This window comes from Chlamydotis macqueenii, chromosome 2 (genome assembly GCF_036417535.1).
Source record: "Chlamydotis macqueenii isolate bChlMac1 chromosome 2, bChlMac1.mat, whole genome shotgun sequence".
NCBI lineage: Eukaryota > Metazoa > Chordata > Aves > Otidiformes > Otididae > Chlamydotis > Chlamydotis macqueenii.
The window spans coordinates 51,202,934-51,326,772 of record NC_141557.1 but is presented as its reverse complement, the minus strand read 5'-3'; the positions used below and the strand labels follow the sequence as shown (position 1 = coordinate 51,326,772).

The 123,839-nt window shown below is 39.0% G+C and overlaps 1 protein-coding gene across 2 annotated transcripts; it reads left to right on the top strand.

Annotated features, from left to right (window-relative positions):
• The first annotated feature begins 60,101 nt into the window (after window positions 1-60,101).
• Window positions 60,102-123,635, top strand: SEPTIN7 (septin 7). 2 transcript variants are annotated; one of them, XM_086742962.1, is made up of 13 exons: window positions 60,102-60,204; window positions 96,550-96,656; window positions 102,291-102,391; window positions 102,972-103,106; window positions 106,320-106,437; window positions 108,240-108,332; window positions 109,572-109,668; window positions 111,876-111,927; window positions 112,453-112,578; window positions 117,088-117,108; window positions 119,812-119,947; window positions 121,927-122,066; window positions 122,612-123,635. In XM_086742962.1, the coding sequence occupies exons 1-13, from the start codon at window positions 60,195-60,197 to the stop codon at window positions 122,649-122,651; spliced, it is 1,176 nt and encodes a 391-aa protein (XP_086599088.1). In that variant the 5' UTR covers window positions 60,102-60,194; the 3' UTR covers window positions 122,652-123,635. The 2 variants fall into 2 exon arrangements, with proteins under 2 accessions (XP_086599088.1, XP_086599089.1); XM_086742963.1 differs by lacking the exon at window positions 117,088-117,108.
• Window positions 123,636-123,839: the final 204 nt, after the last annotated feature.

Sequence of the window (123,839 nt, the reverse complement as noted above, 5' to 3'; positions counted from 1 at the left end):
TCAAAGGTCATCCAGTCCAACTCCCCTGCAAGGAGCAGGGACATCTCCAACCAGATCAGGTTGCTCAGAGCCTCCTCCAACCTGGCCTTGAATGTTTCCAGGGATGGGGCATCCACCACCTCTCTGGGCAACCTATTGTAGTGTTCCACCACCTTCATTGTAAAAATTTTTTTCCTAATATCTAATTGAAATTTATCTCCCTCTATTTTAAAACTATTATCCCTAGTCCTGTCACAGGACTACTGAAGAGTTCCTCCACATCTTTCCTATAGAAAATAACTCTTTTATAACCAGATGGAGGCATAGGACGAGATTTGCCTTCTGTCACACAACACCTGTCTAAAATCATAAAACAAGTTTCTGAATTGGCAGATTAGCGTGATAAACTTACAATTTTCAGTTTTTGAGATGAAAATCCTTTAAAAGCACAACTTTCTAGTTTGACGGATAAAATAATGAATAAGGAAAAAGTTAAGTTCACGATACTTCTGCTAAAAATTTCTGCTATAGAAGTTAACCTTGTTAACTCAATAAATAAAATAAATTGTGTATAAAAAAATAATTTTCTCTTGAAAAGAAACAAGAAACAATGCTTTCCTTCTATTTGCATCAGTCTACAATGCTGTGTGTAACTACAGATGGCACAAGAGTTTCAGGCAGGCTTGATTTTTCAAGGAGGTGGTGTCCCTTTACTGACAAAGAATCATACCTTTTGTTAAGCTCTGCAGTATGAACAAGGACTGAGGCACAAAAAAAGTTTGCTAATGAAGAGAGGACCCTAAGGAACTCCAGTGTCTGAAGGGAAAAATAAAAAGAAGAGCCTGAAGGAAAATCTTTAGCACTCAGGACCTAATTCTTCCTTTTAGATAGAACCTGGATACAAATAACAGCTAATGTGAAAATTCACAGAAGTGGAGAAAATAGTCACAATTTTTATGTCTATTGACTTCTATAATTTTCCTGTACAACCTCTCCTTCACAAACCTCGTGTTTGAGGTGGAGCACGGGACCTTTGTGTTTCTACAGCACCTGTTGTCCTTGAGAGAGCTTATCAAATTGTAAATGTGGACAACTGGTACTCGACAACACCTTCAAATGTAATATTTGATGTACTCATATCATTTTTCCAGCTCCCCTGCCTTGTTATGTAAGAACAATTATTTGCACTTGAAATTCTGAACATGCTGTCATTACCAGGGCATGTAAGTTGGAATTCCCAGGAATTTCCAAGAGTAGAAGAGAATTTCCAAGCATTAGGCAAATATTTGTAAATAGGGTGATGCATCAAAGTGGAACAGCGAGACAAGCCCTGGCAAGGATTAATACACAAAAGTAAAGGCAAATGGTCAGTTTTAAACTTTGCTTTTAGGATGGTTGTTATTTTATTGTTTGACAATTTGATGGCCTACATACACATAATATTTCTATTACGCAGTCATTAGCTACTTCTAAAAACTCCAGACTTGCCATGACCAAGAAACCTCCAGAGTCACAACCTGAGAACAGTAAGATCTCTTCTGTGGTGTCATTTTAGAAGCTGCATGTTGTGCCACCTCTGAGAGCAGATCCCTGTACTCTGCACAGGCCCTCGGGGATTGGAATTACACTTACTGTGATCTCATTTTAGGACTAAAATCCTAGTAAACATACTTTGACATTAATTTATGTTCCAGAAACCATTTCATGAATATACATTGTGAAGTATCATAAAGTATCACACCAAGAGGATGCAAGAAATTATGTCATTATTCTTAATGCTTCTCTGAGTTGACATCCCTTGACAAAGCCACAGTAATCTTTTTGCATACTTGTATTGTTTGTGACATCTCTGTAGTTCAGATTATGGCAAATTATCTTTAAGAATGCAAAAACTGTATTAATTTTTTTAAAATAAAGGAATTAATGCATTAAAATGTTATGAAAGACTGAGGGATCATCTTCTGACTGTTAAGGTATCTAAAAGAGGTAACTGATTTGAAAGTTGAGGCTTCTTACACAGCCGTTAGACTATCCAAAGAACAATTCAGAGCATAGAAGATCCTACATCTCTAGGTTCTTAACTAAGTTAGGCACAGAAGATACAGTGTATGATTAACCTATGCTGATATCTATTCAAGTTAGAATACAACAAAATCTTAGATTATTGCTAGTAAAAGATCTTCTCGAGTTCTTTTTTTTTTTTTTTTTTCTGATAGGTTAGTGAGTGCAATCTGAAAACTCTGGATCACTTTTTTCTTTCATTCATCTGCACAAAACAGCAGGGCTCAGCCTAGGAGCTGTAACACCAAGTAAAATCATAGCAGTTGCAAGCTGCGTTGTAACTAACAAATTCAGCCTCTCCTGCTATTTATACTAATAGTTGGGGTCATGTGAAATTACTGACCTGTATGTGGGATGACAACCAGAAAGAACTTGAGAATCTGTATGCTCAGAAACATTTGTTTTCTCCAAGACACTTTGAAAACTCTGTCTTACCATGAAACGATGACAAGGATCCCCACATTCCTTCTTCATAAAAAATGGCTTTGAGAAAATCAATATTTCAGCCCCTGCCAGGATTTTCTGTTCTAAATCACAGAATTTACATTTCATGTAATGATCTGGGAAGCTTGATGTACAAGGAGGAAAGAGTGGGTTTGTGCCGTTTGTGCTCCTTTCAGTTGTATACATGAACGCAGAGAGGTTTATTCCTGAAGAAAACTAAGGGAAAGGTCATGTTCACATGGGTTTTCTTGATCTGGAAGTGTATATAATCTCTTCTGTACAAGAAATTTTGCTAATTCCCATCAGTACTATAGGAATTTCCATAATGGATTTCCATGAGCAAAAATGGCTCTGGAAGTCTTTTTGTTGCCACATTAGCAACACTGACAAACAGGTTTGACTACATGTTTTTCAACAAGGGGTATACAATTTGCCAGTCCTGATATTTCTGTAAGCAAACAAGCTGAAATGCATATACATTTAAATATAATAATGGGCTTCTCAGTTGTTTGTCAGGACTTACATGTTGATGTTTTCTATGTGTACCAGCTGATCCAGTCCCTAACCTTTGAGCCCAGTGGCCAATTTCCCTCAAACTTCACAAGGGGTAGCAGTCTCGGAGATTACAATACTGAAGGTTTTGAGAACTAAGGGACTATTAAGAGAAAGAGAGAGAGGCCTTACAAGCATATCCACTGATAAGGAAGCTAATAAGCTTTCTCCTTTCTAGCCACTAGAGAATTCAAATGGAGCTGTCTGAGAGGGAAATACAGAACTGCTCACTTGTACTTGCAAATCACCTGTAAAGAACGTGACAGTTTAAGGTCCCACTAGTCTGCAATAAGTGACCAGTAGACAGACTGCAACATGGAATTGGACTTCCAATGACTTGAGCTGGGCTGTGCGGTTTCAACATTTAACTTCTGGAACAAAATCTTGCAAGACCAAATACCTTGTTTCTAATGGGAGCGTGAAGATGGTTTTATTGACAAATCCTGAAAACATGTATTACTGGGTGCAATGTTACTAGCAGTGGTAGTCCAGTTGGTGACAAATGTATAAGGAATAACTTTTTGAAATGGTTAAATGAAAATGTGATTCATCTGCCAAAAATTTTGCACTGATGATAGATTCAAGACTGAAGGGAAGTAGCAGTTATCCATAAATTTTCCCTCTTACATGTGAAGTGCTTAAAAGGGATGTACAGGTAAGAGAATGTCATGGTATGTTATTGTTTCAAGGAAAATCAAACAATAAATATGCTGGTTAAACAGCTGCAGGAATAGAAAAGTTTTAGGTGAGCAGTAGCTTTCTGGCACAGAACTTAAATGGACCCTTCTTTATCCTGTAAAACTGCAGTATAAAAGAGCTAGACTCTGTGTTATGTGGTGTCAGATCAGATCTCTGATTTGATCTCGGACATGGACTACGGTTGTATAGAACAGCTTTTTGCTTAAGGATTTACCATGGAGTTTTATTTGGAATTTTTTTTTTGTCTGCTATTAATACTTCCTAAGCATGGGTTCAAATTAGGCCTATTTTTTCAATGATTTCTCATCCATTTTAAACATTATGAAAATTATCAAAACCATTGTTAAAATGACTATAAATTGTTTGGTTGTGGAATGTTAAAGAAACACAATTTCAAATATTTCATTTAAAACAAATTGCTAAAATGGCCATGGGAAATCTAGCAAAACCAGATATCAGCATGATTTTTTTTTTTAGAAGAGCATTTGTCTTTGTAAAAAATACTATTTCCATTTAGCAAATTCCTCATCTTTTTAAATGTCATATAATTCTAAGTCACTGGCAAGAAAAAATTGAGATAAATCAGCATTGCTAAGAAGATCTCTTTTGCAGGGCAGTGAATAAAATAAAATCTACTCATATAATTAATTTTTAACTTTCAAAAGGTCTTCGACCTTATTGTCCACCAGAGGCCACTGAGGAGATCAGTGCTGTGATCCAGCTTCTGCTTTCATCCGCAGGATTCTTTATTCATGTGACGCCCTATTAACATTAAGGGACCTAGCAGCCTGCCCACATGAAAAAAAAATTGCAGTCAGTTCCTGCACAGACACTGATAGGGTAATATATGATAAAGTGACACTGAGACCTGAAGTATTATTCCTCACTCTAAATGTCTCCTTGTTTTCTGTGGCTTGCTTGACTTTCTTTTGAGGTTATAACCCTTTTGGGGCAGAGGACATTCTCCACAGGGCCCAGCTGTAGACTGAGCCCGTCGTGCTTTACAGACATGTATGAAATGAGGTAGGTGCGTACCTGTCTGCAGATTCAGGGCTTGTTTGTGCATTACATCCTGACACAGTGCCCGAGAGTTCTGGGTTCCATAACCATAGTAATAATAAGTCATAAGAGATCTCTCAGTATTTGAGAACAAAGTAATATTTGATTAAACTAAGAGGAAACCAAGTTAAAAGCAATGCAGCCCTTTTTCTTAGCTCTTTTTACAGTAGCATATAATTAGTCCATAGAACTTGTGCTGCCTCAAAATACTGCCGAGCCCCAGTGTGGGGGGTAGTGTCAAGGAGCGCATCCAGGAGTCTCTGGAGCACATCCAGAGAAGGGCTACGAAGCTGGTGAGGGATCTGGAGAACAAGTCTCATGAGGAGCGGCTGAGGGAACTGCGATTGTTTAGTCTGGAGAAGAGGAGGCTGAGGGGAGGCCTCATTGCTCTTTACAATTACCTGAAAGGAGGTCTCTTCTCCCAAATAATTTGTGATAGGACAAGAGGAAATGGCCTCAAATTGCAGCAGGGGAGGTTTAGGTTGGATATTAGGAAACACTTCTTTACTGAAAGAGTGATCAGGCACTGGAACAGGCTGCCCAAGGAAGTGGTGGAGTCACCAATCCTGGAAGTGTTCAAAGAATGTGTAGATGTGGCACTCCAGGACATGGTTTAGTAGGCGTGGTGGTGTTGGGTTGACAGTTGGACTTGGTGATCTATGAGTCTATGGTGATCTAAAGAGTCCACGATTCTATGATTCTAGAGATTTGGTTAGGGAAGGGCACGGCTTACAGGGGGAATGGAGTAACTTCTCTTCCATTTAAGAACTACACAAGTGCTGTCTGAAAAGGAGCCTGTTTCATTCTGTGTAATATACAAGCTTAGTAAAGGCATTGCCTGTAAGGGTATCATCTCTTACATCTCCAGGAAGCAGTGATGGACTCATCTGGAGCAATGGTGATGTAAAATTTGCTGCCATTGGAAAGATCAGTCCTTGCTATAGTCTAAATTTTTCTCTGACTGTGTTCAGGATTAAAAATTAGGAAAGAAAACAAGTGACTTGATGGTAGCCAGAATTCCTCATGCTTAAAGGCAAAGTTCTTCTGAAATTTGATAGGTTGCTGATTTACATTACAAGGGCTCTGTCAGATATTTTAAAAGTGTTTTATCTTATCTTGCGTGAAGTTTGTGCCAGTATCTCTAATTTCAGCTCAGGACAACACAGGCAGAAATGCAGATACAGGCATCTCCTGGCACATACTCAGATAACCAGCACCTGTGCAGTAAGCATGACATGCTCCAGATACCTCCAATTTATAGTCACTTGAAGTGCAGTTGATCTGTGTATGCGCACTGGCCGGTTATCAGGACAGCCATCATTTGATCTGCATTATTACTGATCCAGTCAGGTTGCTAGCTATCCAGAAATCCCAGACATGAGGCCAAATTCCTGTTTTTCTATTTGAACAAAATTTAGAGAGTGAGGGCAAGAAAGGACACGCATGGAAAGAATTAAGATATGTAAGTGAATACTCAGCTTTTTATTACAGAAAGGATTGGCCTTCCACTAACCACTACAGTGCTGTTTGTCTCCGAGTGCCTCCCCAGCTCCCGGGACATGAGGTGAGGAAATGGCAAGGGCAGAGCAGAGCAGCACAACTGGTTCCAAGCCTTCTTTGTCACGCTCTGGGCACGGCATGGCCCAGCACCACTACCTTCTTCCAGTGGCACCTGAGGCAGAAGGGATGGAGTTAGGAGTGGGGTTATGGCAGAAGTTTCCAGGTAGGAATATGGTGAGGGGAGTACAGTGATAAAAATGCTTGGAATTAACAAGGCAGCTCCTCCCTGCTTGCAACTCTGGTACAGTCATTGCCTCCTGGCAGTATCCCTCCCAGCGCTGCCCACAGCATTTCTCTCTCCCCCGCTACCATATATCCTGTGTGTCAGGGCTGCACAGGTTGAAAATAGCCAGATAAGTAATTCACAAATTGTTGGGAGAGCATGCAAGGCTGAGAATGTGCCTTCGCAGGGGGGAGGAGGAAAAATTTTAAAAACTGCTGGTCTAATGATTGTGAAATGTCTAATCTTTTCTCAGCCTCAGCTTTATGGCTTTACATATAAGGTTTATTATTACTTATGACAGAAATGACCAAATGCTTGCTAAGAATTATCCAGTCCATATAAAAGAAGCAATCACTCTTCAGAAGAATTTATAATTTTTGAAGTTCCAGTCCTACAAGTTTGCAAATGTCACTGGGCATAACTGGAGACTTACAGACTCTAACTAATAACTTAACACATGAACAAGCCAGGAAACTCAATGCATCCACTCATGTGCATAAGTATTTACAGAAACAGCATCCAATTGTTCTAGAAATCCATATATTTTATATATATATACTTTGTTCTGTCTGAACAAAGTCTCATGTCTGTTGTGATGACACTCATTTATTTCTAAGTGGAAACAAGCTGGTTTAGGTTTTGCTTCCAAATGCTTCCAAATATTTTATTTCCAAATGCTTCTATATGCTTCTCTGTCTTTTTAGGTGCCATCCTGACATCTGTACTCTGGAAAATACAGCCTTCTCAGCCTGAAATGCTATTCTTGTACCTATAAGATTTTATAATCACATGATATTTATCACTGACCATTAAATATCATACTCCTATTTAAATAAAGTTTTGAAAAGTTTTTGAAAGTCTCAAATGCTTGTTGCTTATTTGCATGGAGCTTTATACCGTGTTCTGAGAATCTACATTAATGTTTCATTTACAATAGCAAGATAGGCTAAAATAACATAGGAGTGGTATTTTGCCTGTTGTTCTAAAAATTGCAAAAGGTGATTTCACCTATATGTTATGTAAGCTGTAGGGATTAAACATAGTTAAAATTTAATTCAAGCCATGCTGAATGGTTGCAGGAGGAAGAAAGGCCCCATTTCCTCATAGTGACACTTCAAAGAGAAGTCTTAGTCATGTAAATCTGGATGCTCCAGTTCCAGCAAGGGTAGGAACCATACATGTATATGTAGGTCAGCTGGCTCCAACAGTTGCAATCAGCCTTCTGTCTACAGAGCGTTTAGCGCTTTCCCGGCAGCTCTGCATGTTACATGGCTCCTCCTAAGCCAAAGGAGGATCATGAGACTTCATTCACCATTTGTGAAAACCATGTTCTGTAAGCCATCATGAGGCTCATTGTGCAGAGTTGGTTGCTCTAGTCAGTCTTGATCCCTACAGTCATTTCATAACAGCTATCCATATAGCTGTTTTTCTATTTACATGTGTTTTTCTATTTACACGTGTTTTTCTATTTACACATAGTCTGCTGCCTCACTATGTTTTCACGAATGCTTTTTGGACTGCTCAGACAGCTACTTGTGCACCAAGTATGCTAGGTATTTTTTTCAGTTTGCTGACACAGACACTGTTCCTACTGAGCCTTAAATGATTATTAACCCACACTTCATTTTCCTTCAAGCATTACAAAAGCCCTTTGGTACAAAGGAACTTCTTTACATCCATCCGGGATCTAGGTGTTACTTTAAAAGCAGTATTTCATCCACTTTCATTCCATTTCCATTTTCGTATCTTTCATTATAGTTGTATGAATTTGAAATGTTCTTCATTAGTTTATTTTAATGAGAGTCTATGGCAAGACATGGACTTCCTGCAGGATTCCATGGTCTTAGGACATGTGAGCCCTCAAATCACGTAACATACAAGGTATTGCACGTCAGGCTCCATTTTCAAACACCTGCATCATCACACAACCTACAAACAGCTCTTAAAAACAATTAAAAATCCTGTATAATTCCTGAGTCGAAGACTTCAGTCCCTTTATTGTGCCAAGTTGCTTCATCAACATTATGTTTATGTCCAGAGTGTTTTTCTGACTCTACAAAGCGATGAGCATTCAGCAAACACCAACATGAGGTGCCAAAAAGGAAGCAGGATAGCCACAGACATCAAGGAGTCTTGTCTCATTCTTCAGTGGAAAGGTATTTGATTATGATTTTCTCTCAGACCTACTCAGCAGTGGAGACGTGGGAATGGAGCCCTTGCATGTCACCCAGAAGATGTGATGCCATCCTGCACTTGGGAAAATATATGGCACATCTTAGGAGTGCTTATATGCACAGCTACCTAACCAGATGTCGAAGCAGTGAGTAATAAGGAGAGTCAGCAAGTTACTAACCAGGTATTAATTGTGTGCTTCAGTAATTAGCTTCTGCTGAAAACCAGTTTTCCATGGGCCACAATTTCAGGATGGAAATAGAGAGCGAGTTAAGTGACAAGTACATAAACGTATTGTGGTTAACCTTGTCAGTCAGTAGATGGCTGTATTGCTTCTAGCCATCTTCAGGGAAGAAAACTGCATTTCCATGGCCAAGAATGAGAGCGCCTTTCCCCAGGGATATAAGGAGCCACTGACAGTGCATGCAGAGCTTTGCACTTTGTTGTTTTAAAATGATTCAGTTGGCACACAATATTGTTCCTCTGTTTATTTTTATGTAATTATTTGTTAGTTGCACAAAATCTTTTTAACGCTTTGGTTGAGTAGTCTGTCTGTTGCTGTTTTATACAACTTCGCTGAAGTAATTATTATCTGCTCTTGACATCCCCTTAATTTCACAGCAACAGGTTGCAAAATCACAAGGCATTATGGAGGAACTGGCTATTTCAACTGTTTAAAAGTGAGCTGTGAGTTTCTTCAGATGTGTTGTGGGCTCTGATCTGGTCCATATTTATAGTTGCTGTCCTGGTTCCTTCTCATCCTTACCTGGTGGCGTAACAATTGTACATGTGAATGGTTTCCTGTTGGTTTAAAACAGGTCGACACTTACACTACCAAAAAAATACAATTGCTTCATTGATTAGCCCCAGCAATGAGAATGAATAAGCACAGAGCTCAAGCAACTTTTTCCTTCCAAAAAAACAGTCACACCAAATTAGAAGTGTAGGAGACTGCCAGGGCATCAGGAGAAGCTTGCAGTCTTAGGCTCTCTCTATTCTGCAGATAAAAACAACATTTCAGTTACCCAGAAAATCTGTTAATGAGTTTTCTCATGCATTAAATGACCACACAAAACCCTCTTCCCCTCTGCCCTAAAAATGCAAGCCAGCATGATGCCAGAAGAGCTCAGTGGTGGAGGAATTTGCAACAGGCACAAGGAGATTGTATTGGCTGCAATGGAAATAAATGAAAAAACAAACAAGTTTATTATTTGGCAATTGTGGGCAAATACATGGAAATATGCAGCAGATGTAAAAAGCTCAGGAAAAAAAAATAAACACTTTCAGATGCATGTGGATCTATGTTCAGAAGGTGGTGATATTATCTGAGTTCTTGGAGTGCTGTCACGGCACAAGGAAAGCAGCCTGTAGGCAGGATCCACAGTCCTCTGAAAGCACTGGGAATGTTTTTATGGGTTTCAATAGCCCGTAGAGCAACGGAGCTGCCAGATGTCATGCATTTCACTCAGGCTAGCAGGGACCTTCTCATGCTGGCCTGGCTCTCAGCTGGGTTCTCAGGCACTCACTCAGGCTGATGGTGGGAAAATGTGGCTGGATCTCGGCTTGTAGTTCTGCCTTGGGGCTGCTAGGGGCCCCCGTGGCTCTGTTCCTGAGGCACGGAATCCTCTCCTGTCTGTAATGGGATTATGGCCCTAAGCAGTGGACCTGATTCCAGGCCAAGGGAACCGGGCTAAAGGTTCCCAAGCTGACATGTCTGTAGCCAGTTATGGCAGGATTTCCTCCAACATTTGCCTCCACAGGTAAAGTAGCTTCTACCTGTAGGAAGTCCAAGAGTCAGAGCATCCACTACTTTCCTCACCCAGCAAAGTCTTCCCCGTCCAGCATCCTTCTGACACATCTGGGTCCGATGTCTCTTTGCTTCCCTACCAATGTTACTGCCAGCCTTGGCAACCATCTCTCTGCATCAATCCCCTTGCCACTTCGCAGCAGCATCCATCTAGTAGCCCTCTCCAGCACAACACTACCCTGCAACTATGCTCTGCCATGGCTTAGAGTAATGTGTGTTGCTCAGGAGTCTCAAAATTGGTTGCAAGCATGTGCAAAATTGCACACATGGAGTGGGGTACCTTTTGGAAGCACTGTTTCACGCCCAGTGTGGGCAAATACAATGAGGAGAGTAATAATAACCAAAATAAAAGAAACAGTAGTAGCTGAGGCACATCAAATGTTCCAGCTCATGGAAAATGCCTACAGTCAAGGAATGATCGCACAGCATGTGGAAATGAATGACCAAGGTCTGGAACAGGACAGGATTTGTATTGCTGTAGGTTTCAATGTGGATGGCAAAAAAAAAAAAAAAAAAGCTGCAAACAGATTGAAATAGCAGGGGAATTTACCTAGAAAATGCTGCCTTACAGAGCTATGAGAACATGGAACGTTAAAAATTCACACTCAGTGAGGGGTCAAGAGAGATATTTAACCTTTTTTGGACTGTACACATATGAAAAACTTGTGTTAGATGGTTACAAGCTTTAAAGAAAAATGACCCATTTTGCCATTTAAAATATTCTGAGACTTCCATGGAGACTTATCTGATGCCACCTATATATAATGACCTAGATTTTAAAAACAGTTGGGAAGCAGACGTCTGGAAACCTGCTGTGAATTTTAACATTTTCTATTCAAAGATCGAGTGTAAACTTGCAGCTTCATTTCACTAAGGAAGACTAAAATGCTTTTAGACTTCTCAGTTATATAATAAGGATCATCTTGTTTGGAAGATGACCATGAAGTGACAACAGAGCCATCCTTTCTCAGCCAGATTCCTGTCTTAAAGGATGCTCAGGTAAGCACAGGTCTAAAGTAATTACTATCTAATAACCGTATAGTAGTCTGTATGCCGTATCTTAATATGCTGATTAGGTAAATGAGTGTCAGTGTCACAAAATTCACCAGCACCATTAGTGCCTGCTGGCTGAGTTACCACAGTGACTGACAAACGAAGTAGTGAAAAGAGTGAATTACTTTGCAAAGATGAAGCACTTGGAATAAAACAGACATGTGATGGTCAGGATGAAACAAGTTAGAGGATGGCATCCCCTCTCCTCAGATTAACAAGCTTCAGTCCGCAGGTTTGTCTTCCCAGCTATATTCTCTGGAACTCACTCAACCATCCAAAGCATGGACTATGTGAAGTGGCATTTCTAGAGTTCAGTAGGCAGGCTGCCAAAAGAATCTCCTCTACTCCTATTTTAACATGAATTTCTATGAGTTGGGGAAATAAAATTAAGCAGCCGTATAAAAGGTAATTGGTGGCAGAAAATATTTGGGAAAATGAAAAAAAAAAAAGGAAACTGAGGAAACTGAAATGCCTCCTTTTGGATTTTAAATAGGAAAAATATCCTACAGCCTCATAGACTTAGGGATACAAAGGTCAGTAGAAACAATAAGTAGTAAGCCTTAAAAAATAAATAATCTAGTAGAGGGAGAAAAGGGAAATTTGTAAAAATATGCAAAACCAAGTTAAAGGGTAATTAGTGAGATAAATAACACTGAATTCCAAAAAAATATTTTGGCTGACAGCAAAGGGACACAAATATGTTTTTAGTGGAAGCCGACCAAAGATAACTAAAAATTGGTCCATGGAAGCATAATTGGCTTCATTGTCACAGCTATTTAAGTAAGAGTTTTGAGATTATGAAAACAGTTGTGTGATGCTGCTGAAAGGGCTCATTAAAATAAAGCCAGCATTTCTGTAGGCTCCTAACGAGAGTTTCCTAGGAAAGTTTGATTAGAGTTTATTCTTGAAAACTTCTCTGCTTTTGGAGACTGTGTACTCATGGAACCAGAGGAAAGTAGAATTAACTGTCTGCACTTTTCTCCCATGGTTTCATCAAAACCTTAGTGAATCACAGTCTCTTTCTAAAATCAATGCTCATTCTCATCCCCTGCAAGTCTCACAGATGCAATCTGTTACACATACAGGGACAACTCCAGACACAACAATTATGTCTTGAGAAGTATCAAGCTAGATCATCTTTCACTAGGACAAATAAAGACCAGAAAAGATTAAATACTATAAAAGTATGTTATCCATTCTAGTAGATGTCAAGGAATAATTTGCGTTATAGTAGTAATACTGAAGGAAGTCAAAGCTAATCTTAAAGTGATCATTGTGCATAAGAATACACTAGCAGACATGTGTGCTACGAATTCAAACATACCAGATGCTTGTTCAGATGAATCTTTTCAAAAATGAAGTCTAGTGCAATAAATTTTACAGCTTCAGCTTCTCAGAGGAACATGCTTTGAACTACTGCCCATAAATATTTGGTGGTTACTCTTGCAACTCTTCTTCTTTCCTGGCTGCAGTCCCGTTAGTATGAGATTATGTTCCTTGAGTCTATTTAAGTTCAGCATCAGAGGGGACTTCCACCTGTTTTATGCCGGCCCCATGGCAGAGCACACTGGTTTTGGATGAGGCAAGCATCAAGGGCATTTGAGTGGCAACTGGAAGGACCAGAAGGAAACCCCTGGCAAAGAAAGGCCTGCAGCAGTGCGGTGGACACATGGAGCCTGAGCAAAAGGCAAGGAAAGCTAGGGATGGACAGAAGACCAATGCTGTCAGACCTGATGCTTCAACATCACCTGAGTAATATCCAGTAATTTTCACTTAACTGATCTTTCTTACAGCTGCAACACAGAGAAGTTTTGCCAAAGCATCACATACTTAACTGCATTTTTGCAATAGAGAATTTAAACCTCACAGAAGTACTCCTGGTAGCAGAATGGGGTTTTTACCTGACTTTTTAAACTGCAAATGGAACTAAACTTTTGTTAGTGTATATTGTAATTTCCAAAATTGACTAGTTATTACAACTTTATTTAAGAATAACTCAGGTGGTAAAAACATAAAGCCACTTAGCCGTCACACAGCTTGCAAAGTTGTGTTCCCAACAATTTATAGTTCATGCCCTCCACAAACATGACAAGAGTCAATCCCCAGAAGTTAAATGAACCACATCCTCTGTGAATATACCAGCCCCCAGCCATCTGCAGAAGGCCTGAGAAAACAGAACTAGTAGTATGACCCAGAAGGTCAACAAACTGATTCTTTCAGACCTGCACTGTTTTGGAGTTGGAGATAAAAGCCAGGATATGAGCTTTCTGAGGCCATTGCTTCTCTATCTGTAGCTGCACATTCATAAACTGTCTAAAGACAATTCAGGGCTAGGTAAAGTCTTCAGCTTTTCAGACGTATTTGATATTTCCTAATTACAATTCCCCTCAGTGACAGGCCAGTTGAAATTCCTATGATCCCTGTTGTAGTTGTTTTGCAGGCTTCCTTTATCTACATAAACATTTCCTGTTCTGCTTTCTCATCCTCCCCCAGTGTCCTATAATGGCTTCCTATCACCAATTTTTTAACATTTCTTTCACTTGAGTCCAAATTCTTTTCACTGACAGCGCTGTCTGTGATATTTCTTGCTTTAGATATACGTCACGGCTTCTCATCAAGTGAAGAAGTTTTCTGTGTGCTACTAAATGCTTTAGATAAAATGTGTGATGTGATGTTTAAAATTCTTGACTGCATCTTAATTTGACCAGAGCTCAGGTGCATCTAGTTCATTGTATTGTTGTGATGGCACCACTCTCTTCTGCACACTCACGATGCAGAGGGGATTCTTGTTGCACAAGAGAGTGTCTCAAAATTAAAATTAACTTTCTTTGACCACTACCTTTTCCCCCCAAAAAAGGGTTATGCTAGTATTCCAACTCTGTTTCAGGAGCCGTTCCAAAAGTACACGTTCTATATTCTAACCTTTTGCAATATATTCATGCAATTCATTTTTACAGCTGGGTGGGATATTATTCATAGAAGACCACAGGTGTGCTTTAGATACCACTTACATGCTGTAATTTTCTGTGCTTTACACTTTGCCACTGTAATGGTTTCCTATGGAGCTTGCAGTCTGACCACATAGCAAAAAAACACATAGCAAAAAAACAAGGGAAATACTGAGGACATATAGCACCAGTATGGAAGTTAGTTCATTAAAGTCAAGTCAAAGTCAAGCTAAAGAGAGGAATCTTAAGGAGGGTCTTAAGTCTTTGCTATGTGGAATAAGGGAGGTAGTGCATCCTGAGGCATGTCTGGGAAACATGCCTGAGTGACATTTGTCTATCATCACCCTCACTGTTGTGCTTTGACCCAAAAACTTGCCTCCAGTGACTGCTCCATCCATTCACTTCTGCTCCCTCTCCCTACTGCCTTAAATCCTATTAGTCACTTTTACAGCCTTTGCTTCTTCCTTTCTAGCTGTAAAATTTATGAATATCCCCTGGCTACCACTATTGGCCCTGTCCTCCTTACTAGCTCCCTCAGCCTCTTGTTTCTTCTGTGCTTTCCATTTTGGGTATCATAATCACGTCCAGTTAGTCTGCAGCAAATTTTGCTGCCAATCACCTAAACTTCACCTACACTACACCCCAAGCGATTCTCCCAATAACAATTAAGGGTGCTTTAGGCTCTCTTTGGTGCTTTTCATTGCAAAAATTTACAAGTCTGGTCTTTTTCCCTTCCCTGAAGGCCTTTCATGAAGTACTAGCTTGCAACATGTAACTGCATCCTTCTCTGTGACGGTGAGGGACTCCATCCTATGCACCTGTAGGCACTTCTGTTGACAGGTCTCAGTTCTCAAGTAAGAGTGTTCATCATTAACTGGTATGCATTCCCATCATAATTATTATTATTGTGTATGGCCACCAAGTAAAAAGACACCATTTTCTGCATCACTTTACTAAAGGGCCAGTTTTACCTCAGGGAGAGAAGATGGGACGTGACCGCTTTTAAGCATGCCCCATGCCACTTAAGAGGAAGATGTAAACATGGCTTCACCTAGCTCTGAGGATTGAGTTGGTCCATCCTCAGCTGGAATGCTTGTGTTGTAGCTCTTGTCTTTGGAGGAATTAGTGGATATAATATAGTTAAAAGTAGGAGACGAGGGAAGTCATTTAGCAGGCAATATATCACTCCTTCTGTTGAAGGAAGCCTTAGAATAGAATATAGAACAACAATCATCAGGTCCAACTGTCTGACCAATTCAGGGCTGACCAAGTTAACGTATGGTGTTAAGGGCATTGTCCAAATGTCTCTTAAACACTGACAGGCACGAGGCATCGGTCACCTCTCCAGGAAGCCTGTTCTAGGGTTGGACCACCCTCTTGGTAAAGAAATTTCCCCTGAAATCTAAACCTCGCCTGACAGATGCCATTCCCACATGTCCTCGCACTGGGTAGCAGGCAGAAGAGATCAGGACTTCCCTCTCCACTTCTCCTCCTCGGAAGTGGTGGAGAGCAATAAGGTCACCCCTCAGCCTCCTCTCCAAACTACACAAACCCCATGTCCTCAGCATCCGTGAACCAGAAAAAGCTCTGTCTTGTAGTCTAGTTCTAATGATCCTCATACTCCCTACTAGCCAAAGGTCTGACAGAAGAGATATCCCCTACATCAATAAACCCTGCATGAAGAACTGCAGGGTAGGAATAGGTAACAAAATGTCAGGTGGACGACTCTAAGTTTCTGGCAGAGTTTGGAACCATCAGAGTAGGTAAATGTTCCTGGAGGCAGGAGTAGGTCACAGGGTGACTACATGCCATGAATATGATACAGGCAAATGCATTCTTGTGTGTCAGGCAAGGTATTTCTCTAGGAAAAGTAACCATTGTGCAAAGCCCTGGTGAGGACTCACCTGTACCACTATGGACATTTCTCATTCCTCGGCTTCCAGAAAGAGAAATTCCATCTGGGATGAAAGCAAACAAAGACTAAGTAGTTCGTAAGGAGCATGGAGGGCCTACAGAAGAAGATGATGACTAGAAAGAGCAAGACAAAGGCTGACTGGGCTGTCATTACTTTCAAGAAAGATATCAAGCATGAAGGCTAAAGAAGGTAAAGAGCTATCCAAACACATGGAAAGATGTGGTAAACAGCACAAAACAATTCAGGACTTCTTTCCAAGCAGACAGCCTCATCATAAACAACAGTCTAGTAGCACATGTTGCTTAGTGCCTTCGTAAGGAATGGTGAGGACATCATGCATGCTCTCTACATCTCTGCAAAGTTCATGCAGAAGGAGCCAAAGCTCTTTTTTCTACCTCTGGCATAATCTCAATCAAATAAATGTATAGGGCATAAAAGCTCCCCTTGCCAACCATAGTCTGAATGTACATAGGAATTTTGGCACAAATATTCAAAATGACAACAGTACCTTCCTCACTCTTTCAGTACACAAAATACTAAATCCTAAAGGAAAAAGAGATTTACCAGGGCTTTATGTAAGATCTGAACATCTTCTCACAGACTAAGCTGGGCAAATAACTCTCAGAAAGGTGAAAGTCACAAATCAGCTCCAGAAGTTTTAACCCATGGCTGAAGTGCGTTTTGTATCCCCTATAAACATGGCCAACTGCATAGCTTGGTTTCCATGGGAAAAGGGGATATGACAGCAATAGCAGCAATGGGCTGGTTTTGCTGTTTGGAAGAGTCATCGTTTGCCTGGCTGTGCTTTGGGCATGGATCCAAATGTTCTAGGTCTGAAAATGACCAACCTTTCCACCACACCAATATCACCTCCACTCACTTGTTTTTCAAAGCCTGTGTTATTTCCATGGTGGTCTCTTGACGCTGTCTATCTCAACTGATGGCTCTGGTTACACTTCGGCTTTCCTCCAGGCTGCAGCTGCCAAAACCATCCCCTGTTATCTTTTTGGCTTTGTGTCCCTGGGGCTCCTCACTGCATGGCCTCATGGATGTTAGCTCTGGTGTAGAGAGGGGACGGATCACAGGAGTGGTCTCTGGGCTGTAGGGTTGCTTTCTGTCAAGGCCTGAGAGAAGAGGGACAGCACGAGGTTTGTGATTGGGAGCCGAGTGGCAGAGGAGGTGCAAGGGCCGCCCAGGAGCTCTGCCCAGTGCATGGCCACCAAGGGCAGGGAAAGCTCCCAGGGCCTCCTGGGCTAGGGGCTGCCTCAGGGCCAGGACCCCAAAGGCCTTCCTGCGCAGAATGCTGGCTGCAGGGGTGGTGGGCAGGGCTGCACATGTCACAGTGTCACCCCTGTACCACAGTTCTAGAATCCGGCAATGTCACCCCCATACCAGAGTTCTAGAATCCCGGGCAGTATAAAAGGGAGCATCCTCCTGTGTCCTGCTGCCAGAGATGGCCTGGGGGCAGCCCAAAGACATCTGAGAGGAAGTCCTTGAGGAGCCAGTGGAATTGCTTGGTAGGGGTTGAGGGAGGAAGACCTGGATGAGGCTGCTGGAGCTTCTGTGCTGCAAGGCCAGCTCCTGGCAGGGCCACCTTCAAAGCTCATCTGATGGATGGAAATCCTGCTTCAGTCTTTGGGGAACAGACACAAGCCCCTCAGGAGACAAGAAGAGCCAACAAGTCCTGGAGATGCCCAAGGCTATCAGGCCTTTTCAGCTGGATAGCAGTGGCCAAACTAAGGGAATACCTTCTTGAGGAGCACCGCAGAGCTCGCCGTCCTCATCCCCTGCAGAGCCAGGGGCAGCAGCCGTAAGAAATGGGATGCAGTGATGTTGCAATGGGTCCCAGTGCTTTGGAGCAGGCACTGGTGTCCCACCAGGCGCCAGGAAGGATTCTTGCCCCCAGGGTCCATCAGGCCGGGGCCGTTTGGTCACTCTGGGAAGCCCCTGAGATGGGTCCAGGCTGAGGGAGAAGAAGGCTTGGGCATCTCCTGGGAGGCATAACCAGCCTGTGGGAGGAGGGGGCAGGTCTTGCTCAGGTGCTCAGGGAATAGCCGATCGCCAGCACTGGGGTCAGGAAGGAATTTTCCCCCAGGGCAGATTGGCACTGGTCCCGGGGGTTTTTTGCCTTCCTCTGCAGCACTGAGCATGACCACTTGTCAGGGCTCCTCTGCTCCCTCCATTTTGGCTGGGTAACTGCCTGCAGCTCGTGCACCATGCAGATGGCCTCTTGAGCCCTGCAGCCAGGGGGAGGAAGGCTTTTTTTCCCCCATGCTGGGCTAGCACATGTCTCCGGGGGTTTTTTTGCCTTCCTCTGCAGCACTGAGCACAGCCCCTTCTCAGGCCTCCTCTGGGCCCTTTCCGCTGGCTTCTTGCCTGTTGCTCTGGCCCCTCCAAGGTGCCACTCATGCCCTGGTTCTCTTGGCATTTCTTGCCCATATAAAGTTGGTAGTAGGAGCAAGCTCTGCTCTTCCCTTGCCTCCACTTCCTCAGGGCTTCTTGCCTCTGCAAAACAGCCTGTGCTTGGGAGGGCTGCAGCCTTGCTGCACCATCAGGAGCAGCCACTTTTCAGTTCTGCCTGCGCGCAATACAAGCGCCGGGCAGGCACGAGAGCGCTTTTCACGCATCACGGGCCAAGAAGCGCAGCCATGGAGCAAGTTTTGCAAGGCAACAAGTATGCTCCTCACTGCTGGGTGGCATTCTTTGGAAAATACCCCTACGCTACCACACACCTCTTCATCTTCTTCTTTTGTGCGTGGTGGGTCCTGATCCTCCTCCTTCATGTTCTCACTCTTCAGGACACAGAGACCACTTGGCCTGTGTTCCTGTGGCTGCTTTCTGGAGCTCTGTGGCTTGCTTTTGCCAGAGACTGCAAGGGATGTTTTTTCAAGCTGAAGTGAAGAATGCATTATCCTTCTCCTGGCTACACATTACACATTGTGGAAATGCTTGTGAGCATCGGCTCAGAAACAGCATCAGAAAAAGGAAATGAAATAACAAAAAATAACATAAAATATCATAAAATAACATAACATAAAATAGCATAAAATAACATAAAATTAACTAATATAACTTAATATAAAATAACATCATATCATATAAATAAAGTAACTTAAAATAACCTAAAATAAAGTAAAAATGAATAATATAAAATATTATAAAATAAAATAAAATAAAATTAAAATCCTGTTTCCACTTGTATCCTTTGTGTTATGTGTGTTACATGTCCTTGATAGTGTCTATGGAGCTAAAAACTCCCTGGCGTTTCAGGCAGATAGTCTCATCGTTATTCGACTAATTGTGAGTGGATAAGATAGGATAGGATAGCATCGCATCGCATCGCATCGCATTGCATTGCATCGCATCATATCACATAAGATAGCATAGTTATGTTGTGTTATGACTAGTGTTCTGCATGACAAGCTCTGGCCTAGGTCTGCAGGGTCCATCCAGGAGAGCAGCTCTCTGCAGTGCAGGTCCCGGGACCCAGGCTGAGCTGAGACATGGCCCCCTGGGCCCCTGGCATGAGACAGTGTGGCTGGGGGTCCCAGGGGAGGCCACTCTTAGCCACTGAGGCCTACAAGCAGCCCAGGACCCTGAGAGAAGCAGACTTGTACTGCTCATATACTCTCAAGCATATACTCATATACTCTCCAAGCATAAATGTTTGGCCACTTTGGAGACACAGTATTAAGCTAGATGGACTATAGCACTCGGGCTCTTTGGTTTAGTATGTTTTTCCAAGGAAACCAGCTCAGACATTTCTAAAAATCAGTACAAGGAGGAAAAAAAAAGTCATCCATGGGGAAACGAACAGGTGTTGCTCACCTCCAAAAGATTTGCAACCATTTATTTCAGGAGCGTGTCCTGCTTCAGAGTGAGGGCTTGATCTCTGAGCCTCGCTAGAGTCAGAGGTGTGGGGTTTTTGTTATCCTGTGGAAACCCAGCTCAACTGGATGAACACAGAAGACTCAAAAATACCCCACACTTCACACACGCTGTTTGCAAATTTGTTCAGATGGTCAAATGATATCAAGATGATCCACAGCTCTCACTCCTGTCAAAAGGTATATGCCTCCTTCTCACAAAGTGACAGAGCCAATACCTCAGCTGGGGCATGGTTACCCATTCAATGCCTTCTGCTAGTGCAGGGCTGGGAAGAAACCTCATCAGAGATTTCCTCAGTGTGTACTGCTAGGGAAAGGAGGTAGGAAGAAGAACAGCACAGCACAGCATAGAATAGAATAGAATAGAGTAGAACCCAACCTAACCCAACCCAACTGAATAGCATGGAACCTACAACGATCATCAAGTCCAACTGCCTGACCACTTAAGGGCTGACCAGAAGTTAAAACATGGTGTTAAGGGCATTGTCCAAATGCCTCTTAAACACTGACAGGCATTGGGCATCCACTACCTCTCCAGGAAGTCTGTTCCGGGGTTTTAGCACTTTCTCAGTAAATAAATGTTTTCTCGTGTTCAGTCTAACATTCTCTGGCATAGCTTTAAGCCATTCCCACATGTCCTGTTACTGAATACCAAGGAGAAGAGATCAGCACCTCCCTCTCCATTTCCCCTCCTCTGGAAGCTGGAGAGAGCAATGCGGTCACCCCTCAGCCTCTGCCTCTCAAAACTAGACAAGTCCAAAGTCCTTTGCCACTCCTCATATGATGTTCATTCCAGCCCCTTCACCAGCCTTGCTGCCCTTCTCTAGATGCATTCAAGGACCTTCACATGCTCTAATTTATCCAGATCCCTCTGCAAGGCCTCTTGTCCCTCAAAAGTGCCTCCCACTTTGGCATCATCAGCAAACTTGCTAATGGTGCATTCAACTCCTGCATCCAGATAGTTGATAAACATATTGAACAGCACTGGCCCTAGGACTGAACCCGAAGGAACACCACTGGTGACTGGTCACCAGCCAGATGTAGCCCCATTCACTACAACCCTTTGAGTTCTCCCCTTCAGCCAGCTAAAACTTGAGTAAACAATATGCATCTTGCAATCCTTGTTAAAGAAATCAAGCAATGATCTTCTGCGTTTTTTCTTCTTTTTTTTTCTCTTTGCTAGATGAATTTCTGTAGCAAACACGTATTCTTCACACTGTCTCCTCAACTGATCTGAGTTTCATTTCAGTTGTGACAATTACATCATCCCCTCTCAGCAGGTATCCCTGGAGTGGCAGGGAGGGAAATACAGTCATTAATGGGGTTGAACCCTATCCTGTGGAAAGCCAAAAAAAAGAAAGATCATTGTTCTCATTTAAAGCAGCTACTGAATGTGGAGTCACTAAGCTGCAGGGAAATATGTTCTGACATTTTTCCATTTGCCTTTGCAGCTCAAGACATGCATAACTGCATGGTGGACTGGTTAATGCTTCTGAGCAGCTTTCCGGTCCGTTTAAAAAATAGAGCATTCCCATCTTCCATCTTAGAAATAAAGAGTCATAGGGATGAATGCCACAGTCCCAAGAAGCAAGTTGGATTAAGGTAGAAGGAGTGTAAGATGGCTTCATGGGTGTTCAAACACTGGTCAAAATTAAGTATTACCTAAATGTCGATGTTCTTGATACCCTCTCATATGTAATCTCTGCTTAGCAACTGATGGCAGGAGGGGAAAGTCGTGATTTCCTTCAAGTGCTGTACCATCTGTCAGCTCTACTCATAATTTCTTCAAATTTATTTTGAGTTAGCTTCTTTTCTCCTTCTGACATTCACTATTTCCAGGCTTGTCTATAGTTGGATGATGTAATGTTCAGCACAGATTATGAGATACCTATAACTGTTAATTTTAAAAATCTGAGGTATCTCATCAAGTTACATCCCATTGACACAAATATTGACAACTAGCTTTTCACAAAGGGATGCAAAGCAAGGAAGATAACCAATATGACCCTTTCAGATATTTCTGCAGGGAGTGCAGGTAGTTCTCGTCTTTAGAATGACCCCACTGATCCCAGATAGCTTCTGTGGAAAAGCAGCCAGATTTTAAGTTCATTTGTGTCAAAAGCTGCTGATAAATCTTGCAGACTTTTACCAGAGATAAGGGGATCATATTGCACAATGACCATACACCATGCTAAGATATGTTTGGATTCCTGTAAAAGGTGTGTGTTACTGAACCTGGATTTTTAATATTTTTCTTGAATTAAAAAATACAGTGATTATGCAATGCAATAAATATGATCCTTTTATATTTAAACATTATTCCTTTATTGAGTAACATCTGGATTGTATCTGTGGGAAGAAATAATCCAGGTTTTTTAATACTGTGCCTGTTTTATTAATTTCAGGGTTTTTTTGGCTTTTAAATTTTCCTTTTGCTGTCAGTAGGACTTTATTTTAGAGTTTTGCTTTTTGGACTTCTCCTCTGCAGTCAATCCCTTCAACAGAGCACTAACCCTCAAGAGGTTAAAATGACGAAAAAGGCACATCCTCATACAACCAGGATGCTAAAGCCAGCTGAGCAAAGCAAAGCAAAGCAGAATGCAGATGCAAGACACAAATAAAATATACAGCAAAATCAGAAGGGAAAGAATAAAGAAGTCAGTATGGCAAACAGCAAGAAACTAAATAAACACATTCAAAACACAGCCCACGAGGGAAGCAAACACACAACAAATATAATGAGAAAGGAAAAGTCAGGCTCGGGCCATCCCCGCTCTTTGGCAACTCATGAAGAGAGTCAGCAAATGCAAACTGCACGGGTTTCTCTAAAAAGAAAGGCTTGATTTTCAGAAATGGAATTTTCTTCTTCCCATGAAGCAGCAGATCGCTTTGTAAAAGTCGACCTCTCCAGAAAGTCAAGGCAAATACCGGAATGTGGTTTAGTGTTTTGTCTTCTGGGGAAATGTTTATCCACAGTAACTGAGGGTAATTGGAAATAAATGGTTACAAATTATCTGTGGAACTTCAAAATCTATCTTTTGCATTGTGTCGTGTGCTGGCAGCAAAGCGAAAATAACTTAATGTTGATGGTTGAGCGGGGAAGCTGGAACAGGAAACACTGGGAACAGCTAATGCAGTGAGTAGCTACTCACAGCATAATTCCCACTACGTGGATGTTATACGTGCACCTGGAGCATGACATGCGTGTGTACGCATACGTGTATGTCCATGTACACCTCTGCCATACAGACACTGAGGCAAAAGGCAGAAAGACTGGAGAAGCGAACAGTGTAAGCGCTCCGAGCCCATGTTCACACACATTAGAGCTCTGTCCCAAGCCCACCCACACGGAGCCCTTTTCGTCCACTTTGCTAGTCTTGAAAAATCTGACGAAGAGCCCTGGCATGTGGGAAAAAGTTAAGTGGTTTGCTAAAGCACTTGGAGGTTTGCCTGCTTTTTTAATCCTTTGTTAAATGTGCTCGCAGCCCAGAATACATACTTTTTCATGTTTCACAAACTGAAATCAAAATAAATGAATAGCTAAAAGGAGCCTGCTGGTAAATTTATGTTAGCGATGTGTTGTTATAATTCTGCTCGCAAACATAGAGTTTTTCCGAGGAGAGTAGCCAGGGCTTAGGAATTAGAAGAACAAAGAAGCAGAAATAAGGGAGTGGGGAGCTACATTCTATGCCACCAGCCTAGCACCTATTACTAACATTGTTACACAGAGGCAGCAGTGACATATTCCGAGCTCATGAAGATCTCTCATATATCACATAGATGGCACTAACAAAATTTTAAAAGATGTGTCATTTTAAAGGATAATGAACAAAGATATATGCGCCTTGTTCCATATTCCAGAAACAAGCAGATATTCAGAATGGGCAACTGAATAAACCTATTGCTTCACATCACTTTCCATTCTTCTTCTATAATTTTCACAGCCAGAATAACTTAATGGGAAAGTGACACAGGTCACCAATGTAGCAAAAAGCTGAACGTGAGATGGCGAGGGAAGAAAAAAAAAATCATCGGTGGCCGTAATATTATCAAGAGAATCAGAGGCTTCCTCTTCCCTGAAGCAAATGCTGTCTACAACCAGCTCTCACAGTATTTGAACCAGGAGAACTGCTGATACAAATGAGGCAAAGCAAAATGAAGTTCAAGTAAAGACCTACAGCTGAGGGGTGGAAAGGTTTAAACACAACAAATGCCTCAGCTTGACAATGTAAATTCTGCAGAGACTTAAACAGAAAGGGGCAATTACTGCCTTATGTTCCGGTTCTAATCTTAAATTATAGGACAGTTTTCTAATGAGGGGGAACATTGCCAGAGACAGCTGTGGTGGATGGAAGGGAACATCGCTGTAATTACAGATCCTCACACATAGGAGACGGAAGTTCTCAAACTTCGAGGGGAAACACCTTCATAATGTTTGTTTTTGCAGAATCAAATAACACTTCCAATTTGCAATGGAATGGAAACGTTCAAGTGTGTGAGCCTTTAAACCAGATTGCAGTCCTACCTGGTGTATGTTAGGAGCTAGAATAAATTGGCAGAGATGAGCTTGTGTGCTGGTATCCTAACTCAGGGTGGGGGTAGAATAATGGTGGTCGAATACACAAATACAAGATATGGCAGTGGCAGTCAAGGGAGAGAAAACAAATAAAGAAAACAAGGAGACAAAGGCTTAGGCAGAGCATCTGATATGGCAAAGTTGAAACAAACTCATTCCCTTGTTTCAAGAATACCGCTAGCAGCAAGGGCGTTGAAAGTTTCATACACTTTCCTATTACACAAAGCTTGTTAGTGGAAAGACCGAGAAAATGATTCTTGATTTAACAGGATTTTTTTTTTTTCCTTTGTGAGCTATACAGTTAGAGACAGTGGTTTACAACATGTGGTCTACAGACTCCTAGGGGTCCACAGATGACTTCCAAGGGCTGCAGAAGAGGTAACTAAGGAACATACTGTTGTCTTGTCCCTATCCAAGGGTCTGCATCTCTCCTGCAAAGTTTATAGGGATCTACAATTGAAGAAAGCTCAAAACCACTGCTTTTACGCTATTACCATTACATGAAAAGAAATGGATGGTATTTTTCCAATTAGTACTTCCATGGATGACTCAGCTTCTAGTAGCGTGATACGTAACTATTTTTTCAGAGTAGCTCTGCATCAGCCAGTATACAGAACAAGAGCTGGTCATGTAATGAGCAACTGCTTAATGATTTCTGTTCTCCTAGTTGTTTAACAGGGCTTCAGACTTTACTGTGCTGTATTCTTTTATTTTTCTCTAAAGAAAGAACTGCTTGTTCCCCAAGGTACTTTTTTACTGACACTTTGAGTTCTTCACAAGTATTAATGTATTTTTTTTATAAAACTCTGAAGTGTTTGAGTGGATGAAAAATGGGAGAAAAGATAAATTAACTTTTAGTGTTCAATTTGAGATATTAAAACCTAATCTTTCTAAGCAGTTGACCTTATTTTTTTTTTTTGTATATGCCCCCTTGGACTTTAGCTATAGCTCTGAAAACTCAGCACTTTCTCACATCAGGAATCAAGTTGATCGCCAAGGAAATGAAGAGCTTCCAGGTAGCCATATGCAAAGTTTGCCTGGTGTGCAAGGAGTTCTGGAGCAGTGGGACAGAGTCCAAGACAGCATTTAAACCCTAGGAGCCATTTATCCACACCACATCTTCTCCCTGCCCTCAGCTTTAAGTCCTGTACCTCTGACTGAGCCAAGTCTTCACCTCCACTCCATAGACTTCCCACTCAGTCCTAATTTTCTTGCTCAGCAAATCCTAAGCCCTACCAAATCCAAGATAAGCGGACTGCAGACAGCAGATGTGGACCCACGCACAGCTCATTGCCTGGACCAGCACCGTTATCCTCTCCTTGTCTCGGCATCGCTGTCCCTGCTGCCTTTCTCCCTTTCTCCCGTGCCACCTCAGGCAGGTTCAGCCCCAGGCTCTGCTCGTGGGTACTTTCAGGGTCCCCCAGCTCTGATGCTCCCTTCCCAGCTCCCTTCTGACTTCTGCCTTGCAGTTTGCTTCAGCACCAGCATTCTCCCCTGTCTCTGCTTCCAGTTTAAACCTCTCACCCTTCCTCCTGCCACCTTCAGAGCCAGTTTCCGCTGCTCTGAGGCTCCATGTTCCTGACAGCTTCCCTTCCCCTCCCTAGTGCCAACCAGGGGATGCTGGCTGGAAACCAGGCAGTGGCCCTCACTCATTAAGCGTGACCTGCCACAGAGCATCATAACAACTGTACCGGGGGGAAAAAGTCTTAAATTTGGACTGAGGTGTGCTCAAGGCAGAGAAAGTCATCGGGGAGGTTAGCTGTTAAAACTGTAAAGGTTTTGGTTGAACATGTGTGAGCTGCAAATTTTCAAAGGCCTCTCTCTGCCTGAGCTAACTGGGGCTGGATTTGCTGAAGGAGCGTAAAAGAGAGCGTCCTTTCAGAAAGACCACTTCTTCCCTCCCTCTTCCCACACCTCCTGACTGCAAAGGCCAAACCCCACTCCAAACCCCTTTGACCTGAGCAAGAAACACACTTCACTTTTCCCCTGTATCTGAAAAGTACAGCCATGCATATATACATGTAGCTAGTACAGCCAGACAGCTGTGAATGGCTCTGTTCTAGGGGCTGAACTCAGAAGTTAAAACCGGCTGGCAACAGGGCTTTGTAATGAGATATGCAGACAACGACAACTTTAGTAACACCTGCAGCCACCAGCCTCACCTACAATAGCTGATTTCATTTGGAGAAATTCATACAAAAAGTGTTTTGGTGAAGCCAACAGTAAACAGGCTTTTGTTTTATCCTCCTCGTCCCCATGTTAATTGTGACAGATACAGCCTGACATCATCGTAATCTGGGAACCAGATAGTTAGGAGAGAAATTACAGCCAGACCAGCACCTAGCTTTCATCTGACTTCCTTTTGCTCTTTGATCTCTTTTAGCTGGATAATTAAGAAGCTTGAATCAGCACCCTGCCAAAATATGTTATGCCTTTTTCCGTACCTGTGGCCCTCAGAAAGAGCATCCACTGTACTTGTGTTCAGTAAGAAACCTATTACTTGTGAGTCTTTCAGCTCTGTTCATTTAGGTGACTGTATAAATGTGTGCTGTGTTCTACTATGGACCCTCCTCTTTCTGCGTTTCCTATTTTAAGATGGATTGAGGGGGAAAAAAAAATATAAGCCTTGACATCACGTTTTGCAGAGGAAGCAAATGCACTCCTCCCTAAAGTTTCAATGAATGGCCTTTTAAGGTGACTGCTGAATTAAATTCCTGAATGATGAAATCAACAGGCATGAGAAGGTTCTTATTTCCAAAAAAGAAAATAGCTGCAGGAAAAAAAAAAAATAACAAACCCACCCAGTAGTGTGATTGCAGGGCTGAGAGCTAAATAGAAGATATTTACACTGACTCAATAAAGATACTTTACTCAGCTTTGGTAGTAATGCAGCTTCACAGGCTAAAGGGAAACGGGGATAGATGTATTCTGAGCCTGCTAAGCTTCTCTAATATAAGGCATGTGCATTTAGTTGAAGTCCTGAAATACCTCACTAAGAAGAAAGATGATGGAAACCCCAAGCACATCTTTGTGTTTATCATACATTACATATTTCTGACATACTTTAGGCAGTACTGTATGCAGCCGACATCAGTCTTGATATATATAATATGCCTGTAAGGTATGCAGCTAAAACCCTTTTTCTGTGAAGACCTAAAATACCCTTAAGAAAGAGTAAAAATAATCTCATTAGGGGAATGGGGTACATCTGGACATTCTCAGGACAGAAGCTCTACACAGGCACAGCCTGTCACTCTGCCCTTGCAGGGGGAAATCACAGTGAATCAAGCCGCCATGAAACACAGAAATGAAACAATCTCCCTGTAATCTTGAAAAAAAAGAGCCAGAGACCTCCACAGAAGTCATAAATTCCCTAGAGCTTGGGAGGTAACTAGTGGTTGATTAACACTACCTAAGTATTTTTCTATCATTTTTCATAAGAAGATAGCAGAAATACAAGAACACAATGGACATTAAATCTAGTTCCAGGTGGGTTTTTTTTTAAATCTAGTTCCAGGGGTTTTTTTTCCTCTCCTTATACCTGCTGCCCCAGTGTAACTCCAAAACCTGGAGTCTCCACCAGCCTTTCCTCCATAACATCTTCCATTGTTTGACACTTCCCTTGTGGCTGGAGTGTTGATAGCAATACGAGCTGTAGGGCAGGAGAGGTACTGTTAGGTGTCGGTATTTATTTTTTATTATTACATCAACCAGACTTGCTTAAAGTAAGGTTAGACCACATGGTGATAAAACACTGATGTGTTATCTTAATTGTGCTCAGTGTTGCTACAGGCAATGGTGCTACACCGAAGATAACTGAACGTTAGGGGAGGGTGGCTATTTTAGACAAGCCTACATCTGCAGGAAGGAAGGGAATGTGGCACCTCTGTAGGGATTTAGTTTTAAGATAAATGAAGCAGAAAGCAGTGATTTTTATTTTTTGAATGTAATTCCTCCTATTACGACAGATTTACAGGTGGTAAATGAATTACTTGTATGGCTCAAATAGGGAATGAAGAGGGAACTGAATGATGGCTTGAAGACCTTCCATAGGTTAGTCACTTCAGTGGACTATAAAGATGTTAGGGCCAGATTATCACAACAGGCAGGGGAACACTGCAGTCAAAGCTACTATCTGTGTCATAGCCTGGAGCTAACCCTGAACTGGATGTTTCAGCAGGGGATGTGACAGCACTACAATCTTTTCAGTTCTTCTATCTTCTTTGCTCTCTATCTACTAAAAGAGTGAATTCTGAGTTTTGGACCCTACGTATGTTTTATCCATAGCAACCACAACACTTCCCTCAGATTTGCTAAAATGCAAGTCTTCAATTTAAAACAAGGAAGAAGGATCTTCCCCAACACTACTTCTGAGCGTGCCTGAAATGTAGAAGTCAGCATCTTTGTTAGCATCAGGGCTTCGTGATGGCCCTTCCCATCTTAGAGCCTCCAAACTCTGGCTTAGCAAGCCATGACCTTTGCTAGCAATCACTGGGAAAGTGCTGAAGAAAAATTCTTGAGTGATGACTCACTCTACCACAGTTTGGTTGCTTTATCATTTTCTAATGCTGCTGATGGCAAGATATTTTCTATTGTGAGAGGCTTGTTTTCCTTCCCCATAGGAACAATGATCCTTAAGGATTTCCTGAGGAATGACTTCTCCTTAGAGTGTGTGAGATTTCTTGTCTCTTAGCTCCAGGAAAGCTAATTGAATTAACTATCACCCAGTTACTTATTACCTTCCTGTTCCCTCTCGCCTTTTCAGCACCTACTTTAATGCAGAGGGCTCCTCATAGGCCACAGGCAATGGGCAAACAGGGTGTGACTAATGAAAAGCCTTCATAAATCAGCAGTGGCGGAGGAAATGTGTAGAACCTGGCTACAGCAATCAGGGGCTGCATGTGGATGACCAGCATCAGGGATTGCACATGGAAGGTAGCAACGCTATGGGTTCAGTTGTGGCTCTGCTGGTGTGAACTGGCCTTCGGTGTGAACTCCAGCTTGGAACGGCCATGGCAGATGATGAGGGTCACAGCAGAGAACTTCTTTCTTCTTCGATCGGAAACAGCACTTGGGGCTTAAGAAAGCAAAGGCGCAACAGCAGTCAAGGTTTATCTGCTTGGGCAAAAGGCCCAAAGCCGCTACATTCTTCTCGTTTTATTTACAGCCTTTGGCGAGGACTCCTCTCCTCTGATGATGGCAGATTGTAACGTTTCATTGCAAGCATAGCTGGCTGGTCTGGGTGGCGTACAGGCAGAGCTGCACCTGCTAGACTAGATGCTTAGAAAAAAAAAAGACATGCTCTGGCAGACACAGGGAGATTGTCTAATCAGCGACGGATTGCATGGCCAAAAGAGTTTGTTAAGACCATCCTGTGTGACCTCCTGCGTTGACAATCCATTGACTCCTGGTTGGGTGACAGAAAGTCTTTTAAGATTATACCAAACCTATAGAATTATTCAGATCTGATGGTGAATATGGGTAAATATATGTGTGTGCCTTGAGATTGGCGGGATAGAAGAGATGTCAGTCACGCTGCATAGCTCGCTATTGTCCCTTTCTCTGCTCCCAGGAGGCCGGGAGAAGCAGCTGTATTGCAGGGATGCCAACCGTCAGCAAAATACAGCAATTGTTTTATGAGTTTAATGCTCTTTATCTCCTAATTTATTTACCAGGGGCATGTGTAATGCTCAGTGAAAGCCAGTTTGCTGAGGAGGAAAGTCTTGAAAACACCCTTCCATTTGCTAATGTGTTATTTCTTAATAAATAAAAGTGCTATGTTTTAGAAAATTAAAGCTTTATTAAAAAAAAACAACAACAACAACAACAACAAAAACTGAGGGTGGGGAGGGAGAAGACAGACAAGCAAACTAGAGAATAGTGAAATACCTCTCCATCTTACGCTGAGAGAAGACAGCAGCAGGTAAATGGGAAAGCAGGTCGCCCAGGTCTCATCTTCTTTTTCTAATTACTTGCCCCAGCAAGGATGGGGACTGCATTGCCCTGGGAGTGTACGATCCCTGCCCCAAAGGCTCACATGCTGAAGGGTGAATGGTCACTTTGTGTAACTGTATCTGAAGGAGTTCAACCTGATCTCCACGCACATGTGAGAAAGCTGCTGGCTTGGTATTTGCTAGCTCAGGTAGTGCTATCTCCTTCGTGTTTTCGTACAGATGTCTGTAATGGCTGGGACCCCACGGTGAGCGCTGCAGACCACTGTACCAACTGGAATTAATTGCAGGATAGGGGCCCCGCTGTGGAGCAGATAAGAGGGATCTAGAAAAGCGATTGAGGCCAGACAGCATTAGATAAATGATGGTGAGAAAGCCTGGATTAATAGCACTAATGTAGCTGTATTTCCTGAAAAGAGAGCAAGAAATTCCCTAGTGTAGACATACTTCTTGTTGGCCAAAAAGCATTCTGAATTCCTCAACAATCAGGCAGGAAGTGGTAAAATCCGTCAGACAAAATGACCAATATGTTATTTTTTCCAATATCAAAAATATATTTTAGGTCATAACTATTAGAGAAAAACATTTTATGGCCAATCAGATTTATTTTTTTCAGGCATACTAAATTTGTCGGTGATGTACAGCAAATTTCTGTACACAAAAATGTCCAGATTGGTACTTTACCTTATAGATGCATTATTCATAAGCACTCACTGCTCTTTCAAAAATTTACACAAATAAAAATTATGTTTTAGTATTTTCCCAGTCAAGTAATCAGAGAGAAAAGCAGAATTGTAATAACCATGGGGTTTCTGCTGCCTGTAAACAGCTGGAGTTTTTATCACAAACTGACACAAAACATAAAAGGTAATTTCTGATTTAATTTAATCACTTTCTGTTATTACTTTTGTCTAGTTTCCTCCATGACTGAAGTCAAAGTGTTGACTGTATCGCAACAGGTCTACAGTCTTGTACCTAGCTTGCTTTTTGTTGGTTATTCTGAGAACCTCCTACCAAGATTTCCTGTTGCCTCCATTTTAGAGGAGCTCTGTCTTTTCTCTGATGAGTGGAAGTTAGTAAGACCCACCTGGTCCTGCTGCTTGAGTTCAGTCAGCAGAGTAACACTGTGATTCCTTCCAGCTTCTTTCCTCGTAGATAAAGAGGAAGGAGGATGCTAGCTTAATAACTTCTCCCCATTGTGCCCCAGAGGTTAGGCACCTTGCCACATACAGATGTTATCAAAAATGGAATCATTTTATAAATAAACTGTGAATTAACAGCAGTCTGGATAAATGTATGCTTTGGTTCAAGACCGATGTATTCTATTCTTTGAGAACGTTCTCTAAATAAACTGAATGTTTTCATTTTGTACTTTGTTATGATTTATCACATTGTGGTTTATTTAAGCCTTTCAATGCTCTCTCTTCCATTTGCTGAACTTTAGATATGGAATTAAAATACCCTTGACTGCACAGTCTTCCCTCGGTCTTCAAAGGAGAAGCCATGTAGCTGTCACAATGGATTAAGATGTCCTACATTAAAAACCTGTGTCACTTTTGCAACTGTGTGCATTTATGCAACAAGACATCAGTAGCTAAAGGGTCTATCTAAGACATTAAGTTGAATGGACACTTTTTTTCATAGCTGTGGTAATTATGAATACTCTGAAAAAGGCTTCTTTGCCAATTGTAGCCCAAGAAAACCGAATGCTGTTCTCTTGCAAAAAATGCTCTGCAAGTATTCAGCCATCTTATTCCATTACATGCCTTTACAAAAACCAGCAACTTGTTTATTCATTAGAAGTCACATACACATACAGTAGATCTTTTGAAGGTCCATAAATGCTGCTTTAGCCTGCTTTCTGTCAAAGGCATGACCTCAAGCTAAGAACCTTCTCCGTTTATCTGCTATGGACAGCCCATAGCACTAATAGATCCATAATCATAAAAATTCAATCATTCCCAATTCTTTCATATAGAATTTCAACAGCCACCTTTGCTCTCTTGACTCAGCCACAGGGGTGATCCACCCATCCACAGGGAAAGGGTTTCTTTTGGGGGACATCTCCCAAAACATCAGGACCAAAGTCTCAAATGTGCCCAAACCAACTTTTTCTAGAACTAGAGTTTTCCAGGAAAGAATATTAATGGAGTTGAGGTATATTCACAATAAACACCTTCTGCTGTTACCAAACATATCAGCTTCCATTTGGTATTTAGTTATACCTTAAACTATTTACTTACTGTCTAGCTATGATTCATATAACTATATATTGCTGCCAAGTGCATTCCATTACCATGGGGATATTTGAAGACATTTTAAATATTTGAGATAAATAAAATAAACTAGAAAAAGCATAAAGAAATAAATTGATATAAAATGGGAGATCACTGGCTTGCAAACTGGAATGAAATAAACTTAATTTTTAGACCAGCTAGTCAACACAACAGTAACTGCATGAGCCATGTAATAATACGCTACAGGTAGAAGAATACTATGATTCTTTTGGCAATAAAAGTAGTCAAAACACTTTTAAAAGAAGGATAACGTAGGCAAATATTTGCTTTCTACACAACTGACCCCTCTTTTAGTAACATTCAGTTCTTCAGTTAGATACTTCAAAGACATGAGAACAGAGAGCAACTAGTCTGTAACAAGTGTCATGTCCAATAGACTATTTCTATCGCGGCGTATTTGGTGAAGATGAGTAATATCTGAAAATGGGCATGAGCATAACAAATATTCATGTATTTGTAAAACATGAAGTCACGCAACTAGGCATTCCATGTATTAAAAAAAAAAGGGTTTACTTAGCATATTATACAACAGAAGTGTTCCCATGCACTCTGTAGAGCACAAGATTAACTATCAAAAAGTGCTATCAATGTACAACCAATCAGTACATGCTTCACATATATTCAGTCACAGGTTTTAACCACGGTTTTTACAGAACATTGGGCATTACGTTAGCCTGTTAGCTAAAAAGAGGTTGGCAACGAGCTTAGGAACATCTTTTGTAGGAAAAGTCCACACTGCTAATTAGTCCAAAAAGGACATTTAATGACTCCATGATACAGAAGTGGGAAAAAAACCAATTGTTTCATAAAACATATCTATGATATTATGCAAATAACCCTCAACCCTAATTGTTCTACACTAACACAGATTATGTATTTTGCTTTAAAATGTATACACTGAAAGAACTAAGCCTGAAGTTTGGCTCTGTAACAAGCACATAATTTCTTAAAAAACTCTCTAACACTCTAAGTTTCTGTTATTACAACAATGCAAGAACTTTTCTTATCTGGAAGACTGAGGATATGTCTTGGGTTATGCTAATGGATCTACTCTGAAACAAGCTCTTGAAATATTCTTGGCTTATACAGTGGATTCATCATCAAAAAGACCATTATCTTCCATTATGAATCCCAAATGTCTACATAAAAGATTCTTTCAGAACTGTGCTCTATTTCTAGTATTGCTCAGTCATGATAGCAAAATCACTAAGTACTGTTCTCCTTATGTAAAAAAAAAGTTGTTCAGTATGATGTAATTCAGAATACAGGTATGAAAAAGTAATCTGAATTAAGTTTCAGCATTTTCCATTTCAGGTTTTTTTTTTTTTCCACATTATGCACCTGCAATTTAACTAACTGGATTGAACCCTAACGTGTTTTGAGTATTTCTATACCATTACATTCATATTTTAGCTGTTTGTGGTTTTCTTAGAAAACATAGTTTTGAGATTTTTTTTTATAATAAACAGATTTGACTGCAGGAGATTGTATAACCCTTAAAACCAATTGCAAAATTTCCATTGTCATCAGTGGCAGTAAGTTTGTCAGTTCCATTTGTAAACAGATACCAGTCCTTCCGCATGGCTTAATAAAAAAATCGGTTTTGCTTTTTACTTATTGATAAGTGTTTAATATCATCTTTTGTTGCAAGGGACGAGTAGCTCTGTTGGATTAGCTGGAGCTGCATACATAGGGGCGTTCAGCTTAATAGCTGACACCACTATCACCAAAGCCCAGAAGACAGGTACAAATAAGCCATCCTCTGACAAAAGCAGGAGATAAAGCCAAGCAGTGAACTGTGAAGATTGTGTTCATTGATTCTTGCCCAAGGGTTCAACAACTGTTTTTAGGCTGGAACCTAAAGATCAAAAGCACATTGATTATCTGAAATTGAGAAGTGCAACTGGATAACTGAGAAATGACTTTCAGGAAGTGTAGGGTAGATGTTCTGGTGCTGAGGCACCAATAATTTTTTTTATACAAAGCAGCTGGTCAGAAAAACAGGAACAATGGTCTGACTACCTTGGGCAACTTACATGTGTACACGTGGTAGATTAGACAGGTGTGAAGGTTCAAGTCCTCTTCTCTGTGAAGTGCTGCGCTCCTGATTGTCACAGTAACCAATTCACTTTGCTTAATTGATTCATTTATGTGCCAGGTGCAGCCTCAAAGGGTGCATCTGGGAGCCCAGCAGTATGCAGGTCAGAAGAGTAAGTGCAGAGGTGGACTCAGGACCTGCCTACCAGAGGGAGCAGGGTCCAGGCTGGTCTGAGTTGTGGTACAAAAGGAGAGACTCATCACTTTGGGATGAGTTTGGAGAGGACTCCAGATTGCAGGCAGCCCAGTAACCGTGTCAGAAGCTAGAGTCACATTTTCAAGGGCAAAGGAAACAGAACCAAGTGACAAAATTATGAAAATACCAAGAAGTAGCACAATCTGCAACACTCAGATTGTGTTATTCAACATTTGCACCCTGCTACCTCAAGTCTAATGTCAAGCAGTAGGCATGCTATCACTTTAGTGTTTGTAAGGACAAAGTCTAATTCAATGTTCCTAGGGTGATGTAGGTGTTCTTTAATCAAAAGGAGACAACTGGAAAATACAAAGCTGGACTGCTGGGACTGCAGTGCCACAGGGTACACAGTACTTCTTTCCTACCAGAACCTGTCATTGACTTTACTTCTGTAGAAACAATGAACCCATATGAGTAAAGAGAATAAAGATCTGACTACTGTACATACATACATTCTGTAGTATTTTACTATTATTTATTACGTAAGATTTTATTTCTGGAATGAAAAAAAAATGTCTAACCTTTGCATTTTAATCTCATTGATTCATTTTAAGAAAAAAATATTTTTATTTTGGAGGGCATAACTCCTTTCCTTAAATAAAAAAAAATGTAATAAAATGCCACGTTGCATTACATGTCTAAGTATTTTTTTCCTCATGTAATATGCAAAGTATGACGGCAGTACCTTACGCTACATTAGGATGCACTTGCTAATGTAAATAGGCAATAAGCCTGACGTGCTGATGGCCTTGCTCTCGCAGCAGTGGCAGTGTGAGCAGACTCTTTATGCGCACCGGACCCTGCTCAGACACAATGGTTCATCAGTATATGTTCAGCTGCAGCACTGGGTATTAATGATTACACATCTGGGTATATAGAAAGCCTCTTAAGGACTTGCCCAACCCCAGTGGAGTTTACTTATTAACAAATAAACAAACGGAGAACTGGAATTACAGGATGCAGGCCCCACACAATCTCCTTGCTCCCGGTGATCCGAGCAGTCGCCGCTTGTGCCTGCAAGTGGAGAGGTGGAAGGGCGAGAGGGGCCTTTGCTTAAGGCTCTGACTCCCTGGCGTAGGAAACGTATCTTACGATCTGTCAGCTCACTGGCTTGCATCTGTGAATGTTGTACAAACAACATATTAGGTGGTGCATTTTTCAAATAGTTTAACATAACTGGAAAATGTGCTGTGTTTCCCAAGCCGCAAGTCCTTCACAAGGATGAAGGAAACTACTACGGAGGTTGTTTCTCACCTCACTTAAGGAAGTAATCGTTATTGGTATGAATACATGACTAAGGGTTAGGCTGCCTTCCTGCTTCTACTGATCCATATTCCCCGCCACACAACTATAACTGCACAAAGCAACCATTTTCTACCTTAAACAATAAGTGCATGTGTGTGCCTCTCACAAGGATCACATCATTGGGTCGTAATCTATCAAAGCCTCTTTCTTTAGATAATTGAAGTAATGGATGTATACCAGGATGATACAGTAAACACACTACAAAACAAGAGATGCTGTATTTTCCCCATAGCAATTCTTCAATAGAAGTCTGTGTTCATAACTTTTACAGCATTTTATAAGCGTTTGGAGATGAATATAGCTCTTTTCTGCTGTTGCGGAACATTTTTTAAACAGCAAATGGCAAGACTTAAGAGGGAGCCAAGAGGTATACATTTTATCTTGCTTATTTGTATTTGCTTGTTCAGAGACAACAACCGTGATGGCAGCGACAATGACAGTTAGGATAGTTGGTTACTGTGCTGCTTGTGAGTTTGCAAGGGTTTTCTGTTTCATGACAGCCCTCCTCTGAATACAGAAAAGTGCCACAAATGCCGTCCTGATTCCGGAAATCTTTATTCAGAGAAGTGGCCCTACTGACTTGGTATGTCTCAAAATAGGAAAGGGTTGATGGACAAGACATCAGGGCCCAATTAGATGTGACACCAGATGCCTCATACCACTGTTAGCATTTGTATTACCATTGTGTCGGGCTATTTCTTCTGCTAGCAAACAATGCAAAATGGCAGCATTTACAAAAAGATCATCCAATGTAAAGGGCAACAGATGTCAAAGAGGCAACAAAGTCCAAAGACAGGAGACATTACTGGTCAGCATGACAAGCAGTGGTCAAAGAGCGGTCAAGATGTGGGTAAGCATTACTGCAAAGCTGAGATTTAAGGGTGGGTTTGAAGGAGGATATTGTGGTTATTATTCACTATTGAGTGTCCTCAGCCTCCTATCTTGCAAGAGCTAGATTGTTTACAGGAGTGGGAGTTTAGGATTTTACCCAGTTGGTATAATGAAACTGGTTCTTTTGGCAAATGATCGCTTGGTATGCAAAGATCTGTTACACTTGCACAGGAGCTCAAAAGGATGGGGCATACTTTGGACGGACCGAGCAAGCGTGATTCAGTCTGGAGATACACCACGTGCCCCACAAACCCAGAAGGTACTGGAGTTGCCGTGCAGGAGGAAGTCATCAGGGTACATGTAATATTCCACCACATCCCATGCTGGAGCTAATGCTATGTGCAAATTCATCTAGTGAGTCATGTCTGCTTGCATTAAAAAAAAAAAAAAAAAAAAGAAAAACAAAATAGTCTGCATATGTCTCACTGGCAAAAAGACACTGAAACTGGCTAGGCTGGTTGGGAACCAACCTGGTGGCAACCCCAGTTAGCAGATTTTGTAAATAAGGTGAGTGGGTTTTGTTTCAGTATCTGAAGACAAGAAGAACACAGATGAGTTCTGAGTTATGGCAGGTAGTGTTCTACGTTTAAGTCTGCAAAGCTTTTTTATTAATTTAACAAAAAGCAGTCACAAATTTGTATCTTCTTTCTAAAGAATCAAATAATTAGACTCTAGAGTCTTGACATTTACTTGTCGAGTTCAGTTTTTTAAATTTTAGTGACAGATTTATCGAAGTCTTTTCCTTTTGAAGGATGAACAGCAGATCACTACAGGAATGGAAAAGTTTGGATTTATTATATTGTACACAGAACACAGTTTTCTTCAGACCTCAGGGACCCATTTGCATTTGCTTTATTTCTTCTCAAAATGAACACAATTTTGCAGAATCTTCCTAACTCTGTAAATTACCGTATGAAAAGACAACCCCCTCCCGCCCCGCTATTCACAACACAGAAAAATGGGACATTAACCTCACATAAAACCCACTGGCTTGCATCTTGCTTCCTCATTAAGCCTGTGCCAGTTTTGCAGTAGATTTCAAAGGTGCAAGCTCACTTTTGTTTTTCCAGTGGTCAATCCACAAAGTAGTGTCTTACTTAGAAGGAAATTACTTAAAAAGCGTTATTCCCTTTTTGAAGATATCGCCATCAGTTACATACTCTTTTCTCATCATTCCATATCGGAAAACCAGGATAAATGTTTCTGAGCAATTTGAAGCCCTCACTACAAGAAAGAAAACAAGTATTATTCGTATTGTTTGTTTTCCCACAATATATTTTTATGGGAGAGCTGCGGAGACCATATTTTGTATTCAGTGAACAACTTCTGTGGTGTAAAATATCTCCTTTTGGTATTCAAATAACCACAAAAGCAATGTAGCGGTATCTCATTGCCATGGACATTACCACCTACACCAACCAAAATGAAAAAAAAAGGTTATTTCTTACCTCATCCGTTATGAAAGACACAGATTTATGAGATAACATTTGGCAGTCCTGTGACCAACGATAATAAAAATCTCTCTCCCTTGGGCATCCGAGAACCACAGTATATTGTAATACTTCCAGTTCTTAAACAGCACTGAATCACATTGTGTAGGGCTGCATACCTTTCTGAAGAGATGATGTGTTTTCCTTGTTGTTATAAAATTTGTTTATCAAGTGCATAAATAAAAAGCAAGCTAGACATTAGACAAGAAAGAATTGGATGGAAATCGGTGAGAAACAAGGATAATCTTAGCGTCTTCATTGTTGCTCCTGTCTGCCTTGCTATAACTCTACCTACAAAATACTGCAGTACTGAAAGTTTCCCTTTTGCAGCTGAAATGAAAATTGCTATATTTATCCTTCTGGTATTAGGGCATGCTTTTAAAATGTACTCTTAATAAAAGCAGAAACAAATTATATCATAGGGACAATAAATTTAGGTATTTTTCCCTTTTACCTTTCCCTACTAGAGAAGTATACTGTGCCTTGCGGGAGAGAAAAGGCAAGGAATGGACCATACTCAGAAATCCCTAACACAAAATAAAGTATGTTATGTTTCAAATCACACATCATAAATACAGGTCTCCAGTATTTCAGTTTGGGCATAAAATATCCCAGAGTTTAACAGGCTCCAAAGATACCTGTCCCAAACATAAAAACGAAATACGAAGTTGAGGGCTGTATTGGAAGAGGAAAGGCAAAAGTGATTTTTCTGCCTTTCTTGGAGTCCATTTTTTTCCAGCATCAATTCTTTACTGCAGCAGATGTTTAGCCCAACACGTAGCATAATTTTGGAGGAGCCAGTTCAAGGTCTCAGCGACATGCTAGACCAGCCCAAGGGGTAGGGCAGTGTGATTCCCAAAGCACCTCCTTCGGCCTCCTAAAAGGATTTTATCCGGTGCCTACCAACAGCTGTGTTCAAATTATATATATATATTTTTTTTTTAATAGTTCTCATTCATTCTGGGGGACACGGGCAGCAAATTATCCCTTGCTGATGGCAAGAAAGGCCAGGCTTCGGGCCCATTTGCGGGCCTGACGGTGGAGAAAAGAAAGGCCTGCCAGAAAGCCCCAGCACCCTCTGGGGAGAAGGGTCCAGGCCCGCCCGACCCGGCGGGGCGGCCCGGCCTGTTGGCCGCTGGGGCCTGCAGCCGCGACGGGAAGCAGCTCCGCGCCCGCCGGGGCGGCGGCTCCGTGACAGAAGCGGCGGTTATGAATGGGACCGAAACGGCTCACTCGGATGCGGGCACTCCGGAGTTCCCGCCAGGCCGGGGAGCAGAGGGACAAACGCCCGACGGGCTGCCGCAGTGCTGCTCGGGAAAAAGGGCAGCATGCGGGCCCCCGACCCTTCTCCCCCGCCACAGGTCCCGCTCTCCTGCTGCCCGCCTCTCGCACGCCAACTGCGTGAGACGACCAGCGGAGGGAGCGTAAAGCGCCGCAGCGTTCATTGGGCTGCGCAAGACGCGTACGGACTACCGACGCTCCGAGAATAGCTCCGGAGAAAGCAGGGGGCGTTGTAACCGCCTCGCTCGGCCCGTCAACGTCGGCGGCCATCTTTGTTGCGGGCAAAGCCCCGCGGCCGCCGCAGAGGCTTTCGCGCTCCTGAGTGTGCCCGGTTTCAAAATGGCCACCGAGCGATCCCTTGTTTCTCTGACACGGAGAGGGAGGAAATAACAGCCAGCTCCCGGGCTAAGGACGGGTGGGTGGGTGGGAGTAAAGACGTGAGGACCGCGGCGAGTCCCACGCCGAGCGGAGAGGCCGAGCCGGAAGCCGCTCGCTGCGTGCTCTGGGAGGCGGGCAAGGAGCGAGCGTGTGAGAAGCGGGGCGGAGGCGGCGAGGGAGAAAGAGGAGGAGCGGGCGGAGGCGGTGGGGGGAGTGGAGCGGAGCCGCGTCGAGCCGAGCCGCTAAGTCCGTCCGGCTGCCAGAGCGGGCGCGCGTAGGCGCTGTGCGGAAGGGCCGCGGCCCCTGGGCGGAATCGGCGTAGGGGGCGTTGGAGAATCGCCGCGGCGGCTGGCGGGAGGCGCGCGGGCAGGAGGAGAAGGAGGGGGTGGCCCGCTCGGTGCCTCCGCGGCTGAGTGGAGGGCGGGCGGCAGCCGGAGCCCAGCGTCAGCAGCGGCAGCGACACCTCCGCCGCCGGCCAGCGCCATGGGTGAGTCTCCAGCCCGGGGCTGAGGCGCGGAGGAAGAGGAAGGGGGGGCCGTGACAGTCCGAGGCGGGAGTCTGCGGCCGCGGGGTCTCCATGATGGGTGGGCTGGGAAGGCAGCACGGAAGGAACGGGGGGATCGGGCACTGCCGAGACCCCCATCCCGGCGGCGGGGACCGGCTGCCGTACGGCGCGGAGCGGCGGCCCCGCCACGGGGCCCCTCTCGCCGCCCCCCCGCCTTCCTCCTCCTCCTCCTCCTCGGATGCGGCTCCAGCCCCCCTCGCCGCCGCCTCCCCCCGCCCCAGTCACTTCCTGCCTCGCCGAAATTGTATAATGCCTGCGCGGAGCAGGCGGCGAAAATGCCGGAGATATTTCTTCTCCCTCGCTTTCTCCCCTTTCCGCTCCCCTCCCCAATCCCCATCCCTCCTCCCCTTTTCTCCTTTTGCGCCCAAATTTGGGAGGGAGGAATTTGCTGCAGGAATTAAAGCAGCCTTGAAAATATGCGGGAGAGGAGCGGGTGGGGACCGAAATCACGGCGCCGAGGGGAGGAGGAGGAGGAAGGGGGCGCCTGTGCGCGGGTGGGTGCCTGGGTGGCAGCGGGAGAGGGCCCGGGGCACCACGGAGTGCTCGGCCGTCAGCCGCCTCTGTGGCCCGCTTTTCTTTTTTTTTTTTTTTTTTTTTTTTGAGGTTTTTTTTTTTTGGAGTTTTTTTTTTTGCCGCTCGGGTCTGGCTTTCATTTGCCGCCCGGCGGGGCGGGTCGCGGCCTCCGTGGGGCGCCCGGTCCGCGCCCACCCGCTCTGCCCCGGCCGGCTCCTGCCAGGGCCACAGCCTCGGCCGGGCGTTTTTAAAAAGGGAAAAAATACTGAAAATTACAATTTACTACCGGCTCCTCTCGGAAATCTGCATGGAATGCTTTCTGAGCAGTTTCTGTGTGATCCCCTCGTTTAACCGAGCAGTCCTGCAAAATACATTTGAGGTTTGCTTTAGGGTTTCAGGAGGGCAACTGGGAAAAGGCATGACTATGTACGAAGATTTTTTTTTTTTTTAATGGGCAACTGAAGGAAAAGCAGCTAAACTTATTTTAGCGTGAAGTTGTTGACTTCACGCTGAACCAGTTACATACAAATGTAATTCTGTGAAAGACAACGTTCAAGAATCTTCTGTGTGCAGTTTGTGTGCTGCCTCCTGCAGATGAAAAATCAATGAACAGAAGACTGTCAGAAATACCCATTCACTGAGTGTTTTTTCTTGGCCGTAAGAACCTCCATCTGATTGACAGTAGCTTTAGGTTATGTTCAGTGAAATAAATGCTTCCATATGTAGAAATACTTATGATCTGTATTAATATTGAGATTAAAAAAAAAAAGTCAGCTTGTGTGAATAGGCAGGCTCAGCTCCCTTGAAAGTTAAATGGGCCCTACTGTGTATGTATCTGAGTGAAAAGGTAGACCATACCTTCTTATACAAGATTTTTTTTGTAGTAGTGGCTTTTCAGTGCTAAATGATAACTTAATTTCTGACTATGATTTTCACTGAGATATCAAACTTATATTATTGTAAATTATTTCTCCTTTATAAGTCTGTCTACATAAATTTTAAAGTTCTTGCCTGCTGAAATGCTAGGAAATGGGGGAAGATGTATTTTTGTTGGTGTTTAACATCTTTCACTTGATACCTGCTTAGTTTGCAATGTTTGCATGTTGTTTTCTCTGTGAGATTACTAGCATCTTTGGCTGGTTACTTATGAATATAAGAGCCTTATTTCGTCCTGGCTTCAGATGACTGCACTTCCCCCCCCCCCCAGTTGACATGTGAATAACAAAAACTAATAAATAGAAATTTTACTTAGGAGAGCATGTTTCAAAAAAAACATTGCTTTAAAGATCAGTTACTGCCTTGTCTATGTTGAAACTTAAATTGAAATGCAAGAACATCACCTGTTCTGTGTTTGCTGCTGTGGAAGAAAAGGTTGCTACTTAGTCATTCTGAAATTGAAGCAAATGCACAAAGAGCTGTGCATATCAGTCTGTGTGCTGATAATAACTCAGTGTTTCCTTCAGTTTACCCACAAGGACAAGTGATAGTCTCAGTTAAAATGGTACTTCAGATGTATACTCAGTGTGACAAACAATTGTGTGTTTATGTATGTAGGGATAAAACCTTGATTGAAAGGATCAGATTTATCCTCTTTGTAAGCTAAAATATAATAGTTTTTGCTTTTTTTTTCGCATAAAAATGTCTAAACATGTACAGTAGAACTCTCTTCTCTAATGGACTGGCAACTTAGTGGTACTTTCCTTACTCTCTCCCATGGGTCAGGCTCATACTTCTTGTACTTGAATTTCTTCAGTTCTAGTATCTTAACCCAATGCTGCTGTGGTGGTTTTTTTTTTTTATATTATCTTAAAATACCCATTAAGACAACAAATAGTTATAAAATGCAATGGCTACAGATTCAAAACCTCACTTTAAATACAAAGTCAGTGAAGGAAGATTTGCCTTGGAGAAGGTGTAGGAGAGAGGTTTCTGCTCAGAACTGTAGTGTGACATACATTTTTAGCTTTAATTTATTGCCAGACTATTCACTTAACCTGTCTAGACCAGAGATGGGGTATGTATGAGTGACGTTCTGTTTTCTGTAACTTGGTGCTCTAGCTCCTGGAGTAAGCTAGTTAATTGCAAATGTGTTCTCTGTAATTAGAATGGCATTTAGTCACCCTTTAAGTAGTTTAGTTAAGTCTCGTTTAAATTAGTAATTCAAATTTGGGGTAGTGTTAATACTGTAGGCGGTCACAAACTATTCCCTAGGAAGGTTTGAACATCTTGAACTGATGTTTATGTAATAGATGTCTTACAGAGGTGGGGATGGTGGTGTAGGTGAGGTACAGACGTTTCTCAGCTGCGAGGGCCAGAAGCTCGATTCACAGAAACCAGTGACTTCCTGTTCACCTTGCCAGAGTGAGTTTCACATATGTCAGGGGTGAGTCAAATTGGATTTCTTTCCAGCCCGGTCTAATGGTAGCATCATGATAGCTCAGTAATGTCATCGGGTAGCTCTTTTCTATTTGTGGTGTGGTGGGGTTGTTTTTGTTGGTTGTGTTTTGTGGTGGTTTTTTTTTTTTTCTTTTTCTCTACTGGCAGCGGGCGTAAGCAATCAATATTTGCTTATGTAACTTGTAGTTTCGCCTTCTGCTTTAGTTTAGTGCAGCTGCCCTGCAAAACTTGGTGTCTGCTGCATTGCACGAGCCTGGCTGTGAAGCTACTCTAGGCTATGACATTCTTTGTGTTACATTAAAAATCAAAAAGTAACCAGTAGGCTCATAAACATTTGAGAGGACAATATGTATCCACTTTCCACGGAGTTTGAACTAGAGATATGTGAAACATACGCCTGACTAAACTTTGTTCTGATATATATACTGGACTTCCTTCACGCCACCACTTAAGATTAACTTTTGCTTTTTCCACGGTTCTAAATGTGTCTTGTAGAAACCCACCAGTCCTATGCCAACTTCAGTGTCTGAACCAGTTGTGCTGCTGCACAGAGTGGTGCGCTGCCCGCTAGCCATTCTTAAAGCCGCTTAAAGGGCGTCTGTTCTCCAGTGGCTCTAGCTCTGTGTCTTATTTTCAAATGGCTCTTTGTGTGGTCGTTTTCATGCCAGGTTTCTATCATTTAATGCAATGATAGTTCAGAATGCATTTGCAAATAGTTTTGGAAGCAGTATTACAGAACAATAGCACTATGGGTGTTACATTCAGAAGCATTTAAGCAACTAAAATAGAACAGAATTATTTCTTAGTAGCACAGAAGATTTAGAATTTTTTTTTGTCAACATTGAAAATCACATCTCAACATGTAGTTTTTTTAATTGCTTTTTTTTTTCCTGTTTTAATGGTTTTGTGCTGTTTGTTTTTGTTTGGCTTCTTAAACCTCAATAGTAAAGATGTTGAGACTTACAAGCAGGGGGAGAGTTGATTAGGGAGATTTCTCCCTCCTTTGACTCACTGTAGCTTTAGGGTGATCGATATTAAAGTACAGCACCTAGTTTTGGTGTCAGCATTTTAAAAATAGAGCTTTTTAAATACAAAGATTGCATCATCCTGACAAAAGATGAGAGTCCTGAAAAAAGGAGGAAAAAAAAAGAGACTCAATGTGTAATTCTTGGTTTGCAGGAAGTTTAAGTATGCCCAGCAGTATTTTCAAACAGTATTCTCTGCTTTCATTTTTGTTCTTTAAGAACGTTATTATGACATTTCTTAGCTTATGCTGGTACTGGACTGCAGCTGAAAAATACTGTCTTGATTGTGTGTTTTTCTCTTCTCCTTTGTGTTACCTCTAGTGTTCATATACTTGTTCATATACTGGAATGATTAGATGAGCTTGCTGATGTAATGGAAAGTTAACCTTAGGGTAGAGTGGTTTTCAGCTGGATATGTGAGCTAATCTGGCTCGTTCCCTGGTTGTACAGTTACCAGAACCGATATGAGGGAAGCCTACGCTCACTCCTGAGGGTGAGTGAATCTGTTGGCCAGCTACTTGAAAGGAGACAGTTCTGCTGCTCTCCTCACCTTTGCAGTGGTGCCACTTTGACCCAACAGTGAGTCATTTCATGGAGATCAACTCACAGGAGCCATCTGGCTTTTCTTTCTCAGTATTATTTTTCTCTCTGTCACTGGAGCTCCCTGAACCTTTCGTATCATGGGATGGTAGAAGTGTCAGCATGAAAAAAGAAATGCCAAGTGCGCTCTAGGCAAGAGATAGAACTTGGACACCTATGCACAATCCTGGTTTAGTGCCTGTTTTGGACTGGTGTAACATGGCACTGCTGCGAAGAGAAGCAAGCTTGACTTTCTGTTCCTACCCTAACACTGAATCTTAACGTAGTCTGAAAGTAGTGGTAGTGTGCCCAAGGCAAAAGAGATACTTGGTAGTTGATCTAGTTGTACAACTTGTTTATTTCCACTCTACCAGTTGTTAAGATAGGGAAAGAGGAAAACCCTATCCTGTTGGAGGAATCAATGCTAGTGGTTAAGGAGGTAGTACTCTCTCCTCGGTCCTGAGCCAGTGATGTAGCTGAGGGTAAACGCAAGTGGGCAAGGTTTAATGGCTCTTGTTTCAGCTGCTGTCACTTACTCCTTGAGCACTGAATGGGTCAGGTGACTTGCTTTTTTATCTGCTGTTGCATCATTACCTAAGATGTTTATGGTAATCCTAATATTAGCGTTAGGGCTTTCTTGAGTGATGTGCAAAACTAAAGCTCTGACTAATGATGGCTGCAGAAGTCTGGCAGTGCAGAGGGTCTTCTAGTCCTGAGCAGATCCTAACTGTGATGATATCTTCAGTAAGCTGAGATACCAATTTTAGCTGACTTGTCAAAACCAAAGCAGTTGCGAGGCATGAAAAGCTATTGCTGGAGAAATGTAATTTTTCTGGAAGCTTTCTGATAGCAAAGATTGTTCAGGCTGTGCAATCTTACCAATACTCACTGTAGCTTTTTAAAACAAGAATGCAAAACTAAGAGTATATGACTCAAAAGCTGAGTTCCAGATGCTGGCTTAAACATCATTTAATGGTTTCAAGTTTGGGGCACTGAAATTTTGCAAAGTAGAATAAGGCCAAGAAACCCATCTTCTTATTTCTCCTCCCCACCCCCTGCTTCTGGAAATAAACACTTCTTAATTGTAATTAGTAAAGGTATACTAACAAACCAAGAGATTCAAAATTCAATTAGTTTCTTCTTGGGAGGCTTTGCCAGATGGTGTGAAATCAAGGTCTGAGTAATCTCTTGATTGGTGGGTAAAGGGGAGCCATCCTGTTGCTGCCTTCTGTGTTCTTTATTTATTTATTTATTTATTTAGCACTTAGTTGAGAGAGAACTTAGCAGAATAATCCGTGAACTGCTGTGGTATTAGTTGATAAAGCTCACAGTTGTCTACTGTTCAGCTGTGCCAATACTGACCTTCAGTACTCTTATTTGCGATTTTGTGGGCATCTGCAAACCTGTAAGTCTTTTGAGCAGTGGAAGGAACCTGTGGTTTGTAAGTGACAGATTGAAGCAGAGAGGAGCAAGACCTTAAAAAGACTGGGGCAAAAACTAGAGGATATAGTTTTTTCAGTCCTTTTTCAGATGTTGTGAAGTTGTGGATTGTGAATAAAAGGAATCTCCTCCTTTTTAATCACTTAAAGGAAAAATGTCTTGATGTTACAAGTTCAAAACAATACTGAAGACTAGATGCTTGAAAGGCGGAGAAGCTAGGGGTAGTGAGACGCTATCCTATAAAAATTTGTGCAGGAAGTTGGGAATTTCATCAGGAAGTTTTTCCTTACGAACAGTTTCAAATTTAATTAGCAAGTTACTTTTTGAGCTAGTTAGTGTTTTTTCCTTTTTGTGTGTTTAACAGGCCCTCTGTAAAAGATCTTTAAGGTTTGTTGTGTTCCGAGTCATAGAATCATAGAATGGTTAGGGGTGGAAGGGACCTTCAAAGGTCATCCAGTCCAACCTCCCTGCAACAAGCAGGGACATCCCCGACTAGATCAGGTTGCTCAGAGCCCCGTCCAACCTGGCCTTGAATGTTTCCAGGGATGGGACATCCACTACCTCTCTGGGCAACCTGTGTCAGTGTTCTGCTACCCTCCTTGTAAAAAATTTTTTCCCAATATCTAATTTAAATGTATCTCCCTCTGTTTTGAAACCATTATCTCTAGTCCTGTTACAACAGGCTCTACTGAAGTCCTTAAGCAGTTCGAATTTTCACCAGGTGTGTTCGAAATTATATCAGTACTCAGTATTTTATGCAGACCAAATGAAGTTATTTGAGTGTTAATACCTGCATAATGAAAAGACACTGACACTTTGTTTGTCCAAACGTATGCAAGAGTTGATTTTTGGAAAAGACCTTGAAAGTGATTAAGACACAGCTTCTCCAAAGAAATATTCAAAGGATGGCCTCTAATCTGGTTGCTAAATGAATTTCACTTGGCCCTTGCTTTGTGTCTCTGGCTTCTTGCCTAGCAGTATGTCTGCAAGACAGCTGATACCCCCTTAGGTAAAGATGACTCTCATTCGGTATGTTCAAGTCTTTGTTGCTGTGGGTAGCAAAAATGATTCCGAGTTTCTTGTTCTTTTGAACTGTGTTCCTAGTTGTGAATATTGGCCATCAAGTACTCTGGTGTGGCAGCCAGATATGGAGAGGATTTAACTCTTACTCTAAAATTTAGCAGGGCTTGTCATGCAGGATGGCTGCTCTGCTGGTGCTCGTGTTAGACCATGTAATGCATGCTCTTCACAGCCAGCTTTGTTATGATGCCAAAACCAAAAGTACTTTGGAATTTGAGAAACCAGCATATTTGATGCTGTTGATCACCGGGATGGTTCTCTATCAAGCTGTGACATCAGTCCTCACAGTCTTTAGTTTTGTTGCCCGAGGCAATTAGACCGTTGGTGTTCTGGATGTTTTCAAATGGGTTGCATTCCTCTTTTAGAAATGTATACAGAAAATGCTGAGTTAAAAATGAATGCCTTGACATGGAATAAATGAAATAAAAACTTTGAGTTTCTGACTGCCAACTTACACTCCAGATGAGTGGTAATTATACCAATTATATATTATAATAGTCTTAATATTAAACCTGGATGGTACATTTTATTGTCAGTATGGATCATTCTTTTGTATCAGTTGCCATTGTAACCCGCAGGGAAACAATCTTAAGTTTTACATTCTTTACACAGTAATTATAATGGGTGGTATCTTTCTAGCTTAAAAATAAAGATAATTAAAAACAATGTAGTTAGCCAGCTGTGTTTCAAAACATCTAAGTTTAACATGTGGAGAGGTTTTTATTAGTTAGTATAATTCTTTAAAATAGCACCTGCATGTCTTTTTTTTTATCTTCTTGATCTCGTTAGAGTTCTTTACATTATAAATACAGAACTCCTCAGACAGTGTGGAAGTAGTTAAAATGTAAAAACCTTCAAGTATTGCTAATTTAATAATATCCTTAAGGACCTCTCTTGGTAGTGTTTGAAGAACCTTGTAATAGAAGTATTGAAACATAAAAATAAATGATTTCAGAGTATCCTGAAAATTCAGTTTATAATTAAAAATCTAACTTCTGTCTTTTAGTGTCAATAAAATATACTGTCATGGGAGGAAACGAATGCTGTGCAAAAATGACTAACCCAATTCAAGTGATAAAAAATACAGTAACTTAACTTGGAACTACTACTATGCTTTTTTCATTAAAATGTGTTTTAAATGATTAGTTGGTAACAGCTTGTTAATGATGAGATAGTCTCAAGATGTATTGTAATTTTTCCAAAGAAATTGCTTATCTGAAACAGAAGGATCAGTGCTTTGAAAAGTACTTGAGTTTCACTATTCTGAGGCGCTAGTTTGCTACAGCACAAAAAATACAATGAACCTTAAAAGGCGACTGACAGGAACATGTATTTTAGCTCAAGATGTCTTTCTTGGTGAAGCCTACAGGGCTTCTGAAGGCTTCTGTAAGTCAGAGCTTGAGGTGTTCACCATAGAAACTAATATAGGAAAATAAGAGAATATACAGAAAAACAGATGGCTTCCATGTAGGAACACGTTGCAACCCCCATGCAGAAGTGTCTGGTAAAAGCCCTTCATTTTAGTTACTTTAAATGAGAATTCCTAAAGTTAACAGAAGCACCAGAGATGCAATACTGTAACTTCTGTCATGATTTTAAGGGAAACTTACTTCACTTAGAGTGTGTTGAACATACTTGACTGTTTCTGCATGAGTGATTTATCTCTCATTAGCATTTCTGCACCTACACGTTCAAGAAATTTCACTAGATCTGGTAGTAGCCCTTTAGGCTAGAGATGTAACACTACAGTTTCTTGTATTGCTATCTTTATGGCTGCTCAGTGAGGAGAATGGGATATATAGCCAGGGTTCACTTCTGTTATTATTCAAGTAGAACAGAAGGGAGTGCAGAGCGCACACCTGTAAATGCCTTTTTCCAAGTCTCTCGTTTGAAATATTGCCAGTTGGATTGCAGGAATTTACTCTTTCTGGAAAACTCACTCCTGTGCTTGGGCAGATGTAAAATGCCCTTGCTATTGCTGCTGTTTTACCTGAAGATTTGGGGTGGGAGAAGGAGGGAATCAACTGTTTTGGGTTTGGTTTTGTTTGTTTTGTTTTGGTTTTTTTAAGTAGGTCTGAACCTACCCATAAACCATACTTTATCACAACCTACTGAGTCTTTGTTAACTGACCAATCTGTATGCATATTTTGAAGGAAAGTGTAATGTTAAGGTGAACCTGAAGGAACTGAAAAATACTCAACAGTAACTTAGATTAAAAGGAAGTGGCAAGGGTACTAAATGATACTTTAATGGGTTTCTTAATACTTGGTATGCTTTGTTGCTTCTTTCTGCTATGTTTCCAGTGCTAAGTAAGACTCTTGAAATGGTCTCCAGATTGAGGCACTATCGTACTTTGTGGAGAATTTCTATATCCTTAAAAGTGGCTCCTTTCAAACCCATGTTTTAGTTGATTTTATAAGAGATGAAAGTAGTGTGAGATAAAACTGCCTGAAAGTTCCCACCAATGTTGTTTTTAGTTCTTTTAAAATCTTTTATTTACATCTCTTTGGGAAACATCCACAAACTAAATAGACAAGAGATTTTAAATATGGTCATAGAATCACAGAATGATTTGCGTTGGAAGGGACCTTTAAAGGTCATCTAGTCCACACCCCTGCAAGGAGCAGGGACATCTCCAACCAGATCAGGTTGCTGAGAGCCTCATCCAACCTGGCCTTGAATGTTTCCAGGGATGGGGTGTCTACCACCTCTCTGGGTAACCTGTTCCAGTGTTCTACCACCCTTGTTGTTAAATTTTTTTTTCCCTTATGTTTAGTCTAAATCTACCTTCTTTTGGTTTAAAACCATTACCCCTTGTCCTATTGCAGCAGGCCCTGCTAAAAAGCTTGTCCCCATCTTATAATCCCCCTTGAAGTGTCAAAAGGCTGCAGTAAGGTCTCCCTGGAGCCTCCTCTTCTCCAGACTGAACAACCACAACTCTCTGTCCTCATAGGAGAGGTGCTCCAGCCCTCTGATTGTTTTCATGGCCCTCCTCTGGACTTGCTCCAGTAGGTCCATGTCTTTCCTGTGCTGAGGGCTCCAGAGCTGGATGCAGTACTCTGGGTGGGGTGTGTAGTACAGATACTTTTATTTTGATTTTTATTTTTTTTTTATTATGATGTGGAGTACACATACTTTTTAAAATTGTTTGGGTTTGGTGGTTTGGTTTTTTTTTTTCTCTTGGAGGTTTTGTATCCAGGAATCTTTCATAGATTTTTGAAGAATATTTTTTCCATCTTCAACCCTTGACTCAGTGTTTGTATTGTGATAAACATTCAACGATAGCAAAACTGAGGAGGAGGAGTTAGGAACAAAGACTAAAACTGTTGACAGACACACCAAGTGATACGTAGTTTATACTTGGTCTGCTGCTGCTCTTGACGCTTGGTGACCTCTTTCTGTAAGCTTTCCTATATCCTTGTCTCATTTTTTTTGCTGTAGTCGTTTTGACCTCTGTTTTATGAAGTGGAAGATAATTGGTCACTTTACTGTCAAATTTGATTTTGAGTTGGTCATTTTGGTTAGATGCAAGCTGCTGTGTGTTGGTTTGCATGCTGCTTTCTGCAGGCAAACCAAGACTTTTCTTTTAAAGCCAGCATAAAGGGGAAAATGCAGAAAAAGAACAAGAAGTTTTACAATTTGATGCATGTGCTTTTAAATTGTGTTTAAAATGCACAAAAAAGGCTTAATTTTTCTTCAAGGAAATAGTCGTCTAATTCTAGTGAAGTATGAACTATTACCTGAAAACTGTCAATATATGTCTGGCTTGAGTGTTTTGTAGAGTCATCATGGGTAGAACTTCTTTTAATATTGTCTGCTATGCTGTAGTTATACAGGTCTGCTGTGGTAGTTTAGCAGCTTTTTTTTTTTTTTTTTTTTTTCCTTTCCTCCTCCCATCTATCTATAATTAGTTTTGGTTTTCTAAATAGTTAACTGACTTCATTTTCCTGTAGTTGTCTGCTTTCTTGCACTTTGGCCACCGTAAGAACTGCAGCCCTGGCTTTGTTCGCTGTAGCTGCTGTGGTCTGTGCAGTTTGCTCAGGCATATGCCCCTGTGTACTGTAACACTGGCTCTGAAGACTGGCTTTTTTTTTTTTTTTTTAACAGGCAAGTTAAAGTTTGCTAGTGTGCCTGCTATGTCTCCTTTGTTTTTCTTCAGAGTTTTCTACTTTCCTTCTGGATACGCTGCCTGTAGCTCAGCAGATGGGCTGTGCTGTCTGCTCATTCTGATCTTTTACAGTGCAGAATCCTTCTTACAGGAATTCTTTTGCTTTTAGACATCACATGTGTTTCAATACTACCTGTTAATAAACCAGATGATGGTGTCTGGCACAGGAAAAGAGAGAGAGTCTAAAGCTGACCCTTGGCTGATACTGACTTACTATGCCTAGTGAGATTTTGAGGAACAGTTGAATTGAAAGCGCATTCACTGGATCAGTGATGGAAGTTACTGATTATTGACTTAATCAGCTTGCTCCTAGAGACTGAAAGAGATCCTGAGGTTACACATCAAAATGATTTTTTTTTCTTTTTTTTTTTTTGGTTCCTTTTTGGGGATAGTCTTTAATTTTTTTTTTTAGACAAGACCCTAGGTTCACACTTGGAAGCCAAGTTGTCTTATTTTATAATAAGGCTTTTAATAGATACTACTGCTTGCAACTGATGCCTGAAGGACTGAAAGTCCTTTCCATCAGTACTAGACTTCTATCATGTAGATTATAGCAGATGGTATTGATCTGACATATGCTTTTACTTTACTTTGAATAGTGAAAGGAGAAAAAATGTTTGTAGAAGTTCAGCATAAGTTTAACTTTACAGTTAGAGTTGGTGAGCTTCACTCTTTTCTGTTGTTATTTCTGTACTTCTAAAATTCAGTATTTTTTTTTAATGTGGATTTGATATATTTTAATCTATTATATTAACAAGTCCTCAGGGCTTGTAGAAGCATTTCTAAACTAAATACTGCTACCTAAAGCTCCTATTTTAAGAATGCGGTAACAAAACCTGTCAGTTGCAAGATGTGCAGTTGCTGCCTGCCTCTGGGATGTGACAGGGCAAGATGGGGATAGGTATCAGCTGTATGTTTCGTGTATTGCCTCCATATTAAAAACTGGAAAAAAAAAATGCAGACTTTGCTAAACTGTAGAAAACTCTTTGGGATTTTAAAGATGTTGGTAAGGTAAATCCCTAGGCCTTTTTGCGGGTTTTGGAGGCTTCTAGGTACTGCTGTGGAGACTTTAAACAACTAGCACCGTTAGAAAGAAGAAAATAAAAGTTACTATCTCAGGTGTATTGGAGGAAATATAAGTACACAGTGTTTTATAGATTAGTCTTCCTATGTAAAACTAGAAGCTCTATTAAACTGATCTTACTCATAGATTTATGGTAGGAAATTGAATAGAAATATTGTTGCTAAAGAGTATGCAGAAATTAGCTAGAAGTTCTAAAAATATGGTTTTGGCTTTATTAAAATCAGTGTTAGAGCAGGTGCAAATTCTTATGTTCTGGCAACTCTGACATCTTTTCAAAATAAACCATGTATGAAGGAGACTGTCTCTATATCTAGATGTCTTACAAGAACAAATTGACTCCATAGCAAATGTAAATTGTAGGAAAAAAAAATGTTTAGAATGTGCTCCCTCTTCCAAATGTTTGAAATATGTTAAGAAGTATTACTTTCAATTTTAATTGGTGGTGACATGTAACATTGCTACTGCAAGCCTAGTGCAGTGGGTGTTTGTGCCCTTTCTAAGAATGTTTTATGTTGCTTATAGTTGTGCTTAGATTTCAACAGTTTTTGGCTTTTCTGTGATGCTTCTGGAGGCCTTTAAAAATAATAGATCCTAGAAGGTCACTAGGGAAAAATGTATTGCATTTCTTTCTTTTAGAGTAAGTTTTATTGAGAAGCTCCAAAGCCAACTTTGGTTGGAAAGGACAGTCACTCCCCCGACATCAAACTGTTTTTCTGTTTTGTCTTCTTAGGTTTTTTTTTTTTTTTTTTTTTTCCCTGTCCAGCTGTCTTTGTTAATGTTTGCTGCTAGCTTGGCTAGGTCATAAATCCTTGAAGAGTTTTCATAACATCATATAATGGGCTGCTGGTTACTACCGATGCACAGCAGCTGCATGTATCCATATAGAGCATGAGCTGAGCTCTCAAGTTGCATACAGTAGAGGTAAAAAATGTCTTTAACTTGCCTTGGATTTGCATCCCCTCTTGACAAGAGGGTTAAGGGATGCTGTTTTGTCAGGCAATGGACATGATACCAGAGGCTGTCTTTTGGCCCAGATGGTATCACCTGAAGAGTAACTTTAGATTTATTGTTTGTGGACACAGCACAAAATAAAGGAGAGATATAAATTATGGTATCTAAGCAACAACAAAAATGATAGACTTGATAGAAAACAATGAAAAGAGGATTTATTTGATTGTCAAGTTTTTTTCCTAAAAACTTCTTGGAAAGCCACTGATGGTGCCTCCTTTCTCTCTCTTCACCCATTTGCATATTTACAGCAGCTTGCTACTGGTTATTAATCCATCGGTTCAGATGATGAATCTAAAACTGCCAGCTCTGCAGCTGTTTTATGTAGGCTTTGACATTTTGCTTGGGGCAGACCTACATTGAAGTAACATTGAGTGCACCGAGTGGATGCATCAAAAGTCAGCTAAGGCCAAAATTGTAATTGCTTGTATGGCTTGCCTTCATTTGTGCTAAATTTGAGCAGAGATGATGGACAACTACAATGACTTTTAAAATGTTAGAAGAGTTGATGTAAAACAACAGCTAAAATGCAGTGTAGGTGAATGTAAGTGATATATATGGACTACTTTCATGCTGTACACTTGGTGATAAGCTGGGAACATCTGTTAAAGCTCAGGAGCAAGGTCTTGTGCCTCTGTACCGTTCACATATCATCAGCTCAGTACTCGGGAGTAGTCAAAAGTTGCATGTTGGGAATCAGTAAGGAACAGAGAACAAAATACTACATTATCAGACTGAGGATCTGTGACTGTTTTGCCTCTTGGACACTTCATATAGCTCTCACCCTGGTCTCTCTGGAAGACTACAGAGCTAGAAGAGCGTTATGGAAGACCCGCAGAGGCGATCAGAGGCATGAATCTACTTATATTCAATGAAGTATGCTAGATTATTAAGGCTGTTTCCCAACACAGATAGTATTGTGCAGCAATTAAGCCAAGGGACAGTGATTTTGAGATGATCTTCCCTTTAAAAACGTGCAAGTATCAGAGTGAGTCCTCGGTACAGGGGCTTTTGTGAATGCTACGTTTACATGATGCTAAGAAGAATGTACGAGTGCATGGAGGAATCAGTCAAATGTTATTAAACTGGAAAAAGTCCCCCATCTTAACAAATGTCTGAGTGGTAGATTTTTGGTGGCTACAAAGTGTTTCAAGAAATACTGCTGTCTGTTTACTCAGTTGTATGTGTTACCTGAGATGTATGGTTTTTGGCCACTGTTGAAGGCAGGAACTTTAGTCTGGTGCGTCTATGTGTTCTTGTTGAATGACGGTCTTAAAACCATGCTCTTTAGTGTAATAATACTGTTTTCAACTGAGGAACCAGGCCCTCCTGAGTACTTGGTGAAATGAAATAGAAGTCTTCTGGGCTTGACAACACTACCTTGTTTCAAAGTTGAAAGTAGTGATGTGCAGCATGATAAATGATAGTAATATAGTGCTTAAGGTGGTTGATATCAAAACCTTTGGACATTCATACTGCTGCAGGATTTGCAGTATTAGTTGTATTCCAGCCTGTACAGCTTGCTCCAGTTCTGCTGCATATGCATCTGTCTTTCTAAAGCAATGGGGAGCATCTTGTGCCAGCTCTCTGCAGGGTACAGAAAGGGACTGGAACTGATTGGCAGTGCTTTGCTTTTTCTGTCCTCTCAGAAGAATGCAGCAGCAAAAGTACCCAATGTGCTGTATTGTTATGGTTCTCATCACTAACAGAATATGAGGGGGATTGTAACAACGGAAGGCTCATATACCATTAGGTAGTGAAGGAGACTTCAGTGCCACTTTGAACTATAGTCTCAGTCACATTCTAAATTTTTGAAAAATAAACTCTGAGCCTCTGAGAGTATGGGATTGATTTTTTTAAAAAAATGGATGTTAGGGCTCAGAAGTGTCATTGATTGCTGGCTTAGAACCTGCTAATGAGATTTTTTTCACCTTTTTTTTGTTTCAGTGTCTCAAAATAATCAAGCACAAGAAGACATTTAGTGAAAAACAGAAATTTAAAAGGGTTTTTTTTTATATGAGTTTGTAGTTAGTGTTTTAAGTGCTGTGTTGGAGAACTAGCATAGGTCTTCTGTCATCTAGAGAGTTAGGTGATGCTGAACAGACACTTAACTTATGTCCTCTAATTTGTTCTTTTTCAGGCTGTTCAACAGACAGTTATACCCAAATTTTCAGTAGTACTCTAATGCTCAGTATTGCAAATGAAGTGAATTGGACACAGTTCACTGAATATATAAAGTGATAAAGAAATACAGAATCTTGGGAAACATTTACGATGATGGCTTTTCCACTCTAAAATACAAATGTTGTGCAGTAGCATTATGAAATGAGATTACATGTTTTGGTGAGCACCTCTGAAGAAAATAAGTGTCCTTGAACCTATTACAGGTTCACATAGCATATGGTAAATAAAAAGTATGCTGAATAGCTAGAATAAAAAGAACTATCAAATAACTACCTGTATTGATCACTAAATGGTGTGGAGGTCATGTAGTGTCTTATTGTGAAATGAAGCTGTCACAAAGAAAACTAGATTAAGATTACATAAAACACTGTATGCTAAGCCTACTAGATTAAAAGTATTGTGGGTAACTTTGGTCAAATGTAAGTAACTTTTTTTTCTTTTCTTTCCCTCCCCACACCACATCCTGTTTCTCTTTCTGGATTGCTGCTGCATCTGTGTGGACTCATTGCTGCAATGGTTCAAATTCATCATTTTACTGGACTACTCTTGGATGTATTCTATCACCGTTTTCAACACTGGAAATGATGGAAATGTGTTGTTTACAAAGTAGCTGTAAGTATTCCTTCTATAAAGATGTAATACAACTATTGTGGAAAGAGGAGAACCATTGGGGTTTTGGTAGGTGAACTGAAACTGAGCTTAAGTAGTAGCTAGTTGAAAATCAGGAAGGATAAAAGTTAAGGGAAAGCTATTCTAAGTATTAGAAACAGGAGATCTCACCTGGCATAATGCTCAATACAGCAGAAGTCAGCACTTCAACAAAAAAGGTAATAAGAAACTTCTTTTAAGAGCTGTTGCAGGAATTTAAGAAACTCAGGTCCTGGTTTGTTTCGTTCTGTTTCGAAGTCACGCGTTACGAACCACTTCAACCCTTTAAAAATCCGTATGTTAAAAACTTCAATTTTAATTGGTTTTGGATACCAGAAATCTGAATCTGGCATCTGACTTAAAGAGTATAAATGCTTACATTAAATATAGCATTAATGCCAAGTGTAACACTTCATACATCTTTCTGATTAGTAACATTTAAATTTAGTTACCTGAAATTGTGGATGTGAATGCTGTAGACCCACTTAACAGAGCAAACAATCTGAAAGTTACCATCTATTCTTGTTTAGCATTTTGTACTTGGTATTCTTAACATTCTTAATAGTAAAACTATCCTAAAACAAGAATTACATTTAAACCCATTCTTTTAAGCAAAAGAAGTATTACCTAAATTGAATGAGGGAGTGGGCTGTTTCTGTTAAGCATGACATACGTTAAAAGATATGTAGGCATTAAAAGATGCAGGTGGTTGACAAGTATAACTATAAGGAATGTCTAACTGTGATGAGATATTTTACATCCGTTAGGATGAATAGCAATTGCATGTCCTTAATAGTTATTAAGGACCTGAACTGTTAAGGAACTCTTTAATATCTTAAAGAGCAGTCACATGTAATGTAATATTTCTGAGGCTCTGGCTCCTGTTCAGGGTTTACAATATGATGGGTTGTATTCCTCACACATAGGTATAGTAATAGATTGGAAAAGTAAAGCAGTCTTCTGGATTTTTAAATTCCTGGCTGATTTTTTTTTTTTTCTTTAATCTTTTGAGACCTTTCAGATGAGACTATTGCTGCACCTAAGGCTGAATTAAAACACAAAGCATTTTAAAAAAGAGTGTTTCTCAATGACACAAGGCAAACATTCCTCCATTTAGAGAAGTAATAACATTTGTTGCATTGTGTGTGTTTGATCTGGAAGCCGTAACACCTAGCTTTAGCTGGCTATCCTTAGAAGTTCCTCTCGTATTCTGTATGAGTTAATGAGTTCAAAGGTACTGCCTTTTTTTAAACGTAAAGGAGAATTGATACAGTGTGTTATCACTAAATAAGAGTTGATAACAACTTGCACTAGGATTAAATCTATCTTTTCCAAGTAATCCTGATAAGTTCGGACTTTTCAGATTTATTTAAATTTGATGACAGCACCAGTATAGTATGTGTTTATAGGGATGTAACATTGCTTGAGAAAAATGGTTTGTTTGGCAAATAGGGAAATAAGTTATGTGACTTAAAGCAGAGAGTCGGTTCCTTGACTGATGCTGTGGATTGCAAAGAAGCGAGTTCTTCTGTCATTTAATGCTTCAAAAGGGATAGTGTTTTTTATATGCTTACAAGGAATGTATGCTTTAATTTTAAAAAAAACTTAATAATTTTTTTTAAACTCTAGGAGTTTATTCTGTCAATTCAGTATTTAGAAAAACAAAAATAAGTGTAAGTCGGCCACATATCAAATTTAAATAAACTATACTTTATCCCATGCAGAGAAGTTCTGAGACTATAATGCTTATAGTAGAACAGATTTTTTTTTTTTAATTTTAAAGATTTAAAAAAAAAATTCCTCTATCCTCTTGAAGATAATCTTGGGGAAAGTCAAACTTGTAGACAGTGCTTCAGCTCTGTGGATGTGCATAACTCTCTTCAACTCTGCATCAGATCACATTTTCTCAACTTTGAATGGACATAAAGCCTATGGTTTTCAAGGCTGAAGTCCTTCCTCATGAGAAACAGGACCTTGTGTTTCTTTTAGGCAGTTGTCTCCAAAAGTATTTTCAGATTCTCTTTAAAAACTAAACTGTCTTGTCTCATAAGAAGATCCTCAAACCTGATGTGATATCAAACATGTTTCTAGGATTTTACTAGAAGAATGATTTAAAAGTAGCATGGCTGATCTCTAGAGGATAGCTGGATCTAGTACAGTCAAGGAGATGCATCTTATGCACCTTCAACATTTTAATTAGTCTGGTGAGGAGGAGTAATGGCTAACATCCAGAATTCTCATCTCTTTTTGTAGTAGGCAATATTTTGAGTAGCTTCAAAGTATAAGGTAATGGTGTTTTTGCCTTTTTGAAGAGTTTGTTGTGATGCATGCCGCATTATCGTAGGTCTAGATCTAGATTTACCGTGAAGGAATTTAAAAAAGCCTCCAGTTGTGTGACCTGAAAGAAGAGTGTCAACTTAGTCCCTCTAATACTGTCAGTACCACAATGACTCTTGGGAGTAGAGGAGAGCTATGGTCATACTACTTGCCTATGTTTCAAATGAGCATTGGAACGAAGTTGATTATATCAAGTAAGAAGTTACAAGCTTTTATTTTAACTTTTTTTTTTTAAATATTTCTTGCCTTAGCAACAGAAGAACCTTGAAGGATATGTGGGGTTTGCAAATCTTCCAAATCAAGTTTACCGGAAGTCTGTGAAGAGAGGATTTGAATTCACACTCATGGTAGTAGGTGAGTGAGTTTGTTTTGAGTGGTGATCATTGGAAGTATATATAATGTAAATATGGTTTTCTGTGATCTCAGGATCATCCTCTTCGGCACTGTTAAGTCTAGAGTGTGTAAAAAGAACATGTTCTCTAATGGGGAGGAGCAGAATAAGAAATGAGAACTGTATAGTTCATACAGTCTAAAACAAAAGTTTGTGGATCTAGTCTAAAATGTGATTTGCAAGTATGACATGATAGAAGTAATTTGAACTTGGATTTTCATTTGAATTAAAAAATTCAACTGCTTTTACAGTTGTGAGCACAACATGGCAAACTGGGATCCAGAGGTAAAGTTGGAATCTTTTCTTGCACTTAACCAGGCAGTAGCATCCTTATATCCTGCAGTTCTGTGGCCACAAAGCTTTGCTACGGAATCAAAGCTTTAATTTAAACAAACCTTTATAGTTTGTATGGTTGCAAAGAAAACCAAATGTAAACAGTGCATTCCCGATGGACAACAGAGAATGGGAAACTATAGTTAGTATGGATGAATAATGCTGTGCAGAACGGTTCATTTAGGCTTCAGTGATGACCCAAATTGTCATCTGTCCTGCTAGGACATCCAATTTCCTTCCCTCCCTACCCCCCCACCTTTGAGTACTTGTTCGATAGTGGACTGTTGTTAAGGTTGAGTACATTTGTGTGTAACTGATACATATATATAGGATATGTGATTCAGTTTTGACGTGCTAATGGTTAAAATAATAAGTGTTTTATACTAGCCAGCTGTCTCTTTGTTGATGTCTACCTTTGTCTTTTGTAATTTGGATAGCTTGATAACATGATGATGTTTTGTCATTAATACAATGGGTATCTTGTGCAGTCATTATGTACGTGAAGCATGTTACTTAATAGTACTATTGACAGAATTAGAAGTCAAGGTCAAATTGATGAAAACTCATTGCAGATCACTTATAATTTTCTTTTGATTTCAAAGTGAGTTGAATTTTAAAATATGAGAGTTGCTTTTTTCCTTTGGAACTTGATTACAGGTTCCTTTGTAATCTAACATCCAAGTACATAATTCATTATTTGGTATAAAGCTGTTTAGTCTTAAGTAAAACTTGATTTTCTATTATCTACAGGAAAAGGGAGGAGGAAGGGGGAGAACTGTCTTCATAAAGTATTATTCCAGAATGGGGTATAATTTGTACTTCCAAGTTTCATTGTAACAAAAAGCAAGTCCCTTAAAGCACAAGTAGTAGATGTGTTGATCTATTAGAACTGGAGAAAGCGTGTAAAATTAGCTTAGTGTTCTTAAGTTTGCCTGTAGTACAGCCCAATGAATTGCATTTAGAGGAGCTGTAGAAAATTGTGGCCATCGAGAAGAAAAGTTGGTCCAAAATTAGACTGAAAATGAGATGTTGATCAGAAAATCTTGTTACTAGTTTTAATGTTATTGTACTTCAATAGTAAGACTTAATTTATTTGCATGCTAATTTGTACTGTTGTCTGAAAGTTTAATAGGGGAATTGGCAGTAGTTTTTAAAATTAAAAATGCATCTAATTCTCTTTCCAACTCCCAAGTATAGAAATAAGATATTTGAAAGTGAGTGTTTAAACAAAATGATTGCTGATCTTTTAGTATACTAACACCTGGGTAGGGGCAGGGAGGCAGAAATGATTTTGTTCTGGGACTTTAAAGTAATGTATCTGGTAATTGTATGCCCTGAAAATATGCATCTGTTTTAAATATGAAGATGAAATAGTTTGTGTATTACTGATCACTTTTGCTAATAAACATTGTGCTGTAATGTGCAATTAGATTCTTAGAGTTGTAATTAGCTGTCACTGTGTTCATTCTTTGAGATGATGTGCTCTGACTTGGTTTGAGGTCTTTAGCTGACCTTATGACACTGCTCTGTAATAGTAAAGTGAATTATCTGTAATCTACTTACTAAAACTTAAAAGTTTTAGAATGTAGTGCTAATCTGTCAGTACTAGCTGAATAAGAATAAGAGATGTGTATATCATCTCTTGAAGATAATCTGAAATATTTGCTTGCATTTTCTAGTACCAAGAATTGTGCATGGATGGCTGCCTTTTACTGTAGACTGCACAATTACTAGTCTGCTGGCTATGCTTTATTTATAGGTTCTTCAATGTCAGTATGTTACCTGTTTGTTCTGAAATGAAAAATGAGAAAGCCAGTACCCATGACTGCTAAACATATACAAGGAAGAAAGCAAATTATGTTGGGGTCTGCAATGTCTGACTATTTTTGGGTGTTTGTAAGGCCTGATATTGTAGCTAATGCATTTGTATAGCAACTGTTTTCCAGTTGTCTGTTTAGTCTGGCATTATCCGTTAAACTTAATATATGTGTATAGCATTGTATCTGGCTTCTTTGTCTTAAAATGTGTAGTATTCTGAAGTCACTGAACCACTGTTTTGGACAGATGTGCCCATATGGTTATACAGCTGTGCTGACTGTTGTTCGGTTTTCAGTTTAATGATGTAAGATGTTTGTCACTGAGGAAGTAGTAAGTACACCATCCAGCAGAACTGACATTGTTTCCAGTAAGAACTTTTGCAGGGAGATCAGTTTTACAGAACCTTTCCTGTACTTAAAGCATGAATGTACCATGTAAAATGCATATTCCCCAGGCTGCTGAGGTACTGTCATTGCCCTGGAGATGATGGGGCTGCCCATAACGGTGTGTGGTGAAACCACCTTGCGTCCTTGGCTTCTGTTGTGCCAGCGAGGCTGGAGAGAGGGCTCTTAAACTGAGGTGTACGTAAGGCCAAGTAGTTGTTAAATAGCTTGGAGCATGGTTTCTGGAGCAAGTTCAGGACTTACTCCTATCTGTGCTGATCTGAGCTGGTGGGGGTCATTAGTTTTGGAAGTGGCTCCATTTCAGCCATGTAACTTGCTCTTTGAGTCAGGACTCAGTAAGATTACTTTATTTAAGGCTTATAATGCTAGTGAAGTATTTTCTGTAAATACAGTTGCTAATTTCCAGGTGTTCTAGTGTTTACATTAAATGTAACTGAAGGATGAAGTGTTTATTGTATATAAATATAAAAAGTTGATGTTCAAGTATCCTTTTCATGTTTAATGTTTTAAGAATAATTGAAAAGTTAACCTTAATAGGAACTGGGGTTACTCTATAATATTTAGCCATAATAAACATTTCAACATTTTTGTTTTCTCTAAGTTGTGTTGTTTCCTTTGGTAGCGTTTCTAAACTTTTCTGAAGAAACTGGAGACTGAGATAACCCTTTTGTTTTCCCTGTTGATCAGTTGTCATTGGATGTTGATTTGTCTTTAAAATCTTCATAAGACAATGAATTTTGTATTAGTCATATTCTAAAAGGCTAATCATAGTTTAAATCTTCTGAAATGACTTGGTTTTGTAGCATAAAAACTAACAAGTGCCTGCACTGAGGATAAGACATAAAGTAGACAGAAATGTGCATTAAACTGAACTTCATTCTTGATGCTTTCAAAAGTAGACATTTAAATAGTGGTTTAAAGCAACTAATTCTACATCTGAAATATTAAAGCTCACCAGTGGAAAAAAATGTCAAGTTTGCCTCAGTAGGCTGCTTCCTTCTTAATCTTGTATAATCTCTTCAAGTATAAGATAGTTGATGAAACACTTGAGAACACGACATAAATATTTAGTCTGTTTGAAATCCAAAGTGTAGTTTCTGTATTTCTCTGCTGTGGAGACTTTTTGAAGGAAAGTGCATGCTTAAGTCTGATGCTTAAGAAAAGAAAATGTCCAGAGGTAATAGTACCATGGTTAGTAGTTAAAGGAAATCTTATTTGTTAAATTGTGGACTGTTTATTAATATGATTACATTTGCTTAAGCAATGGGTGTGTGTTTTTCTTTTTGTTTTAGTGTAATGAGGTGTGGAACAGAGTTGCTTTTCAGTGTGTCTTTTTTTCTAAACACAGATTCAGGAAATCCATCTTTTGTTGTTACTGTATTTAAATTAAGCTGGTAACATAATTTGAACCAACATCCAAGTAGATGTCATAATTTTAAGAAATTCTTTTCTCCTATTGACTTTCTATACTTAAGAATAATTATTTGGGATGGCTTTTCCTAGAGCTATATATACTTTAAGATGTTCGGGCTCCATGAGCCTTATTAGAAGTTGGACTCTTAATTTTTTTTTTTTTTAGTTTTATTTTAAAATTATCTGATTTGCAAAGTACAGAATTCTTACAGTCCAGTGACTTTCCAGAGGACCTTTCTACACAGTTCCTATTTCTTGAACAACTGTTTGGTAGCTTAGATGCTGGAAGCTGTTTTGAAACCTCTCCTATAGTAAATTGTCTGTTTTGTTTTCTAATTGTCACTTTAGCCTTGTACATCACCTGTAGATTACAGCTTAAAGGAAAATGTCATGCAGTGTTGTCGTAGTGTTTCATTTGTAATTACATGGACACTCAAATGTTTTGGTTTAAACATTGCTTTTTGGCATAGATGCAAAGGAAGGCTGTATTTTGCAAGACTTGAAGTTATGTTAAAGCAAAAGCACACTCTGATTTAAAAATGCTTTTGTTTTTCACTGAATGAAACTTGGACTGGTTTAATACTGGTATCTTCTGATGCTAGATCATGTTCTGGTTAGAATTACCCCTTTCATTTTTTCACTTTCTGGGGCAGTTTATTTATCAAGCCAACAAGTGGTACCAACTGCCTCAAATGCTCCCTGCCATTTTAAAGCCAGGAACAAAATCATTAAGCCTGTGGCAGGGTACAGAGTATAGTTAGGTGAAAGATAACCTGTGGGTAGGTAGTACAGCTTAGTAGAAACAATTTGGAGACGTTCCCACATCTTGTTGACCTGCTGTGATTTGAAATCCTCTTAAGGTTTCTGTAGTGTCTATGGTACCACAGTATCTGAGTATACGTTTCGCCTTTGGTGTGACCTTCATATTTGGCTTCTTAGGATCAGTGAAGTATCATTATTGAGTATTCATTGCCTAACTTTGCCATTATTTTAGAGGCCTCTAGGTTCTACTACCGTACAAACATGGCTTAAATCAAAAGATGCTTTCTTTTAAACCTACTGGAGGGGAAAAAAAAAACCAAACCCACAAACTCAAAACCAAACAACCAGTTTTAACCTTTCCAGTCAGTTCTTAGCTTCCCTGGGCTATATTGCTGTATTATAGGTTATGGAACTTTTCCTTGTCTACAGTCAGGTGTGTACACTGGCATACATATCTTAAAAAGAAAAAAACATCTTAAGGAAAAGAACTAGTAAGACTGTTTTCTCTTGAATGTTTCATACATCCATAGTCCCTATTTCCCTGTAACTTCACTTCCTCAAAATACCTCAGTTTCTCTAATTCTTTAATCCTCTGAAAACTCTCATGTTCTATGCTGCCACCTCGGATGCAGCCCACTTTGAGCTACCTGAATGACAGCTGACTGCCTGTCCAGTACTCGTAGGGCCAGGTTAAACAGCACTCTTTCAGTTCCCAGGGTAAAGAGTATTATTTTGGGTTCAACTGTTGTGTAGCAGATATGACTCCCTTAGGAAACTGGATTTCCCCTCCCCCCTAAACAAACAAAAAAAAGGATATTTTAAGTTGCAGGTATTCTGTTGACAGGATTATGAGATTTCAGTGAAGTACAAAAATAAGAAAGGTTCTTTGAAGAATTCTGTAACCTTTTAAAAAAAAAAATTGCCTTTCATGTACGGATTTTTGTGGATATGTGTTCCAGCAATGATATCTACAGAGTATTAAAATTGATAGCTTAATACTTACTGATGTAACTGATAGAGATGCCAAAGCAAAATAGATTGAATTCCAGGAGAATTGGCAGAGGTAAAAATGAAAGGAATAGAAAACTGTTGGAACTCAGAATGGAGCCAAAGTATTCCTAGAGATGACACATTCCTCTGGAGTGATCTCTATTGATGGAGTAATGCCTTATCAATAGCATATCACTTCTTTCTGTGGTAAGAAATTCATAAAGGTTTTTTGAGAAGGTGAAATAGATGAACTCTGAAGGATCATTCTGTGGAAAAGAAGTTAATATCTCTTCAAGATGTGGAAAGGTCAGTAATCTTAACAGTAAGTTACTGGCCTCCAATCCATGATTTTCCACTGAGTTACTCTCAAGTGAGAGCCTGGAGTGTAGATTCAGGTGACTACTTGGCTTCAGTTTGAAAATCTTGTCCTGTGCTTCTTTGGTTGTGTGAGTGGGTTTCCCCCTGCCCCCTTTCTTTTGTAATGCAAAGAAATACAGAGTTTGCTGTGTGCTTGCTGCTCTTGCTTGTTTTGTGGTGTTATCTTGTGTTGTTTTTACTGTTCAGTTAAGAAACCTGCACAAAGTCCAAAACCTGAAGGAGGAAGAGAAACTTCCTGCAGTGAATTTATTGTTGAAACTTAGTGTTGGAGAAAGTCAGTTAATCTACCTATTTGAGTTTATCTAGAAACCATCGCTCTTTAAATACTCTCAGAAGTTGCTCATAGTGTAGTAGTTTTTAATCAGTCAGTATGAAAAACTAATTTTTTAATCTTAATTTTTAAGCTCATTTTAAACATTTGCCTCACTGTGCAATAGGTTAGACTTGTACTGAAGCGTGCTTAAAGGCTCTAATGGCCAGAACTGAAGCTGGTATTTGAAATGATTGCTCTTTAATTTTCAATTTTTCATTGTTTGCAATTACAGTGTTAATTGGAATTGTAGTGCTTACTGGACAACTTCTAAATAGCCTTTTGGTTTTTATTTTCTTTATTAACTGTTTGGATGCAGAGCTTCATGAGTAGATAATATGAAAGCCAACTTCAGTATGGTATCTCTTACTGGATGCTTACTGTCATATCAATCAAGTTCTGACAACTGACCTTAAGTACCAAGTATTATTATATTAATATATTGCTTAGAAAAATTAAGGAAAGTTTCTGTAAAGCTTTGGTGGTTGTATTTAAACAAGTGGGGCTGTTTCTTCTGTGGCAGCATTTTGGTAAGAACCTAATTTATCTTTCAAAATTCTTTGTTTCCTGGCAAAAGTTTTTTAGGGAAGCAACTTCTGTCTAAATGTGTGGATGTGAACCTGTAATTTGGCAAAAAGCTGCCTGTAAGCCGGTTGGCTTTATTTCTTTAAACACATGATGATTCTGTTGGAAACTTTTTTTTCTGTTTCATGTATTGTTTTCTTCTTAATCTCATAAACAAATGGTGTGAATTCTTTTACTTCTGTCAATATTTAAAACTCAGTCTCTAATAGATTAATTCAGGGAGTTGCGTGACAGCCATCTACACTGTGCTTTGCGTTGTGTGTCATATTCACTGGGGTTTTTTTTAAGCTTTGTGGAGTTTTTCAGTACTTACCTACATATTTAATCCTGTCATGGTTTTAGCTGTCTTCGGGTCAGTTGTAACTTTTGCTGTGTTTCTACATACATAAATATTTTTTGCTCTGGGTGGTTTTTCTTAGCCTAGCTTACCTGTTTTTCTTTTTATTTCTAAGTAAAAGTGTTCTTGCTGATTTTACTCGCCTAAATATGTGTGCATGTGCACACAAATGTGGGGTTACTCTGTTGGTATTTCATATATTACAGTACACTTGTTTGTTATGATGAGATCACCATTTGAACCTGGTCCTTTTTTCTGTTGGTGACAGATTTGTAGATCACAATTCAACTGAAATAAATGAATCCGTTTTTTTGGTATTAGAATAAGAATAATTAGTTACTACTACTGCTTCTTAAATTGGTTATTAGGTGGCCAACAGTTGGTTGATTCAAAAAATCAACAGATTATCCTGAGCTATCATCGTGCATTTGTAGGGTGTGAGATATGAATGTTGTACGTATTGTAAGCAGTGACCTGTTAGAAGTCACACTACTACTGTTTCCTGCTCCTTAGCGCTGGATAATCAGATGTCAGTTTGTTGCAGGACTGCTTTTGGGGCCGTCTTTGCCACAAGCCTGGAGCCAGATTCAAAGTAGAAGTCTTTTTTTTTTTTTTTTTTTTTTTTTTTTTTAATAGATAAATATACTGTAGGAGTTGAAAACTGCTCATCTCTTCCTGTTGATTGAAAATGTTACACTTGCTTGCTGTATCAAGAAATTCTGACAGCTTCATGAATGAACAGGTTAATATTGTAACCAAAGTGGTATTCTTGGATGGAGTATTTGTGGTCTTAACTTCCAACTGCAGAAAAGCCACCATGACCCATTAAATGTGACTTTTCTAATTCAATATGCATGTTTTCCCTCTGGCTGATTTTGCAATAGTCAGTTCAGATCTTCCATGTGAATCCATCTGAAGCGGTTAAATTTTGTTTCTTTTTCCAGTGTTTTTCTGTATGTAGTATGGCTGCTGCATGCGACTGTTTCATTTTGATTTTTGGATGTTTTTCTGTTGAGCTTCTGAGCACATTTACTGGCATATTAGAGTTTATGCCATACTAATTGCGTAGAATTTCTTTTATTAAGGAGGCTGAACGTCTTATAAGAATAATTTTTTCTCATAATTTTTTCATTGTAGTCTGTTTTTTTTCCATTAATTTGCCATAATATAATACTGAAAGCAGAATATTTAGAGTTATCAGTGGCTGGAGGCTGCTAAAGCTGACTGTTTAATCAAATTAGTTTCTGTTTGAGTTCTTGTCAGCCTTTACTTCCATCCCAGTTTTTCACTGTAGGTAGCTTTATTACACATACCAAGAGCAAAAATGTAAGAACTCTTACGCTGTATCTTTGACAGAAACTCGGGACCATTCTAAGTTTTGATATAAGCTGTATTCCATGTGTAATGATGCCATTCAACATAGTTCCTTCTCTCTATTAAGCCTGACGTGAAAGTTTTTTCAAGGGTCGTGACTTCCTAATTTCACAAGCAGTTCTGGCTTTGAATCACTGAAGTTTTGACTTTTGTCACTGATGAGGCTTTAAGCCAGAAGTGATGCTGACATCTTGTAACAAAGCTACGAGTGTGTCAAAGCTAATGCAAAGCGCATCATGCAGATATTTTATTCATGAAACTTCAGCTGTGAAGGAAGGATGAGTATTTTTCATGAGGCACACGCTTCTCCACAAGGGCAGAAATGGTCCGTGATTTAAGGGAGTTAAACTCTTGGCCTTCCACGAGTGAGAAGCAATGCAATGGAAGGACACAAATAAGTACGAGCTGGATAAGGACAGCAAGCGTCAGTTCTAACTGCGACTCTGGTATATTACTTCTTGGGATAAGTGAAGTGGTGCTGCTTTCTATGTAAAGTGGCAGCTTGAGTGTTTGTAAAGAATCTGAAGCGTTCCCAGGTGACCTCTGTAACTGCAAACAGTAGTGCTTTTTAAAATAGCACTTTTGCAGTCTGAAGTCATATGTTAAGTGTTCAAGTTTAATTTGGATTGGTTTTAGGAGAACATTTTGGTCACTAGAACTCTAACCCTGTATCTCCAAACTTCTAACAAAAGACTTGGGGAATGGAGAAACCTTTGAGATGATTGGGCTTGTGGCTAGCCCTTCTTCTGTGCTCCCAGCAAGAGAACTGAAGTAGTGGAAAAAAAAAAATACATCATCTCTTTGTAGATGTTTAGTGTATGTCACTCTGTGCTCTGAAAATGCTGAAGGTAACCTTGTTAGTATGAGTCTTCTGATACAGAAGGAAATAGGGTTAAACAAAATCTGAAGCACCTTGTTTCCATGTACTCTGAAGCCTGCACGAGGGGGACTAATACAGAGGTTAGCCTGAGCGGGCAGAGTGAAGCCTCTTGTCCCACACCCCAAATCTGTTCCACAGCACTACTATTTGTAGCTCATTGATTAACTTTGGTGAAACCCTAGTGAAGTCGGACCTTAAAGAGCATGATCTTGCATGCTACACCGAATCCCTTCCTGTATTTAGATTTCTTTATCAATAAAACCAGCATTTTACATTCACTTGTTCTGTAAAGTTGTGGTGGAGTTTTTCCATTTTTATTCTTTTATGGTCTAAGGTACTTACAGTACAGAAAACTTTGATTTGAACAATTATTCCAGTGGTATGTCTCGCCTCCTACTTCTTCCTGAGTAATTGAGGCTAAAAAATTAAACTTATTACCACTGCAGGGTAATGTCTTCTGTCAGTGATTTTGCAAAATCAATATCTGCTGCTGCCACAGTACTGGTAGAGTTTAATCCAATAATGAACGTTACTTATTAATTCACTTAATAGACTAATGCGGTTTAGCGGTTGGAAAATGAAATCTATGTACTTTTCTTATGAGGAAATACACTCTGTGTTTCTGAAATACAGTTCTTGCTATATACATTTTGGTCCTTTTAGCTGATGTTGTTGAGCTGTTTAATACAATAAAACATTTTCAGTGACTGAATGCAAAGAAATGAGTTGTGACTTGGATTATCAGACCAGATTTTAGCCTTAAGTATTCCTTGAGTTGAAACGATTTGGTTCAGATTATCACAGCTATTTCAGTCCATACAATAAGTAAAATAACGTGATTTTTGTACAGTTAGACTGTGTTTTGAACTGAAGGCAATGTCCAGACTTTTATTTGACTGTGAGTTTATGTGCCTTGGTCAATTCATGTCAAGTGATAAGCTTTCAGATGACGGAATAAAATAAAACATACTAATTTTGCAGATACTTGGTCTGTTTGAGGTTCTACTCAAAAAACCAGCATCTACTTTAACAGGAAAAGCATTTATTCTATAACTAATTGCAAAATATTTTATACACCTATCTAATTAGAAAGGAGTGGAGATCTCCAAGTTCAAAACATCAACTGTACTATATAATCAACAGACAAACTTCTAGGCAATGAATATATACATCTTATTGTCCCTCAGTTTTGGCACTCTTCTGATGTTTTCTGGGGATTTTTTGCTAAAAATGAACTTAATTTCTTGGAAGTAATTTGCTTTTGGAGCACAGTGTAAAGTGCTGTAATTGTATTTTCTAATACCTATTAAATTGTATTGAGCGTCTGACTGAGACTAAGCAAGGATACAGACAGCCAGATGAGTAGAAATACAGGAAATCAGAAGGAGAATCAGCTTAATGACAGTAGCTGACATCATGACACCGTACTAATTTGGAGAAAGCAGATAGCTGTAAAGATGGGTGAAGAGGTCTCCAGTTGTGTGTCTCCTGCAGTTTCTTGACTGCAACAATAGAGCTCCTTTAAAAGGCTTCAGAATAGCCCTCCTGCTAATAAGTGTTGAGCAACCATTTCTTGCTCAGAATCTGTGACTAGCTGAAGTCAGTGCCTTTGATTTCTCAGAAATTAGTTTTGAGTTTAATAGCATGAGGGCCTGACTGTAGACAGTGCTTGCTTTCTCATTTACTATTTGTAAATTCCCACAAGCACGTGTCGTTAAGAGGTCAAAATAAAGGTCTCCATCAACTGTCAGTGTTAACTTTGGGAGATAAATCATATTTCAAGGAAATATCACTGCTTGCTTGCATGCCTTTTTACAAATCATGAAATAGTTCAGGTTGGATGAATATCTCGGTCATCTGGTCCAGCCCCTGTTTGAAGCACTTCCATGTGGTTTTTCTTGCTCATCTGCTTTTGTCTTCTGTCAGAAGGAGGATATTAGATTAAATAAATAAGCTAGGTCTCATTTGAAGTCACAATTGATGAGAGTTTGAGCATTTCAGGAAGGTGCTGGTATGGAGCACTTGGTCAGACCAAAGATTTTAAGTTCTGTACATAGCTTTTATTGAAAAGGCTTATTGAATTCTTTTAAAATGTTAGTGTGCGGTTGTCTGATTATATGTTCATGCTGAAAGAGCGGTTGTGTTTCAGGATAGATTTTTTATTTTTCCTTGTACTTGGAGTCACATCTGGTACTGAAGTTTTCTGAAAGGTCTTTTGTATGTTACCTATGGCTATGTAATATCTGGGGAAACAACTTAGGTTTTAAGTGGAGGAAGGCAAAGAAAAAGCAAGATCCGGAACTTGTGCATGATGTTGGTTCATTTTTCTGTAGGTTATTTTATTCCTATACACCGCTATTTGGAAAGCCAAGGATCAAATCCAGCAGGACTATCCTGCTAACGTTCACTGTGCAGTGATATTTTAATACCGTAGGCATGGTAGAGGATATATGTGATCTAACGCATGTGCATGTTTTATTGAATAAATTAATGTATGCGGTGGTCTGGTATCTCTTGCATTCTTGAACTTCTGATGAGACATAGGCTCTGCAGTCTGGTTATTAAAATTACTTGAAAAATGTGTCTATCAAGTCAGTTTGTGATGATAACTTGATAGTCCAATCATTTCCAGAGACAGACAACATAATGATCTAGAGATTCATCGTACGAGTGAGATGTTGCATAGGAGACTTTACCAGTCAACTTTCTCATTTTACCGTTTAGGTGGTTTTGTTTTGCCTCAAAAAAGGCTGAATTATGAAAATCTTTTGTACTGTTTCAACCAGAAGTAGAGTTCAGGAAGATGGAAGACATTGTTGATAGTTTGAAAGAACTTTGAAATCTTTCTGAATCTAATATCCTTTAGAATTTTTCTCTGGCTAAATTGTGTCCTGATGTGCTTTGTGGTTGCTGATCAGGTGAAGTTTGGCCATTTTCAGTTTCTCATTAACCAGATACTGTAAATATTTTATAAAAAGCAATTTTAAAACCAAAGATTAAATAGCATTGCCTCAGATAGAAACTAGCATTTGATTAAATTGCATATAATGACAGAAATTTGAATATGCAAAGTATTAAGACCTTATTTTTATTTTTAAATAAACTGTTGATGATGATACAATTAATGAGTAAACCTGTAGTTGATTGTCTTATTCTTTTAGCATTTTAAAGCTGATATATAATTACGTCACTTTTCATGCCATTGGAAAGCAGGGCAGGAAAGGCTTCCTTGTTACTGGTAGGATTAACTGATTGCAGATGCAGAGAATTTTTTGATTATTCAAATAAGTTTGTGATTGTCAACATTGTGTATTTACTAGTTTCCTTAACTGGCTGCTGCTGTCAGCTTAAAAAAAAGGTAAAATCTATCTAATGAATGTTGACTGATTAATATTTAAATAAATGAAATATTAGTTTTTAAAAAGCCCAACAGTCATTCTTCACTAAAGATGCTGTGGTTTTTACTTGTTTGCATGTTTCTGAGTGGTTTAATTTACGTGTATCTTTCTAAGGTTAGGTTATCCTTGACTTGCTGAATGCAAAAATAAGCACTAAGGTTAGGACCCTAGCCTCCAGAAAGATGAGTCTTTAACTGCATTTTGTGGGTTTAGGGAGGCATTTGTTGCTGTTCTATGTGCTGCTCATATTCATGTTTTATGGAATGCTCCCTCTTGAGAAATTGCCCTCTCTCCCCAGGTAAGTGGTTAAAGGCTTGCTTTGCATTTTCATCCATCTCCTTGGCTGTAGAATTTTTAATTCTCCAGAACCACTTCCTCTACCCAACCAATTATAAAGTGGTGGGATTTTTTTTTATTTTGCCTTTTTTTTTTTTTCTTGTGGTTTTTTTTTTTTTTGTAGATTTTTAATAAGGAGGAGAAAACTGCTTTCTCGTTGTCCAGCTACTGAGAACTAGACTTTTGTAGGTGTACTAGAAGACTCAATACTTCCTAGAAAAAGCATCTCACCTGAGCAGACAGTGTTTTGGTTTTTTTTCAGGTAGACACATTGTTCTAACACCACCCACTGTCAATGTACTTTAGATGAAGTTTGAGGATGACTCTTATTGGATAAGAATTTCAGAGCCTCTAGCATTTTTAACTCTACAGAAAAGATAAAAGATTAACTTTGACACAGTTAGAAATAGTGCAGATTGTGGTATTGTTTAGAGATGTGGGTGTATATGCCAAATTTAGGTTGACAGTAATTGCTGTATATTTCCTCTCCTGAGAATTTTCGACATTAAGTATCTATCTCTTTAAAATACTTATTTTTTCACATAAGATATTTCTGGTACATACACTGACAATATTGTCTGAGTGACGTGAACATCTCAGTAATGTTACCTAATTATTATGAAGAGGCAAAAAATAAGCAGCTTCCCTTACTTGTAATGAACTGCAGTCTCTGCTGTGTAAGATTTCTGCCCCCGCCCCCCTCTAGCTTTTTACATAAAGCCTCTTTATAGCTGAAGTTTTATCAAAGGTTTTATTACATATATAGCAAAAGGTTTTATTACATATATAGCAAAATCCCTATTGAGTACTGTTGAGTATATTTAGCCTCCTTTCATGTTCAGTAAGTTGTAGAGATCTTGTTTCTGATGTTTCTGGATGCAGCTGTTCTGTTGATGTACTTTGGAATGTTTCTGGAAGGCTTTTTGTAACTTACTATTCAAAAGCATCTTTAGCTCTTTCCACATATTCTAACAAAGTGACTGCATGTGTCAAAACATATGTATAGCTCCGGAGTTATCTGCTTCTAGAAGCAAGCAAAAACTGTGGTTCTTGAGGCTATTCTGGGAGAAAGTGAGGACTTGATATGCTAGGTGTGAAGATGAGAAAGTACTGAAAGGGAAGTTGAATGCAGAAGACAAAGGAAGCTTCTCGTATTGCTGCTTAGCCTTGAGATGTAAATTTTAATTTGCAAAAATAATTAGTAATTGAATTTCCATGGATAAACATTGGAAAAATGCGACTGGGACAGATATTCCTGCTGTGTGCTGCCTTCTCAGTTCAAATCCCACGATTCAGATTTAGCACTGCGTGTTGCGGAAGAAGGGGAAACAGCATGGCTGGCTGATGCTAAGGGAGGCAAGGGCAGCAGAAAGCTGTGGTTCGTGGAGAAGTTTCCAAGGTCAGATCTGCTAAAAAAAGTGAATTTCTGTTCAGCCTCTTGCAATATGCCACAAGAGGCTATTAGACAGTACCCTCCTACCCTCAAGGATTTCTCTTATCTCAAACCTGCTCAATACCACAGCTTTTTGTGATCTTTCTTTGAGGTGACTAAAGTCATTGCAGATGAGGGTAAGGGGACATACTGGAATCATGCAGTTGATTGAGGTAGAGGTGGCATATAGTGTTTCCCTAAAAGGTTAGGATAAATGAGTTGCTACTTAATGCGATTTGTTACAAAGCAGATCTGTTAGGGAAGGCTCAATCAGGTGGGTACAGTGCCTGGAACACTGAACATCGATACTCTGTTCAGAGTGGATGCAGTTGCTGATTTTCCAGTTAAGCTTTTGGAATCTGTCTAAATATTGTATCATGGGACCTTTTAATAAGCATATATTCTCCTCCATACCTCTTTTATCAGAAGCTTTTTGCCGTTTTTGTTAGATGTGAGCTCATTGGGTGTTTCCTCTTGAAGGCTTAAACGTGTTTTGGTCCTGCCCTTTCTGTTGTTAAAGTATACTTTCTGTAATCCTCTGGGTAACTTTTTTTTTTTCCTCCCCTGACTTACCTGATTCTTGTCTAACAAAGACAGGCACCTTAAAGGTTAAGTGCAGAATTAGTTCTTGCATAGATGTGGTGGTCCATTTGTTCATGGTCCGAATCATGCCATGGATCTACTGACAACTCCATTTCCTGAAAGGTTTTCTCACTTTTTGCCTTACAGCTTGTTGAGAAGCTGAGTTAGTTTACTGGCTTCAAAGAAGGTGTTTGGCATAATACTTTAATCGGAAGTCTCCATCTCAGAGTATAGATCATAATAAATCAGCTGCATCTGGAACAGCAGAATATACTGGTTTTCCTTTCAGAGTCCAGTATGGATGTAAAGAATGCAAAAGAATTAATGGAAGCTATTTCTAAGCTCTTTGACTTATTCAGCTATTTTGAGACATTTAGTTATTAAGCTAGTTAGAGAACTTCAGTACAGGCATATGGATTTTAGATTTTTTTCATAAACAAAACCTGGATATGGAAATGATGGCTCTGTTTTGGCTGGTTTTTGAAGAGTCTTGCAAAGTAGCAAAGAAAACTCAGAATACTTTATACTTCATTGGTAACTTTTTTTTAAATATAAGTTTCACTAAGATACAGTAAAATTGTACCTATTTTATTTGGGTACATAAGTTGTTGTGTAATGCTGGTTTGTTGTTTTTTGTGTTTTTTTTTTTTTTTTTAAACTTGTGTTTATGTTCCCTATTGGCCGTATTTGAGTTTATGCATAGTGACTATGACTTGTACTATGTTGATAATTTAACTACTCAAGCTTGTCGAGACTACTCTAGCTTTCTTTTCAGAACAGGCTTCTTGATATCTTGGTTCTAAGCCTGCTAATTAGTAGTTAGCATTGGTCATAAGTCAAAACTAAGCGCTGTTTGTGTATACGATGAACAGCATTAATTAACTGGAGCTTTCTGTCTTGTTACATGCACGTTTTTCTTGGCACTTTTAATTTGAGGGTATATGAAATGTAGTAGTTGTTTAATGTTGATCCTTCTCAGTTAAATGCACTGAAGTTCTAAAATAGTATTTTATCTGTCTTTGTGTCCAATAGTGCTTTTGGAAAGAAGTGAGTGAAAAAGATAAGGACAGCTTTAAAGCTGCAGTGGTGTGAGGTTTTCAGTTTTGTTGTTTAGTTATACTGATTTATATAGTTTTCCATAAAGCTTGTATGCAAAATGTTCTCAAATATGTTGGGTTTTATGAAATCTGACAAGATCTGGTGCATAATAACACATTCCAGAAGTATGTTTGCTACGTACTGTGCCATCCTTCATTTTCAGAACTGTGAGGACAGAGATTTCATTGTTTCCTCCACTATGATACAAAGGTGCTAAATTCATTTTCTTGTAAGACGTTGATTTATACTTGCCAAAATACTCCTCAAGATAGCCTGACCATATTCTGCAGCTTTTTGCTGCCTGGGTCAATGGACTAATATTAGAATTGTAAATAAAATATATTTGTTGAGTTATGGAATCTCTGAAAGTGGGAGTGTGGTCGCAAAAATGTCATGGTTTTACATAGGCTATTTCAAATTTGTTTTCTTGGGCAGGATTCCTGAATAGAAGATTAAGAGAACTAATTCCTAGTCCTTCTTTGATAGTGGAGTCAAGTGGTTGCTCCCAATAGTTACATTCCTCTTTCAAGGCACCAACATTATTATAATTTTCAGCTTTGGCTCTGGAAAGGGAAGCATCTCTGTTCTGCATTAATCCTGCTGCCTTGGTTGGTAAACCACCACCATGTGTTTTGGTGGGGTTGGTGAAAGTGGCTCTTGACTCAGTGAGAGCTGCTTTAGGTAGTCTGAGGGGATGAGGACTAGAAAGTACAGCTCTGCTGTAGAGGAAACAATACTTTTGCACTTGAAGGGAAAAGGAGTAAACAGACCAACAGTAATTCTCTGTGTAAGGAAGCTGAAGTCCAAAAGCATTAATACAGATGTATATGAAATATAATACAAGGAAAAAGCTGTTTTGGACGTGTTCCTCTCTTGGTTAAATAAAAGCTTACTTCATCACTCCCATCCCTGGGAAGACAGACCCTTAAGTTTTGAGGAACAGGGAGGCTTGTTTCCTTTCTGGATTGAATATAAATTACACCTCTATAGTTCATCTAGGAAGAAGCTTTTAGACAACTAAGGCTAGCAGTGATAATGCAAAAGAGCCTCTTGAAATTGGGTTCTGCTTTCAGATTTTAAAATTAGTGCTTTTATAGCCTACCTCAGGATTATAGATGTCTGTGTAAAGTATCAGTGCTGGTTTTTCCCTGTACTTTTTGTCTACAACCAGAACACTACTTCTTCCTTATGGGTGGAAGGCACGGTGATCATGCTGCCTGTTGTCAATCCCTTTTACTCCACCACCTCACTAGATGACACTGGGACCTCTTGAAGAATTTCAAAAGGTACTGAAGACTAGAAATGTCATGTAATTACATAGATGGTTTTGCAAAAATTTTGCAAAAATTGTGTAGGATTGTTTAACTTTCTCTCCCTAGGGACAATATAAGTAAGCCTTTTCTGCTCTACAACTGATGTTAGTTGGCTGATTAGTTAGCACAAGTGTTACTGGCTAGCAAGTCTCACTTGTGTTTCTGGTCTGGCGAAACAGTGTGCTAGGTGGTTGCATATACAAGGGCGTTTTAGCTCTAATCTTAATTCAATTTTTGAAGTGAATCTCCCATTTGTTCCCATTTACTGGGCTTTCATTCACATCATGCGGCAGTCTGGCAGCATGTGAACTCGATTTCTTTCAGAAAAAAAAAAAACCACTAAATCAGAAGATTCTGTCTAGGATTACACCTAATGGGGTCTATTTGCTAATTAACATCCAGTCTGTCTGCCTAGAGGCTTATGCTGAGGATGCTTTTCAGGAAGACAGAGGCAAGAGGGGCTGTAGGAGGAACCTGCGCTGTCTGGTAGGAACTGGTGGCTGCTGGTGTATAGAAAACCAAACTTGGTTCTGCCAGTTACGGAACAACTTGTACAATAATAATACATAAAATCTATAAACATTTTTGTAAGTATATGCTTGCAATTAGGCCCATATTAACTATTTACAAATTAAGGCAATTTTTCTAAGCATAGCTGTTGTTCCAGTGAAAGTGTAAACATGGCCTTAGATGTAGTCAAGTCTTAGTTCATTTCTGTAGTACAAATTCTAATGCAAATTTTGCAGTGTTTGGCTTTTATGTAGGAAGTACTTCATATTTTCTGTGAAGTGATGCTGATTTATTTGAAAGAAGAAAAAGAAGCAGATGCCTAGTAGCAAGTTGTAGAAGCCTGGATTTTTTCTGTGCGTAGAAACTCTGAGAATCCATTAAAACATCTTTAATGTGCAGGCTGTAAGCTGTAACTTAAACATTTCAAGTTAGATTGAATTAGCTAGAGTAGTTCTGACCACTTTTTACTGATAGGTTGCTTCGTCAACTGTTTCAAACTTGTCTGCGGCAAAAGCTTCAAGCTTGTTTGTCTTAATTCCGTAAATGTCAAGGTGTTTAACTTAGACAGGTAGCACTTGAGGATCTGCAGTGGGCTTGCTGTATTTGCTTTTCTTAATGAGGAAATTTGCAGATAGTGCTGTTTCCTCTTTGATGGATGGTGGGTTTTTAATGACTTTCTCCTCTTTGTTCTCATTTGTGAATATGAAGATGGTCAGTTAAGCATGTAGAAGCACACAGGAATGTAGGTATGGTACATCTGTAGCAAACTTGAAGGGCTTCCAAATGTTTGCTGAGTAAAGGCCAATAGTTTTAAGATCAGGAAAGATCCTAGCAGCAAAAACAAACCAGTGAAATATCTTTAAAATCTTGTCTGTAATAAGAGATGTGACCAATTTTTTTTTTCTGGCTTCTATATAAATGCTGTGAAATCAATGTGGCTTTGAGCAAATCTGACCTGATTTGAAATAACAAATTTAATGCTGAAGAATATCCTGTATCTGCAATCAGAGGCACTATAGCTGAAAATGATATTTATATTTCTTCCTGTGTTGCAGATAACAGTATATTACTGTTGTCTGATCACTCTAAAGATCTTACTGTAGCTTTTTATGGGCTATTTATGTTTAAATAAATAATAATTTTTTTAAAATTTGTGCTTTGGGACTGGAAGAAGCCATCCATCCAGGTCACTTTCTCTCATCTCCCTCACTTGTGGTAACTAGCCCTTTTAGTTTGAAAGGCTTCACTTCAGTGATTAGAAAAACACTGTCCCCTCAAAAAACAAATAAACAAAACCAAAAACCCCAAACCTCGGCATATGCTTTTTGCTGAAATAGCTTCAGTAGGCCTGGTACAAGGACTTTAGGAGTGGCTGGTTGAAATAATTTATTTTTAAAGAAGCATTTGAACGTAAATCTTTATTGAATATGTGTTAAGTGACTCCTTTCAGAATTGTAGCCAGGTATGTTTTGGGAAAAATTTTGACCCAGAAACATGCTAACTTTATATCCAGTCCTTCAGGATTGCTTTAAGCAGCAGAAAAGACACAGCTCATGGTTATGATGGGGGAGAGGGAAAGCTCTTAAATCTAAGAAGAGATAAGGGTACACATCTCATTCTTTTTGGAGGAGGCTAGAGGCAGGAGGGTGCTCCTTTTCCAGTAATTAGGAAGTTAGTTAGTAGAGAATGATTTTTTTTTTTTTTTTTTTTTTTTTTGAACTTACCTGTCTATTTGAAAGAAAAAGTACATCATCCTGATAGAGACTGCAGTGCTGCATCTCCAGTTGCAGGGGTGGAGGTGTTGTGAAGTGGATCTCTGGCAAAAGTAGCAAGTTATGTCCAATTGCAAATAGGTCTGTTGGTCATTTCAGAACCTGAATTATTTCTGGAGCAATTCAGGCCTATAATTCAAATGAAGCATTACTAGAGATAAGCAGGAAGAGAAAGAAAGAAAAACCTTCATAGAAATTTGGAAGGGAAGATGATGCTTTGCAGGGGTGGTAGTGGCAACCTTAATCTTTGTTTTACAGTATAGATGAGTTTAGGTCAAACTGTATGTGGTGGGTTGATGCTGGCTGGATGCCAGTTGCCCAACCAAAGCTGCTCTATTACTCCACCTGCTCAGCTGGACAAGGGAGAGAAAATACAACAGGCTCATGGGTCAAGATAAGGACAGGGAGATCACTTGCCGGTTACTGTCACGGGCAAACCAGACTTAACTTGGGGAAAATGAATTTAATTATTTACCAGTCAAATCAGAGTAGGATAATGAGAAAATAAAAACTAGATCTCAGAACACCTCTGCTTTCCGCCCCCCACCTTTTTCCCAGGCTTAACTTTGCTGTATTTTCCCTCCTCCCCCTGAGTGGCATAGGGGGATGGGGAATAGGGGGTTGCAGTAGGTTTATCACACGTTGTCTCTACTGTTCCTTCCTCCGCAGGGGGAGGACTCCTCACACTCTTCCCCTGCTCCAGTGTGGGGTCCCTCCCATGGGAGACAATCCTCCACAAACTTCTCTAGTGTGAGTGCTTCCCATGGGCTGCAGTTCTTCACAAACTGAAACTGCTTCAGCGTGGCTCCCTTCCGTAAGTTCATGAGCCCTGCCAGCAAACCTGCTCCAGTGTGGGCTCCTCTCTCCATGGGTTTGCAGGCCCTGCCAGGAGCCTGCTCCAGCAGTGTCACAGCCTCCTTTGAGCGTTCACCTGCTCTGGCATGGGGTCCTCCACGGGCTGCAGGTGGATCTCTGCGCCTCCATGGTGCATGTTATCCTGAGGGTGCTGCCACTGTCGCAGATTGGCTCAGCCTTGGCCAGCTGTGGGTCTATCTTGGAGCCAGCTGGTATTGACTCTTTTGGACACAGGGGAAGCTTCTAGCACCTTCTTACAAAAGCCACCCCTATAGCCCCCTTCCACTACCAAAACCTTGTTGTGCAAACCCAATGCACTCTAGAATGTAGTTAACCTGAACCTGAAATGCGTACTGTAAAGAGGAAGTTTGTTGTGGTTGTTTATGGTGAGTTTATTTTTGGAAGGAATGTTCTTGGGAAAGCAGAGGGCTTATTGATGTACACTGTAACACAGCACAGCAGAGATTTTTGCTGGTCTGAATCTTGCCTAAAACCATTTTCCATAGCTTTCTGATTGACTTTTCTGTAGCACTCTTTAATTCCAGCATAATTGGATGCTGAGGTGACTAGTACTCCTCTCCTGGTATGATACTTGATGTAGGACTCTTATCCTTGCTTTCTCTCTGAGTTGTCTGCATGGCTTAAGTGCTTCACTGCTGAGAAGTTTTGTTCAGAAGCAGTGTAGATTGGGGCTGCCTGTGTATAGCTGTTATTTTCAGATATAGATAGTTTATTTTTCAATTTTATTCAAACTGCCTTGTACTTTCTGAGGACTTTCCAACTTTCTCTTCTCCCAGTTCCCTTCATCCCAACCCCTGTTCTTCTGTTGATTCTGGTGCTTGCTTGCATGCTGGTTTAATTTCTGATGAGTATTGATGTTTGAGACACCTTATGGTGCAACACAGATACTGAATCTGATTACTTCTTTCTTTTCCTTCCTGCACTTTTAGGCTGCTTCATTTAAGCCTTCATTTTTGGGATCTTGACTTGACTGTTGTCTTGCCTTTGCTTTTAGGAACAGAGCTCCCAATAACAGTATGGATATTCAAGTACAAAAACTTGCTCTTTTTTTTTTCCATCATAGCAAATTTGAACAATACCTGATGTTATTGAAACTGTAGAAGTTCCCCCCTTCCATTTACAAGGATGTTGTACTACACAATGACCTATTTTAGCCATAGTTTTTGGAAATAGCTAGGAAGAATCCAGAGTTGCATCTTCCTTTTCAGAAACATTAGAGTCAATGCAAATTCCTTGGCAGTTGCTGCATTAGCCATGACTGTGTTTGCAGTTCTTTCACCTCATCTGACTGCTTTTTTTTTTTTTTTTTTTTTTTTTTTTTTAATATTGATCTCAGTGGATTTCTTTGTCATGGCTCTTTTCCACCAACCAATCTGATGTGGCAAACTGTTTTTTTTTGTTTGTTGTTTTTTTTTTTTTTTCTCTAGTCCTCCTTTGCTCATTATAGTGTTGCTAGGTCTGTAGCATGACCAGTATAAAATTACCACTGGAAAATAACTAGAGCTGCTGTCTCCAAGATTGCTAGCTCCTTTGAGAGGTTTTCCATTGGAACATGGCAAGGACAGTTAGCGTCACAGATTTTAATGGATAAAACACTGTACAGAAAATCACTTTTTTTTTTAATATGGCACTGGAAATAGTATTAGACTTGTTTATTTCAAAGTTTGTGTTTTTCTTATTTTTTCTAGCATTTCAGTAATCGCACATCTTCTAAAAACTGTAAAATTTAAACTAGTATTTTTACTTCAGTATTGTGTGCTTGTCAGGTTCTTTTCCCAAACCAGGTTATGGTGACTTTTAAGAAAATGAACTTGAGTACTTTTTGTTGCACCCCATCCCAGACCCCCAGCAAAACAGAACCAAACCAACAAAAAACCCAACCAACTTGAAGGATTTTCTTGTTTAATGCAAAACAGAACGAAGTGAAGGGGGAAAAAAATAACTATATATTCCATATGTGGTCAGCCTCTTTTTGACTAGTTTTTCTGTAGAGCTTTTTTTTTACTGATTCTTTTTTGTACAGATTGTGGAATTCCTTTTTCACACTGTTTCTTAATATAGTGGACTGTGGTGGTTTAGCCCGGATCACCACACAGTTTCTTATTCACCCTGCCCCTACCTAGTGGGACAGGGGAGAGAAACTGTGTGGTGATCCGGGCTAAACCACCACAGTCTTTTTGGCGCCCAACGTGGGGCTTGAAGGGGCCTCACTAGATCAGTCGTGAGATCATCGGACCTTAGTCTGAGGATCCAAGGTTCAAGCCCCGGTCAGTCCCGAAGGGTTGAGACCAAGGACACTGTCTGGCTTTCCAAGTCTCGTTAACGTGCAGATGCGGGAAGCTGGGCAAAAGACAGACAGAATAATTGATCCAAACTGGCCAAAGAGAGTATTCCATGCCATAAACGTCATGCTCAGTATATAAGTGGGGGTTGCCCATGGGAGGGGGCATCATTTTCAGTTATTCCTTTTCTTGTCGGGTGTCCGTTTGGGCACCCTTGGCATTCTTTTCTTCTCTCTTGCTTGCTGGCATCGTTCCCTCTACCTTGCTAGCTTGCTCTCCCCCTTTGCTTGCTGCTCGGTGTTGTTCCTGTGATCGCTGCTCAGGACGGGCTGCGTCGGTCATTCGGACATCGGGTGGTGAGAAATTGTACATTGTTCATTTTGTATATTTTGTAGATATTAATATCCTTATATCCTGTTAGCTTTGTAGTTTTTAGTATTTTCAGTAAACTGTTTTTATCTCAACCCATGAGTTTTCCTTTCTTCCCAATTTCTCTCCCCTGTCCCACTAGGTAGGGGCAGGGTGAATAAGAAACTGTGTGGTGATCCGGGCTAAACCACCACATGGGCAGCCTTTTGAAGATGTTTGGATGGGGGAGTGGTTGATGTAGAGGGTGTCAGTTGCATAAATAAGAGTATGGAAATTATTTTCCATCTTTAAGTACTTGAGGAGGCTTACTGGCCTCAGTGGCATTTATGAAGTGTCATTCTGGTTTAATTAGGAAAAATTGTGATCCAACAATAGCAGCTGTTTCTCTAGGCTGAAGTTCAGATTTTGACCTAGCCTAAGCCTGTGCTGGTGCTGAAAGAACTAATAGCGCTTGACCCAAATTGGATTAACATGTGAATCCAGCTGGAGAGTTTTCTGGGAGCTGCAAGGAAGGTTAGTTTTCAGTCTATTTGCATGGCAAAGAAGAATTTTGTGTCAGCACAAAGAAGGGATAACATGGAGACTGGGAGGTTTTTTTGGTGGTAGTACTGGTTGATACGTGTTGTAGTTCAGCCCTGATCAGGACCAGACTACGCAGTCTCTCTCTCACTTCCCCCGCCCTCTGAGAGAACAGGGAGAGATAATATAAGGAAAAAATGGCTCGAGGTTTGAGACAAGGACAGGGAGAAATCCTTAAAGTTACCGTCATGGGCAAAACAGACTCGACTTGGGGAAAACTATTCATTTATTACTACAAACAGCAGGATAATGAGACAGAGAACAAGATAACCCCCCCCCACCCCTCCCTCTTCCCAAGCTTAACATTATCTCCACTACCTTCCCCCCCCCGAGCGGCACAGGGGGGAAGAGGGAATGGGGGTTGCGGTCAGTTCATCATATGTTGTTTCACGCCACTGCTTCATGGTTGGGGGAAGAACTCCTGATGTTCCTCCCCTGCTCCATCGTGGGGTCCCTCCCACGGGCCACAGTCCTTCATGAAACTGCTCCGGCGTGGGTCATCTCTTCCACGGAGTGCCGTCTTTCCAGAACAGCTGCCCCAGTGGGCCCTCCACGGGCCACAGCTGCCTTCAGGCATCCACCTCCCCCGGTACGGGGTCCTTCATGGGCTCCAAGTGGATCTCTGCTCCTCCGCGGACCTCCATGGGCTGCAGGGGGACAACCTGCTCCACCATGGTCATCACCATAGGCTGCAGGGGAATCTTGGCCAGGAGCCGCATTACTCCTCCCCCTCCTTCTTCACTGACCTTGTCGTCTGCAGCCGTTCCTCACAACAGGCTGGTAGATGTCTCTCAGGATCTTTTTTACATCCATCTTATTCACTTCTCATCTCCTTTCCACTTCTTGCAGCCGGGCTGGACCGAGTCAGGCCCAGTCGGCTGCCTGGCGAGAGGCCAGAGGGTGAGGCCTGCGCCTCACCCTCTGCGCCTCTGCCTCCACTCAGCTTCTTCACATCTTCTCTTCTCTCTTTTTTTTTCTGTTTTCCCCTTCTTAAATACGTTATCGCAGAGGCGTTATCACGGGACATTCTGCTACCAATTGGCTCGGCCTTGACCAGCAGTGGGTCCGCCCTAGGCCCGGCCGAGTCCACTGAACAAAGGGGAGCGACTTCTAGCAGTTTCCTACAGAAGCTACCACCTTAGGCCCCCCCTCACTAAACAAAACCACAACAATATGACAGTGATTAGACATTTGTTTCAGAAACTTGTCAAAATGAGCCTTGGTTGCATTGAAATAATGTTTGCTTGTGGCTAAAAATCTTCAGCATTATAATTAATGACTGTATTGTGGTGGTTGTAATGAAGGGTCTATGTTTATGTCTGAGATATTTTTCCTTGAAGAATTTTAAGACTTCTGTAGTCAGAAGAGCTGCTTATCCTATGGATAGCTTCGTAATAAAAATACTAAATGAAGATATGCGCAAGTCAGTCTTGTAGGATGTGATTGAAAAATACTCCTTGGTAAATATTTTTAAATTGTATTTTGTGGAATCTGTATATGTCTGAAAATTTTGAGAGCTCAGGGGAAGAGCACAACCTGTAGCCCTGCACAGCTGAAGTTTTGTCAGATCAACTGATGTTAATGGCTGTATAACTCTACACTTCAGCAATGTGCTTTTAAGTTTATGCTTTATTGGAGCACTGGCTGTTGCAGCTGCCCGATATGGTATAGGATGAAAGCAAGGCGTTGTTCCCTGTCTTAAAAAGAACAACTTAAAATTTTTTGTAAATGACACATTGTTTAGCACATTATACAATCTTGGCTTGAAATTGGTTGTTTAGAATTTGTTTCAAATGAAACATTTGTGGGGTATGGAAATCTTATTTGTATGTATTTTGAAGTGCCTGCCCAAGTTTTTATTAAATGAGGAGCTTTTACATATGTTAAACTGTAAATAAATAACCACATGTTAATTAGATATATCTTATTTGGACTTCCTTGCATCACTGAAAACTTTCTTAATTTTTTTGGTAAAGTTTCATTAGTAGGATTACTATTTCAGTATGGACAAATTTTGTATACCACTTTTAACAACAAACTTGAATAGGAAACTAACAATCATTCAAGGAAATTCTTAAAGATGGCACATGAGGAGTGGGAAGCTTATTGCTGTGGGAAAGCAACGTTGGAGTTTTTAAATTCAGATTTTGAAGCTGAGATAAAATAAAAATCCGTTACCCTGCAAAGATGGAAGCTTGATATTCTAACTTATCGTATGTAGAAATTACTAGAATGTTTTATGTGCTCCTAGGCCTACAAAAGCAAGTACTTTAAAATCCACAGTGAAACTCGGAGCCTTAGAGTAGTACAAATACTGAAATAAGATATAAGGTGTGATTTTTGTGATATTCTGCATTAAAAAGGCTAATTTAGAGCGATACTGTTACACTGTAGTGGAGGAGAAATTACAAGATTTCTTTATTTTTTTAGCTCTTGGAGGCATATGCTGCTGACAAAAATGTGGAATATATACAAAGTTGCTGATTTAGAGGAAACTGGCTGTTGGCAAGTATTTATTCACTAGCTTTCTGCTACATCAGTGCCAGGCATAGCAGAAGCCAATAGCTCAGCACTCAGTAGACATTGAGAGAGAAAAGAGAATGTCAGGTTTTCACCAGCTTACCAAGTCAGTGTTGTGGGTTTTTTACATTGCACTTAACTGAATGATTTAAGAATTCATGTGATAAAATATTTTAAGAATTATGTTTTGTATTTCTTTTGCCTAAACTTACTGTATATCATCCTCACCTCCTGTAAAGGACAAGCTTGTGACTTATCCAATTCTGCGTCCTTGGCTCTTGGTTTTGTCTTCCCTAGCTAGCAGGAATTCCAGGAGTCCTGGTCTGCCTCCCGTGTGTGTCCTTCACGTTCATCCGCTGCAAAACATAGCAAGCTCACTAAACAGATTTTAAGGTATCATCTTATCAGACCTATCCATTTTCCTTTCAGCTCTGTAAATATATGCTTCTGTTGTTGGCTACAAAAGCATCTCAGTTTTCTTCTAAGTAATTATTAGAAAACTAAATAGTGGTGGCAGCAGTTTGGAAGCAATGGCTTAACACTTAAGCAAAACAGTTCTTCTCACCATGTTAAAAAGAGTGTAGTCTTGACAAACACAAGTTTACTCCAACCTACCTTAGCCTTTGTTAGAGATAAAATGCCCATTGTTGCGACTACAGTGGAAGCTGTCTTATGGAAACAAAAGCATGTAGACACCCCCAAGTAACTGAGGTATCAAACTTGTGTATTTTGCCAAGGTTGCTTAGAAGTGACAGCAGCGTATCTAGCAGAGCACATCTTTGTAATCCTTTTGACTAGCACTAGTCCAAATACTGAAAAGCAGAATTATCCTAACTTGCAAATGGTATTCCCCTAACCTTTCGTTCCTTTTTGGCCCCAAATAATATTGGGGCAAATTTGCAGAATTCTGTCAAGTGATCTATAACTTTATCTTGCCACTTGTGCTAGTTAAGTGTCTTGTCCTAACATAGTTTCTTTTGTGCTGACTGCAAGTGCTTTCAAAGACATTAAGGAGAGAAGGTATCAAGAGACAAGTATAAGGCATTGAAAGAAGGTTTGACTAGCTCTAGAAATCTTCTAAGTTCAATCCTCTGACAGATTTTTGTGGACTGGTTTCTTATCAGAATGCCCACTTGGGATATTTTGAGAGTGCTCAACACTTACTTCCAGTATGTTTTATTGTGTTCATGCATAAATTTTCAAGGAAAAAGGTGGTGCAGTATTGAGTAAGTCAGCCTAGGTGCTCTTTGTAGTTATTTAGAGACTTACTAGTTTCCATGTAAATAAAAATATTTTTCTTTTTTGTCCTTTTTTGTTATATTAATGCCTTAGATGTATCAGTTGGGTGGTTTGTTTTTTTTTTTTTTTAGTAACATCCTGCCTAATGTGTTTCATCTTTCTCTCCTTCTGCTCTGGTTGATCTGTAATACTACTTGTTAAGTAGAATGAGAGTAGTACAAGCTATACTGTCTTTAAGGTGTTGACCCTGTATCTGTATCAAGTATTTTAGTCTTAAAGATTAAGTAAATCAAATCACTATTTTTTATTTATTTTCTTATCAGCCTATAGATAGCTGTGTGGGTTTTACTTCTACCCAAGAAATGAAAGATCGTATTGTGACTAATCTGTGATCTGTTGATTAATATACCTTTCATTCTTGAGTCAGCAAGTCTTAGAAATTATGTACAACTAGTTGTCAGTAGTAATGTATGTATGACAAATGTTATGTTCCTATCACTTTTCTTTCTTTCTTTGGGGAAAGAAAATTGGGGAATTTAATCAATTATATTTGTCACTGTGTAGTCTCCAGAGAGTAAGTCCAGCTCTGCAGCTTTCTCTAGACAGATAATTCTTCCTGACCAAGTAGTGGTGGTCTCACATGTGTGTTTCCTTAGCCTTAGAGAGCACCCTCCTTTAGCATCTTTCACAACTATTTTTGTTACTCCTTCTTTCATTTTGAAACAATGTTGGTTTTTTTTTTTTTTTTTTTCCTTGTCTTGTGAAGGCTCTTTATTTTGGCTTCATCAAAGCCTGTGAAAATTCAAGGTATATGCTGGTTATGGGGTTTAACCATAGAAGATTTGTTGTCCTGGAGCTCTGCAGCTTCTGTCACTTCCAGTTGAATCCCTTAACCCAGTTATTTCACTAATAGCTTGTGCATTCAGATTTTCTATATAGGTCAGTTTTGACAACTTCTTGCTTGCAGTGTCTCTGATACCGCATTACAATATGACTACAGCTTGATCAGATGTAGGAGTTTTCTTTTAAGTAGTATAGAAAACAAAGTGAGATAAGCTTTGGTAAGCCTGGGCTGCAGCTATTGCAGCCTGCATACCTGTAATTCCGTGCAAGCTTGGATACTGAAGCCCAAGTGGTCACATTTCAGGTGCTGTTGGTACTAGATATGGGTGGACTAATGCTGTGGGGTGGTTTTTTCATCTGCAGTCGTGTTGAAGAACTAAAAATGAAGATGAAGTTGTGATTTCAGTTCCTTGGTTTTACTAGACTACAGTTGTTTTTCTGAAGTGCTGAAAACTTGCTTCGTTTGCCTCATGTTTAATTAAGTAACATATCCTATTTTAAATGGCTACTTTGCAGGCATGCCATTTATCAGGAGCAAAACCTAGATATGTCATTAAAGCGAATTTGACTTTCTTTGTGAAGTGCCACAAATTCTTTTATTTGTGAATTGTTGGTGGCTGTTTTCTTGCAGAGAAGAGGTCTACTTCTAAATGCAATTTTTTACATTTACCCTCCCTTCTTTTTGGAAACCGGTAGCTTTGACTTAACTCGTCTGTCTCATGTCCTTCCCCCCCCCTCCCTCCCCACCCTTCATTTTCTAATCCTCAAGCCGCTAATGGCCTTGTTTGCTATATCACTTCTTACCTCACCATGCTGCATTATGAATTCTAATGTGAGTGGTGGGTTGGGAGTAGGGGACAGTTTCTTTTGGCAGCAGCCAAAGTTCCATATGTGAAGTTAAGCCATTGTTTCCTGACCATTTTAATCTTGTCAGTTGTAGAAAGCTGGAACTGCTGCTGCTTTGAGGGAAAATAACAGTAGTTGCAAAGCGCTATCTAGAATATGTTGCAATTTTCTTCTGAAGTACTTCCCTTCCCTGCTTTAAATGGCTTTTCTGAATTATTTAAGTGGCATCTGTGACAAAATGATGTGCCAAGACTCTGTCCTCAGTTATTCTACATTAAATTTCACTGAAAGAAATTGTCTTACTGTATCCTGAATGCTGAATTTTTTTTTGCTCTTGATGCAGTTGCTGATAGGCAAAAGTGAATTTATTGCTGGTAGATTTCCCTGTTACTCTGTTTTGCTAGGATTAGCTTTTTACTTCCATAACTTATTCTCCAAATTCAAGTTGTGAAATGGGGAAGCTTTTGGCTTTTTTTCCTTTATAAACATTTATAAAATGCAAAGTTGAACTTTTTGCAAGACTTCACGTGACACCATCCTACATGGAACTGTAGATATGTGGGAGCACACTGCTGCTCCCACGTCTCCTCCTGATGGGATTTGTTTGGATGTTCTTATATGTTTATCAAAATGTTGGTTCTTATTTTGTAGAGTGCTGAAGACAGGAGCTAGCCTTTACAAAAGCTTCTAAAATGAGACTTAAAAGCATCTTGTAGTCTCCATTTTTGTGGTCATCTATAATGACATGGCAGATCATCATTCGCCTTCGGCAAGAAGATGGGTTCCATCATACCATTCGGTGTAATTCAGACTCTGGTTATTTTTGTAGCTTCCCTTCTGTATAAAAGCAAAAAACTGTGTGACAGTGCCATCAAAGCCATTGCACATTTGCATAAAGCTGCAGGTGCTGTCATGCACATAAACTGTGAATTGTACAAGGATGAAAGAAGATGAAATGCATTATTTTTTATTTCTTCTGACAAGCTTTTTACCCCTCTCTGAGTCACCAGCTCAAGCTGATGGGATTATAGCTTGACCAAAAACTGTGACAATAATTAGAATTCATAAAATGGAAAAAAATTCCTTGAAAAAACTTGCTCACCTGCTAAAAATGAAATATACTTTGATGTAAACATTCTGTATATCTAAGCTGTGGAGAAGTAGAGCATTTCTCTGTTGAAATTGATCCATTTATAATAACTCTTCAGGGCTATCAAACACACGAAAAATCTCTGCCCTGTCACATCAGAGAAGATATATTGCTGGATGTCTTCATTCTGATAGAGCAGTAAAGCATCTGCAGCTTATGTTTGACTGTATCAAGTAACTCTAAATACAGACTTCTACTTAGAATGCAGTGGAAGCTTTAAAAAAAAAAAATTGTGCAATTTGTAGAAAAGTTGTTTACCCTGGGATTTTAGGTGTTGGTGGCTTGTCTCTAATAAGCTACAAGCCCCACTGGGATGAGTTACCTTCTGTCAGCCACCAGAGTTTGGTAGCAGTTAATGCACCTTCTGAATCTGCAGTTCTTGCTGTTCTCAACAGAGAACAGAGCAGCAACAGAGATGGGGTCGTCTTCTTGGTAACAATACATGAAGCATACTACTTTGAGTAGTTTAACTGAAGTCCTGACTTACAATTCTCTGACCACCAAAAGTGTTTTCCTTGCAGGAGGGTGCATCCTAGGCAGTTTGTAGTCCCATGTGGAGATTTGGAAAGCAACTTGAAATTCCTAAGTACAGATAGCACGTGTGGTCACATTGCCAGCAGTGCAATTGCTGTCACAGGGCACGAGCATGAAATACTGTTTGACTGGTAGACAGCCAAGTAATAGTGAAGAACAGAAAAACTTCAGATGATTTCTGCAAGAGTAACTTCTTCTTTCATTTGATGAGGAGGTAGGAAATAAAACATGCAGAGAGCATGCTGAGAGTGTTCAGTATTGGTTAGTGATCTTGATCACTTGATGTGTGTAATGAACTCTCACATGGGGTCATAAATCTAAGAATGTAAGTCATGCTTTTAAGTTCAGAGCTTTGATTTTAGAAAACAAGAACCTAAAAATACAGTAGAAAACTGATCCTACATTTTAAGGGTGATGTAGCTAGAAGATGAAGTGTGGTGCATTGTCAGGAGATGTAATATCTGAATGAGAAAATAGCTGTCTCCAATAAAAGTTGCATATAGAGCTGGAAGCTGAGTTGGACTGGACTGCTCGTCCATTTCTGTTGTAGATATTTGAGTAAGAATTGTGGAGGCTGAAAAGTTGGAAGAGGCTGGAAGTATGCCACATTCTCAACGTACCACAACAACGAACAGTGAAAAAAGCAGCATCATTAAGATTTAAGGATAACAATTAATTTCTATTATCATAGGGAGGGAGAGGCTTGCAGTGTAAGTTTCTTTGTAGTAATGAAGTCATAACAAGAGCTGATGGATGGAAATTGAGTTAAAAAACCCCCATCTATTGAACACTTGAAACTCACCTGTGAGCAGATTTTCTAACTTATTATCACAGATTTTCTGGTGATAATTTATGGTTCGTTTACAGGTAGTGATTTGGAAATGAAAGATTTATGTAGCTCAGTTGAGAACAATCTGAGTTACATTGTTTTTTATCTCCGGAGCGCTACTTCCCCCCATTCCTATGGATTGCACTTCATTGTTCCAACTTTTAAATTGTTAATTCTCCATACTTTATCTACTTTAATATTACTCTGAAGACTATTTATCATGGTTTGCAAACCATTCCAGTGGTTGCTGGTGGTCTCTGCTGACCCCTCAAAATGTCTTTGAGATAAAAAAGAAAAAGCTGAATGTTTTGGGGTGTGTTTTTGTCTTCCTTCTCATGTTACAGCTGCTCTCATCTGTGTAGAGAAAAAGAGAAGCACTTGATCAATGTTTTGTTCACACAAGAAGAAATTTTGCTCTCTAAGGTTAATTCTAAATGATGTGCTGTGGGCCATCTGTATAAAGGTGCTAATTGTTGGCAGGTAATTGTTGACCCAGATGTATAAGAAAAGCTCCAATATTTGTACAGCCATTTAGAAACTCATAGGCTTGAGAAGAGTTGCAACTTTTGCTAGTCCTGTAAGGACTGACAAAAGATTTTGTCCTTTGCAAGACTTGACAGGAGTATGTTAGTAAAATGCATGCTTATTTCTACCCACAGAAGTGACCAGCTCCATGTATTTGAATGTAACTATAGAGGATAAATAGCTTGGGGAAATGTTGAAACACTGATTTGCTGATAAATGAGACACAAAATAATGAAGAAAAAGAACCATGTATTTATTCAGAAAACTTGAATCATATATGAAACATTGACAGGGAAAGTGAAGGCAAGGTAAAGCAGTAGCTGGATACCAGAAATAATTAAATTCTTGGATTCAGGATTACCTTGCAAAGTAAAAATTTTTTTTATCTTCTTTTTGAAACAAAACATTTCATATGGAAAACAGAAAATATTTTTCTAAAAATCACTCTTAATTAGGCAGCTAGATCTAATATGCGTAATGATGCATTGAGTGATTGGAAGTTATTGCTGAAACTGGTTCTATTACATTGCATCCTTCTGCTATTTCATGTAATGGTGAAAGGGCGAAATCTCATCAGAAATGCTTGCTGAGAGGGGGAAGGTGCATCTTACTTGGGATGCATCTTTTTGTTTTGTTTCATGTTAAGGCAAAGTAAATTCCCTGTGTTTTCCCTGTTCTCTTTTGTTTTGTTTGTCATATTCATAGCCTGTTGCATCCTTGGAAGCTACATTCCCAGCCTTTCCAGTAGGGAATCCTTTCTGGTGAATTTTGGTTGAGCAAGAATCTACATGGGAAGAGCAGAGGTTTTTGATTTGTGGTGGGTGGTGTTTTGTTTTTTTTTTTTCCTTACCATATTTCTAGCTAAGATCAGAATATTTTAATGTGTCCAGAAGGGCTGCTAAAATTGTTCCAATACTGTTGGTTTGTCTAATTTTGCTTCCCCTGTAGTCAGTAGAGAAATTCCTGTTTGATTACAGTGGAAGTAGCGTGACTCCCCATAGTACAATATTGACTGTTCCATTTACAGTTTTTACCTGCAGTTTCAGTGTAATTGTTTTAAATTATAGGCTTTTACTGCCATCATAGGTGTTGACTGTTACATGGTCTAAGGCACAAGTGTATCCAGGATTGGTGTGTTGATGCGAACTCTTACATGCAATACCTCTATTACTGGTAGCAGTTAAGCACTCTAAGTGTTATAATCTGCAGTGGCTGATTAAAGTTAGCATGGGCAGGGATACGTAGGAGGCTGGGGCACCTTTGAGAACAAAGTGGTGTGTAAATATCCTTAGCATACTTGTCTTTTCACTAATTCGAGCTCAAAACTGCCTTCACATCCTTGCTACTGTAAGGAAGGGGAAAAAAACCCCATCAGATCTATCCATAATGCTTCAGCAGTTCAGCAACCACTCACTGTGGAGTACAACAACTGCAGGAACCATCTAGGGAGAGCTGCTGGTTTTTCCATTGCGTCCTTGCAGAGCTGAAAATCTTATTTCCTTATGTTGAATTTCAATGGCAACTTGACAAGCACTGTGATTTTTCAGGAGAAGTTTGTTCTGAATGTTTTCTACTTTGAATTCTGTGGGATGTTAAGACCAGCAATAACCCTAATAGAAGGGAGGAGAAAGGACAACCCTTTTTGAATACTGAAGTAGAAGCTTATACACAAATCGTTCTTCAGTAGTGCAGTAGACAGCCTTTTGCAAGATGATGGTCAACTAAAAAAAGCTATGTTCCTTGAAAGAATGTGAATGGTACGTTGTAAAATAGGAGCCCTCTTATTGAGATGTTCAGTAGGGTGCATAAACTCCTTGGTTTTACTGGAATGATGTGTGCATCTTGAGCAGAGTTGTGAGATGGAGAAGGTTAAGCTTCAGACTGGCTGCAGCTATGATGTTGGATAGCTGGGCTTTTCAGAAGCTTCCTTCTATTGCAGGCTTGGTAGGGAAGCCTCTCAGCTGCCACTGACCCTGCCCTAAAGATTTTGCAAGTGCAGAGTGGATGATGTGCATCCCTTACAAGCACATCAAGCTTACAAGCAGACACTTTTAAACATTGTATTTACCATGTAGTTCTAAAAGGTCTAATGCATCTGACCACAGAAAAAGTCAGTCTGCAATGGTAGTGATGAAGTGCTTGTCAGTGAACCCGTCCCTTCTGACTCATGTACAGCTCTTGTGTTGGGGTTAGTGTTCCCAGCACTGCTAACTTGAGTTTATAACTTGAGTGTCTCCTTGCTCCTTGGCTGCCGCGGCCTGTCTTCCCGGCCTTAGCCAGAGCCTGCCTGCAGCAGGGGTTAGCTCCTCTGTCGAACAGGGTGGAGTTTGGAGAGCAAGCAGTACTAATAACATAGCCAGCCTGTAGGAGGTCTGATTGCAATGTTTCATCAGCTGCTAATCCATTTACAGTTTGGCTAATCAGATTGCTTTGTTCGGTACTGCAGAGACTTTGAGCTGCACCATTGTAATCGAGATAGCTGATGTGTATAAGCTAGCTTGTGTATGAAATCGAGCCAGCTATTACAGTGGAGACAAGGTGTTGTCTGCTGAGGTTTGTAAGTACTTTCTGTTTTGTAACTCTCAATTATTTGCATTAACCCAGGACAAGTATCTCAAGACAAGTTGTGAAGTTTTCTGGGTTTTGTCTTTAAATCAGCCACTATTTGTTTGGGGATGGGGAGGATTAGCAGGTTTGGCTGTTCTTTTCCAAGTGTGGAGGCAGTGCAGCTCCTACCTCAGTGAAAGTAGTTTGCACCCAAATTTTTTAGCTTAAGAGCAAATTTCTGTGTGACTGTCAATGTCCTATCAGTACTGCATAAAAAACTTAAACAGAAAGTATCACTTTTGTATAGTTTTTTCCTTGGTTCTCATGCCAGTGTGATTGTCATGTTGAAGTAGTTTCTTTACAATAGAAAACTAAGCAAAAAAAACCTGTGGCTTTTAAAATACTGTACTAAGTAGCTGATATGAAATTCTTGCTCCTGTCTCTGTAGACCTGTAAACGGGGAGTAGTTTCTACTGTGGGAGTTATAACTGTATTTGCTTGGATTGTCATGGCAGTAGTGTCTCCAGATTCTTTAGCAAGGCTGGCTTATTGTTGCTAATGAACAGATTGCCAAAAAAAATAAACAAAATGCAATCCCCCTTCCCTGCCCCAACAACAACAAAATTCCCAGGCAAACCACATAATTCTGGAACTTCATTTTAGCTTTTGTGGCTTTAGGAGTTAGACCAAAATAATCTCAGTATTTTTTTTTTTATTTCGTTTGTTTGGTTTTTCTTTTTTCTCCTCTCTCTGACAATAATACCCTCAAATAATGCTTGAAATAAAGGAGATAGCTTAGGCTGCTTTAGCTTCATAATAGGCAGTAATACCGGGAAGACGGCTTATTTATAAACTTTTGATGTGGAGCAATATCATCTGTGTGTTGTAATGGGAGCAATGGAGAAGTGCTAAATGCATTCAGTACTTAATGTGATCAGAAAAATGAATGTCTATAGATCCAACAGTGACAGTTGCATTTGCAAGGTTTTCCTTGAAATTGGAAAAAGTGATAGATTCTTAAAGCCTTAGAGTGCAGTGCATGTTTTCGGGTAGTACATTTCAAGAAGAGTTGAAAAGTAGGCCTAAAAGTTTATACTCAGTGTGATGCGCCTGGTTTTACTGAAACTGTTCTGTTTTCTTCTAGGTGAATCTGGACTGGGAAAATCAACGCTAATCAACTCATTATTCTTAACAGAGTTGTATTCCCCAGAGTATCCAGGTCCTTCACACAGAATTAAAAAGACTGTACAGGTATGGCTGGGTGAAAAAACTGCAGCTTGAACAATATAACTTGCACTTTAGTAAGGTAAGGGGATACAGTTGTCGCATAAGCAGCTGTATTTCAAATAAGTTTAGCCAGGATGTGAACCACTAAGAAATACTCAGCATGTCTTTCAGTGTACCTTAGCTACACAAAACTTCCAGGTTATCAACCTTGTAGCCTGTGGAAGGGTGGGACCCCTGAAGCAAAGTACTTTGTGTGCTACATGTACTTTAGAAACATCATACTGGTGCAGTCCTGTTCAGAAATTGAATGTTTTGTCATAAATTAAAATATTGAGTATATCTGTAGAAATACATGGAAGTGCACTAAACCCTCTATGGCAGGCTTTTAGAAACTGTGTATTAAAGGATTTGACATAAGTGCAAGAACCTAATGTGTAAAAGCCTTAGAGTACCTCAGCTGTGGCTGAAGTGACTGTGCAATTACAGAGTTGTCATAAAGTGATTAAGCCTTCAGTTGAGTGAATGCAAGGTGCTAAACAGGAGCTGTAAAATTGAATGCTTTTCTTTATTCAATTGAATTGGATAATTATGCTCCAGTGCTATGATCTACTGACCTTACTGTTTCATGGTTTTTTTTGTTTGATTTTTGAGGTTTTGGGTAAGAGTTTTTCAATCCAGTCTCAGAACACTGAATAATTACCAGAGGACCAGGAGAAAGGTAGTTATACTAAGCAGGTTAAATTACAGTGCTTGTCAGTTAGCTCAACATCAGTCCTGAATACTAAAACAAAATGCATTTGTTGCAGAATATTAATTTTTTTTTTTTTTGTTTGGAAGAAAGCTTCTGAATATGCTGAGTTTGATTAGCAATATATTTAAATTTCTCTAAGCTTTGGTCATGTCTTTTAGGGTATTTTATCAGTTTGATGTAAAACAATAGTGACTTTGATCAAATTGACTTAAAAGCTTGTTAGTAGGGATGCACATCAGATGTGCAAAAAGGGTGCAAGTGCACATAAAGTGTACAAATAGTTAAGTTCTCACATAATACACTTAAAAATGAAATAATTTTCCAACATTGACTGATTAAGTAGAAGAGTGACTTTTTTTTTTTATTGGAAGAGAGACTAGTGTGATTTTGTTACTGTTCATTGCACATTGCTTTAGCTGAAACTAAATTAATTCAGATTATGTTCATTGAATTATAATTTAAATAACTTAATGGTAGGTTGGATTCCTTCTCTTTGGCAGATTTTTTTTTTTTAAATTGGAAAAAATCATAGGAAGAATTTAGGTACAAACTAACAAAAAAAGAAACAACCCCAAGACATCTTTCAAAGATAACTTAGTCCCGCCCTGGCTAAAGGTGGATCAGTGTAAGAAAAATGCAACTAAAACTAAAATGTGTGTGTAGCTTCTGGAGTCTTTAAGTACTTTCATCTGTTAGATGACAAGACTAGATATGTTCATCATGACCTTTTGAGTTGTTCAGAGGTGGTTTTATTTTTATTAAACTACTGTTGAAGAAGAAAAAAAAACCCCTGCTTTTCAAGAAGCTTCACTTTTTTTGGGCTTGTAAAACTGGTGGGGTGGGGAGGAGGGGGGAGGAACTTGAATAGAGCCCTGGCTGAAAAGTCATTGCATTTTTTCCTGCTTTCACTGTGTGGGCTAAAGCCTGAGGGTGGCCAAGAGCTAGCCAAAACTATTTTCAGTAGCCAATTGGGGTCTATTGTGACTTGGCTAATAATATGACTGAAATAAAATATATTTAAATATGACCTTCCCCCTTAGAAACTATTGCTTACTTTACCTGGTAAGTATTTTTTTGTTTGAGTATACTTGTAGTGCAACATTGCTTTGTTTTCAGTTACTTGTTGTGATGAAAAAAAAAAAATCAGTAAGTGTAGCATTTTAAAAAGGAAACTGAAACTGTCTTATTTCAGTGTCTAAGTGAGGATAAAATTGTTTTCCCCTACAAACTGTGACGATTTAATGTGCTCGTAACTATGTGTATGATGTGGAAGTGATTCCAGTCAAATATTAAAGAATTAACAGTTGGGGCTGCTATTCGGATCCGTGGGGTTTGTACTCTGTGCCAGTGTAAACCTTTCTAGGTTGAGGATGTCAAGAGTTTTGTAGGGTAGAGATGAGAGACCACCAGAGCACTAAAACCTTAGTGGCAATAATTGGCTGCTCTTATATGGTGGGAATAATTTATTGATCAGGAATTGTATACGAGAGTCTTGCATAGATAAGTACAAACTGTGGTTTGGGCTTGAAAATTGCAATTCTGAGTTGTTCTGTGAGGCAAGTACTTTGTATTAATTTCATGGAAAACACAGAAAACCAGTTAATAGTAAGTGACTTGATGTCAGATGAATTCAAAGGAAACCTTCAGAAATTACGGAGTATGAAATAAGTTTTCTCTGATCATTATTTGACTCTTAAATGGAGTGTGGTAAAGACCTGTTTAATCCATTAAAAGTAGCCAAGCTGTAACAAGCATCAAGTCATGAATGCTGTGTAGTAGCTGCCAAGGAAACCCCTGTGACCCAGTTGACTGGAGTGCATGGGAAAATGGCTGTTTGCAGGAGACTTTTTATTAAAAGTTTTAAATTCCAGGACTTGAACTAATGTTTTTCATGAATCCCTTGGGAATACTTGTAAATTGGATGATAGGATGCAGTTGGATGCTTGACTATGAATGACACTAGTTTACAGTGATTTTTCTGGATCTTTTCCAGATGTTGCTGCTTTCTATGCCTTTGACCATGTATGGGCACATCCATTTAGGTTAGAAAAATGCAACTTTACAGAGACTGTATGGGAAGTTCTTAACCAACTGTCTCTTACCAGCAGTCTATACTGCTTACAATATATAGTGGATATGGTCTAATTGTCCACAACACGAGCACAGGATATCTAATTTGATGAACTAATATTTCTTATTCTGTAGGTATTTGAAAGCTCTGCTCTGATAGCAAGATACCTACATGAATTTGTGAAAAGTAAGAGTAAATTTAAATCCTCACCACCCAGTAAGGTATTAACACTGCCTGCAGAGGTTCAGTTACTGCAGGCCATTTGTCAGAAGGTAACTTCACAAATTCAGGAAAAATGTTTGACGTGGCATTTCTGAAGATCTCTTGACCTTCCTTTTCCTTTGTTACAAACACATGTTCAAGATAATGTTTTATTAATTGCTTCTTTTGTAAAAGCATTCCACTGTGAGTGCTTAATAATTAATTTAATGGTTCTTGCTGGGAATTTTTATGTTGACAATAAAGCTGATACCTTGTAGCGCTTGGCAAGAGTACAGGTCTTAACATTATGATCTCTAGAATTTTGAAAGTGTTACGGGTTTCTTGTACTTGCAGAGAGCTTGGTTATAGAGGGGCTCTGTGATTACTATATGCAAGATAGCAAAAAAGAATGCGAGGAATCAGAAGTTAATCTCCTATGTACTAAAGCTTGTGAGTAGTAAATTCTTGACTGAGTTGACTATGTGGCTGGGGATTACTCTCGTGAGTTCTGGCATCGATTGATTGTGTGCAATAAAATTTCTCTAGAACTCTTTAAGGGGGGAAAAATACATTCACTATAATTTAAACACAAGTTCTTAGAGCACCGCATGTATTCCTAGGTTCTCAAGTCTTTGCACTGGACATTTTTGGAAGGCCAGGAGTTGTACAGTTAGTGAAAGGGTAACTTAGTGATGTCTTAGGCTGGAGAGTGTGGATTGTGGGAATTTTTTAATTTAATTATTATTTTAGTTCTTAAAACCTTCCTAACCTTGCAGTAACGCCTGCTCAAGTAGGAGATTGAAGTACACTCCAACCTCGATTCTTGTGTGACTAACATCCAGGTAGCCCAGCATTGGGGACTTCTGTATTATGAAGCTGCCTTACTGATATTTTTCGTCTTTTTGTTGGGTGAGGAACCAGCTCATGATGATTGTATGCTGTAGACAGCCATAGCACAGCTGAGTTAATTTTTTGAGACCTAACAGCAAAAGGGATTGATCTGGCTTGGATAGCATCCCTGCTGATCAATAGATAAAAATAGCATCCTGCATACTTAGAGGTTAAATGTGGAGCTTTCTTTGCAGTTGGTTACTGCTTTCTGTGTTTCTTTGTATTCTCTTCTGAATTAGAATTAACATTTTGCTTCTGCAAGAGGTATCTAATTTGACTTTCGCAGAGTGTTAATTTACCTTGTAGATGTATGTTGCATCACAATGATTGCAAAGTGTTTGCAACAATGTTCAGGTGCGGCTGTGAGAGAGTCTTTCACCTACATAGCTAGGGGATGTGCGAGCACTAAGCAGCATTGATACGATCTTTCTCAAATCTTGCGCTGGTCAAGAGACCATCCAGGTCGGATTTATTATCCAAGTTTCTACTCTCTCTGAAAGTTTGTTACTTTGTTCTTACAGGAGTTCATCTAGTTAAATATAACTTTCTTTTCTCTACCCATTTTAGGATTCAGGAGGTTTAAGAAATGTTAAGCAATGAGCAGCAAGGTGGCATCAATGTCTGCCAACTGATGTGTAGCTCTGAATGAATGGGTCGCACAGTTAATTTCTTGAATCCATACCTAGAAAACAGCATCACTAGTAACTTATAGAAATTGTCATAATATCAGGGAAAAAACCCCTATGATTAGATGTAGGAGCAATTGGAAAGAGCCAACATGCTGTAACATCAGTTTGTCATGTCTCGCTGTTGTGGATCAGACTGACTGATACAACAGTGATGTACAGCGCTTTCTCAGGCTGTGACATTGGTATTATCAATAATTACTGAGGTATTAGTAGAAAGAAGGGGATAGCAGTCCATTTGCTCTTTAGCCTAAATTTTGTGTCATGACATGCTGAATCTGTTTGGCATGCTGACTGAGCTGTGCTGCAGATGGGTGGTCACAACTTGAGGCATGCGTTCCCACACCCAGATCTTGCATCATGCCTGCTGCTGGTGCAGCTGCTTTCCGAGGCAGGTTTCCATCAGTGACCTGCGCTAACAGGAACCGATCTGTTATGGTCACGTGAGGTCTAGCTCAGCAGATAGCAGCTAGATTGGATTACCTTCCAGTCACCTATTTGAAATAGGAAACCGTCACTTTCTCTGAGTCCTTTCCCAAGCATTATACTAGCTGAAGAATAAATGTATTCTTAAAAATACGTTAACAGGACTAGAAATATAGTGTCTAAGGTACTTAGGGGGAGGATTAGTTTTGAAAAGTGTAACTTTTTTTGAAGTGACCAAAGTTCATAATTTTATCAATTTATAATGCCTGGTTTATCAGGATGTCTGGATATCTCAATTTTTTTTCTTTTTTTTTTTTTTTTTTTAAATACGGGCATTAGTATTGTTTAGGGTTTTTCCTGTTTCAACAGGAATTAAAACATTTAGATATCCTATAAGCATAGATGGGTTCTTTTGTCACTGACTTTATTTAAAATATAACCCCCTTTTTCCCTTCAATTAATGATTATAAAATTACTGGTATTTTATAAACAAAACATGGACTCCATTTCCCTCTGAAGCAGAAAAGTTACCAATTCTTTTTCAGACTTTTTATTCATTGAATGCTTTTCCCAGTGTTTAAGATGGATGACTAAATTGCTAAAAAATTAAGATTAACTTACTTGTTTTACAGGTTGAACAGTCAAAAGTTTTAATCAAAGAAGGTGGTGTTCAGTTACTACTTACAATAGTTGACACACCAGGATTTGGAGATGCTGTGGATAATAGTAATTGGTAAGACATTCTTGGTATATTCTCTCACAATAATTCTGAATTGTATTTTGTGTGTGAGATATAATGCCTTGTGACATTTTTTTAAAAGCATACTTTGATCTTCATTAAAATATTAACACTTTCAAACTTTTCAGTTAGCTGAAGACTTTAACTATTGTAGTTTTAGGTACCTTTATAACTCGATTGAAGTGCTACCAACTTCTCCTTTTAAGGTGAGTGGAGCATTTGACTCTACCCACACATGCAATGTGCAGAACAGACTTCCGTGGTGTCACAAGATGTGACCAGTAAAGCATATTCCTTTGGCTACTGTTCTTAAGTGTTCTATTTAATGCTATTACAATGAAGGTAATTGTGTTTGAAATGGTTTTTCAGTGAACTCCAAGGTTCTATCTTCAGAGCTGTGTAACTTGGTTGTTTGTTGAGGAGCTAATCACTTAAAATGTGCTGTGTTTAAGTCTCTTAATTGAAAAAAAAGGCAAGCCATGGGGAAGTAGCGTGCATCTATTTCTTAGCAAACACAGACTTTTTTACATAAATGATATAACTTACAGGTTTTTTATTCATGTAACCTCTGCAGTTGGCAGCCAGTTATTGACTACATTGACAGTAAATTTGAGGACTACCTGAATGCAGAATCTCGAGTGAACAGACGTCAGATGCCAGATAATAGAGTGCAGTGTTGTTTATACTTCATTGCTCCTTCAGGACATGGGTTCGTATTAGTGTGTTTTATGTTTCCTTTCTCTGTTTTTAATCTCAGATAAACACCCAAATTTGGCATTCTTAGTTATGTAAAGTTCTTGATGGCCTGCAGACCATGCTTGATTTCAAGATGAGCTTACTTCGACTTGTCAAACATCAGCAAGCCAGTCAAGTAATAAGTTAGGACACTAGAAAACATGATTGCACGTCAATTACATACAAGAAAAGCAGTATTAGAACCATTAAAAATACATGGATGTTTACAAATGCCAGGTCTGTTTGTGATCTATAAGTCTTTTGTTCACCCTCCTTTTTAGAAGGAGAAACTGGTTCACGCTTCAAGCAATGGGAGTTTTCCTTTCCAGTTATCTTCCCTCCCTTTGATTTTAGCCATAAATTGAAGACAAGAGGTTTCATGCATCCTTATAAGCATGCTTTAATTCAGCTGGGGTATAATTTGTCTAGCAACAATTCCAGTATAGGTATTCTGGGTTTTTTCAATTATGCAGTGTTCCACTCCTGCTTAGTTTTTAACTTGATCAGACTTCTATCTAGTGGTAGAGAGAGAGAACTGCAATTCCAGGGTGTACTAGATACAGATTGACTATTTCTTAAATTGCTTGATTAGTATTTTATCGTTGTAATATAACTGATTAAATTTGTCAGAATCTCTTAAGTTATGCCTTCAAAACCAGAAGGAGAAGGTAAGCAGCCTATTCCATAGTAGGAGTCAAAAGCATTAAAACTTGTTGAAGGCAGTAATGAAGGAGTTCTGAGGAATCTTCCTCAGGCAGTGAAAAATGCCAGCTATTACACTCAGTAATAGTTGGCATCAGAATATTTGTAATGATTTTGAACTAGACAAACTCCTCAAATTTGGAAAGAAATCTTGGGGGGTGGAAAAGTTTTTCTTATGTAGGCTTACCTTAACATTTTGTTGTTGTTGTTGTTGAACATGCGTGTTGGTAATGCCAGTTTTGCTCAATGTGCATGTCAGTTTTAAATACAAACTTGAGTTCTTGGCATATACTATTTTACTACTGTGCAAAATAAAATGTCATTTAAATAAAGGGAAAGTGATCCATTCCTTTTGTTAGTCAATATTTTTTTGAGCATAACTTTCAGATTCTTCAAAAACAATTTATTTCCTCCACACCCTCCTGTTATCTGTTAAAACTTTCTAAACCAGTGGGAAGTACAAATTGTTTGTAAGGAAAAATAAAGGTAGTGTTTCAAGTAAATTAAGTTTTGGTCACTAAATTTGTGAGGCCAAAAGCTGGAAAAGTATGTTCCTTGTACAGGTATTTTATGTTATTCTTGGCGGGGAAAAAAGTAAATTTGAGCTGGGTTTGCATAGTGTCTTTCAATTACTGGAGTAAATGCTTGAAATTGTCATCTAATTAAGGAAGTGAATGAAGCACAGAGAAGATTGGTACTGTTCTTCACATTCATTTCGGCTATTAAGATACTTTCTTCTCTGAAAAGGACATTGCTCACTTCCTGCATGGTTTTTGTGGCTCTGCAGTCTTTGGTCATGTCTCCTGTGCAACCAGCAGCTCAGTAACCTGTCGAGTAGTGTACTCTTTGATCTTAATGCATGATTGTACTTACACTGAAGTAAAGCATTTGTAGACTTCTGTTTGTCCTTATGATTTTATGACTTAATATGTTTGTAAAAGCCAGCTTGTTACAATCTATAAAGAAAATTCAAATTGCAGGTTAGGCCCTTCCGTTTTGATCACAACAGCCCCATGCAACACTACAGGCTTGGGGAAGAGTGGCTAGAAGGCTGTCTGGTGGAAAAGGATGTGAGGATGTTGGTCAACAGCTGGCTGAATATGAGCTAGCAATGTGCCCAGGTGGCCAAGAAAGCCAATAGCATCCTGGTTTATATGAGAAATAGTGTGGCCAGCAGGAGTAGGGAAGTGATCATCCCTCTGTATTCAGCACTGGTGAGACCACACCACAAATACTGTTTTCAGTTCTGGGCCCCTCACTACAAGAAAGATGTTGAGGTGCTAGAGCGCATCAAAAGAATGGATGGAGAGGGCAGAGCACAAGTCTTTTGAGGAGTGGCTGAGGGAACTGGGATTGTTTAGTGTAGAGAAAAGGAGGCTGAGGGGAGACCTTATTGCTCTCTACAAGTAACTGAAAGGAGGTTGTAGCAAGGTGGCTGTCTGCCTCTTCTCCCAAGTAACATGATAGGATGAGAGGAAATGACCTTAAGTTGCCTGCTCTTGCCCTGGGTAGCTTTTTGAAGCAGGAAGAGGAAAAGTGTGTTAAGATGAATGGATAGCCAAACGAGTGCTCTTAATCTACATGTGCATTAATGTGGGCTATTTAGTGGAAACACATTGGGAAGCTGAGAAATTCGGTGACAGGTAGAAAATGTTAAAGTGAAGTTAAATATTTGTTCTTTGACATACTCTTTTATATGTGGTTTGGAGAAGAAGTTAAATTTGAGTACCAAATGAATCTGGTTTTAATGTTACTAATCCTGATTTCTTTTATATGAGAAATAATCTTGTTAAATCCTTTAAGTGAATCCTTTAAGCCTGACTAAACTTGCTATAATTCTGAAGCATTAATACATCAAAAAGTCTGTTGCTTTCCTTTAGCAAGCAAGAAATATTGACCACTTTGATCCACATTGATCACTTTATATACCCGCATGGTGGCTGGCTTAGTTTTTATGTCATTGTCATCCACTTTAATAGTCTTTGTTATACGTAGTGATTTAGAGATGACATATTTCTACTTCATTTGTACACAGGCCACAGAGTTTACTGTCTTCAGCAATCTAATGTATGAAAAATTCTCACAGCCCACTCTCAGGAATAAGCATGGAAATGAACAAACATGAAACTGAAACTGCATATGTGAACAGAGCATGATTTGCCACTGTAAACTCTTACTGGTCAGGCGAACAACATGAACTTTACTACCTTCAGAGGAGAGTTCTTATCACTTGCTTAAATTAGTGTAATTTCAGCTAGCAGAAGTCTCATGACTACTGGTAATATTAACTTACAGCTTATTCCTCTGGTATTATACAATTCTAGGAGTTTTCCTATAGCAGTTGCAGGTAGCCTTTTGAACTTCATTCAAGTATTTATCACTCATAAGTCAGTGTCCTAAGAGTAGTTGTCAGGACAAATCTCAAATCATTTGTATGTTCTTGTTTAATTAGTAAAAATTGCCAAGCTCTAATGCTGTCTTTCAGACTTAAGCCTTTGGATATAGAGTTTATGAAGCGCCTGCATGAAAAAGTGAATATCATTCCACTTATTGCCAAAGCAGACACACTTACACCCGAGGAATGCCAACAGTTTAAAAAACAGGTGAGTTGAAAGAATTATATTTACAACATGAGATAATTTAGTGAGTTGATCCCTCTGGAAATGGTGAGATTTAACTTCTTTCATACGAAGTTTAAACCCTGAAGCAACAACTTGAGACAGCAAAGCTAAGTAATTTATATCTCTAGATTTAATTATATTTCTTGGTGAAATAATCTTGTTTCTATCCTCGGGGGAAGAGGTTTCAAGTGCAGTATGATTCTTGGCAAGTGAAATAATTCACTGCTGAGATAAAAATCAGTAAAGGAGGAAGGGAGCTTTCAAGATTTAGGTGCCTAACAGAAGTTGTGTGCTTTAAAAAAAAAAAGGGTATTTAACAGTATTAGTGTTACTGATTGCATTGTGGTATTTACTTTCATGTTAACATGTTATATTTATTAAAGATGCCTCAGGTGTTAGATAAGAATCGGTATACCTGTTATTGAGTCTTGAGCTGTGATAATGTATTTTAAAGATGGTGAGATAATTCTAACATTGTTACAACTGATAATTTTTTTGTATTTGTAGAATAAATTTGGTATTAATGTTTACAGGTAGTTTATGTTTTATTTCAACTACATGATCAGAGGAGAACATTTAGACTTTACTGTGTTGTATGAGGAGGATAAGGAGGACCCAGAACAGGACAAGACAAGGCATGGTTTGTTTTTTGAACTGTATCCAGTGCTCGGTTAGAAGAACAGAGGTTTTGAAAAGAAGTTGGCATTAAGAGATGCTATGTGCAAGCTCTTGATTTAAAACTAAAAATTAAAGGACATTTTCTGCCTTGGAGAAATGTAAGCAAGGTGCTACAGACCTGAGGTCTGTTTTGGTTGTATTTCATGGGGTTTTTGTGATGTAAAGGGGGAAAGATGATAGAACGCAGAATATTTCTTAATGTAAAAGCAGCTTTATCAATGAGTTAATATTAAATAAGGGGGGCTTTCCAAAATCAAACTTTGAAAATAAGTCCTTGTATGAATTAAAAACTTATGTTCTTATGAGATTGCAAACCCATAAACCAGAAATATTCCCCAGGGCTCTGCAGTGTAGCTTGTCAGCTAAATGGTCTAATGTTTTTCCATTCTAAATTTCTGGAAAATGAATCAGCTTGCTTTTAAATATACCCTTCAGACAAATCAAGCACTAAAACACTACAGTCTCATTTTTGATGACGCTGTCAGTTATTCTTAAATTTTCAATAGTGTTTGTATTTTTGAACACAGCTAACCACTACAGTCAGTCCATCAGTCACAAGCTGTATTAAAATAAGCAGGTGATCCTGCTTCAAGCAACTGGTGCTCAGGTGAGCTAGGAACAGAAAAGAATATGAATGACAGCAGTAGCTATTGTGGGAACTCCAAGGGCTGAAGTATGCCTGCAGTTATGTACTCAAATCTTTTGGGTTTTTTTAAGGACTCAATTGCGAGATTAGTCTGAGAATTTGAGCTGTATTGCATTAGTTTTTGCATGTGCAGGTAGAATTCTCGTTAGTGTAAATCTGTTTGGTCCATTGTAGAAAATGAATGTTCATTTTTGCTGCCTCGTATTGGTGGATAGTATTCTGTTAGCTGTGAGGCTCTGGCTCTTGATCCTGTGTTCTCCTGGTTAAGAAGAGATGGTCATGCTGATATTCCCCTTGAGTCACCTGATGGTGTTAAACGTGCAAGTTTTGTGATGTAACTTACCTTAATATGCAAGGATCTTGCATATCAGACAAAAGGAAGGAGAATCAGATTGCAGCAAGAAATGGAGTTCTTACAAAGTATAAATTCCTCAAACAAATAACATGTTTTTTGTTTTAGATAATGAAAGAAATCCAAGAACACAAAATTAAAATATATGAGTTTCCAGAGACAGATGATGAAGAAGAAAATAAGATTGTTAAAAAGATAAAGGTAAATAATTTCCTTTTGAAAACCTGCTTATTGGGAGGGGTGAGTAGAGACTGAAAAGCATTTTGTGATTAATGAAGAGCACACCAAAATGTTTAGAAGATAAAAATCAGATGTAAAGCTATTCTAAGAGTCACTGTTCCTTAAGCTATTCTAAGAGTCACTGTTCCTTAGCAGAGGCAATGGGTGACACTCTTAGATAACATAAGTTCTTTAAGTGGCCAAAATCCAGAGTGAGAGCACTAGATCACATGCTCATTTAATAAACTCTTTAAAGATCACTTTCTTTTTATTCCATCCCTATTTTATTTTTATCCACCTACCACATTGTTTGATTCTGAGCTTTGAAGGAGACAAGGGTTGTCTTTCAGAGATGTACAGTGGCACAGAGTGTGTGCATTACAGTTACTAGCTGTCTGATTGCTACAGTGAAACCTTAATGGAGACAAATGACTAAAGAAAAATCAAAAGGTCTGCCAGGCTGTTGAAAGGCTTTTTCTTTACACATTTTGTTTGTTTGTTTGTTCTATTATGTTGGAGTCTCTTGTATATGTTTTTTGAGCCTTGCTTCTGTTTGTTCAGTAACTTAAACAGCCTGTAAGAGCTTTAAAATTTCTTTCGTTAGTGTGGGAATCTCCTAGGATAGATAAACACAGATAGCACAAATGGAAGATATTCTGGAATTAAGCCTAAAGGAGAAGAGCAGAATAAAAGCAGGGACAAAAGTGCAAAACACTTAACTTTGGACACTGTTCCTTTCAGCTACTTGAAGCTGCTCTTGGCTCCTTTGTTGCTTGTTACACTGGAGGGACTTTCGGTTCAGCTGAAAACAAGAACTTGAAGTAGTTCTTTGCCAAACCTTTGAAAACTGGGTACAAGATCCAGTTAAAGTAACAGTCCTTGTAGCTAGTGGGAATATGAATTGATAAATAATTACTGTATAATTGTTTAAATAGGAATTGGCTTATCTGTTGCTTAGCTTACTAAGTAACAGTAACATCCCGTTCTTAACAAGATTTACAGAATAAAACAGTGTAAGGAGTTTCAAAAGGAGTGTGTTTGTATATACATGTCATAAAATTAGGCAGAGGTCAGTAAACATAAGTGTTATTGCACTTTGGGTAAGCTGCATTGCAGTGTTATAGCACCAAACTAGCTTACATCAAGTTTATACGTGGGCATGCTTTCATTATCTTCTGGCAGTACAAATTTTGATTTTTAAAGTAATACCTTATCTTGTAGGACCGTTTACCTCTTGCTGTGGTAGGTAGTAATACGATCATTGAAGTCAATGGCAAGAGAGTTAGAGGAAGGCAGTACCCATGGGGTGTTGCAGAAGGTAAGGCTTTCTCATGATTTTTATCAATTTAAAACTTATTAGACATGAGTCTGTATTTGAAATGTTTGAAATGCTTACTTTGAATGCGCTTTGATCTGGAAGTTCATTGAATATATCATTTTGGCGTTCTGACGGTCTTGGAACAAGGTAAACATTCAGCAACATGTAACTCTGCAAGCAGGTTCCTATTGAAGCCTCACTGAGGAATTGTGAAATTTGTAATAACTTAGTGCGGTTGATCATGAGGCTTAGATTACAACTGTTTGCTAGCGGTAGTATTTTATATTTCTTCATATAAAAACTATGTATTTCTTAAATTCTTCTTTCTAGAGTATTCACATTATAAATGTTAATTAGATCAGCTTGACTAGCATAAACTCAATTTAAAGTTTCTGGAATAGTTTGGGTTTTTTTTCCCAAAACATCTGAGTTTTAATTGCTGGGGTTTAGCAACAGGAAGGTACCTGGTAATGAATTAAATACTTCTTATAGTGGGTTGGTTTGGGTTTTTTTTTTTTGTTGTTGTTGTTTTTTGGAGGGGTTTTTTTTTGTTTGTGTGTTGTTTTTTTTTTTTTTAATTAATTAATTTAAAAACTTACTTTCTACTGATATAGAGGCTTGGAGATAACTACGTGTTCTTCTGGCAACCATTGCTTGTGCTTTAAAGCTGTTCACTTAATTCAAATGACACGTGGCCTGGCTTGCACCATGCTGTATAGTGAAACAGTCTCTATTAAACTCTTTTTTCCCGCAATCATTTAACTTCTTCCTTGTACTGTGTGTGTGTATTGAATAAGGAGAAGATTATTTTTTTTTCCTCACTATTTCTGCCTTACAAGGGCAATGGACTGTCAACTTGATGCAATGTAAAATAGACAAAAAAAAAAACAACCAACCAGCAAGCAGACTATGAATAAATGCTTTAAAGAGAAATGCTGTAGCACTTTGAAGTGTGTGTCTGGCAGGAAATGAGGTTTGGCGGAAAGTAAAAACCAGCTGCACCAGCGAAGATCAAGCTTTATTTTGAGGGTCTTGTGTTAGCATTTGGAAGTGCACAAAATGGTGCTGCTTTTCTTTATTTTAAAACAAACTTCATAAATGTTTCATACTCATGTGATTGTACAACTTTTGGAAGGGAAGAACTACAGCCTAACTAAAAGCAACCTCTTTAAGTGGCTTTGAGTCTGTCAGCTACAGACAGAATACTCTGAGTTGATGCTTTTTTTGGGAGTATGACTTCGTGTATTATCTGAGTGGAACTTACCAGTTTGTGTAAAACCATGGAATGAAATAATGCAGTAGTGCAGATATAAGACATGAAGAGGCTACATGCTTCATTTTTTTTTTCTGGAGGATTCCTTGAACTTCCTTGGGTTATTTTAATTCCTTCATCCTGTTTTTCTTCTTCCTTCCCATGAAAATGTCCATCTTTACTTCAGGGGCACGTTGGAACCTGCTTCTTTTGTGCACGCGAAGAGCATTGTGTGTTGCTTTCTCTGTCGGCATGCCAGAGCATTTTGGGGTGTGTGCGTTCTTGTCCGGTGTAATTTCATTATCTTTTGGGGAAATGCCACTCACAGCATCAGCCTCCTCTACAGTAATGACATGATAAGCACAGCTGGAGTAGGTGGCATCTAATGGCAGCTGCCACGTCTCTCTTTTAGTCCATAGGCAGGTGCATCAAATTAAACATATGACCTTCCTTTGCTTAGTCAGTAAAGAACTAAATCCACATTAAAATTAAAATGAAGACTTTTGCAACTCATTTGGTGGGGCAGGGAGAAATAGATTGCCTTAAGTCTGTCTTCTGAAGGTTTTGGTTATAGCTGGGTCTGGATTGAAGTCTTCGGTTAGTGTCTGATCCTTATACAACTGTGCTGGCAGGGCCTCCAAACCATCATAAAGTTAATTAAACTGGCAAAACTGTGTTTCTGTTGCAGTAGCTTGTTCTGCTGTACTGACAGAGAGTACAGTTTGCCAGCATGGCTTAGGGGAGCATAGGAACTTTGCTGGGAAGATATGTTGATACAGTTACATTGTTAATGCTCTCCTACTGTTAACACACATGCTGTTTGAATAAGGAAAGGATGGAAGTGATCTGGTGTGGGGATGAATGTGTATGAGATGGGTGACATCTAAAAGCCTTACCTGTATGTAAGGCATGTATTTTGTTTGGCATCTCAACAAAAATTTACCTCTTTCTGTAGTTGAAAACGGTGAACACTGTGACTTCACAATTCTGAGGAACATGTTGATAAGGTAAGCAACTTACAAGTAACACTAAGTTTTCTAGTATGTCTGAGAGACTGGAAAGTCATATATTGGAGGAAAAAAGGCATTAATGGAAGCTAATGTTTGTGTCTTAGTCTTGAAATTTACATTTCATTTTTGCAGTTGTAAAAGAGAAACTTGGAAGTTCTGGCTTGTTTGTTTTTTTGCCTAGCATGCTTTGGTGTACCTGCTGCATTAGTAATACACAGTTTTCATATCTATTCTCCAAACACTTGCATGTTTATCCACAGAACTCAAATTTTCCAAAGTTTGGTCTAAGTTAATGTTTGGAATATTGCAAACTTGAGATAGCTCAGTGCAGAATAACCTGGTAGGTCTGTGACTTTGCTGTCTGGACAGTGCTCATTTAAATGGAAGAATGACAACGTTGCAGGGAATGGGACATTAGGGGAGGGATATAACTTAAGTTGATCTACAAAATGAACATGAACTGCTTTTTCAGATAGCGTTTTGTATTTGTGCACTAAGCTGATAAATTATACCTATTGACAGAACTCATATGCAGGACCTGAAGGACGTCACTAACAATGTACATTATGAGAACTACAGAAGCAGAAAACTGGCAGCTGTTACATACAACGGTGTTGACAACAACAAAAACAAAGGGCAGCTAACAAAGTAAGTTCTTGTTAAGGTTATACTGCATTTCAGTCTTTTTGCTCTGTTGGTAGGTTGGTTGCTTTTGTGTATGTGTGGTTGGATTTTTGGGTTTGAGTTTTTGCCAGGGTCAGGGGGAAGGGTGGTGATTTAGTTTGTATTTATCTTCCAGTCAGTTACCTCTTCACTGTGTTCAGGTCTGAACACTGTATACCACTTGTTTACTTATTATTTGGTTGGTTTTTTTTTTCTATTTCAGTAAAGCTTACACTACTTTAATTGAACATTTTAAATAACTGGGGTTTAGGTACATTTTGTTCTGAAGACAATCCTTACATTTACTGTTTCTGTTTGAGTTTGACTTTAATGGTATTTAGTGCAAAGTGGGTGTTTTTTGTGCGTTAATGTTTCTGTTTTGGTTTATATACTACTTTTGGGATTATTGGTTCTTTTGGCATGAATGCTCAATACTTAGTGTCAGAAAATTTTTTGAGAAGAATTAAGGGTTAATATTTGTTTAGAAAATTTGAAAATCCAGACCTGCTACTGTCATCTTTGAAATGCTGCCCTGGCTGCTTTTGATGATTGCTTATCATGGCAGGGAAATTATTGCAACATCTTTATCTTTTGTGAGAGAAGAGTTGCAATGCAGTGGGGTTTTTTTTGTTGTTGTTGCTGGTTTTTGGTTTTTGTTTGGTTTTTTTGTTTTGTTTTGTTTACTCTAATAGGTTATTTTAATTACCTCTGATAACAAGTTGTTTGCCAACCTGACTAAGTTATTGGAAAATGTAAAAGTTGTCTCTACTGCATTCTGCATTGTCCAATGCTTTTTGAGAATAGCTACGCTCTTACATGCAGAGCAGAAGAAATACTTGAATTTATCAACTGTATTAACAACAATTAGTGATTAAATAATAGTGATACTCATTTCTTTTATTTGTACTATATTTAAATATCAATTTCTCAACCAGAATATGGGGTACTATTCAGTTAAGCTATCGATATGCCAAATTACAGCTATTCTTCCTGAAAAAGATCCCTGAAATTAGATGGAAGTATCTGCTATTCCCATTTATATGACAACTACAAAACCATTTTTCACTAAAGGAGTGTCGGTTCTACACTATCTTAATGCTTTGAAAGTGGCTGTGAGGGAATGATTTAAATGAACGTGACTTAGTTTCATCAAGTGTGAGCCTACATGAGACTTCCTTCATCAGTACTGATAAATATAATACGATGTCAGTGATATCAATTCTTCAAAAGTGTACTTAAATTTAGGTAAAGTTTCTACTGAGGTCAAGTCTTAAAAGAATAGTTTTCAAATATGTATATCCATAACACAGTGGTTACTACTTCTCACTGTCACGTTTCTTGCTGTCGTATTGTGCCTGACCTGCATCTCAGGGCTTCTGAATGTATATAGGAAGTATGTTAGAAATATTTCTCAAGCTACACTTATCCTTTTAACAGTACAGCATTGATGGTAGGGAGAAGAGGAGTTTTAATAACTAAAATCAATCACTGTGGAAAAATTGGGGGCAGCTGGGCATGTAAGGTAGTTTGCACCTTTGAGAACAAGGCAGTGCAGGTGGGCACATCAGAGAACAAAATGTGCTTGAGTGCAAGGACTTCAGCCAACTTTCTCTTTGCTGAGGTGATAGTGTATTAATAGCAGAATAGGAAATTTTGCATTTCCTCCAGGACTTCTAACTTGCTATTACTGTACTTCTTACTGTACTACTCTTTGCTATTACTGCTGAGAAGTGAAACTTTTTCACTGTAGTTTTGGATATCGGGGAAGTTGTTTAGAACTTACTTTCTGTGTGGTTTAATACTATTTTTTATACTTCTCCAAATCCTAGTACATTTTCCTTAGATTTTGAAAAAAAATCTTAATTTTAGTGATAACACTTCCACCATTTTTTGTTTTGTGCCTCCTTAGATTTGCATTAGTCTGCACTTACAAACTTAGTGTATTACCTAATCCAAATAAGGATTGATTATCCTACATTCTCCTTAAAAAGAACAACACAGTGATTTTCTTAAAATTATTTTTTAATTCCTGTATTGCATAACAAGATGCATTTTTGTATAAATGCATCTACCAGAAGGTTTCAAAACTCTTTTTGTGTCCTTGACTGTCCTCGCCCCCTCAGTCAGTTCCTAGTAGCATTGCTGAAATTTCCTTTTTAGCTGGAATTAACAGTAAGCGGGTCCGGAATTACTCTGCTTTCTGAAACATGTTTACTTTTGCATCTCCTGCCATCTTAGATCACTATGCTATCCCGTCTGAATATTTCTAGGTAAAATGTGCCTTTTGGAACAGTTTTCTCCATAAGAAATCTGTTGCTCCGAACACTGCAGTACTGCAATTCAGAGGAGAATAAATACAACTGGTGCTCTTAGCTATCAACTTTTTTTTTTTTTCCAAGAGAAGAAATAAATTATCACAGTTCAGCAATCTGAAAGATGGGAAAATCTATTGCAAACTTGTAAGAAATATTTTGAACCTTTCCTTATAGTTTGTTCCACCAAACATAGGATGACTTAATAAGTAAATAAATATAATTCTTAAATGCATATACTCATTATAAAGCAGCTGATGCTATTCTTGTCTTGTTACCTTGTCCATATGTTGAGTTGCAGCTTTTTTTTTTTAAGCTTTAACATGCTTTTTTGGCTTCGGTATGTTTTTATAGTTTTGATTCTAGCGTAGTTGAAGCAGCATAGAAGGAATGTTCGCAATAACCATGTGTCTTCCTGGAAATTAATTGAAATAGGGAAGAAGAGATATTAACAGTTTATCTGTGCTCCCCTCAGGAATTTTATGCTTGCCTGCTTGCCTTTTGAAAGAAGTGTCTGTGTCTCAAAACGGAGTGATATTTGACTTTGTCCTCTGGAAATCTGATTCTTTCATGGGAGACAGATCCTGTATCTCTATATGAGAATGGAGACGTGCTGTGATGTTATCTGCTGGTATTACAAGCATACTGTTAAACACAGATACAAACTCTGGCTCTGGAAACTCCTAAGCTGCTGTTCTTTTGTGAGCTGGGAGGGTAGATTTAAGGGGAGATGTACACACAGTGGTTTTTGCACTTTTCCAGAAGTATCTCCTACTGGCAGCTGTTGGAGACCAGATTGAACCTTTTGTGCCTTGAAAACAGCTGTATTTTTATGATCTTACCAGATCTTTGTTTTTCATGGAACTGTTAACGTATTTCTTTGAACAAAAATGCAAATCTGAAAACAAATAGAAGTTTTAATGATGCTGTACAGACAAATTGAAGCAGTTTATTCTGTCCAGTTGATAATTTTCTGTCATATTTGTCTACTTTGATTTGGTGAAACTCTAATTGACTGTTCTACAAGTAACTCATTGACCTAAGAGTAATCCAAAGCATGTATTTTCCATTATTATGTAGCCTTTTTGTATTTTAGGTTTATTGTTTGATTTCTTCAAATTTTCAACGTAATCTCAGCTGTTAAAAAAAAAAAAACAAAAACAACGTCAAGGGTAATCTTCACATATATGGATAACTCGTCTCTTCAAACTGTGTTGTAATTTCAAACGTACTATGTGACGTGAGAAAATTGGCATTTGCTCTGAAATTTAAAATTTTTAATTAGAGAAATCTTGTCAGTTTGCTGTATGAAGCTGATATTTTCAGTGAGTTTAAAAGTAAAACCGTACTTCATTGAAAATCATATTGTACACTGTAAAGATGAGCCTTATCCATTGACTGATCTGTGCAGTGATCTGTCGCACAGGGTAACAAAATACACAATGCGTGGGGTCCTTCTAACTGCTTAGCTTAGGCTACTTCTAACTCCTTTTGCCTATATTCTTGGTGAATTCTGTGAAATTGTTATTAAGCCCATCTTACTGTATGGTGAGCCTTAACATCCGAATCTTGTTTTCAGCCTTTCCCGACCCCCTCCCCTCCCCCCCCCCCCCCCCCCCCCCCGTAGTATTAGCGAGGTGCTAACACAAGGCATGCTCGGGTGAAGCATCACGCTCTGGGGAGGTGAAATTGCGGCCGAGCCTTCTCCAGAGCTGAGCGCAGCCGCCGGTGAGACCTCTGCTGGCCATTGAAGTCAAGTGCTCTTTTTGTAGCACAAGGACGTTCATGGGGTACTAGGTGACAATTTTAAAATGGACAGATGAGCCTCGAAATGGCATTGGTTTCCAAAAACTTGTTTAGAGCAAGTAGTGGTTCATGTCACTAAAATATTTAAAATTGTTTTAAAAGCATATTCTAGGGAAACTATTCCTGAAAGTATCTGCACATCAAACCTGCACTAATATTGACACGGTGTAGTGATTTACTAGCTGAATTTGAAATAAATATAACAAACTTTAACTAACAGTCTTTCCTTTTACTGTGGAAAAAATTGCTTTTGGGGGAGCACATGATTAGCTTTAGGAATCTATTAATAATGAATTTACTTTTTGATTATTGCTTCTTGGTTTTGTGATTTTATTTAAGCATGCTAAGCTAAGCCTCTGTATTTTTTGTTTTTTAGATTTGACACAGTTGAAGGCATGTAAGTGGTCATTTAAATTTTTCCAAAAAACTTAAAGACAAAAATTTTATAAACACAAAAAGGTTTTAATTGTTTAATGTTTCAAATTTAAAGCAGTTTCCTGTTATCCTGCTCTTGGCATTGCTTTCTTTTTTCCCCAGCAGTGGTTTTTTTTTTTTCTGTTGTTCTAAAGCTGTGCTAATGTAAACTTTAGGAATTTATAAATACTTTCAGTGACAAATATGTCTGAAAATCCATCCTCTTTAGGAACTTTTTCGCTAAGCCTCGAAACAAATTTGGTCAAATTTCAACAATGAGTAGAAATACATAAATTACTAAATTCCCCCTATTTCTATTCGTAGGTCTATCATCATTATATGGTGCTTATAAAGAATTAGTGGAATTTTCATCCTTCTCTGTAAATTTACAACTCTTTTCTGGATTGGGGAATTAGTTACTTTATTTTTTTCCTGCCCATGGTTTTATCTTATTACTGGCTCGCAGAGGTTCCACTTTGCACATATCTAGAATAATTTTTAATGTTTGCAGATTAACTTAGAGGGCTGTTTTAACATATATCCTGTTAAATCAGTTAAATGTTTTATGTCTCTGCTTAGTGGTTTGGGTTTTTTTTCCTTCACCTTTTTTTATTCAAGTCCCTTATATAGTTTTGTGCAGAAATACAGGATGTTGTGCTTTTACCCACATCACATACTTAAGACCTAACAAAACCAGTTGTGACCTATGTTGTAAAGCTCTCAGCTGTAATTGCTTGCTTGTTAGTTTATCAAATTTTCTGTGTACACTGATTTTTATAACTTTCTAAAATACATCTTGCATGACATTGCCATTAGATTATTAGTTTGTCAATACGAGGATGATTCTACTCCCCTTTCGAATCTGTAGAAGCTGCAGCAATGATTCCTCAGTATTCAGATCTACTTCCTAAGTTAATGTTTGAAGAGCAGATACATTTGAGAACTTTACACTTCTAAAAGGTGACAACAAGAAAATAGTCTTGTTTTGACAGCTGGTTAGCTTCCACAAGTACTGCTACTCACCTCTTCTTTCATTTTCTTCTTATTGTTGTGTATTATTGTGCTTCACCTGTGTTTAACCATTTTTTTTTTCCTTGACAAAAGTTGCTAGTAGTTGGCTTTTTGAAGGGCTACAGTAAACATTAGACTGAGGATCAGTTTCAGTTCCATATATTATACAGTGTTTTACTCACGGATCCAAGCTTTGTGACTATTAGTTTGTAATCAATTTAATTTTTTTTATTTTTTTTTTTTAACTGGAAATGCTGTTTTCTTCTTTGTCACTCCCCACCAACTGTCACATTTAAAATACTGGTATTTGAGCAAAAAGTTCATATGGCCTTGAGTTCATATGACATTGATTACTTTCCCTGTAATGGTTAGTTGGTGAAAATGGGCAAGCAGGAAGGATAAAGTGAGCCATTAATAGTTAAACCAGATCTTAACTATTTGATATATAACCTTCATTCCTTTAAGAATGAGTGGCAAATTCTGAATCGAAATAGATATTGCTAATTATGTTTGTCATCACTGAAAGTTAGTAAATTTTCTCCTTTTAGAATTATTTTTCTGCATGATTTGAATCAGAACAGGGTGGTTGGTTGGTTGTTTTTTTAAGAAATTAAAACAAAAATATTACTTTTGATAGGGCTTAGGCTTGCCATCTCTGTTTTACAATTGGTCTGAGGGACTTTTGCATACATTACAGTAAATATCCTTTGCTAGTTGATTGTAACAGTTCCAAATATATTCAGTTGTTCATTTTTACCAACACAGTTAAAGTTAAAACTTTGTCATTTTAAGATGTACATACCTGAAACTGAAACAAGAGGCCAGTGATTTGTTTTGATTGCTCTTTGAACAGCAGAAAAGTCTTACAAGACTGTATGTAGCAATCGTCACTAGATCAAAATCATCCTGTTTGATTGGATATTTAATGTGAAACTTGCTATTTAAAACCTATTTCACCATAACATGGATAGCAGGCTTAGTTTTTAAAATTCAGTAAAATATGGGAAAGTTACTTTAAAGTGTATAGAAAACAAAAAAAAAGTACATTATTTTTATACATCAAGTTTATAGTTTTTAAAAGGAAAATCTTCCAACTAACACTTTCGTGAAATACTGATGTTCAGTTGCTGAAACCTTTTTTTGCAAGTTACTATTGCTTCAGAAATATGGCCACAGCATTCAGCACAGTTGTAATGTTGACTTACTCTTGGGCTCACGTTAAACAGTGAAGATTTAGAGAGGAAATCAGACTTTTATCTGCAACACTCTTAAAATTTTTATGTCTATTAATTTTTGTACATATTTGAGCGGGAAAGAAAAAGACACCTGAAGATGACTTGGAAGATGCTAATTTTTTTTTGTTGTAACTTTGATTTCCTCTCTTCCCATGACCAGGTTCTACTAAAGATAGAAAGTCAAGAGTTTCTGCTACCTTAAATGTAACGTAAATCAATTTTGAGGGAGAAAAAGATATTGTATAAAATGTCTTTTTGAGGAAAGCTTAACTAAACAGTTAATGTAATAACGCAAATTGAATTTAAGCTAGCAGTACATACACCGATGTTATTTGTCTTAATATTTCAGCATTTTTATCTTGTTTTTTTACAGATGACCTAGTGTAACAGATGGGAAAAAAATTCTTATTGGCTAACTTTTTCTTCTGTACTTATGGCAGGAGCCCATTGGCACAGATGGAGGAGGAAAGGAGGGAGCACGTAGCCAAAATGAAAAAAATGGAAATGGAAATGGAACAGGTGTTTGAGATGAAAGTCAAAGAAAAAGTTCAGAAACTGAAGGACTCTGAAGCTGAGGTAATCAAAATGCCTTAAACACCAATATGCTTGAGGCTGAACAAGTATAGAGATGGCTCTTTTTGCCAAGACTTTGCAACGTACCTTCTGTCTAGGAATTGATTCCATAGTTAGGTTTTATGTTTAAAGACAATTCAGTTATTCTTTCTCGGCTTGTTGTCTCTGCTGGGATGGTATAAGCCCAAACTTAAACTGTAACTTTAATGTTCACGTCCATGCCCTTTGTATTTTCACAGTCACAGTATGTTAAAATACTCCTTAACTTTCTTATTCACGTGTTTTTCTGCCTCCTCTTTGGAGTATTTTATCCCTGTTTTCTTCCATGTGCTTTAAAGTTCTTGAGACTTTCATGGTTTACGTAAGCTAGTGTAGTAATGATAATTTGCTTTGCATATTAAAAAAGCATTTCAGGAATTTGATACGATGTCTGTAAGAAATCATCTAAATGAGAATGACTAGACTAAGGAGGAGTCAGGCATATGTTGTTGTCAGTGTTTTGGTATCATTTGAACATAAATAAATTTTATGAATATTTAACTCTAATTTCTGTCATCTCCAGGTGAAGTCCTCACAGTGAAACTGTTTTTTGTGGGCTTCAAGCAGCGCTTGAAGTGTCCTTTTTAAAAGACTATTATAAAATTACACTTAAGTAGAAAATTCATTTTGAGAAGGCAACTTCTCACAGGAAGCCTAATAGAGAAGTTCAAAACTGCCGAAGTTCCTAAAGAAAATTTGGCTCCAAATTTGAGGGAAACTGAGGAAACTTCAAAGAGTAGTTGAAATGTTTGGCAGCCTAGTCATTGTAAGGAGCCAAGGTATGCTGGATCAGAGGACAAAAATATACCAATCTAGATTTTTTTTTTTAATCTATTTGTTTTTCCAAAAGAAAATATATAAATGCTAAGATACACCACTCAGCAATCTATAAGGATTTAAAATAAAGGTGTTTTATCTGAATCATGGTGTTTAATTAGTCACTGGATTTATCCTTCCTTATCTCAAATCTTTTGAACCCATTTGTACTTCTGGCCTCTGCGCTCTCCTTGTTATATGAAAAACAAACAAAAATCTTTATTTCTCATGTACTAGCTCATGACTTTTTGACTGAGTGCATCCTGCAATACTAGTTTTTAAATGTTTATGCAATTCATTCTTTTTTTTTTTTGCCATTCAGTACTTCATAAACGGCTGTTTTATTTCTCTAAATGTAGAAAAGTAGGCCATAGACAGTGCTGAGTATAAAGCATTTTAAAAAAAAAAATCTGTGAAAGGAAATATGTTTTGAAGGGTTTATGTAAGACAGGGACTTGCAAGAGAGTAAGGAAAGAGGGAGTTTTAATTCAACTCAATTAAAAAACGTGTTACACCATACTGACAGTGTCTCCATTCTCACATACAACACATTTGATTGTCAGTCTGTCCAGGAGGGGCTTTTTAATTGTCTGCGCTGCCAGAACAGTTTCACTTCAATAATACTAATAGTAGTTCATTTAATTAATGAATAAATAATGTTTTCCCAAATAGACCCTTAATAGAGTTAGGTACTATAGGATGAAATCAATGTTTGGGGGTTTTTCCCCACACAAAGTCAAAGATGCTGCTAACTTTTGCATTACTGATACTCAAATGCTCTGCAATTTGCTTCTTAACATTTGCTTTAAATATCAAAGTATTATTGAATTTCCCTTTCCACGTGTAGCCACATTTCCTTGCCACATGTAGCTGCTTACAACTCCTATTTCTGACTCAGCATTTAGGGTGTTCTCTTTTAACTGTAACATGAGGATATGGGATTAATATCTGTTTTGTTTCTGTTACTGGCAATACCTGTAACCCTAAATTTTTTGGTCTAGGTGTTACTTTCTCTGAGGAGAAAATCTAATACTGTATTTTCTTGCATTATGTTGAGGTTAGTTACTACAGCTCCAAAATTTGCTGTGTTTTCTGCGCTCACAGACTCTTCGTAACTTTTTCCATAGCTGCAGCGACGCCATGAGCAAATGAAAAAGAATTTGGAGGCACAACACAAAGAATTAGAGGAAAAGCGTCGCCAGTTTGAGGACGAGAAAGCAAACTGGGAAGCTCAACAACGTATTTTGGAACAACAGAATTCTTCCAGGTAAATTGGAGTCTTGTTCTGCGTTTCACAGTAAATGTTTTGTGGCTTTCTGCTAAAAGACAGTTTCTATAGTAATAATGGTCAGTGGTGGTCAACCACTAATGAAGTGTCACTTAAAAGCCAAGAAAAATCTTGAACTGCTTTTAGGTATATGTGAGCGTATATAAGAAATATTGTGAAGATTATTAGCTTCTAAAGCAGTTTTTAATCTGCAAAAAACACTGTACCCATACATAACTAGATCTACCTAAAAAAAAGTATATATTTATATTTGAAAGCTCAATTACATCAGACTTCTGAGGGATGGAGAGTTGCAGCTTTGAGAATTAAAGCATTTAATTCTCCTAGTCCTTGGATGTGATGATGTGATAAATGCATTGCTTGACTTCATGTGGTACAAGTACTGTACATAATAATTCTCGTACATTGTATTACAGCCAGTAAAGCTTTATAAAATTCATGTTTTAAAAGATGAACATTAGTGATTTCTTAAAAACTCAGAGCATGTACGCATTATTTAACAAACTTTTTAAATATCGTTTTAGAACCTTGGAAAAGAATAAGAAGAAAGGGAAGATATTTTAAATGCATCATTTTGACCACCAGTTATGTATTAGTTGCCAGTATGCCAGCCTGGACATCAGTGTTTGTTGGATCCGTTTGACCAATTTTGCACCAGTTGTATCCATAGTAATGGATTTAACAGCATGACAAATTTTTGTTAATTTTGATGGAGAATGAGATGCCTTGAATTGTCTAGGGTGTTGTGTACTTGGAAAAATAACAGCTCTAAGTACCTTTTTTTTTTAAAAACAGATGTCATTTTAATGCAAAAGAAACCATTTTACTGTCGTACAATCATGTTCTGGTGGTTTGACGGTTTACAGGATATTAAAAAAATGCAAGGACTCTAGACGGTTTTTAGTGAGGATAAATTGCTATAATATGATGCGAACAATGCTTCTCTATTATTATAATACAAGAATTCCATTCAGTGCAGCATATACAATAATGTAATTTAGTCTAACACAGTTGACCCTATTTTTTGACACTTCCATTGTTTAAAAGTACACATGGAAAAACAAAAGTTGTAGGCTTACAGTGCACCTAAGCTTTTTATAACAACCCTTTTATGTTTTGGATTCTTTAAATATATGCTACTCTCATTTAGTAACTTCTTTAGCCAGAAGGATCTCATTACTGCTTCATTTTTTGTAATAACATTTAACTTAGATATTTTTCCATATATTGGCCCTCCTAAATAGAATATAGCTTCTTTCATATGGTAGAAACCAGTGAGTAAAACTTTCCTTTAATTCCCTTTTTACATTTTATGGTAAGTAGCAGGAAAACACATTTATAGGTCATTTCTAGGCAAAATCATGGAGTTAACTACCAACCTGTTTCTACCTGTGTGCAGTCTTTCTTTATTTTACTAGAAATGGGAATATGGCCTCAAGAAAAAAAAAAAAAAATCACCGTTTCGCATTTAGCTGTATTCATATACTGCATTTCTGTATTTTTGTTTGTATTGTAAAAAGTCACATAATAAACAATGTTGTGATGTAACACGCTGGTGTGTCAGAAATTTTAACAGAGTTAAACAGCCAAACATTTTTCTGGGAAATGTTTGAACTTTCTCTGTTCTGGCTGGACTTGATTGACCTGTGTATTTTATTTGTCCGAGGAATTAGTTGAAGGTATAGAAAATGCCTGTGCATTGCAGAATTGTTAGAAAATCCAGTTTCAGTGGCTGTGCTCAGAATTGGTGAA

Bases quoted from the DNA above. Each gene is read 5' to 3' on its own strand.
- SEPTIN7 (XM_086742962.1), top strand. The intron at 103,107-106,319 runs GTTCGTATTAGT...GCTGTCTTTCAG, and splicing joins ATTGCTCCTTCAGGACATGG to ACTTAAGCCTTTGGATATAG. The intron at 106,438-108,239 runs GTGAGTTGAAAG...TTTTTGTTTTAG, and splicing joins GCCAACAGTTTAAAAAACAG to ATAATGAAAGAAATCCAAGA.